General features: G+C 33.3%; 9 protein-coding genes and 2 long non-coding RNA genes across 34 annotated transcripts; 6 read left to right on the top strand and 5 right to left on the bottom strand.

The window, feature by feature from the left end:
• Nucleotides 1–1,926: 1,926 nt before the first annotated feature.
• LOC110825837 (uncharacterized) lies at nt 1,927–10,005 on the top strand. Of its 5 annotated transcripts, none has more exons than XR_002541930.2 (14): nt 1,928–2,343; nt 2,638–2,843; nt 3,056–3,126; nt 3,428–3,516; nt 3,814–3,864; nt 4,193–4,288; nt 4,380–4,456; nt 4,837–5,035; nt 5,512–5,586; nt 8,407–8,657; nt 8,769–8,838; nt 8,924–9,009; nt 9,373–9,451; nt 9,541–9,601. XR_002541930.2 is itself a non-coding variant. In XM_022056351.2 (14 exons), the coding sequence occupies exons 1-14, from the start codon at nt 2,044–2,046 to the stop codon at nt 9,609–9,611; spliced, it is 1,731 nt and encodes a 576-aa protein (XP_021912043.1). In that variant the 5' UTR covers nt 1,929–2,043; the 3' UTR covers nt 9,612–10,005. The 5 variants fall into 5 exon arrangements, 4 of the variants coding, with proteins under 4 accessions (XP_088071769.1, XP_088071768.1, XP_021912043.1 ...); XM_022056351.2 differs by having other exon boundaries at nt 1,929–2,343; nt 8,914–9,009; nt 9,541–10,005; XM_022056352.2 differs by having other exon boundaries at nt 1,931–2,343; nt 4,846–5,035; nt 8,914–9,009; nt 9,541–10,005.
• A 1,207-nt stretch (nt 10,006–11,212) lies between these two features.
• Nucleotides 11,213–16,349, bottom strand: LOC110825836 (zinc finger CCCH domain-containing protein 3). Its single transcript, XM_022056350.2, has 7 exons — nt 15,817–16,349; nt 14,926–15,095; nt 14,748–14,804; nt 13,715–13,831; nt 13,283–13,594; nt 12,243–12,515; nt 11,213–11,776 (listed from the first exon to the last, which is right to left on the bottom strand). Exons 1-7 carry the CDS (start codon nt 15,878–15,880, stop codon nt 11,426–11,428), a joined length of 1,344 nt encoding a protein of 447 aa, XP_021912042.2. The 5' UTR covers nt 15,881–16,349; the 3' UTR covers nt 11,213–11,425.
• Nucleotides 16,350–42,294: 25,945 nt separating this feature from the next.
• LOC110808803 (Ribosomal protein L24e family protein) lies at nt 42,295–44,657 on the top strand. The gene is made up of 5 exons (XM_022034410.2): nt 42,295–42,498; nt 42,961–43,070; nt 43,724–43,837; nt 43,972–44,108; nt 44,203–44,657. The coding sequence occupies exons 2-5, from the start codon at nt 42,990–42,992 to the stop codon at nt 44,375–44,377; spliced, it is 507 nt and encodes a 168-aa protein (XP_021890102.2). The 5' UTR covers nt 42,295–42,498; nt 42,961–42,989; the 3' UTR covers nt 44,378–44,657.
• A 527-nt stretch (nt 44,658–45,184) lies between these two features.
• Nucleotides 45,185–67,407, bottom strand: LOC110819733 (uncharacterized). Of its 16 annotated transcripts, none has more exons than XR_015817738.1 (6): nt 66,403–67,396; nt 64,993–66,081; nt 47,578–64,698; nt 47,102–47,185; nt 46,702–46,786; nt 45,185–46,536 (listed from the first exon to the last, which is right to left on the bottom strand). It is a non-coding gene; the product is annotated as an uncharacterized LOC110819733 (long non-coding RNA). The 16 variants fall into 16 exon arrangements; XR_015817740.1 differs by having other exon boundaries at nt 45,185–45,466; XR_015817742.1 differs by having other exon boundaries at nt 45,185–45,393.
• A 522-nt stretch (nt 67,408–67,929) lies between these two features.
• AGO6 (Argonaute family protein) lies at nt 67,930–77,862 on the bottom strand. 4 transcript variants are annotated; one of them, XM_088215639.1, is made up of 23 exons: nt 77,701–77,860; nt 76,761–77,055; nt 76,465–76,670; nt 76,149–76,367; nt 75,882–76,018; nt 75,697–75,794; nt 75,512–75,609; nt 75,243–75,408; nt 75,032–75,148; nt 74,841–74,948; nt 74,656–74,721; nt 74,346–74,459; nt 74,061–74,226; nt 73,871–73,983; nt 73,646–73,783; nt 73,408–73,538; nt 72,261–72,326; nt 70,073–70,136; nt 69,554–69,665; nt 69,382–69,455; nt 68,967–69,061; nt 68,584–68,615; nt 67,930–68,413 (listed from the first exon to the last, which is right to left on the bottom strand). In XM_088215639.1, the coding sequence occupies exons 2-23, from the start codon at nt 76,983–76,985 to the stop codon at nt 68,238–68,240; spliced, it is 2,721 nt and encodes a 906-aa protein (XP_088071765.1). In that variant the 5' UTR covers nt 76,986–77,055; nt 77,701–77,860; the 3' UTR covers nt 67,930–68,237. The 4 variants fall into 4 exon arrangements, 3 of the variants coding, with proteins under 3 accessions (XP_088071765.1, XP_088071766.1, XP_088071767.1); XM_088215640.1 differs by having other exon boundaries at nt 74,659–74,721; XM_088215641.1 differs by lacking the exon at nt 73,646–73,783 and having other exon boundaries at nt 77,701–77,861.
• A 1,824-nt stretch (nt 77,863–79,686) lies between these two features.
• On the top strand, nt 79,687–84,805 carry LOC110814703 (eukaryotic peptide chain release factor subunit 1-3-like). Of its 2 annotated transcripts, none has more exons than XM_088215638.1 (3): nt 79,687–80,037; nt 82,803–84,284; nt 84,421–84,805. In XM_088215638.1, the coding sequence occupies exon 2, from the start codon at nt 82,827–82,829 to the stop codon at nt 84,135–84,137; it is 1,311 nt and encodes a 436-aa protein (XP_088071764.1). In that variant the 5' UTR covers nt 79,687–80,037; nt 82,803–82,826; the 3' UTR covers nt 84,138–84,284; nt 84,421–84,805. The 2 variants fall into 2 exon arrangements, with proteins under 2 accessions (XP_088071764.1, XP_088071763.1); XM_088215637.1 differs by lacking the exon at nt 79,687–80,037 and adding an exon at nt 80,044–80,799.
• A 2,316-nt stretch (nt 84,806–87,121) lies between these two features.
• LOC110814712 (eukaryotic peptide chain release factor subunit 1-1) lies at nt 87,122–90,324 on the bottom strand. Its single transcript, XM_022042270.2, has 3 exons — nt 90,175–90,324; nt 87,602–89,083; nt 87,122–87,477 (listed from the first exon to the last, which is right to left on the bottom strand). Exon 2 carries the CDS (start codon nt 89,057–89,059, stop codon nt 87,749–87,751), a length of 1,311 nt encoding a protein of 436 aa, XP_021897962.1. The 5' UTR covers nt 89,060–89,083; nt 90,175–90,324; the 3' UTR covers nt 87,122–87,477; nt 87,602–87,748.
• A 1,381-nt stretch (nt 90,325–91,705) lies between these two features.
• COP1 (Transducin/WD40 repeat-like superfamily protein) lies at nt 91,706–114,717 on the top strand. The gene is made up of 13 exons (XM_088215635.1): nt 91,706–92,134; nt 94,236–94,313; nt 94,643–94,798; nt 95,159–95,524; nt 96,790–96,947; nt 97,054–97,119; nt 97,902–97,980; nt 103,898–104,053; nt 104,181–104,279; nt 111,141–111,245; nt 111,547–111,726; nt 114,056–114,166; nt 114,248–114,717. The coding sequence occupies exons 1-13, from the start codon at nt 91,751–91,753 to the stop codon at nt 114,416–114,418; spliced, it is 2,109 nt and encodes a 702-aa protein (XP_088071761.1). The 5' UTR covers nt 91,706–91,750; the 3' UTR covers nt 114,419–114,717.
• An 8,078-nt stretch (nt 114,718–122,795) lies between these two features.
• On the top strand, nt 122,796–128,590 carry LOC110808813 (inositol diphosphatase DSP1-like). The gene is made up of 5 exons (XM_022034422.2): nt 122,796–123,317; nt 123,431–123,524; nt 127,537–127,594; nt 127,697–127,740; nt 127,888–128,590. The coding sequence occupies exons 1-5, from the start codon at nt 123,070–123,072 to the stop codon at nt 128,071–128,073; spliced, it is 630 nt and encodes a 209-aa protein (XP_021890114.1). The 5' UTR covers nt 122,796–123,069; the 3' UTR covers nt 128,074–128,590.
• A 1,345-nt stretch (nt 128,591–129,935) lies between these two features.
• Nucleotides 129,936–131,689, bottom strand: LOC148266681 (1-aminocyclopropane-1-carboxylate oxidase). The gene is made up of 4 exons (XM_088215636.1): nt 131,479–131,689; nt 131,039–131,265; nt 130,538–130,871; nt 129,936–130,452 (listed from the first exon to the last, which is right to left on the bottom strand). Exons 1-4 carry the CDS (start codon nt 131,581–131,583, stop codon nt 130,186–130,188), a joined length of 933 nt encoding a protein of 310 aa, XP_088071762.1. The 5' UTR covers nt 131,584–131,689; the 3' UTR covers nt 129,936–130,185.
• A 3,030-nt stretch (nt 131,690–134,719) lies between these two features.
• On the top strand, nt 134,720–136,729 carry LOC110808836 (uncharacterized). The gene is made up of 2 exons (XR_002538699.2): nt 134,720–136,464; nt 136,546–136,729. It is a non-coding gene; the product is annotated as an uncharacterized LOC110808836 (long non-coding RNA).
• Nucleotides 136,730–144,179: the final 7,450 nt, after the last annotated feature.

Genomic DNA, 144,179 nt, shown 5'->3' with positions numbered 1-144,179 from the left:
TAATTATTTGAAAAGTAAGTTATTATAGAAGAAAAAAAAAAAAGCTGTGGTGGAATGAGATTGGTTAGTTATGTCAAATTATTTGCAATACATTTAATGTTTTTTTTTTTGGGAGATAATTTACAATATAGTTAATGGTTCAACATTAATATAATAATAAATTAAATTTAAAATTGATGATGTAATATTATTAGTCATAAAATATAGATCAATTTAAATAATTTATTATCTTAAAAAGTAATTTTATACAATATATATTTTAGCATAAAGAAAAAATATATATAATAATGAAACGTGTGGTAGAAATAATCAATGAGTCAAGCGGTTGACTGGATGTGGACCCCAGGGAAGGAGGTGGAATAACTTGAGGGCCACAACATTGATTTTTCGTGGGTCAAAACGCAGCGCTTTGCTTTAATTTTTTTCTAATAATCATCAATCTTACGTTAGCAATTTATATTCTTATTTTTATTTTTATTTTTTTAAAAGATGATAAATTTTGTTAAGTAACATTATTTTTCGTCAACATAAATTATCGACTCTATTGGTTAACTGTTTTATTTGATACAATTTTCAGAAAATTTCCATTTAGTTAAGTTTATAATATTAATCGTTTATTAATATTATTACTTATAATGTACATCGAAAATATTTTATAATATATATTTTTTTTAATAAATATTTTTGTTGATAATAAAAATTAAATAAGTTCATAATGATTTTCTATACAAATGTTAATAGGGATTGTTCATAACAAATTTTAATAAATTTAGAACTCCGAGTCGTATTTATAAATTATGCCTGCAAGTAAGTGGGGACAAAGCTGGAGTCACAGAGAATAGGCTGCAAGTGGAACCGTGGAGATAAGTTGTTGTTGCTTGTTGGTCGACTTCATTTTTCGCAGGGAGCTCGAGTTTAGAGGATGTGGCTTGTGTTTTAAGATATTAAGAATTAGGCAAAGATCTTGTTTTAATTTTAAATATATAATTATATTAATATATATGTAAAAATATAATATTATAAGGTATAAAAAATAGAAAAATATTATTATTTGGTTGGTTTTGATTTTCAAATTTTGAATTAATTATAGAATCAGTTACTCAATTCGCTACTCGATTAGACAAAAAATTAACTTGACCAAACCGATCTCTTTAACCCATTTAGTTTGAACTAATTTTTAAATTCATTTCAATTATGCACACATCAAATAATGGGAGAGTACGAAAAGCATGCGGGATGCTCTTTATTCGTCCTATTGAGTAACAAGCATCACATTTAAAGATATAAATAATATACATTGTTTCTTGTATTATTTTACATATAAAATTTTTATTGTATTTCATATCTAATATTACTTACACTAGTTGTTTTTGATTTTTTTATTAAAATTATTTAAATTATCTGACAAATGATTTATGTACTCAAAACAAATTTGCAAGTTAAATTAAACAGTGTGCTTAGGCAGCAGATCAAAAAGGCCTTTTGGTATAGTGATGATGATAATTTTTATTTTCTTTTAACATTCAGAATTAAACATGATTTAATTGACCAAGTTAAAGAAGACATACTAATAAGAGATTGGACCAAATTGGTTGGTCCAATTTGGTTTAGTTAGAATCGAGTTAGATTAATTTTTTAAAATATAATGTTCAGTTAAAAAATAATAATTATTATTTATTAAACTCACAAATAGTAAAATTAATAAAAAGAAATAACTTATTAAATAGTAATTTATAACTTGGGATTAAGTTGGATAAAAACGAATTGATTTGAGATTTTGGGTTCTCCCATCTTTGAACCAAACTATATTTAGTCGGTCCAATTAATTCAGTTTCATTATAATTTTCTGTTGGAAATTTATATACTCATTTTCCTCATTTTGAATTTACTTATTAGTACTGAGTATATAGTTCGTTTCTTTCTTTCTCTTTTATCCACTAAAAGAAACGAGCGTAACAGGCTCAAGTGTACAAGACAAGCCTTTTTTAAGCCCAGAGTCCAAATACTGGTTACCAACTATGAATCTGGGTTCCCGGGAACTTCATGGCTATGTCGGCGGCTAATTTGATTCTCTTCCCGGCGCAATTCCGCGCCAAACCAGAACCTGAAACCTACTTCTCCATTCTTCACAGTCTACCTCCTCTTCAGTTTACGAGGGATCGAAAAGGTAACTCCGTTGCCACGTTCAAGGACAACGATCGTGTGTTACTTACGAAACCATTTGCGAATCCAAGAGATCACAAAGATTGCTTTGTCGATTTGAGAGATAACAAGGGATGGATTCACTTCGTCGGCATTGGAGGCTGTGGCTTGTCTGCTCTCGCCATGCTTGCTCTCAAACAGGTTAGCTTTTGTGTGTAACACTGGACTCAACTTTCCATTTGGCTGCGAGAAAATGGAGAGACGTGACGGAAAACTGGAGTACCATGACATTACTTCTGGTCTTCGGATTTCTGTTTCTTTTGATTTGTTAACACTCCCGTAAAGGATTTCTAATTGTTACGAAGTTTTCCTCTCTTTTTTTTTTTTTCTTTTTTTCTTCTGGAATTTATTCAGGGAGCGGTGTTCTTTTTAGTGTTCTAACCAAGAGTTACACCAGATTACAAATTAATATTTCAGTTCTCACGTCTGTATTAGGGTTTTGAGGTTAGTGGATCTGATATAGCTTGGAGCAGCTACATGGATGGACTGCAGGAAGCTGGGGCTCTTTTGCATGTTGGTCATTCTGTTTCAAATATTCACGGAGGCAAGGGATCTCGGTTGCCGAAGGCTATTGTTGTTTCAAGTGCTATTCCACAAGATAATGTGGAGATTAGTCATGCCAAATTTCTCGGTATACCTGTGTGAGTAATCAACTGGTTGGCTATAATTTTCATGATTTTGTTTATCATCTTAGAAGCTTGAATGTACTATGGAATTCTATCAAACCTAAAGCTAGCATCGCAATTGGAACTGCTTATGTAAGCCAAGGGTTTGATGCCCCTGGTTGGCATATGATATCAGTCATGATGAATTATTAGGGTAGTTGATGCTTTTTTGGTTGCTATGGTTGCAGATACAAGCGAGATTACTGGCTAACAAGACTAACGGAGAACTACAATCTCATTGCCATAGCTGGAACCCATGGTAATATTAGTAACTTATAAGTTATAGCCCCTTTTGTTTCATAAATTTTCAAGCTTACTTGCTTAGGCCACACGGTCAACCAAAATTTGTTGATTGTCATTCTTTCAGGTTTAGTTATGTGTTTTAAATTGGTGGAAGTGATGCTTAATTGCTCATAAATGTAATGCCATCAGCAATAAAATTTTCTGTCGTTCAATTTATTATTCTAATTGATATGGTCGTAATAGCTTCTACAACAAAGATAGATGTCATGTTCTTCAACATTCTTCTTATGGTGGAAATTTTATCATTATTCCTGCAGGGAAGAGTACAACAGCTGGTATGCTTGCTTATGTTTTAAACAGAATGGGGGATGATATTACAGCTGTAGTTGGAGCACAGGTAAAACAGGTATCATCATACCTTCCCAACCCTCTCAGTGCTGGTACGGATGAACGTTGTACTTCTCATTGTACCCTCTCGTCTGCTTGTCTATGATAATTTTCTGTTTCGAATTCTGTATTGAGATGTTTATTGCCAAATCTACTTACTTTTTAACATTTAGCATTTTTTCTGTTATTGAAATAATGAGATAGAGTTCCTCAAATAATAATAATACTAATAACAATAGGATAGAGTTGAAGTGAATAAATAATAAAATAGAGTTTATCAACAAAAGTTATTATGATTCAAGCCATTGTCTTGCAGTTTCCTGGAGGAAATATAATGCTAGGTGGTGGGAAAAACTTTGTGCTTGAGGTATGCCTTCAATTGATATTTGATATTTTTATTTTTGTTGTGTACTTTGGTGGATGTTTTATCATACATATGAAAATGAATATGGGCTTGTGCTTTGTGATTATCAACTTAGGCCTTAATGTAATCTGCCTTGAAACTTTAGCCAGGAAGTCCAATTTCTTCTTCTGCTGATAACTAAGCATTCTTTTTTGGATTTATGATGTCGAAAATATCACCATTCTTCTAATCTGATTGATTGTTTCTTTTTTGTGCTTCCTCTACTTGTTCTTCAGTTTTATTTCGAAAGGGTTGTATCTTAATGTTGTTAATTCTACATATTTTCACAAAGGCTGATGAATATGATGGTTGCTTCCTGGGATTATCACCTTACATTGCTGTTGTAACAAATCTGGAATGGGAGCACGTGGATATCTTTCCAGATGAGGTTGTAAGATAATCATCAAAGCCATGATTCTCTATTGCTTACTCGATGTTAGTGGGACAAGATTATTTGATTATACTTCCATGTCAATTAGGAAGCAGTTAAAAAGGTTTTCAGAAGATTCTTGAAACAAATCAGCAATCATGGACATCTCATTGTATGCGGAGACAGGTAAAGGAATACTGTCTACATCATTTTCTTGTAATTAAAATGTAATGTACTTAAAATCTCTGAATTAGTTGTAATCTAAAGAATCATGTCAAGTGGCACTTTTAGATAAATAGCAATGCGCACTCTTTGGTTTGACAATCATGATTATATTTTATATCTATAAAATCCTTTTTGATTAGTCATATTGATGGATTCAGTACTCATTTCTCTTGTTTCTTAGTTTTAATGACATAAGCTGTGTTAACTCCACTTGCAGTACATCAAAACACATTTCTTGTGCCATTCTTCAAAAGTTTACTTGCATACTCTTCAATTTTGTTCAGGGTTCTGCAATTCATTAAAACTTTTAAAGAATTCTAATTGGAGAACTTTGTTGGAAGATACTACAGTTTAGGTGCATATTCCTTCTTGGATCACATAAAAAGAGAAACTAAATCAGAGGATTCATGTAGTACGGTGTCTGTTTCGGGTCCATGTAGTGGTGGCTACAGAATAACAACATATGGAATATCAAATACTAACGAATGGCATGCATCATCAATTTGTTTAAACTCACAAGGTGGCAATGATTATATGGTGGTAAGTGTTATTTTTCAATATCTTTTGTGGTATCTTAGTAGTAGAAAGTATAGGTGAATGGCAAAATGCATTCTATGTTTTTGGAAAGAAAAGAACAATACTATAACAGAATTGTAAAATTGTTTGTAATCTTATTATATTTCTACTCTTTTGATGAAAATGAGAGATTTTCTTGATTGAAGTTTACTACTTATGTAGACACTTTTTAAATGCTGAATCATTATAATATCTGCAGATTTTTATAGGAGCAATAAAATTGTTCCTATTAATTTATTAAAAAAAGAGGTTCCTATATTCTTAGGTATGGATAATGGTAATTATTATTTTTGTCTGAAAACTATAATGCAGTAAGCATGTTTTTTAGGTTTCTGCTTTTGTGACCCCCTTTTAAAATTTACAAACACTTAAGAATTAGATTTTTCTTTCCATACATTTTCCTGAAAGTGGCTGCCTAACAAATTCTTGATTATCTGCAGTGTCATAGAGGTCTTCCATTAGCAAACATCAGTCTACAGATTCCGGGAGTTCATAATGTCCTCAATTCATTAGCAGTGAGATCAAAATTTATTTATCTTTTAGAAAGTTCTGCTTCTTTATATATGCGAATTATGTTTATATATAAGCTTTTTTCATAACATGATTAATTTCCCCTTTTCCCTAGTACTAAAAGTTATTATTTATAGTTTAACACAAACACACAAGAAGGAAGTATATTAATACATTGCACATATATCACTAAAGTGAGTTATCGCTGTTATGTTATAACGACCCGGAACTTAAAAGAAAATAAATTATAAATTGAATGCGGAAGCAAAATAATAGAGTTAGAGTTTTCATTTCTTACATAATAATTTAGAATACCCAATAGGGATACAGAAATGACCATTCTAAAAGAACAAGTAAAAAAATCAAGAAATAAATGAAAAGTAAACAATTAGGTATTGTAAAACGATCTTCACTAACCTTTGAAGGGAGTTCTGGTGGTGAATTATTCACAACTCCCTTGTTGATGATAAAGATATGAATTTTGGTCATTTTGTTCTGAAATGATTAATGAAATGGTGAACTACACTAGCCCAGTGAGAATATCACACTATTTACCGATATAAAAATGAAGGTTGTTAAAAATCATAAAAACAATTAATTGAACTTTTAATTTAAGTAAATTCATTTATTATAAGTAAAACTATTTATTACATATTTATCGTTTGTGAGATTTTCAAAACTGACCTATAGAGATAATAGTTCAACGATATCATAATCTTATATTCAAGTAAGTATAACAATTTTTCATTTTTATTTGCCTACTGGTATCTATGGGGTTCACAGGGATGTCCTGCTACGCATGAACCCATATTAAAACTACCAACCGTCCCCATACCCCATCCAGTATGAGCACCAAAAATACCATCACTCAATACCCCGTCCGGTATGAGGGTAAAACAGGTTGTCCCCATATCCCGTCTAGTATGAGCGGCAAAAATACCAATTCTCGATACCCTGTTCGGTATAAGGAGATGTTCACGGCAGGGTTTTCTAAGCACCCGTTCTGTCTATCATCTTTCAGGATATCCAATAAGACTATCATTCATTCATTTACTTAACCAATTAATTTTTCATTTATATTTAATTTTCAGTTTGACAATTTAACTGTAAATCATGCAAGACAAACATTACATGCATTAAGAAAACACAAGTAATCTTATCCATTTTCAGTGTATTATCATGTATTTAAAACTATAAAATCAAACAATCAATTAAAACAGAATAAACAGTAATAAATAACCGATTCCAACTCCATTAGTAATCTGTAATTAATTATCGAATTTTTCTAAAGTTATCAAAATATCATATTATTGATAATTAGACTTCAATTTCATAATAGCGAATAAGGTGAGGGATTTTTACCTGAATTGGTGTCCGAAACACTTAACTTTCTACTACGCTTACTGGCAGTCTTCGGGTTTCCTGAATTTTCCTGCAGAAATTAAAATACGCTTCACATACCTAAAAATACCTCAAAAAATCCAAAATTGGTGTTAAAAACTTTTTCCAGTTAATTTCGGAATTCCGACACGGTGGCACCGCTGCTCGCGGCGGCAGTTTGCATCGGACTGGCCGTTTTCGGCCAGTTTTGGCCAGTTTCTGCCGGTTTTATACACATCCCTGCGAGAAAACACGTTAAGAGATCTCAGTTGGCCCAAAAAAGTCGAAAAACAAAAACTTACTGGCGGCGAAATTTTCCGGTGCAGCGATTTCGCCGGCTCACCTTCGCGGCCGAACATTTTTCTTCGGTCAACCTGTAAAAAACAGAATAGTGAACACAATGGTAGAAAAATCGCACGAAACGGGAATCGGAAAGGGGTTCATCGAAGGCGATTTTTTATTTTTTCCGCAGCAGCGCCGCCAGGCTTTTCTCGCGGTTTTCGACTTATCCGCTATTCCTTTTACTCCAATTTGGCCATGAAGATGTTCAACATCAAATTCCAAGCGAATATAAATTTTTTTACTTTTCTTAGCGGTCGGAGATAGCTCCGGCGCTGGCGGCGGGTGGAGGTCGGTTCTCTTCTTCAATGACTAGTTCTTCTTCTCCGGCGGGGAACTGGTGGCTATGGTTAAGGTTCAATGCGAAGTGATATATTTATACCCGTCTTCCTTAAATCTGAGCCATTCATCGTGTTTAATCTCGACTGTTCGATCGCGTTTAAAGAGAAAATGAATTTGAACCGTTCATCGCGATTTGATCGGGACCGTACGATCGCGTTTAAAGAGATAATGAATTTGGGCTGTTCATCACGTTTAATCATGACCGTCCAATCGCGTCTGAAGAGGGAACGGATCTAGACTGTCCATGCGCGTGGGAACGTACCTGAACCGTCCGATCGCAGGCATGCGGATTGCCAGCGTGGCTTCCCGCGTGGCATCGAGTCAGCGTGCTTTACTACGCGGTGCGCTCCAGTTCGTCGAAGCTGCTGACTGCACGGTCGTACATGTCGCAATTTTTCTTAATTGTATTTTGATTTATAATTTCCGATTTTTCTTTTAAAAATATTATCCGAACCCAAATTTTTACATTTTTTTCTCAAAATTATTTTCAATTTCATTCTCCACCTATTGTTTTTCTAATTTTATATTAAATAAAAATTTATAAATTTAAAAATTATATTTATATATATTCATTTTTATTTTTATATTTTTTTAAAATTAATATCGAGCCAAATTTTGGATCTGGGTATTACATATGTATTTCAATACGATTCTCTTTTGTTGTTCCTTCAGTCATTGCTCCCCTTGCGGAAAATTTTCATACTATGAATTACTCCTTTTCTTTTAGTTCCATGTTACTGAGTATTGTATTGTTCATGATGTAGGTCATTGCCACAGTGAGTTTATTGTATGGTGATCAAAGAAATATTCACGAATCAGTTCATTTTGTGAAGTCACACTTGCACAATTTCATAGGCATCTCTAGACGGTTTGAGATGATTGGCAAAATACATGGGTGTCATATATATGATGATTATGCACACCATCCAACAGAAGTTCATGCTGTTCTCCAGGCAGCAAGACAGAAATTTCCACAGATGGTTCTTCTTGTGGTATTCCAGCCTCATACTTACAGGTTGTTCTCTCAGATAAAAGTGGAAATGTGCTTCTATTTCCTTCCAAAACAATATTTCTATCATCATTAGGTTTTAATGTCAGACCTTGTTCGGTGCCTTTTGTTGAGCAGTCGCCTAGCAGCCTTAAAGGATGATTTTGCAACTGCACTCAGCAGTGCAGATCAAGTTGTTGTTACCAAGGTGCAATTTATTCCCTCTGTCATCGTCGCATTTTTGATAGGTTGTTCATAGTGATGTTATGACTTTTATTGTCAGGTCTATGCAGCCAGAGAAACAGACAAGTGGGGAGTTAGTGGAATGGATCTAGCCACATCAATAATTGGCCCACCATCTGAATACATCCCTTCTCTGGTAATATACCAAATGCCTTCTTGGATATCCAAAAATATATTTTGCACATCTTTAATTGTGATTTTTTATTATGATTATTTAGAGAGCAAATATACAAATTGCTGAATTAATATGGAAACTATTGACAGACAGAAACACCACATTATCAAATACAATGAAAAGCTCCTGCTTTACCACGAGCCATGAGAATTTGGATTTTACTCTAAAAACTTGTAAAAATTTCTTATTTATGGACTCGTGTTTTAATTTAGGCTACCTCTTATAGGAATCGAGGGGTAAATTTTAGATTTGCTTGCTACTTGAAGGATGTATAAATGCTGATTGATTTGCTCAAGAAATCCTTATGTTGCTTTGAAATTACAGGTGTCAGTTATTGATAAATTAGTGATTCAAATATGCAAGGATCCTCATTGTGAAACTGTTATTTTAACCCTCGGTGCAGGTATTCACTAATGAATAACCTGTGTTAACATTTAGATGACAGTTCTAGTGCCAAAACTCCTAAACATTGCAACTGTTTTGAATGATCAGGTGACATTACTCACGTGGGTCCTAACTTGCTTGGTGAACTGAAAAGGAGATTACAAATAAGAAGCTCTTAACCCAAGCGGCACTTCTTTGCTGATGCTATTTCATCCTGGGTGAAATTTTGTGTATGAGTTTTCATGCTTCTGTTAAGATCACCCAGAAAAGGCAACTGCCATTGTATTCGAATATGGCTAGTAATGTGAAGAAGTATTTCACACACACAAGTCTCTCTTGTTCTCTTTCACTCTCTCTCTCGGTGTTCTTCTGTCTCACATCTTTACAGTCTTTTTTTTTTTTTTTTTTTCTCCCTTCCCCTCAACATTCTGTCTTCTATTTATATCTTTTGAGTTAACTGCGAGTACATGTCAAGGTAACATAATTCCCTCATCATATTTTCAAATTGGTTGTCTAATATAATTCCCTTATCATATTTTCAAATTGGTTGTCTAATATAATTCCCTTATCATATTTTCAAATTGGTTGTCTCTTACGATACGATAGGTAAGTTATGTAATGTAACATAGTTTAGATGCTTCACTCGTTAGATTTCATTGCACAACCTCAGTTTTTGGTCAGATTATATATATTGTTTTAGAAAATTTGTGGTAATCTAACAGATTCTTTAGGAGCCAATGTTTTCATGGGACGGGCTAGGAGAGAAAGAGCAACTTTCTTGAAGAATTGCCATTTAACCCAACAGTGTCCGAAGTCTGAAGAAAATACAAAGCACAATATATCATATTAAAAGCTACCGTACAAATTATATTTTATGGAGACTCTTGATAAAGAATCCATTTAAAAAATAATTATGAACTAAACAGAATATTCTAACCATATAAATTACTCAAATTTAGTGAGTGGAGTATCCCTCCTCATCTTAACTTTGTCTGTTCTTTCTCATATTAAAAAAGTTATTTTTAACTAAAGAAAGCTGTCACTCATACCATCTTTATTTTTCCTACAATGTTTTATTGTATAAATGAAGAAATTCAACATTTACCAAATTCCGAACAAGATAATGCCCAAAACTGTAATCTTGTGAAGTGTGTCTGATCACAGCTCTCAAAATTGCATAAACGAGGGGAAAAAAAGATAAGGGAAGTATTCTTCCTAACAATTTAAATATAAGTACCACATACAGTTGACATTTTGGTCTTAAAATTGCTGTGAAAATTCAGTAAATTTTGTTAAAATGAGATGACAAGAAATAGTCCTATAACCGTCCTCAGCGGTTTTAGAATGCTCTCTGTCCATTTAATGCATTCAAAAAGGTTTTGCCTAAGTTGTTTGATAATAACTCAGTCAAATTAAAAAATAAATCTTATTTGAACTTAGATAAATAAATAAATAAATACGGAAACTAAATTTAGTTTTAAATATGATAATAACACGTCTAAAAATACTGCAGTGAGTCAGACGAAGTCTAGTATAAAAAGACTCACAAACCATTGCATCTCCCTAGTCATAAGCCACCAGCCCAATGTCATCTGGCATTTTGCCATATGATATGTTTCCTTGTCTACTATCTCACTGCCAAGCTCTCACAATCATTGGCAGCTTTGTTTTTTTCCTTCAGGCCAACCACAGAGCAACCAAAAACATGAGCATTCTATCAAATTCCCATCAGCAGAAATGGATATCATATGTGAAAGAAAATATAAAAAGGGAAAATAAGTGTTACAAATTTTTTCACCTGCATTTTATTCACCACAAAAAATGCCATCCAGACCCCCCCCCAAAAGTTAATTTGCTCAGCAATTTCCAAACCAACCTATACCACTTTGCAGAACCACAGGTGAAAAGGGGGGCCCAGAAGGTACACATAAAATCTCCTCAAAAAGGTACCAGGTAACAAGAGAAAAACTAAAAGTCATTAAATAGGAGTGGTTTAACCGGACTGCTCATGGGATGGTTCTGCAGAACTCTGCAAGGAACTTGGTGGTGAATCAGCCCGTTCTGGTGGACTAATTGACTTCTTTGCCTCTGAATTCTGATGTTTGTTGCTACCATCAGGACTCCTAGTCCAATCAGGGACCTTTGACGACATGGAAGAAGTTTCAGATGAATGAGCTGTTGGAGGTGTCCTTGGATAGGCTAACACAGATGAATCGAGAACAGAGGGAGGATGCAGGCTCAACCCATAATTGTAAGAATAGCCCACAAAAGGATGATCAAATCTGCAGGTTGGGCCAAACTTGCAAAGTCCATACATAATGTAGTTTGTACACACAGCTTGTCCCTGCAAAAAGAACGGCACTCGGATAACTGAATCACAAGAAAAATATAAACTAGTTTCAAAATCAATCAAACCTTAGTCTACTGATTCTACTGGTTTTTCTTTTTGGTTTTCTCTAGAAGGCTTGTAATAGGATTAAGAACCCTAACATAAAACTCCACAAATATGACTAGTACCTACACTACTGAATTTTGCTCATTGCAATTATATAAAACAACGGGTAGTGAAACCTCATTTAACCAACTGTACGATCTTCTACTCCAATGTCCACAAAACTCTACATTTGACTACTCCCATGAATACATTTTAAACCACCCTTGCACTAGCATGTCTACATACTAAAATTTGGTGTCTAAGAAGTAGAAGAGAAAAAAAAATTTTCTCTCCACATATATACTCAGGCATGTTGTGCAGGATGGTTTTAAAGTCAAGTTGAATATGCATCTGAGCCAAATAGATAAAACCTTACAGGCCTGGATGGAAGCCCAAGTGGACCTATGGAACTCATTGCCGATTGTGCAATCCTTTCTTTTGGGTGATGGAACTTGCAATCAGACCCATACTTGCATGTCCCAGTATTCATATAATACCGGCATTCTGGCTGATCAGGTCTCTCAGGGAAACTTGGACTGAATGTTGGCATCATGTGCATCTGTGTGCTGGAACTTGAGTCACCTTGATTTTTGGAATTGTATAAACTGGCTCCAATGATGTTGGTAGAAGATAAAGGATTAGCATTTCCCTGAAGAAAAAAAGAAAAATATGAAATCAAATATTCATCCCATGATTGCCAAGTCATTTATGGAAAAAAAATGCCGAATTTACCATGGACTTATTTGTAAAGAGGCCTCGCAAAAAGTATTCTAAAGATCTTAAATAAGTATATTACTCTGTACAGTAACTACAAGGTGCCACCATAAAGCATATGAATAATTCTTTAGCATGAGATAACAGAGTAGTCCTTATACAATATCTGAATGGGAAGACATTAGGCCATTCTCCTAAGCGAATGAAGGTTTTATCCTGGTCATAATCATACATATGCAGATTAACTGTCTCAATAAGTATGAAAATCTTGTTTCAGTGGCCACCCACCAAGTTCCATAATAAATGTTACTCTGGGACAATCATGTTTCTATAATCAAAGTACTATGATGCTGCAATCGAGGACAGAAATATTTTTGAGACATAGTAAGCTGAAAAAAGTCAAACAAGACAAAAACAAGAACAACACAGGTAAAAGCTGATTTGAATGAGGAGGCATGTTGATTAATAAAAGCATCTAAATTTTAGGCTTTTAGCTAGGCAGAGTAGAAGTAAAGAGTGAGACAAAGCAAGACAAACCATTAGTACAGAAATCAAGATAAAAATTAGACCATTAGTACAGAAAGAAAATACAATTTACGCATCCACCTTTAAAATGATCAAATGCAACAAAAGAAAACCTATACTGCCCACACATCATCAGATATAAGATATTTTCATAAATTTAAGAAACAATTTACTTACCAAATAAGTATTCCAGCCTTGTGTAGGTAAAATTCCCTGAGAAGGAGAAACCACAACAGGCATGTAGCCAGGTGGACCCTGTAACCGCGGACCAGTTATGTATGGTGCCCTTGGTAATGACCATGTTGGAAAACCACCAACATAAGGCAAACCCGATGAAGGTAAAATTGCTGGCCCAACAGATCCGTAGGTAGCAGGTCCAGTTACTGGTATGCCAGTTCCAAGTGATGCAGGTTGTGGATGATTGAATTTGCATGCAACTCCAAATTTACATGATCCAGTCCGCATGTAATAAGGACATGATCTTTCATCCTGGGTAAGGCACAATCCAGTATATATGTGTTGCTTATACCTACCATTCATGTAAAGAAACAAGCAGAAAACTACTACAATAATGTAGATAACCTGACAGATGTCAAAAAAATCAAGCACCTGACGCATTGGAAGACCTAAAATGTTGAATGAGACTGGTCCAGCACCATTCCTGTCCTTTGGGTGGTGATATTTACATGTTGGTCCATACTTGCAGGTTCCTGTCTTCAAAAAATACTGCAGGGTGTATTGGAAGACCAATCGTCATAAATTAGAAGTGATGTCATAAACAATGATTCTAAGATTAAAGCCTAGCAAACTAGTAGCAAAAAGTGTAAGTTACAAGAAAAAAGCATAACTACCTGATCAGAATGCCCAAAAAGAAGGTATCTAAATGGTCATTAATAAAATAATCCACAAACAACTCCTCAGAAAACCTACTGAAGAAACCTGGATAACTCTCCAAGCTAGGCATATGAGATGCAGGATAAATTGACCAACCTAGATAGATGATTAGAAAGGAAATCATGATGATGTGCATGCAAATGGATCTCCTAAAGATGGAAGAAGATTTCATACGATTTGTTAAAGACAAGGTTAAAAGGAGGTACTGCCCTAAGACATGGTGGGGGTATGCTGGAGCACAAAAGAAAATAAAGGGAAGAGGAAAGACAAACTAACTTTAATTCTAAACATTCAAGAAATTTGACAAGGCATAAAGGTAGTTCATAATTTTGAACAGATAATTATTGGACTGTTGTTAGGATGATATCGTTATAGTTACCAACGAAAACCTCTCTTGTAAACTACTATTACGAAAATAGCGTAATGCAGCTATACTGGTAATCGTTACTACTTTAGGAAAAACCTCATCAATCCAAATCACACATTTAATTGCACTTAGTATTCCTTTTACCATAAATGATATAGTATTAAACAACTAAATCCCTCAAATTTCCAAATAACATTAACCTAACTATAAAGATAGGACACAATAATCATTTTTCCTATCAGTGACTTGGAGCAAAGAGAGAAATAAACAATACCTTCTGACCATTACCCTCGCGGAACTAAAAAAGTGAGTTAGAACGGGAATTGCAGACTTACAAAATCACAGAAAACTTGCTATCTAAACTAGGAAAGAATTATATACCCCGCAGTCAGGTTGGCCAACTCTTTCTGGCAGTTCATCTCTATAATATTGAGCACCCTGTGCATGAATAGCAACATAATCAGACAACAAAATTAATGTAAAAAGAAGACTAAGCTAATGATGACCAGCATTGCTAGTGTCAAGCTAAGAACTTCATTATTGTGAAATCATTTATTACCTGTGCAGCATAAGCAGGATGATTGAACCGACAATTACTTCCATAGCCACATGATCCAGTCCTTAAATAATACAAGCAGTCAGGTTCACCAGGGCGATCTGGGTATGGACCCAAATGAGCCCCACCACCACCTTCTTGATTATCATGAATTTTTATCCGCCAAAATGCTTCTGCAATTGATGATCGAAGCACAAATCAAAAAGGTCGATTCTCCTACTGCGTCTAATATCATTGCCTTTTATAATCAATGCAGAACTTGCAAGTTATAAATGCAACAAGGATAAGAAGATTTAATTCTAGAGATTAACAGACAAGTCTTTTAAGGGACATAAATAAGACTTGCAAAAAGTAACTGAAAAATCCTAGAAACCTCAGTGTTCAAGATGCATTGCATAAAAATTACAATTATGAATATCAGCACGACATGTCCAAGCAAAAACGAAAAATGCTGGGAAGTATAAACAAATACATAACCCCATGAAAGGAATAACAACACAAATAAGAATCTGCTAATGCCCCACTAAGCATTGAATCGCAATCACAGTTGTTAGAGGTAAAAGAGCTACATGACAAATATATAAACTTCAGAACAAAGTCACCAAAACAAAGAAAAAAATCCCAACTTAATCAAATAAAGCAAATTGCAACAGTGATCATAAACATAAAAACACCAAAATTACGATCAGCGAATAAGAAATTTTCCCAGGAAAAGAACAATCTAAACTTGAACAATAAACAAAAATTGATAGAGTGATCACAATAAAAACTACCCTAGCGGCATGATCGGCGACTAACATCCCCATATCATCAAACGCATTACACAAAAACAAACCATCATCAGATCTCTCTCGTACTATCCAACAACAAGAGTACGGAAAAAGAAAATACTACCTTCAATATTATCAGTAGATTGATTGGACACAGCATTGCTCTGAACCTGCCGATTATCTGGCATGGGTGGCACAGATATTTCGTAAACCCGATTACTTTACTTGACAAACAAATCAAAACCCAGACACAATTTGCTGAATTTTCAAGCACGAATCAGAGAAAACCCCCCTCAAACCCAGAAAAACAAAATAAAAACCCAGTAGAAAATCGCCCAGAGACACAAAAGCGTGTGATTCTGAGCAGAGAATGAGACAATGATCGAGGACAGAGAAGAGCAAAACTGAAAAAACTGAAAAAAAAAAAAAACATAAACAGCAGAAACAAAAACGTTTCCCCTTTTCTTTCTTCTGGGAATCTAGTGAAGAGGAAGAAGAGGAGATAAGTTTTTGTGGAAAATCAAAAAGTGAAATCTCGAAAATATTCGAATTCGATTAAATTCCTCTCTCTTCTTCTTCCTCTTTTTTTCTTTTCCTTTTTTCACCCCCTGTTGATGAGGTATATTGGGAAAATTTTCGGATCTATTTTGCGAACGTGAAAACCGAAAATTTATAACATTAGAGTAAGTTTCTCTGCTCGTGTACGAACAATAAATTTCTCAGGTCCCTGTAAAATTACTTTATTGTCCTTAATCCCCGGGCAACTACCCTCCCTGTTTCAGTTGCTAACCGGCGTGTATTGGCCTTCCTTGTACATGTCGACTTCGATCTTTTGACGTGGCACCATCTGAGCCGTCTGATCTTCGAGAAGTACGGGGCCCGCACGACTTCTTTTTTCCCCTCTCTTTTTACTGTTTTGGTGTATGATGACGTGAGTCGGAGTTAACGCACAGTCAAAATTGTTTGCGTGACGAGATGTGGGTTTTTTATGTCACTCAAAACGACGTCACCTAGACATTCTCAGAGAGTGCGGTCTCAGCATTAATTGTGTGTTTAACAGATTCTTAAGCTCTTCGCATGTCACATCATATAAAATTATAATTGTTATCATGTGAATTGAGTACATAACCAACTGACTTTCGTTCTGGCATTTACGAAAAAAATTTGATTTTTAACTCTGTAATTAGTACAAGATTAACATATATTATATTATATTTAATATATAAATTAGAGATGAGCATAGAACCGATATGTTCATTTTCATATTCACTACTCATAAGAAAAAAAAAAAAAAGAAACTTACTTTACGAATAAAATTTTTTATCTAATCTATCCATCATATTTATTTATTTTTTTTAATTTTAGAAAACCTTATAAAATAATTAAAAATTTTAACTTTTAAACAAAATAAAATATAATTTAAGATGATATTTAAACATAATCTACTCAATAATATACAAAATAATATCATAAATACATAATATTAGTATTCATTAATTAAATTTAAATTAATTTAAATATAATTATAAATAAAACTAAAAAATTTACTAATAAAACGGAAACGAAATGAATATATCATTAAATTCGTACTCAATCTATAATTATAAATTTTTATTTGTTCTATTTAAAATTAGTTTAGATGGATTAACAAATAATATGCTCCTATTCTTGTCTCTAAAATAAATTTTTATGTTGTAAATACAAATTTTAACTTATTTAAAATAATATAAAATATATAATCGTCTTCGTTTTTCTTTTTATATTTAAACACAAATTTTCTCAAATTAATACGTTTAAAGCATGAACTAATATTGTATGTATAGCTTAGTATAGTGTCGTTACATTTTTTTTATTCTAACCATAATTTATGTATTACTGAAAAATCAATTAACTGTAAAAACAAAACAATATTTGATTTATTAAATCCACAAGTTATTCTTTTTAAATATTTAACTTATTTTAGATATAATTCAAAAAATATGTATTTTCCATAAGTGAAAACTAATATAGCCCATTTAAACACGCACATAATTATTCATATGATTTGTAGAGTTAGAGTTAGAGTTAGAGTTAGAGTCATTTTTACCCAATCATAGAGAATATAAATAAAAAATCTTATCTTTCTTTTATTTTTTTTTTTAAATGGAAGGGAGCACTTGCTTAAGAAAAAAGAACAAATGATAGAAACAAAGAAAAAAGTCCTTTGTTTTATGTTTGTTGATAATAGAATGTTTTATGTGAACTTGTTCTTTAATATTTCCATTGCAATATATATACATATATAATTTTTTTATGGTGAAAGATGTATATTTTGTAGGATCATAATCTTAGCCTGAGAAAAGTGATGTTTTGTAGGGATATTTAGATAAATTGGTTTCTTATAAAGAACAAAAATAAGATATGGAAGTTATTGTGCGCCAATGCAAGTGAATCTCATATCAAAATTGTTTCTAACTAAATTTAAAAAACTTTAGAGACATTGGCGACACATACATCATTCGATTTGAATTTTCTATGACCTACAAAAGTTTTTCTTAATAAAGTAATAATAATATCCCCTATTATTCAATTGCTCAGTTGAATAAATATTCGTTTTAATAAAAATATGTGCATTCTGTTTGTTATATAATAGATGCACATAACTGTAAAAACTTAAATCTCTATCCGAAATTTAGAGCGTATCACTCCGTAATAGTAAGATAAACAATACTGAAATTTATTATATAATAGAACCAATTAATATTTTTATGTTACATTCCTTACATGTTACTTAAAATATCCAATAAGGCTATGTGAATGCTTTTGAAATTTAAACGAAAAAAAGACACAAAAAGAAAACAAATATGGTTAATCTCTATTAGAAACTGACAAAGCGAGAGAGGTGATTCTTTAATGGGTCTCTCGCTGTTTAGGATTCGGGTCTTGGTCGTCATGATCTGAAATGATTAATAAAAAAGAGTGAGCTATGCTAGCTTAGTAAGAATATCAACATCTTACCATTGATACGAAAAATCAAATGGTTGTAGAAAATATAAAACAACAAATGAAACTCATTTTTAATAAAACCCGAATGTTATTTCACTGAAAACCTTAATATTTTATCAACTAACATGTAATCTCTCAAATATCATTCATTAAAATAAAAAAAAATCAAAATTACAATTTAATAGTATACATTTCGATAAGCATACACGTTTGACTCCTCACATTTCCCAAGCTAGATTTCTTACCATGTTCATCTCTACACTATCATTTTACCTTTTTTCTACTGATGTCGTTGAGGGTCCGTAGGGATCCCCACTACACGTGGATATGAACATTTATTTTCTAATAAAATGATCGTCTCCATACCCCATCCGACAATGGGTGCAACAACAAACAACCATCTCAATACCTTGTCTAATAAGAGCGACACTTATAAACTCCCAACCCTTCTGATATGGGACTTTCCAGCCTCGTACAGCTGAAGGTAACCTCCACAATAGGATTCACCCTATGCATAAAATCCGTACACTCTTACTCATGATACCCGGTAAGCAATTTTCATCAAAACACATTAGTTCACGCATATTATTTCTTTCATTACTATTTAACCCAAAATGACACGTATACCCACATACCCATGCAAGACAAGAGTATGAAATTCATATTTCAGGATATGTGAATAAAATAAATAAATATACAACATACTGACCGAAACGTATTATATGCAAAATAGAACAATGGAAAACATAGATTAAGGCAAATAAATTGAAGTAGGTTAAAATAGAACAAAATAAATAAGTAAACACAATAAAGCGACCGAATAAATAATCGACAAAATTAAGCAAACATGGACTGACCGATTACTAGATCCATCAACAACCTCTACTTAATTAATTAACGAATTTCTAATTATCTAATATTTTTTTTTAGTATTAATTTTAGCTTCAATTTCACCGCAATAGGGAAAATGGGTGAGAGATTCTTACTCATTGGTCAATATCCAAAACACCGTCTTTTTTCACTCGATTCCTGACAAATTTTGAATCTTGAATTTATTAGATTTTCTTGATAAGATTGACTGTATGTCAAAATAACATAAAAATATGCAAGAAATGGCAAAAAAGGCAAAAATCTCATTGGGAGGTCGGGTTGGGGTTCTGGCACGGCAGCGCCACCATGTTCCGCTGCTTGGTCCGCCTTCTTCGGCGGCTCTTCCTCTCAGTCAGATCGATTTTGGCTGGCCCTTGATGATTTTTTTTTTTAAATCATGGTTAGGTGGTGTTTCTCGGCAAGAGGAGGGGAAAAATAGATGTTTACCAATGGTTTCAGTCCTCCAGTACGGTGGCTCAGTCGAGCTTTGTTGTTATTTCCTTGTGGTTTGTGGTTTTACTCAGTTATCCTGCATCAAAAATACGTTAGACAGTTAAGCGTAGAGAAATGGGAAGAACAAGAAGAATTTTCGACCTATCAGAGTGTTTTTTGCGATCCGGCATGGTGGCGTCGGCGTTCCTCCGGTGGGTAAGTCTCTTTCTGGCTGCCCTTCTTCTTATTCTTCGATGAGGTATGTTGGCTAGGGTTTTGGGGTTTGGTCGAAGAGATGCTTAAATACACCTCCCTTCGATTTGGGCAACCCATCCAGGCTTGCGTAGATTAACCTCAGCCATTAGATCTCGCTTATTTAGAAAATAAATCCAGATCGTTCAATTGAAAACATGTGGACTGTTCGGTCAGGCTTATTCGGGGAATTGATCTTGGCCGTTTGTGCGTGTAGGAGTGACCCCGGGCCGTTCGGTCGGTCTGGCACCTGGATTGCCCGTGTGGCTTTCTGTGTGGAACCTGTGTCGGTGTGTCCACCACATGGCGCGTAGTGATTCATCGTGCCACTAACTGGGCGTACACGTGGCCCTTACTTTCTTTTTTTTGTGATTTAACCTCCTATTTTTAAATTTTTCTTTCAAACATACCCCCTTTATTTATAGTTTGACCCTGGCTTCTAAAAATTGTTTCAAAAACACTCAAAATGCATATTTCTAAAAATAAAACAATAAACATAATTAAAATTAAAATCCATGAATTTTTATTATTAGAAAAAATATTAAAATTCACCATTCCAAGCCTAATTCTTGGGCTCAGGTGGTTACAACTCTCTTCGTTAAGAAAATTTAATCCCTCAAATTGTTGCTCCCTAATCAAACAATCGAGGATACCTAGCCCTAAAGTCTTATTCCAACTCCTAGGTGACCTCGTCTTGCGAATGATTTTGCCATAGAACCTTGATAAAGAGAGTTTCTCTATTGTAAAGCACCCTATTCTGTCAGTCCAAAATGTTAACAAGTACATACTCATAAGATAAATCCTCATGAAATGGAAGTGGCTTGTAAGATAAAATATGTGAAGGGTTAGAGTTATACTTGCGTAGCATCGACACATGAAAGACCTTATGGATTCTGGATAGTTCTAGAGGCAGTGTTAGTCTGTAGGTGGATGTTCCAATTCTGTCCAAAATCTCAAATGATCCGACGAATCAAGGATTTAATTTCTTTCTCTTTCCAAACCTGGTGACGCCTTTAAGGGGGGTGACTTTAAGGAACACTCGATCGCCTTTCTTAAATTCAAATCCATCATTCGAGTGTCTGCATAACTCTTCTATCTATTTTGGGTCATCTGAATATTTTTCTTGATTTTGGCAATCTTTACTGTGGTCTCATCTACAAGGTCTGGGCCAATAAGTTTCTTATCACCTACTTCCTCCCAATAGATTGGTGATATACAGAGTCGATCATACAATACCTTATACAAATTCATACCAATACATGTCTAATAATTGTTATTGTTGGCGAACTTTACTAGGGGTAGGTGATCATCCTAGTACCCTCCAAAATCTAAAACACAAGCCCTGAGCATGTCTTCTAGTGTGCGAATAGTTCGTTCTGATTGTCTATCTGTCTAATGGTGGAATATTGTACTAAGAGATAATTTCGTTCTCATCGCTTGTTGAAAGCTTGTCCAAAACCTAGAGGTAAACTTGGGGTCCCTATCTGATACCACTGTCACCAGAACTCCATGCAACTTGACTATCTCTTGAATATAACTTCTAGCTAGCTTATCTAAGGAATCTATTATTCTGATAGCCAGAAAGTGGGAGGACTTAGTGAGTCGATCCACAATTACTCAGATCGCATTATGTCTCGAACTTACCTTAGGTAATTTTGTTATAAAGTCCATGGTGATATGTTCTCATTTCTATTCTAGAATTGGAAGTGGCTGAAGTAACCCGTCTGATCATTGATGGTCTGCCTTAACCTGTTGGCATGTAAGACATTTGAAGATAAAGTGAGCAATATCCATTTTTATCTCGCTCCACCAAAATTGGGGTTGCACGCTTTGGTACATCTTGGTACTTCTCAGGTGTATGGTGAATTTCGAACTATGAGCCTCCGTCATAATATCTCTTTTCAATTTACTATCACTAAGAACACTAAGCAAACCATTTACAGAAACTCAAAAATCTAAATTCAAATTATGTTCTATATTCTTTCTGAGAGTTATTAGAATGGAATCGACTAGCTGAGCCTCTTTTATTCTTTGGATTAACTCGAGTTAGACTGCTAAGTGAGCTATACATGTGGCCTTTTTCAAGTCTTCGAGTTGTATATGTTGTGTGGCCTTTATCATCCTGCACTCAGAAATCATTATATGATCTAACATATCTGTATTTTTCCCGCTGAGGGCATCGAATATCACATTACCCTTACTCATGTGATACAAGATCTTACAATCGTAATTCTTATGGAGCTTTATCCAACGCTTCTGATGCATGCTGGGATCATTTTGGGTGAATATATATTTTGGACTCTTATGATCCGTATAGATTTCAAATGTTTCTCCATACAAGTAATGACGTCGTTTTCAAGGCGTGGATAATCGCGACAAGCTCCAACCGTGGGTGGGGTAATTCTTTTCATAAATTTTTAATTATCTAGACCCATAAGCTATGACTTTCCCCTGCTGCATCAAAATGCAACCCGGCCCTTGGTAGGACACATCACTGTATGCTATATATCCACATGTTCCATTCAGCAGAGCCAACACTAGTACGGTAGTCAGTCATTCCTTGAGCTTTGTAAAGCTTTTTTTATATTTCTTATTCCACTTGAACTTGATATTTTTCTTCGTGAGTCGTGTTAGGAGGCTGCTATACTTGAGAATTCTTTTATAAACCTGCGTAATATCCTGCCATACCCAAAAAACTTCTAATTTTCTTGACCAAAGTCAATTGCTTCTAACCCATAACTACCTCAATCTTGTCAGAATTCACTGACACTCTATCTTTCAATACTATGTATTATAGGAAGGAAGTCTGTTCAAGCTAGAATCTACGCTTATTTAACTTTGCATATAACTTCTTCTCTCTGAGAACCTATAAGACTTGAATAAGATGTTGGGCATGTTCCTCTTTACTCTTATAATAAACTAGGATATTATCAATAAAAACTATAACAAACTAGTCTAAGAATAGCCTGAAGATCATGTTCATTAAATTCATAAAGATTGAAAGCATGTTAGTCAATCCAAACGGCATAACAAAGAACTCATAATGTCTGTACCAAATCCTAAAGACTATCTTAGGAATATCATATGTCTTGATCTTTACCTGATGGTATCATAAACGTAGGTCGATCTTGAAAAAAATCTGAGCATCCTATAACTGATCAAAAAATGTCATCAATCATGGAAAAGGAGTATGTGTTCTTAATTATGACCCTTTTCAGTTTTATGTAGTCTATACATAATCTTAAGGACCCATCACTCTTTCTTGCGAACGTAACTCTAGCACCCCAAGGGGATATGCTGTGTCAGATGAACCTATTATCCTGTAACTCTTTGATTTGTTTTCTCAGTTCTTCCATTTCAATACTGACTCATTCGGTATGGGACAACTGAGATGGGTTGGGTGTTAGGCTGAAGATCAATGACGAATTCTACTTCTCGATTTACTGGTAGTCTTGGTAGTTCATTAGAGAAGACGTCTGAAAAGTTTCGGATAATAAGAATATCTTGAATGCAAATCTCGTCCTTGGGTTTGCCTAACGCAAAAAAAAAAATAGTTAAATTTACCAATACTACTACCATGTGCCAACAATATCTAAAATTTTATTAATTAGTGAAAAACTATTCGTTAGGAATGCTGAATATAAGCTTCTTGTGATAACAATCAACAGTAGTATGATATGCCGTTAACCAGTTCATCTACAAGATTACATCAAAATTTCTCGTATCTAGTGCTATTAGATCTACGCTCAGCTCCCTACCTGCTATCTTTATTATACAAGTTTTGTATATAACATTCCCCAATAATGTTATGTTCCTAAGTGCAGACACCAACAATACAGAATCAAGACGTTCAGGTAACATATTTAAATTTTGAGTAAAAGCATGTAAAACAAAAGAATGTGAAACACCAGTGTCAATTAAAGTATGTACAAGGTGTTTGCAGATAATATACGTACCCTGTATCACATATGGGTTGGCTTCGACATCCTACTGGGTGAGCGTGTAGACTCTGCCCTAAACTACAGGTCTGGTCTGATTTTGATTCCTCGGACACTCTCTCGCGTAGTGTTGGATACTCCCGTATGTGTGACAGGTGTTGTTGAAGTGATAACAAGGTCGGTCTACTTGATACTTGTAAATCTTGTTGCATCCTATAGGGGCTTGGGGAGGAGCCTGAGGTGAGGATCTTAGTCTCTTATTCTGCTAGTTCAGTGCAGTAGGTGCTAGTCTACAATGCGGAACCAGGGGCTTGGAGTTGCCCATTACTGAGGGAAAGATACAGAGGTTCCTCTCTATTAACTGTGCCTTGGCCGACTGGCGAACAAGTGTCAAGCTCAAATACATATTACTGCTATCTGATCTAAGGATGAAGACCCCATTCAAACCTTCTCGCATTCCTGCCTTCATCTATCATGCTCTCAAGAGAGTACCTGCCTAACTCTAGAAATTTCTAGGTATATTCTGATACTGACAAATCTCTCTAGGCCAGGTGTGCAAATTCCATCTTTTTTAGATGTTAGAGATATTCCAAAAGATACTCAGTATTGAAGGCTGTCAAAAATTGTTCCCAGGTTATTATAGTGAGTGGAGTAGCCTGCTTAAGTTGTCACTAACACCCTGCCTCACCTACGAGTAAATAAGTGGAAATGACAACCTTCTGTTCAAGAACCATCTAAAGGGTTGTAAAGGTTTTCTCTATCTATGCTAATAAATACTCAGCTTCTTCAAAAGTAGATGCCCTTGCAAAAGTAGGTGATTTAAGTCTCTTATACCTCTCGATGTAGCCCGGACCAATCATAGGTGGAGCTGGGTCCTACTTGAGAGGAACTGGATTATGCTGAGGAGGAATCAGGTAGCCTTGTGGCAGCATCGAGTTATATGATGAAGGCACTAGATTGTACTATAGTGGTGTCGAATGGTACTATGGAGGAAGTAAGTTGTACTGTGGGGGTACTGGATCCTCTCAGTATGGGAGTGACTCATACTGTTGTAGGGGTGGAGGGGGATCAAACAACTCCCTTCTCTCCTCCCTGACCTGCTGGGCATAAATGAGCCTTTCAAGTATCTCGAAAAGTCGATCAACATCCTCTCAAAACGATCCCTCTCGGGCTACTTATAAAGACCCGAAACTTTAAAGAAAATAAATTTATAATTTAAATACAGAAGCAAATAATAGAGTTAGGTTTTACATTTCTTACATAATAATTTAGAATGCTTAATAGGGTTACAGGAATGTCTCTTCTAAAAGACAAATAATAATTAAAAAAAAAGCGAATAAATAAGCATCCTAGAACAACCTTCACTAGTATTTGAAGGAAGTGCAGGTGGTAAACTACTCACAACCCTCTTACTGATTGGGATCTGAATCTTGGTTTTCTTGATGTGAAATAGTTAATGAATTGGTGACCTACACTAACCTAATAAGAATATCATACTAATCATAGATGCAGAAAACTAAATATTGGTAAAAAAAAAAAAACAACTAATGGAGCCCTTACTTTAATTAAAATTAAATACATTTAACTTAAAGACGTTTGTTTGATACTTATCGTTACGAGTTTTCTAAAAATAACCTATGAAGACTCATATCCATACCACTTTTCATTTTCAAACATAGGAGAACAAGATATGACAATTTTCTTTCTTACTTGCTTACTGATACCCCTGGGGTTCCATAGGGATGTCTCCCTACTCGTGAACCCAATATCCAATTTTAATAATTAAGCAACCGTCCCTATACCCCATCTGGTATGAGGGTAAACCATATCTCCTAAACTTTTTCTGTATGAGACTTCTCAGCACCGTCCAACTGAGGTGACGTTCATGGCAAGATTCCCTAGGTACCAGATCCGTCTGCCCTTTCCCTGGGTACTCAGTAAGTCTTTTATATAAAAATTTCCATCAAGCAAAATAACCAACAAATACATACTAATATCTCATATTATATTTACAGATTAATTAGACGACATTTATGCAGACGATATAGTTTATCATAACAAGGGATCGACTAATCAAATAACTGAGTAAACTAGATAAATGGATAAGACCATTGAGACTTTATATTAAGAACATTCATAATATGATTAAAAAAGTAAGTAGAACAGTACAAAAAAATAAACAGGAAATTAGGACAATTGTAAACTAACCGGTTCCACCTCCACTATTGACTTGTAATTATTTGAAAGATTTTCTAATTATTTACAAAAACACAAAATTATATATAGTTAACCCTTAATTTACCGTAACAGAGAATAGAGTGTGCGATCCTTACTCGAATTGGTGTTTTGAGACGTCAAACTATCTACCATGCCTCCTAATGAGTACCAGGTTTCCTGAATTTTTCTTACGAAATTCAAAATATTCCAAAAATCTAAAATCGGTGTTCAAAATTTTTTTTGGCAAATTTTGGAACTCCGGAACGGCGGCATCGTCGTGCTCCAGCACTGGCTCCGCCGCCCGTAGGGGCAGTTTGCCTTAGCCTGGCCGATCTTTGCCTGATTTTACACGTATCCCTGCGGTAAAACAGGTTTGGGGGCGTTAATTGACCAGAAAATTATAAAAAACTGAACCTACCAACAGGGGAGTCTTTGAGTGCGGCAGCTATGCCGGTTCTCCTTCGTAGCTGGGTTCCTTCTTCGACTAACTTGTACAAAAAAGGATGGTGAACACAATGATCGAAAAGTCACATGAAACGGGAAGGGGAAAGGGGCTCATCGAAGGAATTTTTTTAGTTTTGACCGCTGGGGCTCTGCCAGACTTTGCCTGTGATTTTCAGTTCCCCTGCCGTCGCTCTTGCTCCGATATGGCCACAGGGATGCTCGATCGAATTTCAGGTGGGTATGAAATTTTTTTACCTTTTTTGGCTGTCGACGGTGGCTCTGATACGTTGGTGATTGGTGTTCGGCATTCTTCTTTGGCGCCTGATTCTTCTTTTCTAGCGGGGGCTGGGGGCTAGGGTTTGGGTTTCCCTGTGACACAAGGTATTTAAACTCATCTCACGTCGATTTGAGCCATTCATCGCGATTAATCTACTCCGTCCGATTGTGCCTAAAGAGAGAACGAATCTTGACCGTTTATTGTGATTGATCTTATCCGTTTGATTGTGTAACGTCCCCGGAAATTTAAATGAAATATATGTATTAAAAATGTCAAATGCGGAAGCGTAATAAAAATTACATCCCTTATACAATAACCAAAACGTACTCAAAACATGAAAGAACAAACTAACTAAAAGATATATTCGAGATAAGAACTATAAATATAGCTATAGAGTCTTTAGGCGTCCCCTTCGCCGTCTTCATGTGAAATGGGCTCGGGAACAATGTCTTCCTGATCTGAAATTGTTAAATAAGGAATGAGCTACACCAGCCCAGTAAAGACATCACACTATCTCACTGCCACGGAAGTAAAGGTGGGTAGAAAACAAAAATGACCAATGGAGCATAATTTATAACGAACTCGTTTATTAACATAAAAACCTTTACTGTCCACTTACCTCGGCGAGATCCATGAAAACAACATATGAAAACAATAACCTTATAATATCATGAAATCATACACACTTTATAACATAACATATATCACACATTTATATTTCAATCATCAGGAAACAGATTTTCTCTTTTTACCAGCCTACTAGTATCCCTGGGGATCCATAGGGGGTCCCATCTATACGTGAACCATTAATATTTACAACCTAATTCCAAGGCCGTCCCCATACCCCGTCCGGTATGGGCGCCAAAACACATAAGGTCTCCATACCCCGTCCGGTATGAGAGACCACGTTCCCGGTAGGGTTCCCTACGGACCCGGTCCGTCCACCATCTTCCAGGATATCTAGTCAGGCTGTCCACATTATCCATTTATCAATTCACATAACCTTTTTGCCTTTTTCCTTAATCTCAATCATCCAATCATACAAAATATATAAACCAGTAATTGATACCAAATAAGACAATATAGTACCGGATTCACTATAATACAAACCATAATAAAATGAACCATAATTTATGCATACGAGACCATAACATAATTACATCAAACATCATGCTGCATTTAATACTGAAAATTAAATCAAACAATAACAAACCAACATTGTATCAGACTCGGGCTCCATTGGCAACCTTAATCAATTATACATCTATAAAGTCACACAATACAGTTTAATTATTTATTTAGCTTTAATATCGTGATAGGAAATAGGGTGAGGGGTCCTTACTTGTTTCGGAGTATGAAATCGACTCTACAGTGCGCCTACGGGCTGTCTCTAATTTTTCTGAATTTTTTCTGGAAAATTGAAAAGCACTACCGGTACCTGCACGTGACCCAAAAAATCCCAAATCAGACCTAGGGCCCCTTTCGGCCAATATCAGAATTCCGACACGACGGCTCCGCCGTGCTCCAGCGACGGTGCCGCTGTGCTGGAATTCCGATATTGGCCGAAAGGGGCCCTAGGTCTGATTTGGGATTTTTTTGGGTCACGTGCAGGTACCGGTAGTGTTTTTCAGTTTTTCAAAAAAAATTCAGAAAAATTAGGGACAGCCCATAGGCACACTGTAGAGTCGATTTCAGACCCCGAAACAAGTAAGGACCTCTCACCCTATTTTCTATCACGGTATTAAAGCTAAATAAATAATTAAATTGTATTGTGTGACTTTATAGATGTATAATTGATTAAGGTTGCCAATGGAGCCCGAGTCTGATACAGTGTTGGTCTGTTATTGTTTGATTTAATTTCCAGAATTAAATGCGGCATGATGTTTGATGTAATTATGTATGGTCTCGTATGCATGAACTATGGTTCCTTTTATTATGGTTTGTATTATGGTGAACCCAGTACTGTATTGTCTTATTTGGTGTCAATTACTAATTTACATGTTTTGTATGATTGGATGATTGAGATTAAGAAAAAAGGCAAAAAGGTTATGTGAATTGATAAGTGGATAATGTGGACAGCCTGACTAGATATCCTGGGAGATGGTGGACAGACCGGGTCCGTAGGGAACCCTACCGGGAACGTGATCTCTCATACCGGATGGAGTATGGAGACCTTATGTGTTTTGGAGCCCATACCGGACGGGGTATTGAGGTTCATGGTTTTGGCGCCCATACCGGACGGGGTATGGAGACGGCCCTGGAATCAGGTTGTAAATGTTAATGGTTCACGTGTAGAGGAGATCCCCTATGGATCCCCAGGGATACTAGTAGGCTAGTAAAAGAGGAAATCTGTTTTCTTATGATTGAAATGTAAAGGTGTGATATATGTTATGTTATAAAGTGTGTATGATTTCATGATATTATAAGGTTATTATTTTCATATGTTGTTTTCATGGATCTCGCCGAGGTAAGTGGACAGTAAAAGTTTTTATGTTAATAAACGAGTTCGTTATAAATTATGCTCCATTGGTAATTTTTGTTTTCTACCCACCTTTACTTCCGTGGCGGTGAGATAGTGTGATGTATTTACTGGGCTGGTGTAGCTCATTCCTTATTTAACCATTTCAGATCAGGAAGACATTGTTCCCGAGCCCGTTCCGTAGGAAGACGGCGGAGGGGACGCCTAAAGATTGCATAGCTATATTTATAGTTCTTATCTCGAGAATCTCTTTTAGTTAGTTTGTTCTTTCATGTTTTGAGTACGTTTTGGTTATTGTGTAAGGGATGTTAATCAAAATTTTTATTACGCTTCCGCATTTGACATTTTTAATACATATATTTCATTTAAATTTCTGGGGCCGTTACAGATTGCACCAATGGAGGGAACGAATCTGAGCTGTTCATGTGCACAAGATTGAACTTGGACCGTTAGATCGCTGGGCACGCAGATCACCCGCATGGCGCTGATGTCAGTGTGTTTTAACATGCGACGTGCTCCAATTCGTCAAGATTGCTGACTGTACCATTCCATGTGGTCAAATTTATTTTTTATATTTTAACCCCCTATTTCTAATTATTCTTTCAAAAACACCCCTTAAACTCAAATTTTCATCTATTTTTTTCAAAATTATTTTCAATCTCGTCACCAATTCATTTTTTCTAAAAAATTCAATAAAATAAAACTAAAATACATTAATTAATTATTTTAATAAAATAATTTCATAAGAATTTATCCCGGGTATTATAACTCTCATTCCCTTAAGAAAATGTTATCCCTCAAATTGGTCACTCTCTCACTTAGTCGAACAGCTGAGGGTACTAGGTCCTGAAGCTTGATTCTAGTTCCCAAGTGGTATCTTCCTGTGTATGATTCTGCCATAGGACCTTGACGAAAAAAATTTCTCGGTTGTGAAGTACTCTACTATTTCGATCTACAATACCTATCGGTACCTCCTCATATGATATATTTTCTTGAACGAAAGGGGCTCGTGAGACAAGATGTGTGAGAGATTCGGGTTGTGCTTACGTAACATGGATACGTAGAACACATTATGAACCCTGAATAACTCTGGAGGTAATGTCAATCTGTAGGCAGTCGTATCAATCTGGTCTAAAATCTCAAATGATCTGATGAACTAGGGATTTAATTTTTCCCTCTTGTCAAACCTACTGATCCCCTTGAAAGGAGTAACCTTAAAAAATACTCTATTACCTTTTTCAAATTTCAAATCCCTAATTCGGGTGTCTGTATAACTCTTCTGCCTGGTTTGAGCTGTCTGGATGTTCTTTCTGATCTTAACTATCTTGACTGTAGTCTCTTCCACAAGATCTGGGCTGAATAATTTTCTATCACCCACCTCTTCCCAACAGATCGACGACCTGCATGGATAGCCATATAATACCTTGTACAGAGCTATGCCGATACTTGTCTGGTAGTTGTTATTATATGAGAACTCTATCAAAGGTAGGTGATCATTTTAATGACTCCTGAAGTCTAAAATACAAGCTCGAAGCATATCCTCATGTATGCGAATCATACTCTTTAATTGTCCATCAGTTTGAGAGTGGAATATGATAGTAAGAGATAGTTTTGTTCCCATAACTTGCTGAAAACTAGACCAAAACTGAAAAGTGAATCTGGGGTCTCTGTCAGATACTACTGTCACTGAAATTCTATGTAACCTGACTATTTTCCGGACATATAATATTGCTACCCTGTCCAAAGGGTCAGTCATCTTGATAGCCAAAAAGTGAGAAGTCTTGGTGAGCCGATCAACAATTATCCAAATGGCATCATGTCTTGAGTGTGCTTTAGGCAACCCTGTCACGAAATTCATTGTGATATGTTCTCACTTCCACTCCAAGATCGGTAATGGCTGAAGTAACCTGTCTGAGCGTTGATGCTCTGCTTTAACCTGTTGACATACTAGACACCTGAAAACAAAGCCAGCTACCTCTTTTTTCATCCTGCTCCACCAAAATCGGAGTCGCATACTTTAATACATTTTAGTACTTTTGGGATGCATAACGAACTTTGAGCTATGAGCCTCTGTCATGATGTCCCTTTTTAGTTCACTGTCACTTGGAATACACACCTTATCCTGGAATCTGAGCAACCCATCGGCAAAGACTCAGAATTCTGAATTTACTCCCTGTTCTACATCCTTCCTGGGAGCTGCTAGAGTGGAATCGGTAGATTTGGCTTCTTTTATTCTCTAGATCAATTGGGTTGGATAGTCAGGTGGGTCAAACATGCAACTCTCTTAAGGTCCTGAAGTCGTATATGTTGTGCGACCCTTATTAACCTGCATTCAGAAACCATTAGTTGAGCTAACATACATGCATTTTTTCTGCTGAACACGTCGACTACTATGTTACCCCTGCTTGGGTGATACAAAATATTACAATCGTAGTCATTGAGGAGCTCTATCCAACGTCTCTAACACATGTTGAGATCTTTATAAGTGAATATGTGTTTCAAGCTCTTATGATCAATATAAATCTCAAAAGTCTCCCCATACAAGTAGTGACGCTAGGTTTTCAAGGCATGGATAATGGCAGCAAGCTCTAAGTCGTGGGTGGGGTAATTTTTTTTTTTTTGACTCTTCAACTGTTTGGAACCATAAACCACATTGTCATGCTGCATCAGAACACAACCCAACCCCAAGTAGGAGGCATCATTATAAACTGTATATACACATGTCTCACTCGGTAAAGCCAACACAGGTGCAGTAATCAATCATTTCTTGAGTTTTGTAAAACTTTTTTTACAGTTCTTATTCCTTTCAAACTTAACGTTCTTTTTTATGAGCCGGGTTAAAAGAGCGACTAGATTAAAAAATTCTTCCACAAACCTGCAGTAATAACTTGTCATTTCCAGAAAGCTACGAATCTCCTATACCGAGGTCAATTTCTCCTAACCAAACATTGCCTTAACTTTTTTGGAGTTCACTGATACTTTATCCCTTAACATGATGTGCCCTAGAAAGATAATATGTTCGAACCAAAATTCATACTTACTCAATCTGGCATATAATTTTTTTTTCTAAAAACCTGTAAAACCTGATCAGGTGGTGAGTGTGTTCCTCTCTACTCTTTGAATAAATTAGGATATCATCGATAAACACAATGACGAACTGATCTATAAATTGTTTGAAAACCCTGTTCATCAAGTCCATAAAAATAGTTGGTGCATTGGTTAGTTCAAAAGGCATTATCAAGAACTCATAATGTTTCATACCTGGTTCTGAAGGCTGTGTTAAGAATGTCCTTTGTCTTTATCTTTACCTGATGGTAACCCGAATGCAAGTCGATTTTGGAGAAAACCTGAGCACCTTGTAACTGGTCAAAAAGGTCATCAATTTTGAGAATGGGGTATTTGTTTTTTATCGTGACCCTGTTCAATCCCCTGTGTCAATCTCTATCAGGTCCACACTCAATTTTCTATCTGCTATTTCTATGATACAAGCTTTATATATAATTTCCCCTAGTAGTGTCCTACTTCCAAGAGTAGACATAATAAACAACACATAATAATGTATTTTCGGTGATATATTTAAGTTTTGTGTAAAAGTATGTGAGAAAAATTAATGTGAAATACGAGTATCAATCAAAACATGTGCAAGGTGATTACAGATAATATAGGTACCATGTATCACGTCTGGATTGGCTTCAGCATCCTGCTGAGTGAGGTTGTAAGCTCTACCCTAAATGCAGAAGCGATTAATAGAGTTAAGATTTACATTCCTTACATAATAATTTAGAATGCTCAATAGGGTTACGAAAATGTCTCTTCTAAAAGACAAACGGTAATTAAAGAAATGAAAAGAAGAACAGATATAAAAAATACCCTAGGACAACCTTCACTAATACTTGAAGAGAGTTCGGGTAGTAAACTATTCACAACCTTCTTGCTAATCAGGATATGGATCTTGATCCTTTTGATATAAAATGGTTAATGAAAGGATGAGCTACATTAGCCCAATAAAAATATCATACTAATCACATATACGAAAAATTGAAGATTGGTAAAAATCAGAAAAACTACTAATGGAACCCTTATTTTATTTAAATAACTTTAAACTTTAGGATATTTATTTGATACTTACCGTAACAAGTTTTCTAAAAACAACCTATGAAGACCTATATTCATGCCACTTTTCACTTTCACACATAAGAGAACAAGAGACAATAACTTTCCTTTTTTCTCTGCTTACTGGTATCCCTAGGGGTTCATAGGGATGTCTCCTCTATTCATGAATCCAATATCTAATTTTATAATTGACCGGCCGTCTCCATACCCTGTCCGATAATGGACGCCAAATATTCCATTATCTCAATACCCCGTTTAGTATGAGGGTGAACCATATCTCTCAAATCTTTTCTGTAAGGGACTTCTCAGCCCTGTCTGACTGAGATAATGTTTATGGTAGGGTTCCCTATGTACCGGGCCCGTCTACCATTTTTCTAGGTAACCAGTAAGTCTTTCACATACAGATTTTCATCAATAAACAACCAACAAACGCATACCAATATCTCATATCTATTCATAAATCAATTAAACTACATTAATGCTAACAGTATATAACAAAAATAAACAAATAATTTGATAAAACTATTAAACTATAAATTAAGACTATTTATTATATGAAAATCAAGTAAGTAGGACAGTACAGAAAAATAAATAAGAAATCAAGACAATTGTGAACTAACAAGTTCTGCCTCTATTAGTAACATGTAATTATTTTTAAAGTTTTCTAATTTTTCATAAAAATATGAAATTATACATCATTAAGCCTTAATTTACTATAACAGAGAATAGGGTGAGGGATCCTTACCCGGATCGATATTTTGAGATGTTGAATTGTCAACTACGCCTCCTAATGAATACCGCATTTCCTAAATATTTTTCTGTAGAATTCAAAACACTCATCACATACCTAAAATACTCCAAAAATTCAAAATTAGTGTCCAAAACTCATTCCGATCAATTTTGAGATTCCGCCATGGTGCGGCGTCAATAGTGGCGGTTCGCCTCGGCCTGGTCGGTTTTGGCCAATTTTTGGCTGGTTTTGCATGTATCCCTGCAGAAAAACATGTTATGGGGCCTCAATTAGTCGAAAAATTACCAAAAACACCCAACCTACCAGTGGGGGGTCATCGGGTACGACGGCTTCGCCGGTCCTCCTTCACGGCTAGGGTTCCTTCTTTGGTTAACCTACATAAAAAAGGATAATGAACACAATTATTAAAAAATTACATGAAACGAGAATCGGGAAGGGGCTCATTAGAGGAATTTTGGGGTTTTGGCCGTAGTAGCTCCGCTGGGCTTTGCCCGCGGTTCTGACTCACTCGTCGTCCCTCTTACTCTAATTTGGCCAAAATGATGCACAAAATTGAATTACGAGCGGGTAGGGGGAATTTTTATTTTTTATGGCGATCGACAATGGCTCCAATGCGGCGGCAGTCAGCGGTCAGCCTCATTCTTCAGTGTCTGGTTCTTCTTTTCTGGCGAGGGCTGATGGCCAGGGTTTGGGCTCCTGTGTGACACAAAGTATTTATACCCATCCCACATTAATCTGGATCGTCCATCGCGATCGATCTTGTCTATCCGATCGCGTCTAAAGAGAAAACAAATATAGATCATTCATCGTGATTGATCTCGGCTGTCTAATTGTGCCTAAGGGAGAAACGAATCTGGGTTGTCCACGAGCGTGGGATCGATCCTGGGCCATCCGATTGCGAGGCACGCAGATCGTCTGCGTGGCCTCTTGCGTGGCGCTGACATCAGCGTGCCTTACCACACAGCGTGCTCCAGTTCGTCGAGACTGCTGATTGGGCAGTTCTACATAGCTTTTTTTTTCATTTTGACCACCTGTTTCTAATTTTTCTTTCAAAAATACTTCCGAACCAAATTTTCACCAATTTTTTTTCAAAATTATTTTCAATATCATCCCTAATTCATTTTTTCTTAAAATTTCCCTTGAATAAAAATAAAATAAATTAATTAATTATTTTAAATTAATAATTTAATAATAAAAAATTATCTCGGATTATTTTTTGGGTCCAGGTATTATATGTACTTTTTTTTTACGATTTGACCCCTGTTTTCAAAGTTTTCTTTCAAACATACCCCCATTTTTTACAGTTTGGTTATGACTTCTGAAAATTATTTAAAAAATGTCCAAAATTCATATTTCTAAAAAAAACAATAAATGTAATTAAAATTAAAACTCATGAATTTTTATTATTAGAAAAAACATTAAAATTCACCATTCTGAGCCTAATTCTTAGGCTCGGGGCATTACACATAAGTCATAATATGACCTCCCAATAAAAATATATGAAACTACATAATTTAACTCAAAATCCACAACTTCTTAATAAGAAAAAAAAGTACCAACCTCTAGCCAACAGATAGCTAGCCAGTCAAGTAAGCATTGAAAAATATTTTTTTACAATATTTAGTACTTCAATAAAATATAAATATTCATTATCTGATCTGAATAAAATCACATGTTCAATTTAATATTTGGTCTCGTAGGTGAAGAACTACGAGGCTTGATCGACAAACCCATTATTGAAAACCCACGACATGCTTATGGTTCATACCCTTTATACCTTTTTTTGTTTCTACAATTGCCACACTCCTACTCAGCTATACTTCTAACTTATGCGATTGTTTTGCATCTCATTTGTTATGATTCATATACTTATATGGATGTGTCTATGTCGCTAACCGCTAGTCAGTTGCCTCTTTTCTCATGCTCCTCCTTCGTCTATTATGTGTTATTACAAAAACTTCTTTCCGACCACATATTTTAAAGGTAATTTGTATACGAAAATCTTTTAGTTTGCGTTATTATTACACACACACATATGTGTATACCCGATAACATAAAAAAAATAGAAATGAAAAACATCTTAAGTGAAGCATGAAAAAATATTAATTTTTTAATTAACATATTTAAAAAAATGATCCATGTTGATTTGGACGAATCCATATCAAAATTAAAACACTCAAGTTTTTTGTATGAATTTTCGTCCTTGTTTGATTCTGATATGATTTTATTCATATGAGTGTAATCCAATTTGCTATGGTTCCAAATCGATGAACATCCCTAAAATAAAGTGTGAACTTAAACTTACAAAAGTTATATAAAATATTTATTGTTAATTAATTTAATAATAAATAAGATAGCAAAATAAAAAAAAATCTTATTAGAAGTAGTAAGTAAAAATATTTTTAATAATATATTAAATCACCTTAATAACTAAAATGCTAAAATCTATACACACACACACGTGCATATATATTTGGAGAGACCAATAAATAATAATCTAGTAGTTAAGATCTTAGTCTTCTATTTGAATGTAACAGGTTCGAACTTAATTGAAAATATAGAGTTCGATATTTGTGCATGTTATAAGTTAGTGGTGAATGACTCATAATATTTTTAATATGTCTAACTATTAACTTGTTTGTGTCTTTGTGGAGATACAATGATCAAATTTATCCTTGTGAGCTATTATAAATTTTACAAAAATAATATTTTGTAGTCAATAAGTTCCATTAGTTCAGATAATAACATGATATTAATATTTGATATAATTATTTATTCTATATATGTTTTGATAATTGTAGTGTTGGTATATGTGAGATATGCATCATATGGTCCGTATGTATTTTAATTGTAATATTTTTTTTGTCTTTTTGTGTCTAATACACCTTAAAATAGATTTTGAGTAAAAATTGAATTAAAAGTTGGATGATCATTGAAAGTGTTAAATTTTACATAACTTTTACACAAAAAACAATAAAATTAATTTAAAATTGGCCAAAATATACTATGAGATGTATTATTTGATTTTTTAATTTAATATCTTATATTAGTTTTTGGTATATTTTAGCATGTATTTTTAAATTTTTACTAATTCGACCATTAGCACTAATTATTATCAAAATTATGATATATAAGCGATGATATAACGCGTGATGTATTAAGATTGAAGGTTAAACTAATGGTTGAATGAATACAAATTTAAAAGTACAATATTAAATTAATACAATGTTCTAATAAAAAATTATATTAAATCTTTTAATCTGTCGAGTTATCTCAATTAAAAAAGTTCATTTATCAAATAATACTTTATATATCTAAATATATTATACATTGCTGTAATCATTATAAACCCACAAACACATTAATGAGTAAAGTTTCGTATTCTAATAAATCAAACATTATGTACCGGAGTACTTAGAAAATAAAAAATTATGCATTCTTAGTAAAATTTAAATATGTGTCATTCAAATAAACTAGAAATTGTTAATGAAAGTGTAATGTGTAATTATTTATTAGTTTTGGAAGTTGTGAATGAAATACAAACTGAAAAATGAAATTATAAGTTGCCTCTCTCTCTTATATATTTTAACCATATAGTAACATATAATATTTTGTATTTTTTAAGTAAGTTAATATAATTTAAAATATATTAGTTGAAATATTTTTATATAAATTTAATTTTTTTATGTATAAAAGATAATTCTAACTATAAAAGTTAAATATTTATAAATACGTTAAAACACTCTAAAAGTTCATTTATTATTTGATATTTTTCTATATAACCTATTGTATTATTTTTTTTTAGTATATGTTAACATTATACTCTTGGTGAAAGCGAAATTGCAGGAAAAAAGAATCTTTGTGCTCCATATGTAGAATGGATGAGAACCTTCAATATGTGTTATTTGATTGTGAAAAAGTTAAGGGTTGTTGGCAGATACTTGGGATCAACTGGCCAGAGGGTCAAATTAGTGACGTGTTTAGTTGGATAGAAGGGAAAGCCAAACTACTCAGGAAACAATGGGTCATGAAAATAATATGCCTCTTATGGCGGCTTTGGACATAACGAAATGAGTTTATGTGGCTAGGAAAAGTCTATGCAAACCAGACGTCTATCCATCTCGCGAACAAGATCTTATCCTGAGTGGAAACAAGCATAAGAGATTTAGACATATACTAAATGGTCAGCACCCCCACCAGGCGTTTGGAAGTGCAACGTGGATGGCACAATCTTCATGTTAGGAAAAGAGGTAGGATTCAAAGTAGTGTTGTTTGCCAAAATATAATTTATAAAAATAAATAATTACATTATTATATCTATTAAATAAATCTATAATTAATAATTAGACATATATTAATAAATATATTAAATAATATAATTCATATATTTATTTAATAAAATTTAACTATAGAAATAAAAATCTATTTAAAAGGCAATTAATCTTTTTTTATTATAAGCTTTGCTCAAAAGAACAACTTGCATGTTATTTTCATTGCTTGTTTTGCCTTTTTTTCACATGTTGTTTTGTCAGGTTTCTGGTCTTGTCTTTACTGATTTTACTAAAATGCCAAGAAATACAAACTAATTTATTTTTAAATAAGTTATAATTTTTTGTTTTATAAATATAAAATAAATATTTGTAATATGTAACTGGTCTTTGTAAATTACAATTGATAATTTTGGTAAGTAAATATATTGATCCTATGGTTCACGGATTTTTATTGATTTAATATTTTTTAAAATAAAAATATACTAACAATATTTTATCGGTAATGCTTATCTCAAAAATTAAACAATGATGATAAGTTAATTATATTAGAATATAAAAAGTACTGAACTTATATAAAATTTAATTTAAGTTTTGTTATTTAACTTTCAATAAAAAATTTTGTATATAATATCATCTTTTTTAATTTATAATTAAACTAATTAAATCTAAATGTCAACAAATTCTACTATAGTCGTCGTAGACACTGCCTTAAACTACAATTCAAAACACAAAAAATAAATCTTACTTACACCTGAAAAAAACAATTAATCTCCTTGAATTCAGCATGTTCAGATTCTGTTTAAATAAATTATTTAAAAAATCATATATTAATTCTCAATTAAAAATAATCTGACAAATGAATATTATTTTTATTTTCTGCAAAAAATCGTCGCCGTCAAAGGGCGCGAAGCTGATTTGGCTGGTGGTGAGATATGGGCCCTTGGATTTGAATATAATGCCAGAAGTGGGACCAACGCGGATCCTCAAAAGAGGAAAAGATTACGAGCTTGTCTAGGATTCGCTCCGTTTCTCGGCGGGCCCCACTCGCAAGGGGAGTGCCACCATGCCGAATTTGAAGAGCAAGGACCAAAGTCGTGGGTGGGTAATGAAATTACGAAAATACCCCCATGCTGAATCTCCGTATTTTGCACCACCTTGTTGCACTATCGTGGGGCATGGGTCATGTGGGCCATGTTTGAGTGCCTAATCTGCAACCATGTGGTTGTAAACATACGATCATTTTCATTTATGTTGAGAATTATTAAATATAATAATTAAATTAATATTCTTTTTTAAAAATTAAGAATATTATATTAAAATTTTAAGTACCCAACTAAAGAAATTATGAACTATTAACATAATAAATTTGTTGAAAATTTAAAACAATAGTTATAATCCCAATTAAATATTTCATACAAAAAAGAAAATTCAAAATAAACAGAGTCATGTTGGTAATCTGTGTACAACATTTTCTTCAAAATAAAAATAGTGTTCTAACTCAAAATTATTTTTATGTTCAGTTTGAATTATTATACTTTTTTTTTTATTTATTCATTGACACAGTTAATTTAATTTAGTTATATACACTTTAGATGTAAATTACAATTTATTAGCTAATTAATTGAGCAATAATAAAATAAATTTAAACCGTGAGTAACGTTAACGTAAGAAAAAAATTCCTTAATTCTTTACATAGTACAAGTACAAATACTAATTAAACATGCATTACCCTTTTCTTATATTTTACATTTTAAAAAATACTGAAATTCCCAAATTTGGTCCTTGTAAAATGTAACTAAAACATTAGAATATTAACCAAAGCATGTGGTTTGGACCACCACAGCTGTAGAGTTTAGGTGATACGAGAATTACATAGGTGATGTGACACGTGGCAATCAACGATTGGGAGTCTGTTAACCACATTGATGTCTGAGTTTAATTAGGTGGGGTTATCTAAGTTTAAATGTGTAATTCATTATATTTGACAAAAAAAATAATTAATGAATAGGTTGGGGATGAGGCTGTTATAATGTGGCGGCACCTAAACCAATGTTTGGATCAATCTACCAAATTAACACAGCACAAATTGCATGATCATTAATCATGCAAAACAAATGGAAGCAAGCAAAATAAATAAATTTATTAAATTTTAACTACAAATTTAATCTGACGAGAAGTAAGTTTTTATTTGTACTGTAATAAATAAATTATTTTAAAATTAAATGCTTGGGGGGAGAAAACGGTCTTTTTGGTCAGATAGAGTAAAAGGGTAAAATTGTAAAATAATCCAACAAATGCTTGCGGACCAAGCAAATTTTTTTAAGGAAGGGGTAAAAAAGTAAAATTTGGATACAGGGGTAAGATCGTCCGAGTGGATTAATTGCCTCTTCCTACTAAAGTTGTCCCAAAACATGTGGTCGATTCAAAGTAAGACTACTTTTGTTCCCGAGAATATAATTCAAATACAATATCGGATAATTAATTTTGTTATGTCCAAATCAAATTAGAAATGAATTAATATATATTTTTTATTTTCTTATAGGTGTTTCAAACAATTTAAATTAATTTAATTATGTAGATTATTAATAAAACTAAAATTATTTAAACTAAATAAAATCATACATAATTATTTTATTGGTACTAAAAATTAAAAAAATTTATAACACTCTAATTTAATTACTTTAATTTTTTTGGTTGAATCTGAACCGTTAAATATGTCTGCCGAAAAGAATGTAATTTATTATTATGTCGGATGTGTCAGCAAAAGGGTGTAGAATAGGAGCTGTATGGTTATGAAGCCACCAAAATCGAATTTGGCCGAGATGATGAAATTCGGAGTAATTTAATTAGTTTTTATTTCAAATATTTGTGGTAGTTTGGCATGTAAATATATTGTGTACTTTTTGTTTTTATTTTTCATGATACAGATTTTTATACTAACGAAATTATTGAAATAGTATAATATATTATTAATTATTATGGAATTTTCCTCAATTTTAATTTATTTAATTTACATTAGTTTTTTTTTAAAAAAAAATACATTTCATAAAAAAGTTAAAAATTTATATAAGTTCATTTTATATATTAAGAAAGAAGTTATTTATATAAATCAAAGTGAATTAGACAATTGAATAATTTGAGATATCTCACGACATAAATTTTAGAGAAAAAATGTCTAATAATAAAATTTGTGATAAAGACACTACATGAATTTTATTATATTGCTTACGGTATACAATTAAGGAGCATATATAGCTAGAAAATAAATATTTTAAATATATAATAAACAATAGTATTATATTATTATAAGTATTATATAGTTTTAATTAAATAGTTAATAAAATTTTTAATTAAACAGCTAGTAAAATTTTACTAAGTCAATAAAATTCATATTTTAATTACCTTAAAGAATTTTAATTAGATTATTAATACAATTAAATTCAAAAGAAAGAATTAATTAATTAATTTTCATGTTTTTCTTTCTGATAATTATCATAAAGCGGAAACGTTTGCTAGGCCCAGCCCACTACATAAACCCTAATACTCTACCCCTACATTCACTTATCTCGTCTCAAAGGCGCTCTTCACTTAAACCCTAAGGTCCTTAGGCCCAGGGAGTCAACCATCTTCTTTCGTCTTCTTCAATCGGCTTCCCCCGAATCGTTTTCACCTCTGCTCTCATAGCTGCTGCAGCGCGGCGGTGTTTCGTTCTCCTCTTAATGCTTAATTCACCGATTTCTTCTGTCCTTTGACTGCAAATCCTGTTTATATATATTTGTACGCACACGAAATCAGATTTCTATTTGATTATTTGTCTTTTTCTTTTCTTTTAAATCTTGTTCGGTAGTTGACGGCTATTTAGCTTGTTTACTGCCAATTGTTTTCTCCTTGCTGCTCTTCTTTGTTAATCTGTTGCTGAATCAGTAGGGTTAGGTTCTATATGTTTGATTTGCTGTTTCTTTCCTTTTTGATTTATAGTGAGTTCTTCAATTCTTTTTGTTATACAGCATCCAACAAAGGTTATATATTTCACGTGCTAAGTTGAATCTGATCAACAGTCTTGATTCTTTGGAGATGTATTTTACATGTGAACATTGGCTCATAAACCTTTTGCTTTTTAAACCTACCTTCTTTATTATTGTTCTTGCTGATAGTGATTGTATGTTCTTTCTATTCTTTGTCCTGATTCATCTTTGTTTTTGTTGTAGTTATGGCCTAACTTTCCCTCTTTCCCTGCAGGAATTAGGATTATTTAATACTAGGGCAAAATGAGGTTGGAGAAATGTTGGTTTTGCTCTTCTACTGTATATCCTGGACATGGCATCCAGTTTGTTCGCAATGATGCAAAGGTAAATATGTGTAATTATTAATTTTCAATCGTAATCTGACATTTTTCAACTGCACACTTTTAGGCCCTTTCATACATCAAAGACATTTTCTAGTTTTTAATTTCTAACTTCATATATGTACACATGTTTGTTGAGGGAAATGCGCATGGTGGTGTGTGTTTGTGGAGTAATGTCTTATAGCAGTTGCAACAACTTTTTTAGTCTTAAATCTCATTTCATTTTCTCTTTCAGTTTACTACCATCTTTGTTTTGGCTCCACAGACACACATCCCCATGGATTCTTTCATGAATTTACAATTGTATAAGCATACGTGAATTTGAAAAAATGAAAACTAGCTTTGCCTTAGTTTTTGCTATAAACACAGTTGATATCAAGTTGGCTCTCATCTTGTGCTTCTAGATTGAAATTGTTAAGAAAGAGTATAGAAGCAGACCTAAACTTGACATTTATCCTCATTGTTATCCCGATGGTTGGTTGTAATTGGGGTTTGTTATTACTTAGATGTCTTTATCTGCTAATTGTTTGCATTAGAATGACCCAGCTGAAAGATTCCAAACTAATTCACGTGGGTGCCGGTTCATAGATTGTTAATTTGAAGGCAATATGATGTTTGATAAGTAGTACCGGGCAGCTGAACCTTTTTGTTTTGCAGATCTTTCGATTTTGTAGATCCAAATGCCATAAGAACTTTAAAATGAAGAGAAATCCTCGTAAAGTAAAATGGACAAAGGCCTACCGAAGAGTGCATGGGAAGGACATGACCCAGGTAAAAAGAATTTCCTTGACTGTAAATTCCCTCATGATTTTGTCAGTTATACGACTGTATCCTACTCCAACGAACATGAATAAATGCTGCGTACTTTTTCTCTATCTTGGTGGTTTTTTTTTTTCCTTCACAAGGATTCAACATTCGAGTTAGAAAGAAAGCGAAATAGGCCAGAGCGATATGACAGGAATGTTACAGAGAAAACCCTGAAGGCCATTAAGAAGATTGACAAAATCAGAATGGATAGGGAGGCCAGACACATAGAGAAGAGGTTTAGATTCACTCAGCTCGTGTGAATAGAAGCGTGTTATGAGATTTTTCTTTTATTCTTCAAAGTGATAACTTGTGTTGAAATTTTTGTGCAGGATGAAAGGCAAGAAACTGAAGGAGCACAAGGAGGCATTGAAGGAGTTGGAGCAAGGCATCCAATTGGTCAAAGCTCCTTCTGTGCTTCAACAAGATCCGTCGCTCACATTACCGAAGGTCAAAGTCAAGGTTTCTCAACAGCAATCAGAGGAAAATCGCGCAATGGAGGAGTGACTTTGTTAGTGAGATATACAAATGCGTTTGCTCTGCAATTTTTGGATATGATTGGGGTCTTGGTTGATTCCGAACAAGTAGTCATCATCTTGTCTTCTATGTTCTCTTTTTTGGTGTATTAATATTAATATGGTTTTGCTTCTTTGAATCCACGATTGTTGTCTTAGGGCGTTAAAAGTAGTTTATCTTAAGTTTTGTTAAAATTGATCAAATTTTAATGGTTAAAAATACATTGTTATGTTAAATAATATCGGCACATGGAATAACTAGTTTTACTTAATAGTGCTATTACATCCACATTCCCAAAGATGAGTGATACAAGAATTACACTGTTCTATGCAACAATATAATTACGTTGGCTTCTCAAAGTTCTAATGTTCAACTTATTACATTTGACAAAAATGATAATGAGAATTTTTAGAAGGCAAGTAAATGTTAGAGTAAAATTTTAAGTTTAAATTTTAAAAATGCAAAGTATTTTTAAATACAAAAATTATAATTTAGAAAATAGTTATACTGTTTTCACTAAATATATATTTATATATTTAAATGATAGCATTTTCTACATTATTTTTAACAAATATCAATAAGCTTTGACAAAAAGTTACTACTTTTAAAAAGCTACTATTTTTTAAACTAAAAATAAAATTACAGATACCTCAAATATCTATTTAAATATAAATTAAATATGGTTATTTGTAGATTTTGAACATTAATTTGTGCGAATTGATTTTATCTTTCATCTAAAAACTGAATTTGATTTGAAATGAACAAATGTAACCTTTGATAAAAGTATCTGCAAACTGATGGCAGAATAAGACATGTTATGTTATGTCTTAAGATATTTTCTCAAACGAAGTGGTAGTCTATTTCAATGTGTTTCATATGAGAATTGAAAATTAAGTTTACAATCATGTAAAAAATTGAAAAGTTGTTAAACAATAATAAAAAAAGGTTTGACATAAATATCTCCGAGGAAGGAAAGACAAGCACATGGCCTCTGCTGGCACGATCTCCTGCTTTAAATGTGGCGCAGACAATCAATTATCGATTGTTTCTTTATGCGCCAAACTAACAATATAGTTGCACCTAATAACCAAAAGATAGAGTGACAGATAATTTTGCTCTAAGAAATATAACGTACAGAGCTCTTACAAACTATGAACTAAAAGATGAATATCAAGAAACAAGTACAACATGGAAATGTTTCAAGTATAAGTTCAACATATTAAAATCAACTAAAACAGACTGACCAAGTCCTACAAAACCTATATACATTCATCTAAACAATTACAATTATAATATGTTGGTAAATGAAATATTCAATCAAGTAATGGAGAAATACTTTTAGGTTCCCATAAAGCTGCAAAACTATTTGAAATCAAAATAAGGTTTATCATAATTAGTAATTGTACTGCTTTTGATGATCATTAGCAGTACAATTACTAATATTATGATATGCAGCCAAAATGGAATTATACCATAAAACAAACAGAGGAACAATTTTGACCCAAGCTACTTAGCCAAAGTTAACAAGTACCAGCTTATTCTTAAAAAGCAACATATTAGCAGTCATGCCTTTCTTTCCTGCGTAAATGTGTACTTAAAATGAAGCGAACTTACAAGACGAAATAAAAACGGAGTGTTTTCTGCACCAATAGCTATATGTGCAACAAGATATTAGGTACCTCTTGAAATAACATTAGCCAACTATTTTAACTGTATGAAGGATATCAATTAACTATGATTTAGTCCCTATAAATCAGAGAAATATGAAAATGGATCAAATTATAACAAAAGAAATTTCAAGAGCACCACATAGTATAAATAATCATTTACTAATAAGTAGAATACTGACTCCTGATTGTGCAACAGAAACAGTACAAATTAACAAGTACATGAGATCATTATTTTAAGAACAAAAAGACACAAATAGAATAAAGACAGCTATTTTAAAGAAAAAAGGGGATAAAAGCGAAGAATAAGACTATTTGTGGGTAAAATCAAAATCACTACAACCAACATTTATGAAGATCTATTTATCAACAAAAAATCTCTAGTTAAGCACAAAATTTGTAGGATATTCATAGATCAAACCCTTTGTTAAGAGCAAACGTGATTATTATGAACTCCATCGAAAGTGGGCCATGCCAAATGACCTGCTTCTCAAGACAAAAATCCACCAAAATGGAAGTTCAAGCTATAAACTTCCGTTTCAACAATACACAAATTGCAGATACAAATACGAGATAACAACCCTATAAAATTCAGTAAGAGCGAAAACACTATTTTTAAGAAAGTACATGGAGTAAAATGATACTCACATGCCACACATCCGCACAGCTGCACTGGTCGCATGCTAACCAGCAACAGGAAGAAACCTTATTCGTTCCTTTTAATAACAAGTCTCTAGTAAACAATTGCAAAGGCAAATCCAATTATCTCTTTTACTATTTTCCAAGAAAGATAAGTTCTGCTATCAAATTAAATAAAGTATGGTTCGAAAACTTTAAATTTGTACGTCTCACTTAGAAAGGTTTGATCCCTGAGCCGATTTAGTGCATGAAGGAAAAGTTGGCAACATGAGTTTACACTGTTATCTGTAGCTTTTTAACTATCTTGTATACTACAAACATTAATTTTGTATAACTACAAATATTTTTTAAACAAAATAACAGCGAGAGAAATATTTTTCAAAAAAATACAGGGTACCATAATACTCACCTTCCACATAGAACATATTGTTTGTGTAGCTAGCAACTGGAAGAAACTCCATTCTTTCCACTTAAACAAGTCTCTAGTAAATACCTACAGCAAAGAAAAATTAGCAACATAATATTCACGCCGATTCGCCTAGCTTTGCAGTTGTCTTGCATATTAAATGTATCAATTTCTTTTAACCATAGATATCGTATAACAAAAAAAGATCTTACAAGTTCGAAGTTTGGTTGGACAACTATATTTTGGGTTCAATATACTTGAAAGGTTTAGTTCTTTTAAATAGTTTTTCTTGGTAAATTTATGAAGAACTAAATTAGAACAATAATTGGAATTAAGACAAATTCAGCATATAGTTATTCTCCAAGTATTTAAAGTAAAATATTCTGCTCTCTATCTTAATTCTTGAATTGCTGCTAGAATAAGATTTTAACTGAAAAATTTGAAAAAGTAAAACGTGTAAGTCTAAGAGATGGACTCACAGTGTCGAATTTTGGTGCAAAGTTGTATGTTCCAAAATAATGATAACTCAACGGCACTCTTCGTTGTAGCTCGGACATGCATGTATGCTAGCTCAACCAATTTCAAAATTTAGAATTTTCGGTATAACCCATCAGTGAACCAAGAAAAAAGATAATGGCACACTTAAGTAGAGACACAACCGTAAGTTGCACATGCTTTGGGCCTAAGTGGCAAAAGGAACTTTTGTTTTGAAACTTTTACTTGCGCATATCATTTAATTTAAAATGTAGAAGGGCCAAAAAAAACTTTTCTGATGGAAACTTGTGGAATCAGTGACCAAGATGACATCATTTTCCACCACAATATATACCTTTATTGTGTCACTTAATATAGAGGATGCAATAGAGAGAAACATAACACTCTTTCTTCTAAAAGTAACACATAATTGAGCATACAAGTTTGTAGTTTGTGGCGATAAGATATGAATGAAATAAAAAGCAAAAGTTCTCGCATAAACTGCCAGATACCGTAACCAAACCTACACATCTTTTGCCCGTGGCTCTAAAGGATTAGGAGAGTGGACATCCAAATCCCGAAGAGCAATAGTGTAAATATAATAACTTTTACTTTCTGATTGGCAAACTTTAAAGAGGAATCATGCCACCAGATTAGCTCCTACTTTGAAAGCCACACACAGAAACACGTTTTCGTTGAATCAAAAAACTCAACAGACATTTTTTAGAATTAGAACTTGACTGAGACATAAATTACCTCAAGAAATTCAAAAAAAAAAAATTCTTATCCATCAAGGTAATTTATTTTAAGCATTAGACAAAGCACACTTTTGTGCTCCAAAATAATAAATCGAGACTCTCTTACTTTCCGAACCTGTACGCATTCCGTATGCGACACCATAAGCAAGTATTGTTAAACAAAAACAACAAAGAAACTTTGGAACAACACACCAAAAAGTAATAACTTGCAAACAAAAAACATCCATGCATACTTTTTTTGAGTTCTAACTACCCTAGCGATTGGAGGAATTTTACTTTTTCCCAAGAAATTGAAAAACCTTTGCCTAGACATCAAAGTACATTTGCTTTGAAACAATAAACTAATGCACTCTCATCTGGCAAACAACGAATTTAGGCACTTTACTGAAGAACGAAAGCGCATCAAGTTTATTAAATTGGCTTCAAAATCAAGAACGAAGAGCTTTCTCAAATAAAATGAATCATTCCTACAACCGAGCATTCTTGTCTTTCATCCGTAGTAATATATGATTGAGAATGGTCACTGCCAGCTCTATAAGAGAAAGGTTGCCATCACCAAAAAAAAGGGTGTCATCAAAGTAACTTTTAATTTCAACCAACATATTCTAAAAAATATTTACTTTCAACCAAAAGTTCAAACCACAACCTTTAGAGTTCGAACAACCCGAGGCATCAAAAAAATTTTACTTTGCTGCAGGAAATCCAAAATTATTTTTTTTTGCACCAAGGCATATTTATCTTTTAAAAAATAGATACAACACGCTTTCAATTTCTAAAAAATTACTTGAGATCCACTTACTTTTCCAACTGGTATATTTTTTATATGGAATACCTGTATATTTATTTTTAAAGCAAAAGATAAAAAAACTCTAAACCAACATACCAAAGAACAATTACTTCCATTTAAAAGATCAATGGACAATTTTTTTAGATGGAATTATCCAAGGGACCGGCAAAATCTTACTTGCCCCAAAAATTTGAGGAACATTTGCTCCGGCACCAACAAACAAACTTATTTTGAAAAAATAAATAGACACACTCGCTTTCAAAAAAATTAACCGATGCCTTTTACTTTCTGAATATGAGACATCGAAGGATATAGCTTAGTGCCCAAAGATCATTAAATGCAAACCTTCAAAACATATCCTGTAACACCCAAACATTTTTTTTATTTTTATTTTTATTTTTATATTTGAATTTTTAGTTTAATTTTTTTATATATTTAATTTATAAGATTTTAATTTAATTTAATTTAATGAAAATAAAAATAATAATAATGATAAAATTGGGTAAAAATATTATTTGGATTTAATTGAAATTGATTTTGGAAAAAAGATGTGAAATTTTGGATTCTGGGAGTGTTTTTGAAAAGAAAATCGGAAACCGGATGTCAAAACGCAATTTAAAAAAGTTATGCCACGTTAGCAGCCCGGTTAGCAGCCCCGGGTAACCAGGACACGCCGTGTGGCAAGGAAACGCTGACACGGGACGGGCCACGTAGGCGATCAGCGTGTGCGCGATCGGACGGCCCAGATCCGTTCCCGCGCACACGGACGGCCCAGATCAAACGTGCGCACAGACGGCCCAGATTTCACACGTACGGACGGTCCAGATTCAATCAGGCACGGACGGCCCAGATTTAATCTTGATGGACGGTAGAGATTAAAAGACAAAGGATATAAATAACCACACCCACACCTGACCACAAAACCCTAGCCGCCAGTGCCTCGCCGGAGAAGAAGAACCAAACGCCGAAGGAGCCGGACGCCGCCACTCGCCGCCGCACTGGAGAAGTTTCCGACCGCCGATCGAGGTAAATTTTCTCCCCCTGGCTCGTTTTTCGATGTTGAGTCCGCCTATAGCCAAACCAGAGCCAAATCACCGGCCAAACGGCCGAAAAACCCAGCCAAAGTCCGGCGCCGCCGCCGCGACTCCCCTCTGTTTTTGCCTCCGATGAGGCCCTTTCCGGCCTCCGTTCGATGCAAATTTTATACCACTGTGATCACCGTTCTTTTCTCTATAGGTTGATCGGAGCCAAACATCAAAACACGACTCACGCCGAAGGAGCCGCCGCACCCGAGAACACCGCCACCAGTAAGTCTCGGTTTTTCGTGATTTTTTGGCCCACCGAAGGCCCTAAGGTTGTTTTATCGCAGGAACCGATGCAAGTTTGGCCGAAAACGGTTGAAAATGGCCAACCCGAGGCTGATCGCCGCCGCAGGCGTCGGCGTCGGCGCCATCGTCGGAGCACGGCAGAGCCTCCGTGCCGGAATTCCGATATTAGCCGAAAGGAGCCCTAGATCTGATTTTGAATTTTTTGGGACACGTGCAGGTACCAGTAGTGCGTTTCAGTTTTCCAGAAAAAATTCAGAGAAATTAGGGACAGCCCATAGACGCACTGTAGAGTCGATTTCAGACCCCGAAATAAGTAAGGACCCCTCACCCTATTTCTATCACGGTATTAAAGCTTAATAAATAATTAAACGGTATTTTGTGACTTTATAGATGTGAAATTGATTAAGGTTGCCAATGGAGCCCGAATCTGGTACATTGTTGATCACTTGTTGTTTGATCTATTTTTCAGTATTAAATGCAGCATGATATTTGATGTATTCATTTTATAGTCTCATATGCATGAATTATGGTTTCTTTTATTATGGTTGGTATTATGGTGAACCCGATACTGTGTTGTCTTACTTGGTGTCATTACTGGTTTACATGTTTGTGTATGATTGGTTGAGTGAGACCAAGGAAAATGGCAAAAAGGTTATGTGAATTGATGAGTGGATAATGTGGACAGCCTGACTAGATATCCTGGGAGATGGTGGACGGACTGGGTCCGTAGGGAACCTTACCGGGAACGTGGTCTCTCATACCGGACGGAGTATAAAAATCTTATGTGTTTTGGAGCTCATACCGGACGGGGTATGAGAACGACCCGTTTCACCCTCATACCGGATGGGGTATGGGGACGGCCCTGGAATCAGGTTGTAAATGTTAATGGTTCACGTGTAGCGGGGACCCCCTATGGATCCTCATGGATACTAGTAGGCTGGTAAAAAAGAAAATCTGTTTTCTGATGATTGAAATGTAAATATATGATATGTGTTATGTTATAAAGTGTGTATAATTTCATGATATTATAAGGTTATTTTCATGAATCTCACCGAGATAAGTGGACAGTAAAGGTTTTTATGTTAATGAGTTTGTTGTAAATTATGCTCCATTGGTTGTTTTTGTTTTCTACCAACCTTTCCTCATGTGGCAGTGAGATAGTGTGATATCTTTACTGAGCTAGTGTAGCTCATTCCTTACTTAACCATTTCAGATCAGGAAGACGTGATTCCCGAGGCCGTTCCGTAGAAAGACGGCGAGTTAGACGCCTAAGAACTTTATAACTCCATTTATGGTTTTTATTTCGAGTATCACTTTTAATTAACTTATTCTTTCATGATTTGAGTACGTTTTTTGCTATTGTATAAGGAATGTTAATCAAAATTTTTATTACGTTTCCGCATTTAAGATTTTTAATATATATATCTTCATTTAAATTTCGAAACCGTTACATATCCCATATATCTAACATAAACTGAATATGACAATTCCCGCAATGGAGCATACAAGTTTTCTATCCATGGTTATCATATATTAGGAAACCATATTACCATATCAAAAGAGGTGTCGTCACAATATCCTTTACTTTTACGGCCACAGACAGAAACATACTCTTCTTGAATCAAAAGCTCAACACATGTTTTTCAAAAATTGGAACTACATGAGCAGCCGGAGCAGATTTACATTGCTCCTAGAAATCAAAATCCAATTTCTCATGCGTCAAGTCAAATTTATCTATAAATAATACATAAAAAACCGTTTTCAAGTCCGAAATTATAAATTGAGTCTTCTTTACTTTCGAAACTAGGACACCTTCAGTACAGGACACCAAAAGAAAACTATTATTTACATTTTTTAAATATGTATTTTTTTAACAAATATCAAAAAGCTTTAAAGCCACTCATCAAAAAAATATTTACTTCCAATCAAAATATGAAAGCATATTTCTTTTTATGCTCCAACAATCGACAAATCGAAGTAATTTTACTTTTTTCAAAAAAACTGAGAAACTTTTGCTTAGATACTGAAGCACATTTATTTTCAAAGAATTACCTAATATAGTGTCATGTCCAAAACATCAAATTGAGGCACTTTTACCGAGGAACAAAATGACATCTAGATTATCAATGTGACTTCAAAATGAAGAGGGGCAACCTTCTTCGAATCAAATGACAATTCCCATAACCGAGCATCAAATCCGTCCATGCTAAAAATTGATTGGGAAAGCATATTGCCACTACTAAGTGAAAAGTTGCCTAACTCTCCAAAAGAATGTGTCATCAAAGAAACTCTTACTTTCAAACCAACACACCAAAACAAATTTACTTTAATTAGAAATTTCAAGTCACATCTTTTTGATTTGGTACAACTTGAGGGATCAAAGCAGTTTCATTTTGCCACAAAAAATCAAGAATCACATTCTTATTCACAAAGGCACATTTCCTTTCTTTAAAAAAAGAAACAACACACTCTTTCAGCTTTAAACAATTATTTAAGCCTCCCTTAGTGTTCCAACCAGTATACTTTCCTTATGAAACACCTACCATGATTATGGTAGCTCAACCAATTTCAAGAATTAAAATTTTTGGTATAATCTACCAATGAACCAACAAAAAAGAAAATGGTATACCTAAGTAGAGACACAAACATAAGATGAATATATTTTGGACCTAAGAGGCAAAAGGCACTTTTGTTTCAAAACTTAAAAGATCATGAGACTTTTACTTGCTCATATCATTTAATATAAAATGTAAAAGGGCCAAAAAAAAATTTCTAAAAGAAACTTATGGAATCAGGGGCCAAGATGACATCATTTTCCACCAAGTCTCAATACCTTCAATGTGTCACTTAATATATAGAATGCACTAGAGAAAAAGATAACACTCTTTTCTTGTAAAAATGACACAAAACTGAGCATACAAGTTTGTTGTTTGTGGTGGTAAGATATGAAAGAAATAAACAGCAATAGTTCTCACACAAACTATCAGATACCATTACCAAACCTACACATCTTCACACGTGGCTCTAAAAGATTAAGACAGTGGACACCCAAATCTCTACGAGAAATAGTGTAAACATAACTTTTATGTTCAGATTGTCAAACCTTTTAAGAGGAATCATGCCATCAAATTAGCTCCTACTTTCCAAGCCAAGTATAGAAACATGTTTTCATTGAATCAAAAACTCAACGCATGTTCTTTTAGAATTACAACTCGACCGGAGAAGATTTAAATTCCCCCAAAAAATTAAAACAAAAAAATTCTTATCCATCAAAGTAATTTATGTTAAGCACCGGACAAAACACACTTTTATGCTCCAGAATAATAAAAAATTAAGGCGCTCTAACTTTCCAAACCTGAACAAGTTCCACACGGGACACCATAAGCAATTATTGCTAAAGAAAAACAACAAAGAAACTTTGAAATGACATACCAAAAGATATTCACTTGCAACCAAAAAGCATCCATGCATTTTTTTTTTGACATCCAACAACCCAAACGATTGGAGGAATTTTACTTTTTCCCAGAGATTGAAAAACCTTTGCCTATATATCAAAGTACATTTATTTTGAAACAAAAAACCAAAGCACTCTCATCCGGCAAACAACAAATTTACGCATTTTTACTGATGAACGAAAACACATCAAGTTTATGAAATTGGCTTCAAAATCACGAACAAAGACCTTTCTCAGATAAAATGAATAATTCCTATAATCGAGCATTCTTATATTCTGCCCGTAGTAATAAATGATGGAGAAAGCTCACAGCCAACTCTATAAAAGAAAGGTTGCCAACTCCCCAAGAGAAAGGGTGTCATTAACATAACTTTTACAATCAACCAAAAATATTTACTTTCAAACAAAAGTCCAAACTACAACTTTTAGAGTTCAGACAACCCAAGACATCAAAAAAGTTTCACATTGCTGCAGGAGATTCAAAATCATTTTTTGCACCAAGGCATATTTATCTTTTAAACTATAGATACAATACGCTTTTAATTTCTAAAAAATTACTTGAGATCCACTTACTTTTCCAACAGGTATACTTTTCATATGAGACACCAGTAAATTTATTTTTAAAGCAAAAGATCAAGAAACTCCAAATTGACATACCAAAGAACAATTACTTCCATTTAAAAGATAAAGAGATATTTTTTTAAAGATAGTCCAAGGGACCAACAAAATCTCACATTGTCCCAAAAAATTGAAAAGCATTTGCTCAGGCACCAACAAACAAATTTACTTTGAAAAAATAAATAGTTACACTAGCTTTCAAAAAAATTAATCGAGACCTTTATTTTCTGAACATGGGACATCGAAGGGTATATTTCCGTGCCAAAAGATCATTAAATTCAAACTTTCAAAACATATCTCATATATTTTACATAAACTGAATATGACAATTCCCAATCAAGCATACAAGCTTTCTATCCACGGTTATCATGTATTGGGAAAGCAAATAACCATATCAAAAGAGGTGTCGTCACAATATCCTTTACTTTTAAAGCAACAAACAGAAACATATTTCTCTTGAATCAAAAGCTCAATGCATGTTTTTCAAAAATTTGGAACTATATAAGTAGCCGGAGCAGATTTACATTGCTCCAAGAAATCAAAATCCATTTTCTCATGCGTCAAGTTATATTTATCTTTAAATAATACATAAAAACCGTTTTTTCGAAATTATAAATTGAGTCTCCTTTTCGAAACAAGGACACCTTTAGTGCAGGACATCAAAAGAAAACTATTATTTATATTTAAAAAATATTTTTTTTTTAACAAAAACCAAAAAGCTTGAAAGCACACATCTAAAAAATATTTACTTGCAATCAAAGTATCAAAGCATATTTCTTTTTATGCTCAAACCAACCGAAAGAACGAAGGAATTTTCCTTTCCTCCAAAAAACTGAGAAGCTTTTGTGTAGATACCGAGGCACATTTATTTTCAATGAATTAATTAATATAGTGTAAGTTTCAAAATATCGAATTGAGGCACTTTTACGGAGGAATAAAACTACATCTAGATTATCAATGTGGCTTCAAAATGAAGAGCGGCAACCTTCCTCAAATAAATTAACAATTCCCATAACCGAGCATCAAATTTTTCCATCCATGCTAGAAATTGATTGGAAAAGCATACTGCCACTACTAAGTGAAAGGTTGCCTAACTCTCCTATAGAATATCATCAAAGAAACCTTTCTTTTAAACCGACACACCGAATCACATTTACTTTGTATCGAAATTTCAAGTCACATCTTTTTGAGTTGGTACAACTAGAGGGATCAAAGCAGTTTCATTTTGCCACAAAAAATAAAAAATGACATTCTTATGCACTGAGACACATTTCCTTTCTTTAAAAAGAGATGCAACACATTTTTTCAGCTTTTAAGCAATTATTTGAGCCTCCTTTAGTGTTCCAACCAATACACTTTCCATATGGAACACCTACCGTAATTCTGGTAGCTCAAAAAACTTCAAGGCACTTTTGTTTCAAAACTTAAATAGAGACACAAACGTAAGCTGCATATACATAGGGTCTAAGCAGCAAAAAGCACTTTTGTTTCAAAACTTAAAAGATCATGACACTTTTACTTGCTCATATCATTTAATATAAAATGTAGAAAGGCAAAAAAAACAATGATAGAAACTTGAGGAATCAGTGACCAAGATGATATCATTTTTCACCAAGTCTCAATACCTTCAAAATGAAGAGCAGCAACAATTCCCATAATAGAGCATCAAATTTATCTGTTCATGCTAAAAATAGATTGGGAAAGCATATTGCCATCGTTAAGTGAAAGATTGGCTAACTCTCTAAAAGAAAGTGTTACCAAAGAAACTTTTACTTCAAACCGACACACCGAGACATTTATTTTGTGTTGAAATTTTAAACCACACCTTTTTGAGTGTACAACTTGACAAGTAAAAGCAGTTTTATTTTGCCACAAGAAATCAAGAATCACATTCTTATGCACTGAGAAACATTTTGTTTCTTAAAACAACAGATACAACACATTTTTCAACTTTTAAATAATTACTTGAGCCTCTCTTAGTGTTCCAACCGGTACACTTTTCATATGAAACACCTATCAGTCATGTTTCAACAAAAAGTTAAAAAACTTTAAGTTGATATCTTGGAGAATATTTACCTCCAGCGAAAAGATTAAGTCACATTTTTTTTTAAAGAATTGGAACTACCCCAATGCCCCAAAACCGACACACCGAGACATATTTACTTTGTGTTGAAATTTTAAACCACATCTTTTTGAGTGTACAACTTGACAAGTAAAAGCAGTTTTATTTTGCCACAAGAAAGCAAGAATCACATTCTTATGCACCGAGAAACATATTTTTCTTAAAACTACAGATACAACATATTTTTCAGCTTTTAAATAATTACTTGAGCCTCTCTTAATGTTCCAACCGGTACACTTTTCATATGGAACACCTATCCAGTCATGTTTCAACAAAAAGTTAAAAAACTTTAAGTTGATATCTTGGAGAATATTTACCTCCAGCGAAAAGATTAAGTCACATTTTTTTTTAAAGAATTGGAACTACCCCAATGCCCCAAAAAGTTGAGGACCATTTGCTTAGGCACCAACAGGTACATTTATTTCTTAAAAAATAAATAAAGGCACCCTCAGTTGCAAAAAAATGAAACGATCTACTTTACTTTCCGAACTTACATATTTCGATATGGGACACCTCAGGATATAAAATAAGTTTGCTTAGAAAGATTGAGAAACTTTTATCTTTCATAATAATTATCCAAACACCGCTATTTTGGAACTGAAAGCTTGTTAATAAGGAATTGAAACTCTTATACTTTGGTCCAAGAATCTCAAATAAATGGTTCATTATATATGCAAGGGTTATATAAATAATGTTTTCAACCCAAGAGACCCAGCCATTTTTTATTATTTACAAACTATATTTCATAGATGAAGCTTCAAAACACAAATCAACATCTCGCATAAACTGAATCTGGCAGTTCCCATAACCTAGCATACATGTTTTGTCCATGGTTATCACATACTAGGAAAGCAAATTGCAATGTCTAAGAGAGAAAGGGGCCATCACGATAGCTTTCACTTCCAAAGCGACAAACATAAACATATGCACTAGGAATCAAGTGCTCCAGATACATTTTTTCACAGTTGGTACTACATGAGGGACAAGAGCAGATTTATATTTTCTCAAGAAATAAGCATTTTCTTATTCATCAAGGCGCATTTATTTTTACAAAATTTATAAAATATACTTTCAGTTTCTAACTAATAAATTGAGACTCTTTTACTTTCCCAACCAGGACACCGTAAAAAATTATTTTTTTAACAAAAGAAGCAAAAGACATAAAACGATATCAAAAAATATTTACTAACAGTCAGTAGATCTGTGCGCATTTTTTTAAAGTTCAAACTACCCGCGGACTTGAGGAATTCTACTTTCTCCGAAAAAACCGAAAAATTTTTCCTTAAGCATGGACACAAATTTATTTTGAAAAAATAAATCAATTTCCTCTCAGTTTCAATCAAATAAATTAAGACATTTTTACCAAGGATCAAAAGCAAATTTAATTTCCTAATGCAGCTTCAAAATGAAGAGTGACAACTTTTTTCACATAAGATGAAAATCCCGATAACCAACCATCCATGTTTTCTGTTCGTGCTAAATGTAGATTGGGAAAGTCTTATGTCAACTCTCTATGAGAAAGTTTGTCAATTCTTGAAGTGAAAGTGTATCATCAAAGTAACTTTTTCTTTCAAACTTATATATCAGGACATATTTACTTTGAATCAAAATGTCAAACCACATTTTCCTGAAATTGGAACAACTTGAGGGACCAAAGTAGTTTATTTTGCCAAAAGATATCAAGAATTTTTTTTCCTTTGCACTGAGGCACTTATTTTTTTAAACAATAAATGAAAAAAAAAACTTTCAGTTTCTCAACAATTACTTGAGCCTCTATCATTTTGTGATTTTAGACACATTGCACACGAGACACCCACAACAATTATTTTTAATTCGAAAAATCAAGAAACTTTAAACCGGTATAGGAAAAGAAGCAAGAAACTTAAAATGATATCAAAAAATATTTACTTGCAGTAAGAAGAGCCCTGCACGTTTTTTTTTAAGTTCAAACTACCCATCAGACTTGAGGAATTCTACTTTTTACGAATAAACCAAAAAACTTTTCCTTAAGCAATGATGCAAATTTATTTTGAAACAATAAATCAATTTCCTCTCACTTTCAATCAAATAAATTAAAGCATTTTTACTAATGAGCAAAAGCAAATTTAATTTCCTAACGTGGCTTCAAAATGAAGAACGACAACCTTTCTCACATAAGATGAAAATCCCAATAACCACTCATCCATATCTTCTATCCATGCTAAATGCATACTGGAAAAAGTATTTTTTTAATTCTTTGTGAGAAAGTTTGTCAACTCTTCAAGAGAAAGTGTGTGATCAAACTAACTTTTTTTTTACAAACTTATATACCAGGACATATTTACTTTGAATAAAAAGGTCAAGCCACATTTTCCTAAAATTAGAACAATCTGAGGGACTAAAGTAGTTTTATTTTTTCCGAAAGAAATCAAGAATTTTTTTCCTTCACGCCGAGGCACTTTTATTTTTTTAAACAATAAAAGAAAAAAAAAACTTTCAATTTCTCAACAATTACTTGAGCCTCTCTCACTTTTTGATTCTAGACATTGCACACGAGACACCCACAACAATTATTTTTAATTCAAAAAATCAAGAAATTTTAAACCGATATAACAAAAGAAGTGAGAAACTTAAAATGATAACAAAAAATACTTTTTTTTTAATTCAAAAAATCAAGAAATTTTAAACCGATATAACAAAAGAAGTGAGAAACTTAAAATGATAACAAAAAATACTTTTTTTTTAATTCAAAATATCCAACGGACACAAGAATTCTACTTCCTCCGAAGAAATCAAAAAACTTTTTCTTAAACACGAATGCAAATTTATTTTGAAACAATAAATCAATTTCATCTCATTTTCAATCAAATAAATTAAAGCACTTTTACCGAAGAATAAAAACAAATTTAGTTTCCTATTGTGGCTTCAAAATGAAGAACGACAACCTTTTTCATATAAGATGAAAATTTCAATAACCAACCATCCATGTTTTCTGTCCGTGCTAAATGTAGACTGAAAAAAGTATTTTTTCAATTCTTTGTGAGAAAGTTTGTCAACTCTTCAAGTGAAAGTGTATCATCAAAGTAACTTTTTCTTTCAAACTGATAAATCGGGACATTTACTTTGAATCAAAAGGTCAAGCCATATTTTCCTAAAATTGGAACAACTTGAGGGGGCAAAGCAGTTTTATTTTTTCCGAAAAGAATCAAGAATTTTTTTCCTTCGCGCCGATGCACTTTTATTTTTTGAAACAATAAATGAAAAAAAAAACTTAGTTTCTCAACAATTACTTAAGTCTCTCACTTTTTGATTCTGGACACATTGCACACGAGACACGCACAACAATTATTTTTAATTCAAAAATCAAGAAACTTTAAACCGATATAACAAAAGAAGCAAGAAACTTAAAATGATAACAAAAAATATTTACTTGCAGTAAGAAGATCTCAGCACATTTTTTTTTTAGTTCAAAATATCCAACGGACACGAAGAATTCTACTTTCTCCAAAGAAATAAAAAAAAATTTCCTTAAACACGAACGCAATTTATTTTGAACAAATAAATCAATTTTCTCCCACTTTTAATCAAATAAATTAAGGCACTTTTAACGAGGAATGAAAACAAATTTAGTTTCCTAATGTGGCTTCAAAATGAAGAACGACAACATTTCTCACATAAGATGAAAATCCCAATAACCAATCATCCATGTTTTTTGTCCGTGGTAAATGTAGACTAGGAAAAGTATTTTTTCAATTTTTTGTGAGAAAGTTTGTCAACTCTTCAAGAGAGTGCATCATCAAAGTAGCTTTTTCTTTTAAACTAATATAAAGGGATATATTTACTTTGAATCAAAAGGCCAAGCCACATTTTCTTAAAATTGGAACAACTTGAGGGACCAAAGTAGTTTAAATTTTGAAACAATAAATAAATTTCCTCTCACTTTCAATCAAATAAATGAAGACACTTTTATCGAGGAACAAAAACAAATTTGGTTTCTTAATGTGCCTTCAAAATGAAGAATGACAACCTTGCTCACATAAAATGAAGATTCTGATAACCAACCATCCATGTTTTCTGTCCGTGCTAAATGTAGACCGGGAAAAGTATTGTCTCAATTCTTTGTGAGAAACTTTGTCAACTCTTCAAGAGAAAGTGTACCATCAAAATAACTTTTTCTTTCAAACTGATATATTGGGACATATTTACTTTGAATCAAAAGGCCAAGCCAAATTTCCTAAAATTGGAACAACCTGAGGGAGTAAAGTAGTTTTAATTTTGAAACAATAAATCAATTTCCTCTCACTTTCAATCAAAAAAATGAAGACACTTTTACCGAGGAACAAAAGCAAATTTGGTTTCCTAATGTCGCTTCAAAATGAAGAACGACAATTTTTCTCACATAAAATAAAAATCCCAATATCCAACCATCCATGTTTTTTGTACGTGCTAAATGTAGACTGGAAAAGTATTTTTTCAACTCTATGTGAGAAAGTTTGTCAACTCTTCAAAAGGAAATGTGTCATCAAAGTAACTTTTTATTTCAAACTGATATATCGGGACATATTTACTTTGAAGCAAAAGGTCAAGCAACATTATCCTAAAATTTGAACAACCTGAGGGACCAAAATAGTTTTAATTTTGAAACAATAAATCAATTTCCTCTCACTTTCAATCAAATAAATGAAGAAATTTTTACCGAGGAACAAAAGCATATTTGGTTTCCTAATGTGGCTTCAAAATGAATAACGACAACCTTTCTCACATAAAATGAAATTCCCGAAAACCAACCATCTATGTTTTCTGTCTGTGCTAAATGGAGACTGGGAAAGCATTTTCTCACATATTTGGTTTCCTAATGTGTCTTCAAAATGAATAACGACAACCTTTCTCACATAAATGAAATTCCCGAAAACCAACCATCCATGTTTTCTGTCTGTGCTAAATAGAGACTGGGAAAGCATTTTTTCAATTGTATGTAGAAAGTTTGTCAACTCTTCAAAAGAAAGTGTATTATCAAAGTAACTTTCTCTTTCAAACTGATATATTGGAACAAATTTACTTTGCATCAAAAGATGAAGCTACATTTTCCTAAAATTGGAACAACCTGAGGGGCCAAAGTTGTTTTAATTTTGAAACAATAAATCAATTTCTTCTCACTTTTAATTAAATAAATGAAGACACTTTTATCGAGGAACAAAAGCAAATTTGGTTTCCTAATGTCGCTTCAAAATGAAGAACGACAACCTTTCTCACATAAAATGAAATTTCCGATAACCAGCCATCCATGTTTTCTGTCTGTGCTAAATGTAGACTGGGAAAGCATTTTTTCGACTCTATATGAGAAAGTTTGTCAGCTCTTCAAAAGAAAGTGTCATCAAAGCAACTTTTTCTTTCAAACTGATATATTGGAACAGATTTACTTCGAATCAGAAGGTCAAGCTACATTTTCCTAAAATTGGAACAACCTGAGGGGCCAAAATAGTTTTAATTTTGAAACAATAAATCAATTTTCTCTCACTTTTAATTAAATAAATGAAGGCACTTTTACCGATGAACAAAAGTAAATTTGGTTTCCTAATGTGGCTTCAAAATGAAGAACGATAACCTTTCTCACATAAGATGAAAATCCCGATAACCAATCATCCATGTTTTCTGTCTGTGCTAAATGTAAATTGGAACGTATTTTTTCAACTCTCTGTGAGAAAGTTTGTCAACTCTTCAAAAGAAAGTGTGCTATCAAAGTAACTTTATCTTTCAAACTGATATATCAGGACATATTTACTTTGCATCAAAAGGTCAAGCCACATTTTTCTAAAATTGGAACAGCTTGAGGGACAAAGTAGTTTTATTTGCCGGAAAAAATCAAGAAATATTTTCCTTCGCGCCAAGGCACTTTTATTTTTTGAAACAATAAATGGAAAAAAAACTTCAATTTCTTAACAATTACTTGAGCCTCTCACTTTTTTATTCTAGACACACTCGACACAAGACACCCACAACAATTATTTTTAATTCAAAAAATCAAGAAACTTTAAACCGATATAACAAGATATATTTCCTTCCAATTAAAAGATCATGGCATATCTTTCTAGAGTGTAAACTTTCAAAGGGATCGGAGCAATATCAAAAGAAATTTGCCTAAGAAATGCATACATTTACTTGAAAAAAAGAATCAAGATACTCACTTTCTAAAAACATAAATAGAAGCATTTCACTTTTGGAATTTAAAAACATCCTAGTGGGGGGATCAATAGATAAGCTTGTCTTGGAGGATCGAGAAACTCTAAATTTCAAAACATTATCCAAGGACCGGTTTTTGAGGCCGAGAGCTTGTTAATATGGCATTGAAGCTCGTATACTTTGGACCAAGAATGTCAAATAAAACATTCATTATGAATGCAAGAGCTGTACAAATAATGTTTTCAACCCAAGAAACCCGGTCATTTTTGTTTCTTCACCAACTATCAATCAATGTCTATTTCATTAATGAAGCTTCAAAACACATATTAACAACCTTTCTCGCATAAACTAAATATGACAATTCCCATAACCAAGCATACGTGTCTTTTGTTTATGATTATCACATACCAGGAAAGCAAATTGCAATGTCTACGAGAGAGAGGTGCTAGCGCAATAGCTTTTACTTCCCAATCAACAAACATAAATGTATTTACTAAGAATCAAATGTTCAAAACACATTCTTTGACAATTGGTGCTACTCGAGGGACCATAGCATTTTCACTTTGCCCCCATAAATCAATAAACATTTCCTTATGCACAGACAAACATTTATTTTTAGCAATAAATAACAAAAACTTTATGTCTCAAAGAAATGAATCGAGAGTCTTTTACTTTTAAAATTGTGATACTTTAGATGGAACATCTTTTAACCAACAAACAAAAAGGAATTAAACCAACATTTCAAAAAATGTTATTACTTGCAATCAACTGATCAAGGCATATTTCCTCGGAGTTGGACAATCCAAGGAACTAGATAAGTTTCAGTTTTTCTAAAGAAATTGAAAAACATTTCCACAGGAACTAAAAACATATTAACTTTGAAATAGTAAATCAAGACACTCTTTAACATTCAAGACAATTACTTGAGGGACTTTTTCTTTCCGAAATGAGACATTTTTAAAAGCTCAAGAAACTCTAACTTTCAAAATAGGATCGAAGGCAACCCTATTTCAGGGCCGAACACTACCAATTTAGGATTGAGGCCTTACATTTTCGACCAAGAATCTGATGTAAAACAGTTACATCAAAAGCAAGGGCCACATAAAATATATTTCAACTTAGAGGTGGGACTGACAAGTTATTATTTTAGCACCAATGAATGAAAGCACATCTTATTTAGCAAAGAGCCTCTAAAAAGAAAAACAACAACCTTTCCCACATAAAATGACAATTATCAGAACTGAGCATCCATGTCTTGTACCCGTAGTAATAAAAAAGTGGAAAGAATATTGTCAACTTTCTAAGAGACATGGTGTCAACTCTCTAAGAGAAAATGTGCCATGCAGTAACTTTTACTTTCAAACTGACACATTGAAACATATTTACTTTGAATCAAAAGTTCAAGCTACATTCTTTGAAGTTGGGAAAACCTAAACGACAGAAACAATTTTAGTTTGTCACAATAGATCCAGAATTATTTGCTTATCCATAGAGGGAAATTACTTCTGAAATCAATTACTTGAGCGCCTCTAACTTTCGGAAAGGGACACTTTCCTATGTCACACCTAGGACAATTATTTCAAAAGATCTAGAAACTTTAAAGCGACATAACAAAAACTATTTACTTCTGTTGAAGTGGAACCATCATAAATAATTAACTTCTCAAGACAAAAATGCATCAAAATGCAAATTTAAGAAATAAATTTCAATTTCAACGTGTACATCAAAACAGAGACAAATGTGAGATGAATACTTTATAACACTCAGCAAAAGTGAAAACACAATGACAGAGAGTAGAAGGGTAGAATAACACTCACATGCCGGACAGAGCTGATGATCTGTGTATCCAGCAACTAGAAAAGACCTGGTCTCATATCTTACATAACAACTCTAATAACATCTGCAGCAAGAAAAAGTCAGCAACACCACAATAAGGCTCTTATGTGTTGCTTTGTAATTGTCTTGCTTATCATAAATAACAACTTTTTGGGACCACAAATGTTTGCTTAGACAAAAACAATCCTTAGAAATCTGAAGTTCTATTATACTACTTTAAATCGGGATATCAATATACAATAAAGGGGTGCTTTTAGTAACAAATAAGTTCTCTTAATTTTATTACTTCAACCCTTCAACAACATTTCGAACGAAAACTCAAAGAAGAACAGCATTTATGTCTCAGAGGTTGACTCACTACGGCAAAGGCAAGTGTTGACTTGAATGTTCCACACAAGTGGTAACTCCTACAGCTCGAAAATTCTCACAGTCCCTTGCACGCGTTGAACTGGGGAGACTTTCCAGGGATTCTTTAGCCAAGCAAAACCAAGCATTCTGGATTCCTAAACATCTTCGTTAATGCAGGCATTTCTTATAATGTACAAGTGGTGACTTGTATAATGCAGGCATTTCCTGCAAGCTACCAAAACAAGTGCGTTTGGAACAAACTTCAGCTTCGAAGGGCTAATAAAAAAAATATCAGGAGAGAAGAAGACCGTGAGCATTTTCATACTAATTCTTAAAAGTTGGTTAAAAAATAAGAAGAAACAAAATGGAATTACCATAAAACAAACAGAGGAACAATCCGATGGAGAAATTGAAAAACATTTCCATAGGAACTAAGGACATATTAACTTTGAAATAGTAAATCAAGACACTCTTAACATTCAAAAGCAACATAAGACGTCAACATCCTAACATAATTATGTTTTAACTAAAACATAAAAAGCATTATACCAAATACTGAAAAATGTTTATTTGGAATCAGGTGATCAAGGAGCATCCGCACTAATTCAGTTTATGGAAAGTGAGGCACCTTCTCTTTAGTCTCAAGACCAAAAGACTGGAGAGCATTATCATTTGACCATGATTAGTTTCCAACCTGAGAACTATGTTTCTTTGTGCACTTTTGCTGGAATGACTTTGCAAGGACTATGTAACCAAGCAGAATTAAAAATTCGAGGACATGGTTCCCACAAAATAGAAACCCTTGTGAAGTAAACGGGAAGCTTTGTTAGTAAAACCAACATAAGAAAGTGCCAAAGCTTTGTTGGTAAAGTAAATGCGAAGCATCAATTTCTAAAAACCTTCCATATTTCAAGATCTGGCTTACTGCCTCTAACAAATGATTGCTCAAATGCAACCAAAAAGCATGAGAGAAATAAGTACATTATATTATTTGAATCCAGCATCAAGAGGTATTAGTATAAATAGATATTGCATACCTCTTGAACCAGCAATCTATACCTGATTGAATGAAGATTATAATATTTTCAGCATATAGTCCCTGTAAATCAAAGAACAAGAAAAGGAATCAAGTCATATTGATAGAAGTCCCAAGAACATCACACAATAAATTAACAATAACTGGTTATAAACATAATATTCAAAGAGTTTTTCTTTTTTGTAAAATATTAAAGTGACATTTGACTGCTTTATAATTAGTATCAAAATGATAATACATAAAGAGACCATGATCTGCTTGCACTAAAATTGATCATTTCAGTGCTTGGATGACAAAACTGTGAACAACACGAAAACTTTCCGTGGACTCTTGATCATCCAGGCATACATTCAACTTAAATCCGTAAGGGAAATTGATACATACCTCCTACAAATTATTGACTATTCCTTTTACCTAGCTTGTTCTGCTCTTTTCTTCCGTCTCCCTTCACTGATACGAACCCAGAAGAAGCTGAGAAAAACCCTGAATTCCCACAACAGAGAAGACCCAGAAAACGAAAAGTCCCATTTTCTGCACTCTTCTTCCACAGAAACACCCACAGGACCCCCCCGCTCGGTTTTTGCTTCCGCTCAGAGAGGACGAAGATCCCCTCGATCTTCGGCACTCTCGTTATTTCAAACCCGAAAATTCGACGCCCTAAATCCCAACGAGAGAGAATACTTAGAAGAATTAGAGCCCTCTGTTCTGCACTCTTCTTCCGTAGAAACACCCACAGAATAACCCACTGCGTCTTTCCTTCCACTCGGAGAGGACAAAGACCCCCTCAATCTTCGGCGGTCTCTTTATCCCCTTACCAAGAAACCCCGGAACTTCTTCAAGATCGACAAAGAAGAAAACCTCTCGATTTTTCCTCTACCGCTTCCTGGAGCCCCCCTTCCCTTCTCGGCCGAATCTTTCCCTTTATACCCGCTGTCTCCTTTTCACGCGTAACGACTTCTTGCCTCTATGTACACAAGCACACTCCAATATATGTTCCCCTGTTCTCAGATCCTTCATCTGACTCCATTCCGTAAGCCTATCTTTCCTTGTCGCTTCTCTCGAACTCGCCTCTTCAGGCGCGCCTTCCTGTCTTCGGCTCTTCTCTCCACTCCTTACTCTTTCTCTTGCAACCGCAAAACAGAAAAGAGTTTTTCCCCATTATTCTGCTTGGCAAGGGATATAAAGAGACTCTCTCATCATAAAACCATAAGATAGCTTGAAATTCGAAAGAATGGGTTGCGGTCTGCAAGGGCCAAGACGTTTCACATAACCGACATTACGGGCAATCTTGGAATCAACAACTACTCATCTGCTTTATATTTTTATTTTTTTCCAAAAGACGTTCTCCTGCCAAGAAGATTCATAACGAAAACGACATCGGTTTACATACTAAAGGGTGATCAATACGTGAAAAGAAATAGGAGAGAGAGAGATAAAATTTTTGCGAACATAATTTAGCTTTAAAATATAAAAAATTATATTTAAAACAGTCAAAATTAATATTATATGAAATAATGAAGGTAATGCCTTATAAATTTCATTAAAATTCATGAAGTTTGAAATACATTATCATAATTTCATTTTACACAAAATTATATTCAATGTTATTTTCTAATGAAATTTACATAATTTCGTAATTAAATGAAAGACACTTCTACAAATAAGCTATATAAAATTATTAAATTTAATTCAAACATATAGTTTATCAAATGAAGATGAGTATTTTTAAACTTAGTTTGAAATCAAGCTTCATAAAATTCTAATACTTAAGTTAATATAATTTAATACTTAAAAAATAAGGTAATTAAAATTAGAAGTACTTTGTTAAAATACTTATAATGTCAGAACCAAATTAATAATTAATAATTTATTTTATTTCTATCTAAATTAAAAATAAACAAAGAAAGCAAATTACCAAAACCAGTAGGAAATTACCCTATTGGTCATTCAACATTTGAGTTCCTTTACAAAGCACAAGAAGACCGACGCCCCAATAAGGTCCTAGTAACAAAAATGGCCATTCATGGCATGTAATAAAGTTCATTAATTAATTGTGTCCGACTGGATTTTTCTTTTTTTTTTTGCACTGTGCCTCAAATTTTCACCATCTATATGATAAGTTAGGATTGCTTGACTATATATATATCTAGCTGTACGAGAACTCTATGTTATTAAAAACCTATTCAAAAAACTGACAAAAGCCACGGGCAGCCAACTAGTCAACAGAAGAACATTGAACTCTCTACTTCCTTGGCCAACCTGGGAAGTTCTGGAAATGCAACAATCCCTGATGACGTCATTATCTTATGCCCTGAAGAGGTCTCTGAAGAATTCTCAAGCTTCAAAAACTGGCTTATTTGTTGTGCCGCGAGATGGGCGTAGTATACAGGAGCCACTGGAAAAAAAAGAAAGAAAGATTCAGGACTAATAGCTATTTTTTTTTTTTTTCTTTTGAGGGGATTCAGGAGGAGTAAACAGTTAATGGCTGCTATGTCTTTGGAACAGATTTTTTTCTGAATAGCCTTTCATACAAACTCCTTGTATATAAACAAAAAAGTAAATTACCAATTGAGATGGCGGATGTGCTCCGTTGGTACCTGAATTAAGCAAAAGAATACCACCAAAGTAATTAACATTCATGTTAATTATAGTTCAAATTTTAATTCTGTATACAGATAATACAAAATTTTGCATAAAAATAATATTTTAATTCCAAATGAATTATGCGTCTAATTCAAATTAGGTATTTCTGAAATTCTTCCTTTCATAAGTAGTGATCTAAATTCATCAGTTATTAATTGAAGATATAGGTAGAGTTGTTTAGTTATGCATTAAACATACAAATTATGAGAAAGTTTTATGTAATCGAATAATTAGATTTTACCAACTGAAGAAAAATATAGATAACCTCAATGTAAACAAGACGCAACAAGATATTGAGAGCTTACACATATGATAGAGAATGAATCAAGTTTTGCAAATCATCAGGGTTGAAACCAATCTCATCAATCAGTACATGATAGTGAGCTGGCCTAGAAGTTCCCTGCAAAAGGTATAACATGAAGAAAGCTAGAATTAGGCATAATGAGTTACAAATTTGAATAGGGGTGTGTTTATTTATGTGCATTTTGACATGCGTTCCATAAGTTCCAGGAGCAACGCTAATTATGGTTAAAAATATTGATTGCATATTTTTGTGAATTTCCAAGCTAATTATGAAATATCAGCCTGAAATTCGGGCTAAGTTGATAAAGGTAAAGGCATTTCTTCGATTTTCTGCAGGGTCATTTAGTGAATAACAAAATTAGAATTTCAGTCCACATGAGCATTTATGAGATAATCTTGATAATGAAATAAACTTACCATCATTCCGGCATGAGCACACAAGTAGAAATCATAAGTTCTGGGATGCACAATTTTTGTATCCACAATAGTCCCTGGAGAAAGCAGAAGAGGAAAAAAAGAGATGATAGAAATCAACAAAGCTAAAAACTAAATGGAACAAATAAGCAGACAGAACTAGGAAGTAACAGACCTGGAGGGACATTATCATTCCCACTAGCTTGAAATAGCTTTGTGTGGTGATTCTTCTGAGCCACAATTACAGTAAACTTGGGAACATCAACCTCGCCCAGATTCTGGTAGGCCTGTAATACAGAATTTGACTTTCTCAAAACGAGTATGCCAATTTTGCAGATCCTAAAGTAACTCATTCTTGATTCTGATATGCGCTCTTGGAAAAGAGGAACAAATGCACAAGGAGAGGTTACACATAGCTTTCAAGTTACTCAACATTTTGCATGTAGATTATCAGACTTAACAATAAAAGACTGCTTATATCTCAATAGTACATGTAACTTAGTTGTAGTCATTATAAAGCCACACAACCACCCATATAGACTGCATGTACAAATGGATGGTTAGGCACAAAGCAGGCATCTTTTCAGTCATCATTTGGAAAGACAAAATTTAACTCATGTAAATAATAATTATAGATGAATATATTCTTTTAAACACAATTTTGATTGGACAAAAGATGGTGTTACAGAAGAACCTTTATGATTTGCTCCACCTCAATGTTCAGAACTTGATTAAACTGTGATTCGCTTACTCCATCCCTAAGAAGAACAGGATAATTAACAAAACCAACTGTTGCGTTTGTTGACAACAAAGGAGGAAACATGAAAAAACAACGGCAACTCTAATAAAAAAACAAATAGAGACCTGTATTTCATGGAAAGGTTGCTTCATCCTGATGCATTGATGCAAACAGAATGGTAATACACCAAAACCAAGTTGCTTATGCAATGCTTCGGAAATATACTGAATGATAAATTGAGATTCCCAATTTACCCTTACACATTTAAACATCATAGACACATAGAGACTAATATTGCCTTTGGCTAAAACTTATTCTACTCCTACATGTTTAACTATTTGATATGTAAAAATCAGTCATAATTTGCACATTTGATATATAATTAAATCAACTTTACTCCTATCTTTAATTCAACAGCCATGAACTTTGTATTCTCACCCGTGAAGGTCCCAAAAATATTTAATTTGAATTGCACACAAAATTAAGTTCAGAGCAGATTACTTTTTCCATTCAAATTTCTATGAGATTCTGTTGTATTCAGAATTCTTATTCTTATTTTATAGAATTAGTATTCAAACCAAACTCAACAGAGAAGTCATTCCTAAGATTGAGTTGGTCAACAATGAGCATGCCAAAAACAATTTAACATATCCAGCCAGGAATATGATTAATATGAGCATCATTATATTTTTCCATAGAATCTCAAAGATGGAATATGATAGTTCTCGAATACCAGAGGTAATGAGGATTGGTGCATAGATTGGTCAGAAATTTAAAAGATTTTAAATTTGAAGAATATTTCAAGTTCATGGAATCAATTTAGATGTGAAGTGTATTGTTTGGAAGTTGACACACCCATTTGGAAACCGAACTCTCGGGGAGTTTGCAAAGAAGCCGCTAATAGGGTAAAATGGTAAAATAGGCATACATATGGGGAAGCAGGAAATTTGTAATGCAGTTCACTAGGTTTTTTTGTTTGGTATTCTTTTCTGTTATCGTTTTCCTTTTGTAACAAATTGGAGCATATCCAATTAGTATATATATAGTTTATTTGGTGCGAAGCAGAACAAGAAAAATCACATTCAAATTCCTCGAATTCCAATTCCTTCTAGCATTCTCTTCTCTCTTCTTCACACTCTCTTCTCCAAACTCTTTCTTTCTTAATTCCTACTGAAATTGATAAATCGAAGCTAATGACCAAAAGCTCTTGAGGTTTTACTTCAGGTATTTGTCCAATAGGGTGATGGAGAAGGAGTATTTTCCAGTTAAGCAGATTTCGAAGATTAGGACAGATATGGGGGTAGCTTTTTTCTCATGGGAGGCAGCTCGAAAGAGCATACTGACCTTGGATGAGTTGATGAGGGAAAAAATCCTGGTGAATGGATGCTTCTTGTGTAAGGGAGATGCAGAATCATGCAACCATTCATTTTTTTGGTGTCCTCCACATTGATTGTGGAGTTTGGCTTATGGTTTATTGGGGCTGAATTTGGTCATTGTGAGTTTGGTTAAGTAGGAGTTCCGTTCTTTGAGGGGCATCAAAGGGGATAAGGGATTAAATCTTATATATTTGGCTACTGTTTGGGCCTTATGGAAAGAAAGAAACAGAAAAGTTTTTTGAAGGCGTCAAATCTAATTTTTATAATCTTACAAATTTTCGGCTCCAGACCTCAAGCTTTTTTATTAGGGTTCACCCATTTTATTCTAGCAAGGATGTAGGGGAACCTACTTATAGACAAGTTACACTCCCTTGGTGCCTGTTAAAATACTCATATTTTATTTTAAAAAAACAGATACTTGAAATGAATAGACATACTATAATAGGCAAGATGAAATAAGGTAGATGATATAGGGAATGCTCAAACAGAATTTTAATCAAAATTTAGAGAGAATAATTAATTCCACACAAGAGAAAACTGACTGTAGTATTAAATAAAATGTCAATGAAACAAAAAGCTGCAAGGACACAATAAATCTCCATCTTATAGTAAATTTAAAATTCATTCTTCAAGTTAAAGTTTAAACAATTTAAACCATAGTCAGAACAGCTGATGAGCTCTAAAGATGAAAAATCAAATGATAATGGTCACCAAGCATCCAAAATATTGACATGAAAAACAAGTCTACTCATATATTGTACTGATACCTAAACAGAATTATCTGTTTCGGTTTGCGTCCACCACTCGATTGATAGAAGTCCACAAGCAGTTCCCTGAGATAGGAAGAAGCAATTCCAATCCTTATGAAATATAATGTACTCACTGTAACTTACCAAAGAAAAATAATGTAATACCGAAGCAAAGTAAATTCTTTTTGTTAGCATTGTACTAAACATGGACTGCTGCAAAGAATGGTTTGAACAATAATTCATAGAACCAACCAATCCTCAAGCACTACAATCGAAGTTTCAGAATAATTAAAGGGCTCTATAGGCACATAAAGAAATCTGTATATAAAGTTAGAATTTGATGTAACTGCCTATACAAAAATTGTTTAAGAGTGTTAGAGAGAATTTCAGAGTTGTTAATGAGAGAATGTCAAGGATCAGATGAGAGATTAGATAGCCAGTTCTCTAATATTAGATAAAACAATGTGCCCATGCTGATAATCAGTTCTCCTTCCTTTAATCTCTTTTAGGTTAGTTGTAATTGATCAACAAATTACATTAAATTCAAATTCCCCCATTTTTCTTCTTAGTTTATCTGGTTACATATGATGAATACGGGTCAAGTTTGGCCCATTATAGGCAACCATGGACCACCCAGTTACAATATCCAGTAACAAATATAACAAGATGTCAAAAATGAAAAAGTACTTACATATATCCTCAATTAGGTATATTTTAAAAATCTTTCTACGTTGATTACGTTACATATAATATTGGAACCATAAATAAGAAACAACTGCTAGGAAAGAATATCAGTTTGCTTCGTTCCAAAAGAGTTAATATTTTTTGTTCATTGACAAATCTGAAAACAAAAGTAAAAATTGTGATTCTCTAGATTATATGAAAGGATATAAATAATAGTAAACATAACAATTCATACAGCAACCTGTAGTTAATCATATGGAAAAGCATCTAAGCATTGGCAATGTAGATTATTAGTCAACGTTCATGAGAGATTCAAACAAGTATCAAGTGTCCTGATCTATATTTTGACAACTGAAAAACTCATTTCCAGATAATTAAAAATGGTAACTGAACTACTGATGTGTAACTTGTTATTAAAGCATTTCTGGAGTAGTTATTATTAAAGCATTTATTATTGTATATAGTGACTTCACATGAATACCTAATGATGCCATCATCTTTTCCATTTGCTAAAGGCTTGAATAAAGCATCAATCATCTCCATCTTAGCTGATTGTGTCCTTACAGATGCTCTATACCTTGAGATCAATGGCCAACAACGAGAGCCAACAACCTAGGAGCCCATGGCAAGAAAGCAGTCAAAAAATGATTTAGCTTAATCTGAAGTGGAGGACCAAGTAAACAATTGTTCCAGAAAAGTAGAGGATGTGAATGAATTACTGCAGCTATAGATGGGATATCTAATTGACCCAGAGGCCCATGAGAGACATCCATCCCCAAAATCATTGTTGGAATATCTCTTATTAAGGGGATATGAGGGGAGGCTTCTATGGCTAATAAAGAATTTATTCCCCCAAGCTGAAAAGGAAAGAAAGCGCGAAAGGTAATTTAGAAGGAGAAAATTAACAAGCATTAATCCTTTTAGCTTCTAGTTTGTAAGTTTACCTTGGAATTGATTTTCAGAAGTACATTAGTAAGATACTGATCATTAATCCTGGTAGGAGAGATGCACTGTGTAACAATTCCATAGTCACACAGACATTTCTTTTTCCAAGGTCCTTGAGAAATTAATAAAAAATGAGTCCATATATATCCAAAAATGAGAGATAAAACTGATTCTCAGGATAAAATATACCATAAATATCTGAGTTTTTCCGCTCAGGTAAGACACACAAAATGAATTTAGGAGGTTCAGAAAGCTTCTCTCTCATCTGCTCGAACATCCTATCCACTCTAGCAAAAGGGCTGGCTCTTCTAGATTGCTGATCCTCCTCAATTAGTGTGTGTGGACGCTCAATATGCTTCATAGGTTTAGAGAGAGATAGAGAGATCAAGTTCAAGACTCGCGGTGTATTTGCACCAAATATATAATTCACAGGTTGCCATGTAAAATAATAGAACAACAAATGATATAACTCACAATGCCTTTTTTCCTTCCACAGCTGATAAGCTCACGTGAAATGTAACTGAGATCGCAACGGGCAGAAAAATTGACAACAAGCCAGCTGTCAATGTAGGTGGGTTTTAAAAGAGTCTGCAAGACACGTATGAAAGCATCACAAAATGCTTTTTTTAAGTCAAATTCAATATCATGCAGCAGACAGAGAAATAATTCCACCATGATAGACTCCCCAGTTAAGAAGGTGACAGAAAAAGCTAGAAGGTCCAGAAAAGCAAATCAAGTTTTATTAACACAGAAAAAAACGGAAGGATGTAAAACTGAATAATACCACCTTGTTGTTAAAGTTCCATCGACCATTACGAGGGATACAATACTCACCATTCCCAATCTTTAACTGCACATTACAAGAGAAATACATTTTAACAAGAAATAATTAACTCTAATAAATAGTTTGAGATGAAAAGACCACCTCGTCCTTCCTGTTTCAAACACTATTAACAAAATAATACTCACCTTTGGGGTCTCAAGGATGCGACCATCAACTTGCATCAGTTGTCTATCTATAGAGATACCACATTCAGTAAGAACCACCTCCTGATCATGGTGGTTATTTCCCACAGCCTGACAGTTCAATGGGGTAAGTGCATTGCATGATTCAGGAGGAACAAAACAAGGGTGTAGGTGGTAAGGTTAGGAATCTTAACATCAACAAGAGTTTGCATTCTATCGCGAGGCTTTTGCCTTGATTTCTCAACCAAGGATGCTCTTTGTAGGGAAGAGAGTGCTTTTGTATACCGTTGAAGAGAAATAAGTGAACAAAGCTGGAATATGAACGCAAGGATTCAAAATCTCAGAAAAGAGAGTTGGTTAAGGTAAGAATAAATTTGAATAGATTGTCTCAAGTAGATTGCAAACCTCGAGAGGTACATAGTTGGGACGTTTTGGTTTCCCAACATCAAGGCATGGCATGTATACAGAAGATGTAAGTTCTATTCCACAGTATTTGGAGAAGTAGTCATACACTGTTATATCCACACTCTGCCCTTCATTACCATCATGGTTTTTCACTTTCATAGAAAAACTAGTAAGATACAACAAAAAATAAGCAAAGAAGTTTTCAGTATTAAAGAATAGACAAAATCGAATTTAAAAAAGGAAGAATATTTATTGGAGTAAATACATACACTTGCTGATGGCAGGACTTCTCGCTCAGACCTATAATCTTGGATTCCATGTTACGATGTCTTGTCTTAATCCTCAAATTTTTAAGCATTTTTTTGGCCTGTATATTGGCAATAAACTAAAATGGTTCATTCCAAAACCAAAGCTGAATGCCAGTGACAGTTATTTCGGTTTAACCCTCTGATACCTTAATCCAGTCAATATGGCGAGTATCATTTACATTCTGATTAAATAGAAGGAAATCAATAACAGGCCCAGGTTTTAAAATCATTGTTGTAGAAACATCTACACCAAAAGGTTGAAAATAAGAACACAAGTGAGCAACTGTAAGATAAAGGAATCTAAAAGAACAGCAATGGGAATTAGCACTACCAGTATTAAGAGATAAGCCTGCTTGAGTGGTACAGAAGCTCGAATGGAACCCTCGAAGACCAACCACACCTCCCCCAAGATCAATGAAATTCTTTGGATCATCATGAAAGAATGACTGCCTAACCAATAGACACCCACTATACATTCCACACCCAGTGTTTAAAGTAGCCAACCACATACAAGCCTCATTAATCAAATCTAAATTTATTGAAAAAATATAGCAACAAATCTATTTTTGATAGAATAGTAATAAAAGCATTTAAGAACCTGTTAGCTGCTTTCTGTTTTAATACGATATCAAGCACTCTCAACGCGTCTTGAGTTCTATTATCTGACTCTTGTCCTTTAAGGGCATGACCTATTGCCTCCAAAGGTATTTTGGCAGCATATCTTATCTCCACCTTGAAAGTTTTTGAACGAAAATAATGCTTTGACCGTTTGCCGGCACCAACAAGGCTTCCACTTCCATGGGAACCTCCACTTTCACTAGAATCAAGGCAGAACACAATGATTTTTTCTTTTAAGTATTCAAGGGCAATCATACAGGTCAAATTAAAAACTCAGAAGAGGTAAATAGAGATACCCTTTCGCATATGAATCCTCTAGTAATATTGTGAACTCAAACTTGTTCTGTGGCAGAGGACCCACAGTATACAAACTTTTTCCTCCGTCATATGCAAACTCTTTACCAGCAAGTTCAGAAGAATATGTTTGGTAAAGCCTGTCCATTATTTTTCTTCCAATGCCCTTTCCTTCAACAACGTTTTGATCTTCAGAATGAATAGCAACCTTCCAAAAGTTATATATTATATATCAATAAATTCATCCAAAATATACTTATAACTCCCAAAAAAAAAGAGAAACAGAAAGCAACCATACAGTATACTGGTAAAATATGGAATGCAGAGCATTGACAGAAACTTTGAAGTGATTGCTGAGCAGAGGTATACGATTGCCACTCCTCCCAGATCCAGGTCTACTGACGATGGAGTACTTTGGTAGATCAATTTTTTCTGGCTGCACATTGTTCGGTTTTATTGGAGGCAGTGGGAGCAAAGATGAGGTTCCCCCTACTTCGTCACTGCCTGTTGCTTTCTCCATCATTCAATCAACTATCAACCTTAGAGATTGATTATAGATGTCGAAAATAATATAATCTTTTAAACTGCCTCAGCTGCAGGGAAAACAAAATGGCTTCGTTCGTATATGCTATGTAGAATCATATGGAAAAGTTAAATGATGAAACCCCTAGCGAGATCATTCTGATCGTCAAAAACAAAAACAGAAATTCTTACAATGTACTCAACTAACAAAAACAATATTCAAAATCTTCAAACAAAAAAAGGGTGGAAGAAACCAGAACTACCAATCAACATTACATATAAACGAATTTAACTTCAAATATGAAAAGAGCAAATAAATAAGGGATATGAACAACGGAGAAACCAAAATAGAGAGCAAAAAGTCGTATTCGAAGATGCAAAGTTATTCGCACCATAAATATACATGGAGATAGAGAGAGAGAGAGAGAGAGAGAGAGAGAGATAATCGGAAAACATAAACTTAAAAGACAAGAAAGAAATAGCACCAAACACATTGAATCAAAGCAATAATGATCAATGCATTTAAAAAAATATGCACGGAATATAATACGGGCACCGGCGACGAGAGAGTCTACTTTACTAGACTGTGAAGGAAGACAAAAAGAGATACCCCGAATATGAACAATTTTGTACAAAGCAAGAAGCGGAAGTTGGTAATCGAATAAGCAAGCAAAAAGGAGTACGAAACAAAAGTATGAAGCAAAATGAAATTGTACCTGAAACGATTGTTTTGAGCATTACTAGGGTTTTTGAGTTTTATCGTGCAATGGAGACGGAGAGAAAGAGAGAGGAGTCCTTCATTGTTAAACTCTGAGAGAACGAAGAATGGAGGGAAAAGAAAAGAGGTGGCTCCACGTTGGGCCGGAAAATTAAGCGTACTAAATACACCACACTTCTAATTCAGTAGTTATTATTCTTATTTATGATTTTAACTAAATAAAATAATTGGTAAACAGTCGGAATTTCCCCTGATCTCTCCACCGTTGATTAATCCAATCACTCCCGTTGTTTGCTTGAGCAATGGGGCCCACGTTTTATTTGACCTAATCGTACCGCGACGAAAATAAAAGTCGCATCGATCGAACGGACGAGCTCGTGATGGTGCACGTAACAATTCTGGTTTGTGATGGATGCTAACTAACCACTGCCCCAGAAATTAAATTACCCAAATAGGACGGGCGCGTAAGTAATAATTCTTTTGTTCTTGTCTTTCTCGGATAAAGAACGCTTTTGTTTGTAATTTAAAAAAAGTGGAAATGTCGCTCAAAAATATTATTTTAGGTAAAAAAATAAAATTTATTTTTGATCTTTTAATAAATGTAAAATCAACTTGTAATGTAATAAATATATCTATTTTATTTAATTTAATATTTTTAAAATTTTTATTTTACATTTATATTAAGTTAAATAAATATTTTAGGGCAATTTAAATAATTACTCTGTGTTTTTGTAAAAATAATTGAAGATCAACTATAATTTTAAAAAATTATCTTTTATTTCATGCAAATTAGGTACTTCATTGTTGAAGGTTTGATATTTTATTTTCAAGTTTTTATTGATTATTTTTTTTTTGAAAATATGTTTATTTTATAAATATTTTTTATTAAAATTTAAAGAGTTAATTTAACTGAAAAATAAATTTTTGAATAAAACTAACACTGAAAGTTATTTTGTAATTTTTTTAAATATTAAATATATATTCAAAATTATTATTTTTTATCTTTTAGTGTAAACTTTATTTAAAAATAAATATGAAATTTATTTCATATAAAAATAAAATTTTTATCAATAAACACAACTTTTTACTATCACATGTGACTCGATGTATAATTTTATTTATGACAATCGTAAATACACAAATAGTAATATATATGATACACTATGTGATTTCGTACATCTATTCGTAAAAATAATAAATATAATTCTAATCATTATATTATCAAGTGCATGCATAAAATAATAAATATGTCACGTGATGCGATTTTAAAAATTTTATACTCCATTATACGTAAAATAATTTCAATCTAATATTACATGATCTAACGTATTACATTACACAACGTAATAATTTAAAATTATATATTTTTATATTCTCATGTTTAATTTGATACGTATTTTTAAAATTTATTTTTATATTTTTATCAACTTTTGAGATATTATTTTATTAAAATTAAGCAAGAAGATCTCTCTCTTTATCTCTAGTCTTCTTTTAAGTTTTAAATAATATTTTTATTTATAAATTAATTATTTGATACAGTAAATCATAAATTTATTATTTTTTACACTCTTAATTATTATAAGAAATATTTGAGAAACCCTTGGGATTGTTATTGTGATGTTAAATATTAAAATTAAAATGTTGAAAAAAATAGTTGGAGTGTCAAATGGTTAGGTTAAAAATAATTAATTTAGGCAAAGAAGCAGCGAAGAGTGCTTGCATTATAAATTATAATTTACATTATTTTATATATTTATATGGAATTTTAAGACAACATTAATATTATAATCTAATAAATTTATTGTATAAGAAGATATAGACAAGAACATATTGTTTAGTTAAAATTTTAAATATTATAAAAATATTATTAATGTTATGTTATAAAAAACAAAAGTTAACACTATTAATAATATTCATTATAAAAAATTACATTTTTAAAGAGAAACAAATTCAGATTACGTGCAAAATCCCAAATCCATTACGCAACTCAGAGCCCACTCTGCGCTCCCCATCAAACCCAAACCTAAACCAGAGTTATAAAAAGGATCTTTCTTATCTTTTCCATTTTCCATTACAAAATTCGACAGCTTCATCTCTGCTCAATACATTCTCGTTCTTCTCCCTGTTTCTCTCTCTAGGGCGCCTCGTAGTAGACTCCCTCGCGCCACTGCTCGGAGCTCCGTCGTCATCGGCTTCACCAGAACTCTCGATCTGCTGCCCGAAGGAGAAGAAGTACGGGGCGCTTCTCTCTGTGTTTGCCGCTCTAAACCGCCGCCTCGTCGAATCGCTGCACACCTATCCTTCTTATATTCACACCGATTTGAAGACTTAGCAGGTAATCTTTCGTTTACATTTCCGATTTCTGCTCATATTTGGATTTATCTAGTTTTTGGTTTATCATCGGTTGTCAAAATGAACATATGGGACATTATAAGCTTTCAGTTAAATACGTAGTTGTCAGCTTTTAGTTTAATATGTGGACTGGTTTCACATTATAATGGTACCGAGTCTTTAGGGAATTTTGGGTTTTTGTACGTGAATTTCTTCTTGATCTTAATCACGAAATGAAAAGGACTTCGTTGCCCTCTATATATTTGTTGAGAAGCCATAGTCTCAAGTAAGATTGGAAGGATATCTTCTAGCTCTCCATAAAACAATATGGACTGGTTTCATTGGATTGACAGAACGGGTAATCAGTTGTTGGCTCTGTTGTATATCATTTAGCTGTAAGAATATATCTTTCTATTGGATTATTTTTGCATGAAAATGACTTCAGTTGAGATGCTAGTAGTCTGGGCATGCACCTGAAATATTAAGTGAAGTGCCATGGTAGTTTCCCAAGGATATTTTTGTTACGCTTTATGAATGTTATTAATTTTCAATTGGAAGCTTGATCTGCTGACATTATTTCCATTTATTGAGGGTACTGAATATGTTCGGACGTGAAAATAAGATTTCTTTTATTTAGCGTATCGAGGCACAATAGTTGTGAGCCTGGAGGTGATACTTGGTCGGAGCGGTTTTTAATAGCTCATGATGATTGTGCAGTTGAAACAATGTAGGTCTGTTTTACACTTGGATACGTTAAATATGGATGGTAAGTTTTCTGTTTCATTTATTATGATTTGAACTTATTGCAAGGTTTATTCTTACTATCTACTAACATTGATATCTTTTGTATAAATTTATTATGGATTTGGGGCCTACTTTGAAGCTTATAGAACATGAACTTGAAAAAGGGTATACTATACTATATATGTACTAACGCATGGATTTAAAAAATACTTATTTCATTTTTTTTGTCTGAACTTTCACAAACAAGCATGCATTGCATAAAACACTTTTTCCTGTTTGCTTTTATATCCAGTATATGGTCATAGTTATATCCTAGTGTTATCAGAATCAAGATTTGCAATGGAGTTTTCTAGAGAAAGTCATGTGTAGGAGTTGAGGCCCGCTTGTATCGAAATATTATTGTTTACCTATATGTATTGGGTAAGTAATAATGATAGTGAATAATACTCTTTTCCATTTATTAATGACGATGTGAGCTAGCACCTTGAAGGCATTGCCTAGAAGAGAAGCATTTAAAATAACTTGTGTTCTTTTTTGTTGTTTCCTATCTTAACCCCTGCATGTTCCCCTCTTATGAATTTGAAGAAGGGTATACTATACTATATATGTACTAACACTTGGATGTAAAAAATATTTATTTAATCTTTTTGTGTGAGCTTTAACAAACAAGCATGTATTGCATAAAACGCTATTTCCCTTTTGCTTTTATATCTAGTACATGGTTATAATTATGTCCTAGGGTTACTAGAATCCAGATGCGGAATAGAGTTCTCAAGAGGAACTCGTGTAGGAACTGAAGCCCACTTTTATCAAAATAATATTGTTTACCTATATGTGTATAGGTTATTTGGTAAGCAATGATGGTAGTGAATAATTACTCTTTTCTATTAATTGACGACGATGGAAGCAAGCACCTTGAAGCCATTGCCTAGAAGAGGGAACATTTAAAATTTCTTATGTTCTTTTTGTTTTTTCCTAACTTAACTCGCCTTTCCGCTCTTATGTATTTGAAAAAGGGTATACTATACCATATATGCACTAATGTGTGGATTTGAAAAATATTTATTTCAAATTTTTTGTCTGAGCTTTCACAAACAAGCATACATTGCATAAAACACTATTTACCTTTTCCAGTTATATCCAGTACATTGTTATAGTTATATCCAAGGGTTATCAGCGCATCTTACACTTTTCAATTAATTAATAACGATGTGAGGAAGCACCTTGAAGGCATTGCCAAAAAGAGAAGCATTTAAAATGACTTACATTCCTTTTTGGTGTTTCTTAGCTTACCCCCCTGGCGTTCCCCTCTTGAATTTGTAAATTGAAGACTGGGGGCTAGAAGTCCAAGGGTTGTTATTAAGGCCACAAGGGCAATATTCTTTTTGATGTGAATGCCATTCTTGCATGCGCACTTAGGATGTATTTAACTCATAGGTCCTAATTCACTAATTAAGCATTCTTGGGTGGATGTCTAGTACATTCCTTCACAACTTTATTTTCCGAACTCATTTCTCTATGGTATGTTTTTTACTAATTTTGTAGTGTTCTAACCCTGTGCAAATAAATAGATTTGTATTGACTCTATTGGTTGATTTTTATTACTGGAGTTCCTCTGCAGCCAGACAACTCACGTTGTGACACTGTTTTGCTACGTTTGCTACTTTTCCTACTTTTTAACTCAAAAATATTTGATTAACTTTCACGTTTGCTTTGTTTATTCTTATATAAAGAGTCTTAATTTTTCATTCATGGCATGCACACTTATGGACTTGTTTGTTACTGGTTTTTTAAATTGTAATATTGTGTTTTATATTGTTAACTCATTGAAGTATTTTATTTAATGTGATTCTTTTTTTTTTCTTTTCTTTTATTTGATGACAATTGGGATTTGTGATATTGTTAAATATTTTTTAAAAATTGGTTATTCCATTTTTTTTATCGAAAATACGAAGTGCATGTATGTGGCACCTGGGTCATCTCTACTCCTCTTGATGTAATATGGCTTGTGTTGTGATGCATTAGGTTGCAAGGCACTTCAACAGCACGATGGCTGATGCCCACGACACTGACAAGAATATTGAGATATGGAAGATTAAGAAGCTGATTAAGGCCCTTGAAGCTGCTCGAGGTAATGGGACCAGCATGATCTCTCTGATTGTACCTCCTCGGGACCAGATCTCTCGGATTACTAAGATGCTTGGTGATGAATTTGGAACTGCTTCAAACATTAAAAGCAGGGTCAATCGTCAGTCTGTTTTGGGGGCAATCACATCGGCTCAGCAAAGACTGAAGCTTTATAACAAGGTTCCTCCAAATGGTCTTGTCCTTTATACAGGAACTGTTGTAAATGAAGATGGGAAGGAAAAGAAGGTAACAATTGACTTTGAGCCTTTCAGGCCAATTAATGCATCTCTTTACCTATGTGACAACAAGTTCCACACAGAAGCACTGAATGAGCTTTTGGAATCTGATGACAAGTTTGGCTTTATTGTCATGGATGGAAATGGGACTCTTTTTGGAACTCTGAGTGGTAACACTCGAGAGGTGCTCCATAAGTTCACTGTTGATCTCCCAAAGAAGCACGGTAGAGGAGGACAATCTGCTCTTCGATTTGCACGTCTTCGAATGGAGAAGCGCCATAACTATGTAAGGAAGACAGCGGAACTCGCCACACAATTTTTTATCAATCCTTCGACCAGCCAACCTAATGTTTCTGGACTGATTCTTGCTGGATCAGCAGACTTCAAGACTGAATTGAGTCAGTCAGATATGTTTGATCCCCGACTTCAAGCTAAAATTCTCAACGTAGTTGATGTTTCTTATGGAGGGGAGAATGGATTTAATCAGGCAATTGAACTCTCTTCAGAAATCCTGTCGAATGTGAAATTCATACAGGAGAAACGCTTGATAGGAAAATATTTTGAGGAGATAAGCCAGGACACTGGGAAGTATGTATTTGGTGTAGATGACACATTGAAGGCATTAGAGATGGGTGCTGTTGAGACACTTATCGTGTGGGAAAATCTAGATATAACTAGATATGTACTGAAAAATAGCATCACTGAAGAGATTGTGATAAAGTACCTGAACAAGGAGCAGGAGGCTAATCAGGAAAACTTTAAGGATTCGGCAAACTCAGCACAATTGGAGGTTCAGGAAAATATGTCCCTGTTAGAGTGGTTGGCCAATGAATATAGGCGGTTTGGATGCACGCTTGAGTTTGTCACCAACAAATCGCAGGAGGGTTCCCAGTTCTGCAGGGGTTTTGGTGGGATTGGGGGCATCCTGCGGTATCAGCTTGACATGAGGACATTTGATGAACTTTCAGATGGAGAATTTGATGAAGATTCTGAATAGCAATCAATCAACTGTACCCCATCACTGATGCAGGATGAACAGGGTGATGGGGTAAAAGCCCTGCACCAGAGCATGCGTGCTGCTGCACTTGCACTTGCTGCTTACTGTGCTCAAGAATATTCTCCAATCATTTCTTTTCCTTTTGAGGTTCTGATCTAAAACCCCATTTTTGATTCACAAACATTTTTGTTTTTTGAGGTTTCTTGAAGTTATATTTTGTTAATATTTATTCCTCCTCACATTTATCTATCACTAAAATTTTACATTGTTCCTGAGATTGCAGGTTGCTATTGTGGTCAACCCTGATGAACTTTGGGAAGGAGTGGCTTGGAAAGGGAAGTTACCCCGAATAGCAGCTGCATATCCTAAGATTGCTGGAGAAGTTGAAGCTTCTGCTATTTGGAAGTCATCTTGCTGGATAGATAAAAAGATTTGATGCGCACGTTTGTGTATGCTGTGGCTTGTGGTTAGTATCGTGTGACTGCATGGTTGTTCTAAAAACAATTGCGATTTTAGTTACCATGCATATCTTGCTATTTGCACAGGCTCTTTTATTACCTTGCTGGTTGTGTTACTAGTCTAAACCTGTTGGTATTTTTAGTTTGCGGATCACCATGATTTTAAGACATGGTATAATACTATTTGCTGCTTGGCTTTCAGGGGATTCATCTCTTAGACTATTTTCTCTCTGCCTATTGTATCAAATTGCTTTGATTATATAGTTTGCACTTTCAGTGCTTAGCTAATTGGTACAGTAGCTCCTGCAAAGTTTTAGGCCTGGATTGGTAAGCAAAAATGTTGATCAACCCTGGACCTAAATGAATGCTTATAAATATTAATTAATATTTTTTATACATAAAACAAATATATTTTTTATACAAAAAGATTGATAAAGATTAGATGATATAATTTTTTTCAGTGTAGAGTTTAAATCATATCCTCCAATTGATTATAGTAAAAATAAAAAAGATTAGTAGCATTATCAGTTCCCTTGGAATTGTTGGAGGTTTATTTTCGGAGGAATGGTTACACCAGATATAGATTCCAAAAATTTTATATTTGAATTGCAATCGGAAAAGCTTCATAATATTATTAATTTGAGATGTTAATTTGTTTGACTTCAGGAACACAAGAAATCCTTTCTAAATATTCTTTACGTGCTATTATACAACTAAGTAGGATAAAGTATAATATGTTCAATACTTCTGATTAACTCATGCGAGTGAAAAAATAAATATATATATATATAATATGAACTTAAGAACATCAAATCATAAAGGTGTACTTTTTGAAAAGTTGGATTTTTTAAATATTATTTTATATTTTTTGAAAAAAAGATGTTTAGTTACTGATTTAACAATATTATAACTTTTATATTTTTAACATATCTTTATTTTTTTTTTCTTCTTTTGTAACAACTTTTTTAATTTTTTTAATTAACATATTTTGAAAATTGAGCTTTTAAAAAGTATGAAATTTTTGTTTCTTAATGCTTAGTTGAAGTAGAAAACTTTAAACAACATATATGAAGAGAAATATGAAACTTGAGAAGTTTTGGAAGTAGAAAATGAATGCTTTGATGTGATCCAAAATTTTTGAAAAAAATATAGTTTAAAATTTATAATGATTATAAAGATGATACCTCTTAGTAAATTTTTTTTAACTAAAACGTTAAAATCCTTACAATTATAAATAAAAATGTATTCAACATTACTGTATTTAAAGAGTTAGATCTAATGTTGGAAAGTATATATTTGTCTCTGAAGTGTATTTAAGTCATCAAACAAATTTTACAAAAAGTGGAGCTCCGATGAATTCGTGCATTGTACTAATACTGATTTATATAAATTAAATACAACAAAACATATCAAACATTTATATAATTTTATTTAAAAAGTATTTTATTTTTTATTTTCAGAAAAAAATTTAGGAAATATGTATCATAAATTTTTCATAATATTAAGAATACAATTTACATTTTTTTTTAAATTTTACTGATTGTTTAGGAACTAACATATTTTTCAAATAAAAATTATGTATACGCACTAATATTATTTTAAATGGTATCTTTAAATTGCACTTGTTTATATATAAATCAAAGTAGTTTAATTATATCATCTAAAATAAGAAGAGATTTTAAAATGAAGATTCCATTGCTAAATTGTTTTGAGATAAATTAATTCAGGTTGATAAAATAAAGTTATGGATTTTAAATTTTAAAATGATATTTGACAACTATGCTGACTAATTTAAACTTGTGTATTTTATTATTTAATTGTAAAAAGTTAATAATCTTTAATTAAATTTTTATAACTTTATAATTGTTGATATTTTAGTTTATTTTTTATTTTTAATATTCATTTCTTTAATTTTTAAGCTTACCCGAAATTCTTCTAACTCTCTCTCCCAGATATTATTTTATCAATACATAGATATAGATATATTGTTCAAAAATTTTAATTTTTAATTATAAACCTTTAAGCAAAAATAATTACTAATCCAGAAGGTACAACATTAGGGCACAAAAATATTATCAAAAAAATATTGATTGTCTTAAAATTTTCTCAATATAAATTAACAGAGTCCAAATCGTAGTGCACATAACAAACATTCTCTCAGTTTTCTGTGAGCACAAAGAAATAAAATAGCATATCTTATTTCCAAAGTTTTTATGATAATATATTTTCCAAATTTTTTATATAAGAAAATGTGTAAATAAAATATACAAGTGGAGACTGTAAAATTGTGAGCATAAAGAATAAAAAGTAAAATAAGATTAAATTATAAAACTAAGAAAATTAGAAATAAAGAAAAAGAAGAGGAACAGTAATTAAAAAAAAAAAAAAGGTTACACCTGGGGAAAACGTTTCGGAAGTTTTATCCTGAGAGAATAGAAAAAGTACGATAGCAAACTTCTCATTATTTTTATTAAACTATCCAAATTAAGGATATAATTTATAATTTTTAAATGTCTAACAGTTAACTTCACTTATTAAATTCTTATTTCCCATAATCATGAAGGTCCACAACTAGTAATTATAGACTGCTATAGCAATACAACCCATAAGGTAATAAAATAGCCAGTACATTTGGCAAGACATGCAGAAGTCTTATCCAGGCAAACATTACTTTTAGAACAGCAACACGAATATAAATACTAACCAAACCAAGAGCTGGTGCATAAAAAAATATGCACAGAGTACTTCTATCCACGCATCCTGCTAGACGACTTCCAAATAGCACAAGTTTCAACTTATCCAGCAAGCTTAGGATGTATGGCTGCTATTCCTTTCCAAGCCGCTCTCTCCCAAAGTCCTTCAGGGTTTACCACAAGTGCGCCCTGTGAGCTCAGAAACAAAGAAAACTTTTGAGTGACAGAAATGCAAGAAGAAATAAAAATTAACTTCGAATAATCTCAACAAACAAAAATGATCATGAGTCAAATAGTTTTTTTATATCACAACCTCAAAAGGAAAAGGGATGACTGAAGAATCTTTTTGAACACAGTGAGCAGCAACTGCAAGCGCGACAGCCCAAGCGTTTTGGTGCAGGGCTTTTACCCCACCATCCTGTTCGTCCTGCACCAGTGATGGGGTAAAGTTGATTGATTGCTATTCAGAATCTTCACCAAATTCTCTATCTGAAAGCTCATCAAATGTCCTCATGTCAAGCTGATACCGCAGGATGCCCCCAATCCCACCAAAACCCCTGCAGAACTGGGAACCCTCCTGCGATTTGTTGGTGACGAACTCAAGGGTGCATCCAAACCGCCTATATTCATTGGCCAACCACTCTAACAGGGACATATTTTCCTCAACATCCAGTCGTGCTGAGCTTGCGGAATCCTTAAAGTTGTCCTGATTAACCTCTTGCTCCTTGTTCAGGTGTTTTATCACAATCTCTTCGGTGATGCTATTTTTCAGTACATATCTAGTTATATCCAGATTTTCCCACACGATAAGTGTCTCAACAGCGCCCATCTCTAATGCCTTCAATGTGTCATCTACACCAAATACATACTTCCCAGTGTCCTGGCTTATCTCCTCGAAATAGTTTCCTATCAAGCGTTTCTCCTGTATGAATTTTACATTTGACAGGATTTCTGATGAAAGTTCAATTGCCTGATTAAATCCATTCTCCCCTCCATAAGAAACATCAACTACGTTGAGAATTTTAGCTTGAAGTCGGGGATCAAACATATCAGACTGACTCAGTTCAGTCTTGAAGTCTGCTGATCCAGCAAGAATTAGTCCAGAAACATTAGGTTGGCTGGTCGAGGGATTGATAAAAAACTGTGTAGCAAGTTCTGCTGTCTTTCTCACATAGTTATGGCGCTTCTCCATTCGAAGACGAGCAAATCGAAGAGCTGATTGCCCTCCTCTGCCATGCTTCTTTGGGAGATCAACAGTAAACTTATGGAGCACCTCTCGAGTGTTACCGCTTAGAGTTCCAAAAAGAGTCCCATTTCCATCCATGACAATAAAGCCGAACTTGTCATCAGATTCCAAAAGCTCATTCAGTGCTTCTGTGTGGAACTTGTTGTCGCATAGGTAAAGAGATGCATTAATTGGCCTGAAAGGCTCAAAGTCAATTGTTACCTTCTTTTCCTTCCCATCTTCATTTACAATAGTCCCAGTATAAAGGACAAGCCCATTGGGAGGAACCTTGTTATAAAGCTTAAGTCTTTGCTGAGCAGAAGTGATCGCCCCCAACACGGACTGGCGATTGACCCTGCTTTTGATGTTCGAAGCAGTTCCAAATTCATCACCGAGCATCTTGGTAATCCGAGAGATCTGGTCCCGAGGAGGTACAATCAGAGAGATCATGCTGGTCCCATTACCTCGAGCAGCTTCAAGGGCCTTAATCAGCTTCTTAATTTTCCATATCTCAATATTCTTGTCAGTGTCGTGGGCATCAGCCATCGTGCTGTTGAAGTACTTTGGAACCTAGGGCAATACAACACAAGCAATATTACATCCAGAGATGACCCAGAGACACAGATACAAACACACTTCAGATTCTACAAGATAATAAAACTATGGACAAAGAATGAGATACTTAAAAGAGCACGGATAATCTAAAACTTGATGTAAAACATTTAATAACTAATAGTTAAAAATTAGTTAACCATAACGAATCCCTGTTGCCATAAAATAAAAGAGAAACAAAAAGAAAATCATATACAACTAAATGCTTCAAGGAATCAACAATATAGAAAAGTTCCTACAAGTTAAAAAGCCAGAACAAGATCAATCCTACTTATGAACTTGTATCAAGAATGTGCATGCCATGGATGAAACTCTAAAATGCATTAATCAACCATTTTTTTTGTATTTCACTAACGAAGCTATAAAAAGTAGTTGATAATGATGAGGGTAAAATAAAAATAAGGATAGAGTTCAACAAATAAAGTATTATTTTTTTATTAAACCATTTTTCTTTGTGCTTAATTATTTCATAAATACTGAACCTAGCTACTTTCATAAATAAAAATATAATTTTAAAAAGAAAACTATAAAATAATTTCATAGACCAAACAAAGTCGAAGTTACCGATTCAATTTTGTACGAGGAAGCAAAACATGAAGTTATATCAGCGATATAAATACTTTGACATGAATTAAACTTGAGAGCAAATTACATACAGAGACCGAATATGTTATCGGCTAAACCGTTTAGACTTCCATAATTCGTTCAATAAGATTGCAGCCTCGAATGCGTTGAAATAAAAGCAACACCAGAAATCGAATTATCATGAAAGAAAATAAGAAATAACTCAATCGGCTAGGCAATCAAAAGACAGACCGATCATGAACCAGTGCAAAATTTAGCAGCTAACTAGACAACCTAAATCAATACCGATAATAATCTAACGTTACAAAAAAGCTAAGAATCATCAAAGTCTTCCGATATCATACCAGAGTGGTGATAATCCAGAATTAACCGAAATAAAACAATAATAGAACTAAAGAAAACATGAAAATCAATTAGTTTTTGGAATAACAAAGAATTAAAAGCGTAAAGAAAGGGAAGAGCACCTGAAGACGGAGAATAAGAGACAGAAGTGGCAGATCAGACTGCCCGAAGAAATGAAAAAGAAGACGAAGAAGGAGACGTTCGGTTTGCGTGAAGGAAGGAGGATATTGTGGGGGGGTACTTTATTCTTTTCGGTTTCCGAATTTCAGGATGGGAGTGGCACTGGCACTTAATTGTTTTTTTAGTGTGTACTCCCAGCCCTAATTTCTAACCATGGTTAGGTTATAGCTTGGCTTAACAAACCGTGGTTAGGTCCGTTAACACAGAATTTTGGGGCTTCTTTTTTTATTTTATATATATATATTTATTATTTATCGGAAATTACTTCTTTTTATCCAGTTAATCTTAATCCCAATCTAAATATAAGGAAAACCTATATGTAAATCTAATATATAAATTATATTTAATAATTTACTAGTATGTATTATACAATTCTTTTATCATTTATCTTTTTTATTTAAATATTTTACGTATAGATAAATTTATATATTTATCTCATTAGTTATTTTTAATTTTTTATTATACATTAATCTATTGTTAATAAATGTGTCTCTCTTATAGCCATAATTAACATACATATATATGATAATTAATTTTTAACACAATATATTAAATAATTATGAATTTTATTTTATTATTTATATTGATAATTAAATTTTTTATTTTAACAAAATTTTATATGTGACTTTTTTGTTGTATTATTGAAATATTTATATATTAAACGGTTACATGTTGATCACAAAATTTTTATATAAAAATATAAAAATATTTTAAACTATTAGTTGTTTAAACTATCTATTTTAAAAAAAAGTTAAAAAGTATTAATATATTTAAATATAACGTGTTTTAACTTAATTAGTGATTTATAATTTGTTATTCTTTTTGAGTATAATATAAATTGATAATGGTTGATTTATAATAATTAATTTATTAAAATTAAAATTTAATTAATTAACATATGTCAGTGATTGCACAAATAAAAGCTAATAAGATATTATATTATAATATTTATTATATTTATGTCGAAGCTTCCAAATACAGTGCTAATGTAGTGCCTGTGTGTGTTTTGTCTAAATGTTAACCGAAGGAAAAGATGATAAAACATTTTATACGCCCTAAATTATTTTATTTTTTATTATTTTTGTTTGACAACAAGGATTATTTAAAATTTGAATGTATGAAATATTAGAATACTTCTGTCAAAATTTTCGGATATTTTTTAAGAGTATTTATATTAAAATCCAAATATTTTCACATTATTTTTTATAAAATAATAGTAATATTTATTGGAATATATTTGGTTTATCTCTTTAACGTAACAAAATAAAATAATAATTTCCAAAAAAACTCAAAATACTGGTGGAACATTTTCGTTTCTCCGTACCTTGACCCGACCCGCCTTATTCCACGCCCCCCTAAACACCCGACCCGCATCCCCTTGCGCGCTCACGTGGGCCATTTTCACCCTCACAAACAGAGCCATGGGGCCCACGCCACAACTTTTGTCGCTGTGCCGTGGTGCGACAAAGTGCATCTCCATTCTCTCAACCCTCACAAAATCACACTAACCACACGCTTATGCATAAGGCTAAAACTGCAGGGCTATTCGCACCCCGGAACCAGAAGGAAGACGAAAACAACCAAGAGATGGAAGAAGTATCGACTGAGCCACTTGTTCCAGCTGTGAAGCCCGAATTAAAACCCTCCTCCGCCGACGCTCCGCCGGAGCCCGGCGGCGCGGCATCATTTTCTGCCGAGGTCGATGTCGGAGTTGGTGAGCTGGATAAGGATTTACTATGCCCGATTTGCATGCAGATTATAAAGGACGCATTCCTCACGGCGTGTGGCCACAGCTTCTGCTACATGTGCGTCATCACGCACCTACGCAACAAGAGTGATTGCCCCTGTTGTGGCAATTACCTGACTAACAATCAGCTGTTCCCTAACTTCTTGCTGGACAAGGTTTCTTAGCTTGCTTTTTTTAAGCTTCTCAATTTTTCGTTTGATATTCGAGATTATTTGGAGTATTTGTTTGTATGCATGCGCGTATATCGGCGTAGCCGATTGTGAGTGTTTCAGATTAGGATTAGAATTGAGTTTCATCATGATTACTGAGTAAATTGAATGAAACATGTTTCTATTTTAATTTCACCTGTACTTAAAGGTTTCTTGTGTTAACAAGTAAGCTTTAATTTCATTTTTTAAGTTACCTTCCGTCATTATATGGATTAATCTTGTTTTATGTTGATCATTTTTTTTCGCCGGGAGGAAATTTTTTGGGTCATTATTGACCTTAATCATTGCCAGCAATATTTTCTTCTTAATCAAAGGCTTGGGGTTATTAAAATAGATACCTTATTTAACTGTTTTGAGTTGTAATTTCTGTTGCCGATGCCAAATCTTGGTTAAGTCCAATTTGATGCTAGACAGTCCTTCTGGGGTTGGGATGTGAAAAAGAGTTTGTATGAGAAGGAATGACTTCCAGAAATGCATTAAATGGGAGGTGGAACCAAGAGAAAGAGTTATCTTTTGGCAAGACGAGTGGATGGATGGAAGATTTCTTATGAATCAATTCCATTGATTTATGCTATCGCCCGTAGCAAAGAGGTTTCTGTTAGGGATTCTTTACAGGACTTGTTGGAGAGTGGTACGTGGCTAATCAAGGTGACAAAGAATCTCAATGACTGGGAGGTTAATGAGTATGACGCTTCTCCAATTGCTATCTAAGAGAGTTCTTAACGGGGACAAGGGTGAAGTGGTTTGGGTTCTAAGCTCAAAAGGGACATTCTCCATAAAATATTTCAACTCCCACTTAGCCAAAAGAGTGGGAAAACTTATGAGAAAATTTAAACTGATTTGGAAAGCCAATGCCTCGCTTATGGTGACTATTTTTGCATGGAAAGCAGCAAGGGAATGCATCTTAACCCGGGATAAATTGATAAGGAGGGGTAAGTCTTGATTAATGGATGCTATTTGTGTAAGAGAGATGTAGAATTGTGCAACCATATCCTTTTGTGGGGCTCTTCTGTATATCGGCCATGGCTTATGGCTTATGGTCTCTTGGGGTTAATTGAGTAATGGCAAGGGAAGTGAAAGATGAGATGCGGGTTTGGGGTGGAATGCGTAAGGATAAGTGATCAAGTCTTATCCATTTGGCTACTTTTTGAGTCATACGGAATGAAAAGAACAGAAGAGCATTTGAGGGTACAGAGGTAGGTTTTGATAGACTTGCAGATACTTGGTTCTAGATCCTAGATCTTTTGATTAGGAGTCTTCCTTTTTATTTGTGCGGGGAATTAGGTGACCTTATTGATATTTTAATTGACTTGTAATTATTCTATATACAGGTCTACATCCTCTTCGTGCTTGGGAATATATATTATTTTTTCTATAAGAAAAGGTGTCTCTGTAACCTGGCTGTGCATGGTTAGTTTAAGCTGTAAGACTAGTAAGAATGTGTTAATGATTATGGTTATATGTTCGATTCAATTGGTTTTTAGTGTCCCTGATATTGTTTATCTATGTTGTCTAAGTATGGAGATATCTTCAGTCATGTCTCCAAAACTAAGCTTAAATAGTAAGAAGTAGGACTGAGTGTCTGCCACAAGCAAAGAATGAGACCTCTCACCCCCTTTTTGATTTTTCTGTCACCAACCCTCTACTATTTCCATAAATCTTAGTAATGTGGCTATTTTTTCATTGTTTATATAATTTTCTTTATTTTCAACCAAATGTGAAGAGAAGTGTTATTGCATGCTATGAAATTGTTTACATTTTCTTTTTATTATAATAAGTCTATTAGCTTGGGGCAATATATGTTTCAACTTTCAAGGAGAGGGTGTTGCTAAAGATTTATAATAGGATGTGCTTAACAGTGTTGAGTGAATTGAAAGTAAAAATTTTTCTATCTTGTAATTTTTCCCTTTTGGAGTAAAATTGTACTTTTATGGTTAAATTGATATTTTTTATAGTTTAACCATTGCTTGAACATAATTGGTATGTTGAAATTATCTACTGGCAATGCAGCTTATTGTTATACGATTTGTCTGTACCACATTTGTAGCTATTGAAGAAGACTTCTGCTCGCCAAGTATCAAAAACTGCATCCCCTGTGGAGCAATTTCGTCAGGCATTACAACAGGTCAGTTATCAGCAAACCAGTTTATCTTAGTGATACATCTAAGTGAATTCGCATACCATTGGTGTGGTTTGGGCATTTGGTTTAGTTTGTTAACCAATTTTGATCTCTTTTCTCATAAAGCCTTGTTATTTATATTTTTGCTTTCCTTTCTGGGCACATTTTATTTACTAATATTATTGATGAACTTCTTAACTTGAGAAGTATAAGTAAATTATCATATTTCTGAGTTTCACCATCTCTATCCTGCTGTTATGAAACTATATTGTTAACTTACAATGAATGTGATGTTTCTTTTTTAAGGATGACATGGTCTCTTGATTCTCATGCAGGGTTGTGATGTGTCAATTAAGGAGATGGACCACCTCTTGACGCTACTTGCAGAGAAGAAGAGGAAAGTGGAGCAAGAAGAAGCTGAAAGAAATATGCAAATCCTACTAGACTTCTTGCATTGTTTACGGAAGCAAAAAGTTGATGAACTTAATGAGGTTGGTAGCCAGGGTTGGCACTTATAGATTCGTGGCTGATTAATTTTCGATTTCTTACTTCACTTGTTTTCTCACTATCTTTTGAACTCTTTCTTTTTCTTTAACATGTAATAATTGATATGGTCTTATCTCCAATACATAGAATTTATCGTGGCATCTGGTGGCCAATGTGGCATGCTGTACTTTCTTCTGTTAAATATTTCAGGCAGGATTCATGGGATTGTTGACTTTGGTCTGCAAATTTGTATCTGTAATTTAAGCGCTTTGCTCACATCACATGGAATATTCACTGTAGCAGTTAGAATAATTAATGTGTGTGATAATTGGTTCTTCTAATGATCTTCCTCCAAATCTTTTCAGGTTCAAAATGATCTCCAATACATTAAAGAGGACATAAGTGTTGTTGAGAGACATAGAATAGAGTTATATCGTGCAAGGGACAGGTATTCTGTGAAGTTGAGGATGCTTGGGGATGACTCTAGTACAAGAAAGCAATGGCCATTGCCATTATTAGATAAGAGCAGCAGTGGTCTTATCTCTGGTTCTCTTAATGCAAGGGGAGGGATGTCTGCTGGAAGTTATCAGAACAAAAAGTTGGAAGGCAGGGGTCAACTAAGCTCTGATAGTCATGGAATGCAGAGAAAGAATACTTTGAGTGGGTCAGATTCCCAATGCTTTAATCAATCAACTCTTTCTGTGGCAAGGAAAAAGCGGGTCCATGCACAGGTTTGTGATTTAACATGTTTCATTTTTGGTTTTTGGCCTTCGATCATCTTTATGATACGTAACTGTTCCCTATAATGTCAGAAAAATTTGAGAATTTCAATGATAATGTGAGTGAAGAAGTAAACTTAATTTTCATTGTTCTATTTTGCTTATTAATCTCGCTGTTTCACACTGTATTTGGCTTTGGAACAACTACAAATCATGTCCTCTTTCCTGATTATTCAGACATTTACATGTGAACATTTTTGCTGTCATGCAATCTTTTGGTGTCATGTGAAGGAACTATTCTGGTAACATGGTATTTGTTTACATGCTTAAATAGGTAATGCCCTCTCTACATTTAACTTTTGTTCAAATAAGCTCACTTTCTATATTCACACTCAAATTGACTTTGTACAATTGCAATTTGTTCAAATAAGCCCTTCAATTATCAACTAACTTAAAGTCTGTTAGTCAATCACCATGTCATTGGTTAGTCAATCGTGATGACATCACATCATTGTCCAAGTCACCAAAACCAGGTTCTCTATCTCTCTCTTGGCAATTTTCCATGGCTCCTCATGGTTGTGGCAGAGGAAAGAGACCCACGAACGGCCATGGAAAATTGCCAAGAAGAAGGGAGAACCTGGTTTTTCGGTGACTTGGGCAAAGATATAGTGATGTGGCATTTAAACAAAGGATGATGTGACAGCTGACTAATGCATGTTAAGTTGACTGTTAATTGAGGGATTTGAGTAAATTGCAATATGTACAGAGTCAATTCAAACGCAAATATAGTACGAAGACTTCTTTGAACAAAACCTGAATAGTAAAATCGGCAGTTATCTATTTAAGCCTTTTTGTATATGGTTTGACTCCCGAGGCCCTAGGTGGAGTGCAAATGAATGCTTTGGATACCTCAATGTCTTCAAAGGGACAGTTGCATGTTGAGGCTGGTTTCCGCATGGAAGTATTATCTTCTTCTTGGTTTTATCATGGGAAGTTATGCATGATAACAATTATTATAATTATTTGGAGAGCTTTAATATTGTCTAGTGGAGAATAACAAGACCTTCTGATTGGCTCTGTTTACCTTGACTTTTGGAAAATGAAGCAATTTGTTAATCTTGTTGAGCTCATGGAATGTTATGTTAAACACTGGTGATTGTGTATATCAATCTTTTTGTCTCTGCAACTTGTGAGAAAATTTATCTTCAGGATTTTTTGATAGCATCAAATATTATGGATTCATTGGCTGACTGGGTTAAGATTATTTTGCCTTCCAGTTTAATGATCTACAAGAGTGTTACCTGCAAAAGAGACGCCAGTTGGCAAACGAACCACATAATAAGCTAGAAAGTGATAAAAATGTCATACACAGGGATGGTTATAGTAAAGGTCTTGCAGATTTTCAGTCTGTGCTGACTACTTTCACTCGTTACAGGTTGAGTTTCTAATTTTTGTGTTTCAGAGAAGAACTACTAAACTGTGTTTTTGTAGAGTGTTCGTCTACTTTTAGCTTATCTGTTTTGCTTAATTTTCTGAAACAGTCGTTTGAGGGTTATCGCTGAACTTCGGCACGGGGATCTATTTCATTCGGCCAACATAGTGTCAAGGTGCTTTTTCTTTTTCATATGAGTGGATACTTGGCTTTGAAAATATGGGATGATGCATTTGACTGGCTTCATGTTGTATATGCTTGAGAACATGTTAGATACCCAATGTCATTTTGTCCCTGAGCAGTTGTAGGCAAGGGTTAATTTTAGGAGCTACTAGTTTTCTGATTCTTCTGCTCAAGAACCCACAAACCATCTGAAGCTGAAGGGAGCAATTTCTTCCTTCCTTCCTGCTCTTCTTTTTCAGTTATCAAGTTTCTTTATTAGGGATTGTCAGTAATGACTTCTCAAATTGAAAATCTCTGTTCAGATACAATTCAAATGTTGGTCTTCATTCCCCTTAGAATCTTATAGAAGTTTATGTCTCCTCTTATTCCTGCTAGTATGTTTAGACAAATCATGACTGAATATCCTAGGCTTTTCATTCCTTCAAAAAACAAATCTGGGCTTTTAATGTACTCTCTCTCTCTCTCTCTCTCTCTCTCTCTCACGCACACACACCACCCCCACCCTCCCCCCCTCCCCCCAAAACACTCAGTTTGCATCTATTCGGTATTCTGTGATATTCTGTTGGAGAGTGCAAGACCCCTTTTGGTTTTGTTCAAGGGTCATCCTCTATATCCTCTTGAGAATATGGGGGAACTCAGACATATTTTAACTAATTTGTAATATTCTATTTTTTGTGCCTGGGTGGCACCCCTTGGTGTCTTCTCAATACACTTTCTTTATCTTCTTGGATAATAATGTCTGCTGAAACTTTGTGAAATTATATTTTATTGCAGCATTGAATTTGATCGTGATGATGAATATTTTGCCACTGCTGGTGTCTCCAGGCGCATCAAGATTTTTGACTTCTCATCGGTAAGTTTTTTTAATATTTGAAGTTTTTGGAGAAAATAAATTTCTAATTTTATTACTTATTTTTTGTATTTACATTTAGAAGATATATATATAGTGGTTATCCTTATTCTAGTTGAACTCTAATTATATAATATAATTATACTATTAGAACTGTAACTAATATAGTATTTTACTTAGCATGAAATCCTTATTAACACTCCCCTTCAAGTTGGTGCAAAGATATCATACATGCCCAACTTACAAATCAGGTTCTGAAAAGATTTGTTGCATAGTCATTTAGTGAAAATATCAACCACCTGATCGTAAGAAAATACATGATATAAATATAAAAAGCCACCAACCACCTTCTCATTTATGAAGTGTCGATCATTTTTAATGTGTTTTGTTCTGCCATGTTGAAGTGGATTATGAGTAATGTTAATTGTTGCTTTACTGTCATAAAATAGGGATAGTTTCTCGTCTTTAAGCAGTTTTAACCCCCTCATTAGTTTTTGCAATCATAATAATTCACATACTCCTTGAAGGATTGCTTTATAGTTTGCCTCAGCACTGGAGCGGACAACCACACTTTGTTTCTTATTTTTTTATGTGACTAAGTTGCCTCCTACAAGTTTGCAGTAATCTGTAGTTGATCTTCTATCACCGAGGGACTCAGCCCAATTAACATCTGTAAATATTTCTATTTTAAGGTGACCACGCTTAGAAAAGAGTAGATCTTTTCCTGGTGCAGACTTCAGGTATCGTAATATGTGGAAGACAACATGTAAATGAGTCTCATGAGAGTCATGCATGTACTAGCTCACAAGACTAACTGCATATACTATATTAGGTCTAGTATGTGAGAGATAAATGAGTCTTCCAACTAGTTTCTGGTATTTTCTCATGTCAACTGATGCACCACTACTTACTTGCAATTTGTGGTTGCTTTCAATAGGTGATTCAGTCGGCTTGCAATCCATCATACTAGTCTCTTTTTGTAAGTTTATGATATACTTCCTTTGAGAAATGAATATTTCTTTATTGAATCTGACAACTTTAATCCCCAAGAAGTATTGCAATTTTCCTAAATCTTTTATTTCAAACTCTTGAATAAGAAGTTCCTTCAACTGGGTCATCTCCTTTGTGTCATCTCTAATCACCACAATATCATTCATGTAATTAATGATAAGAGTGACCTTACCCTCACGATGTTTGATAAACAAGGTATGATCCGCATTGTTTTGTTAATATCGAAAAGAGATTATAACTCTTCTAAACTATTCAAAGCATGCTCTTGGAGACTGTTTTAATCCAGATAAGGCATTTTTAATTGGCAAATTTTTCCTTGTGTCCTCTTATCTTCAAATCCGGATGAAATTTCTATATACACCTCTTCCTTTAAGTCTCCATAGAGGAATGTATTTTTTACACCAAACTGCTATACGTCCCAATTAAGGTTAGTTGCGTAAGACAAAAGTATTCTAATTGTGTTCATCTTCGCAACAGGTACAAATGTCTCCTGATAGTCAATCCCATAGGTTTGAGGAAATCCTTTAGCCACAAATCTAGTTTTGTACCTTTCGATTGATCCGCTTGCTTTGTGTTTTATGGTGAACACTTATTTGTAACTAACTATCTTTTTTCCCCGTGGAGGTGAAACAAGTTCCTATGTTTTATTCTTTGTCAGTGCTTTCATTTCTTCAATCATGACTGTTTTTTACTTGAGATCTCTTAAAATTTATTTCCAATCTTGTGGAATAAACACAGAGAAAATAGACAAGACAAAAACTCTATGGGAGTGAGATAGAGAGTCATAGGAAATAAAATTAGATATAAGGTGCTTAGTGCAAGTTCTCATTCCCTTTCTAATAGTAATAGATTTATCTGATAAATTACATGAGGAAAACAACTCATCAGTATCTTCTGGAACCAAAGAAGATTCTTGACCTAGAACAGACTGCATGATGAGTTTTTCAGACTTTTCTCTCATTGAATATCTTTTCAAGTCTGTTTTATTTAAACGTCCAATATTATCTTCTTGATTGAGACTTTCTGCAGTAGAATTCTCTCCCTGGATATGACTTTCAATTGTTACCCAATTAGGTATCACTTCTTCCTTCTCACTCTCTCCCTAAAGAGGTGTTGGGTTTGAGTTAAAGTAAGACTCATTTTCCTTAAAGGTAACATTTATAGTTATAAAGTATTTTGTAGATGGTGGATGGTAATACTTATAGTCTTTTTGGGTAGAAGAATATTCAACAAATACACACTTAAGTACTCTAGGTTCTAGCTTACCCACATGTCTAGTATGAATAAAGCACACACATCCAAACACTTTTGGGGAAACAATGTAGGAATTTTTTCCTTACAAAACCTCTATAGGACTTCTAAAATTCAAGATCCGCAAAAGCATTCTATTAAGAAGATAGACAGCTGAGAGAACTGTATCTTTTCAGTAACTCTTTGGTAGATTCATAGTAAACATTAATGACCGAGTTACATCCAGTATGTGGCTGTCTTTTCTTTCAGCAACCCCATTTTGTTCACTGATGTAGGCACAACTTTTCTGATGAATTATCCCATTTGATTCCAGGTAGGCACAGAACCCATTATACATATATTCTCTACCATTGTCAGTTCGCAGAATTTTAATTTTAGCACTAAATTCTGTACATTTCATTTTGCGGAAAGATTGAAAATATGAAAATACATCACATTTTGTTTTAAACAGATAAATTCATGTTAATTTAGTACAACAGCTAATAAAAGTAACAAACCATCTATAATAAAAAAAAAGGTATTCTAAGTAGGTCCCCTCCACATAAGAGTGAATAGTTATAAAAGGATCAGTACTTCTATTATTACTTAAATGATAAGAGCTTCTCTTATGTTTAGTAAGTTCGCATGCATAACAAAACAAACAATTCATAGAAGTTCTTTTAAATAACTTAGTGTATAATTTTTCTAAAATAAAAAAGGAAAGATGTCTCAATCGGTACTATTGTAGTATCTCCATATTGACTTATTTATTCCCAATAGTTGTTTGATTTTCAATTAAATTCAGATGTCTATCCAAGACATATAAGCCATCTTGCAGTCTACCAGTGTCAATTCTCTTCCCGGTTTGAAGATCCTGAAAGATGCAATGATTAGGAAAAAATTCAATTTTACAGTTGAGATATCCAGTTATAGCACTAATAGATAAAAGATTGTAAGAAAAACTAGATACATGTAAAACTGAAGACAGTGTAATAGTATAAGTACAATTAATGGAATCTGTTCTTGACACGGGGGTGTATGACCTATCTGCTATACGAACATTATTCCCTTTAGTACAAGAAAAATATGTTAAGAATTCTTTAAAAGAGTCTGTCATGTGTCTGTTAACTTCAGAATCTATAATCCAATTATCAGGAGTAGAAATAGGATGAGCAATATCTGAGTTTACCATATTTGATGTGTCAACAGTTGATGGAGAGTTAAATTGACTCAAAAAGCGTTTCGGAGTTTGAATTTCTTATGTGGAAAAGACTCAAACGGATAGTGAACCAGATATTTTCCTAAGTTCAAAAAAATTTGCTTGAACTCTTTTGGTTCCACCTCTTCTTCATCCCCGACCTCTAATTGGTCTTTCATGCAACTTCCAATAAGTTTCCCCAGTGTGTCTTGGCTTGCTACAATAGTCACACTTCCATATATTTCTGGGTTGATAATACTGAACAACTAATTCAGCATTTTCAACTGGTACAATGTGAAGCATGACATTTCTTCTACTCTTTTCTTGTTGAACATAAGCATAAGTTTGTTCTAATGAAGGAAATGGATCCTTACCAAGCATTTGGATCCGTATTTGATCATATTCGGTGTTCAGACCAGCTAAAAAATTATGGATTCGCTCTCTTTTTATCAATTTCTGAAATTTGACTGCATCTGCAGGACACTCTGCTTGAAAATTTTGATAGTAATCTAATTTCTATCATAATTCGTTCAGTTCAGAAAAATATTGAGAAATAGTCATATCTTATTACTCTGTGCCATGAAATTTATTATAGAGTTCATAAATCTGGGCGTCATTACCCATCTGTGAATATGTAAGAAATGCTGCATTTTATATTTTTTCGGTAGTGAGGTGAATATGTAACATATATGTTATGACAATATGGGGTTGCATAGAATTTATGAGTCATAACATTACCAATGAACTCTCAGAGTCCCAACTATTATATTCTAAACTACCAACATGTGGTTTCTTCACCTCATTAGTAATGTAGTTCTGCAATCCTCTAAATTTGATGAACAATAAATAAGATTTTGACAAAGTAAGATAATTAGTTCTATCAAGTTTTACGGAACTGATTTGCAATAAAGAGTTATCAAAACTAGTAGCACTCATCTTTTTTGTTTTTGTCATATTAGAATGTTAAAAATAAGAAGAAAAAATACCCAGTAATGAAAAACAGACTTCGTATCTACACCAAGGAGCCAAAAAAGGACCAAAAAAACTGGAACCATATCTAGCTCGGCTCTGCTTAGGCGCGGATGAACCAAGTTTGTGTTTACATTTAAAAGATATATATAGAGTAGTTATTCTTATTCTAGTTGGACTCTAATTATAGGATATAATTATTTATTATTAGAACTCTAACTAATATAATATTCTACTTAGCATGAAATCTTTATCAACAATATGCTTAACACTGGCTTTTAATATAGCATCTTTTCTTTCGTTCTAATCAATAAGTGTATGGTAATTGATGCAGAGTACCAAATAGGACAGAAATTCTTTACTTTTTTATTCTTCCTTTGATATAGAATTTTACTGCCTAAGTTGTTCATCTTATTTTATATTTCTATCGATATTGACTGATATAGGTCCCTATATAAATGGAGAGCACTAGGGTTGAACTATTTAGTTTTCTAAATTTAATAAAATTACAGAAGTGAATTTTTCTCTCAAATATCCTGGTACTGCATGATTCAGAGTGCGTTTTAGCTCGCCTAAGTAGATTAGAAAATATAACTCTATTACGTAATAGAACTATTGTACGATTTAGGAGTATATAATTATAGTTTTAATAACTTTAGAATTTTATTCTTTTGTATTCAGTTTTCCTATTTGTGTCAATAGTATTATTTCTTAATCCTATTAGTATTAGTATTTTTTAGGTTAGAAAAAGAAATATTATTAAGATCGAGAAGAGAAAATGTACAGGATATATTAGTCTAATCTTATTTGGGAAGGGTTACTTAGGAAGCATTATAAATATCGTTGAGAGACTTTGGTTATTCAAAGAAATATTTGAAAGTTTCTTAATTTTATGATTGTATGATGCAATCAAAACTTTGTGTGAAAAACCTGATACTCGAGGATTTTCTTTTTTTCTGCAATTCTGGGTTCTGTAAGAGGAAGGAGATTAAGGGTCGTTAAGAGGGCCTCTCTTTGCTGGGTTGTGGGTGATATGGCTGGAGTGAAACACAAGGATCTTTAGGGATAATTTTTTTTTTTGTACCAAACAACTGGGGATACTGCCCCCTATACAAAAGCTTTACAATGTAGTTAGTGAGTCAATGACATGCTCAAAATTCACATCACTAATCATGTCATGTTCTATAATAAAAATCCAAAATAATGCATCTACTCATCTCTCAATCTATACAAATCAGTTGTTTTACCCTCAAAAGTTATAGAATTTCTGTCTTTTCAAAGAACCCAAAATAAGGATAGAGGGGGATAAGTTGTCTCTTGATATCTCTTTCAGTTAAGACATATGATTCCTTTAAATATTATTCTCACTCAATGTTACATAGAGATTCTCTGACCATTGTTTCTGGTCTCATATTCTTTATTCTCTCTTTTTTTTTTTGGGGGGGGGTTCTTCTTTCTTGACATAGTAACATTTCGTTTCCTATAAGAGAAATGTTGACCATTGTTTTTCAGGTTGTGAATGAACCAACTGACATGCACTGTCCTGTTGTGGAGATGTCAACACGTTCTAAGCTTAGCTGCTTGAGTTGGAACAAGTATGCTAAGAATCATATAGCAAGTAGTGACTATGAAGGAATAGTAACTGTTTGGGATGTGACAACCCGGCAGGTAAATATTGAATTATTCTTGTTACTTCTTAATCTTGATATCTTCCTCAGCTAATGTTTGTATCTTTATTTATGTATCATCATAAAATACTTCATTTTCTACACTTATTTGTAAATGATTTTGGCAGTCCCTAATGGAATATGAAGAGCATGAGAAGAGGGCTTGGAGTGTTGATTTCTCATGCACAGAACCATCAATGCTTGTATCCGGAAGTGATGATTGTAAGGTACCTCTGTTTTTTTTTCTTTCTCATTTCAAAGAAAATCTTCCTCTACTTATGAGATCTCTGCTTTACTGTATATTAATGCAATACAATAATGGGATTTTAATGCCACCATCATGCGAAACTATATAATGGAACTACAGTATGCTGTATCAGGTAGTGCCAGGAAGTGTCTTTCCATTGTCAACCCACTCATAATCACCAAAAGTGTGCCTGTTGTAACTCACTCAACGTAATCTTGAATTGAACCAGTTTGGGTGATTTGTTAATGTTACTTATGCTTGATTCAAAATGATAATATCCCCCCTCCTTTGGCTGGGTAAGTGCAAGTACGAGGAATAAGGTACAGTTTCACTGAAACTTTCACCTGAATGTTGTCCTTCCACTTTTTTCTTTGAGAGAAAATGAGATGATTCACAATAGTAAGTCGTTGACATGTCGAGCATAACAAATCCTTATTAAGTAATGGTTTTTTAAGGGGGCCAGCTTAGGGGCCAGGCCTCTCTCTGACCTGATAACTAATTTAGCCTCCCGCTCAGCTCTATCAACAGGCCTTTTCTTTTCCAATACTTAATAAGGTCTCTCATGGCCAGATTTTTATTGCAGCCTTCTCTACCATAAAATTCGACCTTTAGGGTCAACCCGCAGCTTCTACAAGGAAGGCGGCGCAAAGGAGGCTCGAGGGCTTGTTATGGAAGATAGTAAGGGCCAACAAATAGGGAAAACCAAAGTTGTTTTCTGGTCCCACCTGAGCCGAATGGTTAAGAAAAGATAATAGTAGATATTGCTAGTTGTCTGGTCATACCCAAATAACAATATTCCAGAGGAAAATGCACCTAAGATCAAATATTTCGAGCCGGCTTCCATGGAAAATTCAGATTTTCTTTTTGATGCTGCGAGTACATAAAAACATAAACTTTGAGGCTCAATAGCCAAATACATGGCAATTGAATCATGAGCAGAGATCATAAAGAGCATACTGCAAGTAGGAACTGGAATTAATACACTGAATTCAAAAGCATCAAACCTCTCTTTTTTGGAAGAATCAGAACACATCGAAATGGTACCAGCCGTACTTAATAATAGAAGGATTTGGCAGAAATATGTAAAATTGTCCTTCCCAAAAAGATTATTGTAAGCAAGGTATCAAGAGAGTGTCGCCTCTGTATGAAGGGATTAGAGATACCTAGAAGAACACAAAACGTCAGTAGTGGTTCCAAGATACTCCCTACAAATGATGGATTAACCTTTAAATAAAAAACTCAAGGTCTTGAAACAATGGTCTCTAATTGTAACGTCTCGACCCCAATATTGAGGCACAGACGTACGCATACTGTTCCCAACTAGTGGGACCTACAAAATAATAATGTGCTCAGCTCCAAAATTAAGTAAAACTAATCATCTATTGTAATATATACAATATTTATATATACAAAATATGAGGTTCAAAACGTAGAGTTTAACAAAATGATACAATAACCTCAAAAGACAGATTAAATACTAAGCAGGGTACCCTCACGTGTCCTCCTCTCGTCCGGTACTTTCTCCGTGTTCACCTGATCTATAAAATATTGGGGTAAAATTTAACAAGTTTCACTAGCTCAGTAAGTATTCCCACTATTCTAATACTCTAGTTAGGCATCATGCAAACACACGCATATATGTAATAAATGCAGTATTCAAAATTTCCCAACCAAAAGTTCTTTCTAATTTTTCACAATGCTTTTAACTTTACAATCTTTACGCTTAATAGTTCGATAATTTTTAATAATTAATTTTTTATCTTGTAACGTTACATGTACACATTCTCACTCAAATATCACATTTACATTCAAGTTATCACATTTACATTCAAAATATCACATTTACACTCAATATCACATCTAGAGTTTTATTGCGGGATGTCATTTAAATCGTCATTGAGGAAAGGTGCAAATGATCCTCCCATCACATGGATAACACTCACACATATCGATATTGGTCATAGTAATGCATTAGCTAGGTGACCCGCAACACTCACAATATGCCTATCTATGTTTGAAGTAGGTTTCATATCTTTATTCATGTGCAAGTTTACCACACTTTTCGCTGAATTTCAGCTACACATACAACCTGCCCTCCTTGACATATAACTAAACGAGTATGATTTCAGGATTCTTACACTCTATGCTCTTACCAAAGTGGCTTTCAGGTAAATCTAAAAGCACCTTCAGATTGACAAAGAGATTAAGTTCTTAACTGAAAATACACCATTTATCAAGAGGGCCAAAATTGAACTGTCAGATGGCTAAAGGTATAAGCTTTATCCTCTTATCATCTTGTAATCCACCCCAAGGATAGAGTTAACTCTTGATTGACCTCGTTATAACTCACAATGACCTCAAGAGTCCATAAGCCAAACTCCAGAGCCCATGTGCAATTACAAGTTTTTTTACCACTCTTATATAAATAACATGCATTTATAAGAATTCTGCCTCTTTTAATCAACTTATCTAGAGGAAGAATACATTTCCATTTTGTCTCCCAAGTAAAAAATACAGTCTCATCATTGCCATTATTTCCCACCGTAGACTCCTTCATAGTAGCAGCCTCATTGCAAACTATTACATAAACATTCAGATATATCTGTGATGAGGCACCTCTCTGAATCTAGCTATCTCCCCATAATTGCACTCTCTCCCCGACCCACCCTCCAGCCATTGCACCCCTAGAAGCTCCCCCCTCCCCATGCAGGTCTTCCATAGCCCCATCCCGTGAGATTTCCTCGGAAATTCAGAAAACCATCCCCTTCCTTCTACCATGTGTTTTGCTGCTGTCTCTCTCCACCAGTAACTTCCTTTTTCTTCCATAAATCTCCATAGCCACTTTCCTTGTACTACTTTATTAAACTCACCAAGCGATCTCAAACCCAAGCCTCTTCTAGGAAAAGGTTGTTCACCTTGTCCCATGTAAGCAAATGATATTTTCTTTCTTCCATTGTGTCACCCTACAGAAAATTATATTGAATCCTCTTCAATCTTTTGGCCACCGAGGAGGGGATAGTTGACAAGGACATGAGATAAATGGGGATACTTGCGAATGTTCTTTTCATAAATGTCAATCTATTGCCTTTATAACAAACCCTCTTTCACCTAGCTATCCTAGATTTAAATCTGCTCACCACCGGGTCCCAAAAATCAATCTCCTTGAATCTCCCAGAGGCGTTCCAAATATTTTATAGGAAGATTTACATTTTTGCACCCTAGGATTTTAGCCTTTTGAATTGCACCCCTGTATCTTTGAGCATCACAAGCTCGAATTTGGACCAATTAATCTTGAGGCCTGATATTACCTCTAAGCAAGCGAAATGCACGTGATGATAAGTGAGACCTTATCTTTCTGTTCACAAAACAAAAGTGTATCGTCCGCAAAAAATAGGTGAGTAACCTCTATTACCTTCTCACCCTTCCCCTCTTTCAAACTGCTGAACAAACGCACCTCTTTGTTAAGAGCCTCCATCACCACAATGAATTGTAGAGGTGAGAGAGGATACCCCTCCCTTAGACCCCTCAAATCTTTGAAACACTAGGATGAGCCTCCATTGACCATGACCGCAAAGGAAAATGCTCGTCCTAATCTATGTATGCTGCTCCACACCGAATCCAATCTATCTAGACTACAAAAAAGAAATTTCTAGTTCACATGATCATAAACTTTTTACATGTCCAATTTACATTAGACCCCTCTCTCCCTCCCTCTGAGAATACTATCAACCACCTTGTTAGCAATTAAAGCTGCATCTAGGATCTTCTCCCCCCCACCATAAAAGCATGTTAATTCCACCTATAACCTTCCTCACCATCCTAGATATTCTCCTAACCCAGACTTTAGTTAAAATCTTGTATGCTCCACTCACCAAACTTATTGGTCTAAATCCTTGATACTTGAAGCACCCTCCACTTCTGGAACAAAACCAGAAAAGTTGAGTTCAGGCTCTTCAAAAAAGACCCTATGCTCTGAAATTTGTTTAATGTTTCCATGAAGTCATCTTTTAGAAACCCCCAATTATGTTGGAAATGTTCATGTTGAAACCATTACGACCTGGGGCTTTCTCATGCCAAAAGTTCCTGATACCTTCCTAGATCTCCTCTTTTGTGAAATCCTGCTCTAAGAGGGATCCTTCACTAACCCCTATTCGGTCAAAATTGAGCTCATCTATCGTGGGCCTACAATGCATGTTTTCTGAGTACAAATCTTTATAAAAAGATGTGATTTCCTCTCTCAACTCCTTGTTACCTGAACCACCCTCCTCCTAACCTCCATCTCTTCCGTGTAAAAAACTCTTCTGTAGTGGCTGGCTATGCTATGGAAGAATTTTGTATTTCTGTCCCCCCTTCTCTTATCCATCTCGATCTTGCTTTTTATTTTCATTCCAGTTCCTCCATGATCAAAAGGTTGGCAAATTCTAGCCTAACCCTCTCTCTACTCTCCTTCTCCGCCCTCCCAAGACCCCTCTCCCCCTCCAAACTGTCAAACCTCTCAAGCCCCTTGAATAACTCCTCCCTCTTTGTAATATAGCTACCGCAAAAACCTCCTAACTTCAGATTTTAAGTCTCTTCATCATTGTTGCCAACTTCTTGGCTACTGTAAAACTCGCCTGTCCCTCTACTGCCAATTCCTTCCACCACTCTTGATTTTTTCATAAAAACCTGACACTTTCAGCCATTTATTTTCAAATTTGAACGGGCCCTGGCCCCAAACCATTCCATTCATTTCTATACAAATAGGAAAGTGGTCTGACATTGTCCGTTTGCAACAGTTTCTAGACATTTTCGGACATCTGAGCCTGAAAACAGGTAGAAACAATAAACATTCCAATTCTAGTGTAAGGAAGAATTCTCCCTTGAGTTAGACCACGTCAAGAAAACGCTTCAGTGCAAATTCTAAACATACTCTCTCTCTCGAGCACTCTGATCTACTTGGAACCATATTAAAATCGCACAATTGAAGGCGCATCCGACCTCCCTCTACACTCCTCTTGACTCTCCCCATACTGCCTCCCTATCCCTTCCTTCACCCTTCCCATACATCCTGGTGAAAATCACCTCTGATCGCCATAGGTTTGAAGAGACAAGACGCCAAACACACCTCCATAATCCTAAACCTAAATCTGCAGCACATTTTCCTCCCACATCACCATCACTCCACCGGCAGCCCCGGAAAGCAGGAAAAGGATCTCCATCTCACATCTCTTAACCTTCAGAGAGGATTTACCGAAATCCACCAGTCTTTCATGTCATAGACTCCTTACTATCCTAGAAACAGTGCCATTATACCCAATAAGAATCAAGTTCACCTAACACATAGGACATGGAGTAGCAGAAAATTGGGTGTGGTAGAAAGTGACTCAGCTGGAGGATGTAAATCACTGGACTTGCCAGGTCTCAGGAGATCATTACTTTCACTTCCCAATGGCTGGTGGCCCCAATGCTAAAACTGCTATTTCTGGAAGCTGATTGCTGGACACAGCCTGAAGAAGAAGAAGATGAAGCGAAGAGCCTCTCTTGGATCTTTCAGTGATTTTAATTCCTCCATTTGGATTGAGCTTAGACCGGGTGAGGTGGCTTTGAAACTCTTACTAGCCCTGGTAAACAATTTGCCTTTGTCAAAGAAAGAAGGCTTTTTTCATCAGACAAGGGACCTTTTTCTGAAAGGGCAGTCCTAGACTGGAATTTAAGACGCCTTTCTTCTCCCTTTCAAAATCAAGTCTTTTTGTTTTGACTTTTTTGGAAATTTCATGACCTAGCAGGGCAGAGAAATATGGCCCCTTGAGACCTGCACAATCTTTCTCTCCCAACTTAAACTTTCCCTTGAAAACCATATGACGGTTGCAGGAAGGGCAGCAGACCACCTCTCCCAATCGCACCGGAATCAGCATATGAGAAACCCAATAGTTGTTCTGCACCAGAGGAGGAGACGCATCATCGTAGAACCAACAATGTTCTGCTAAAACCTCCTTCTGTCCTTCCACCGAACTCTGAGTCGCAACTTGTCCAACCGCCAAGAAAAACCTCCTACAGCCATGTGCTTGATGCCCTCAGAATGATGTGTCGCCTAGTGGCCTCTTCTTGTTTTTTGCTTTTTTTTTTTTCATTTCCGGGAATCAGCCTATTCGGTTTCTTCCGACCCTAATTGACAAGGAGCCGTCTTCTCCTCTAAGGACTCAGACCCATGATCTATGACCTCTAATCCAGAAAAATTCACAGAGAGATCTAAAGAGTCATCTAATCTCCTATCTGAATGGATTAAAAGAAAATCTGGCTTTAAAGCCCATTTTCTGTTACTTTGAGAATGTCTTGCACTTCACCTTCCAAGATTGTGGAGAACTATTTCCTTTCTTCCTAGGAATTTCCTTGGTGATAGAAAAGCTATGACTAGAGGAGCCAGCCAGCCAGGAAAGGATAAGAACAAGAACTTAGGAATGGAGAGCTTTTTCTCATTAGAACAGGAGAGAGAGAACCTTGGCTCAAGGAGGGATTACGAGCTGCAGATGCTGCAAAGGACAGCTGCCTTAATTTGGTTTTTTGCTGAAAATGAAGTAGATCTATGTGAAGCTCAAACCTTTGCAGAGTTCATCAAGTATGTTGGCTTGAAGGAATATTAGTTGACTATTTTTTTCAATCTAATGGATGGCGATGAGCCAACTCCATTTCTTCTTTCTTTTTGTAGTTTTTCTTTTCTTGTTTTTCCTTTGGAAGATATGAAGTGGGTGATAGAGTGAGAGAGAATTTCGAACGCATTTATCTGTTTCAAAATTCTATGATATTCAGGGTACAATGGGCATTTAACTAATTGAATATTTTATCCATTCTGAATAATAATCAGGTTAAAGTTTGGTGCACAAAGCAGGAAGCCAGTGTTCTCAACATTGACATGAAGGCGAATATATGCTGTGTTAAGTATAATCCTGGATCTAGCAACTATATTGCGGTATGCTTATTCATTTGTGCTAATGTACTCCAAGTTTAACATAAATTTAGAATGGTTTTAAAGAATGTAGTTGATTTGTAGTTATAGGTAGTTATCTATTATTTACCTTCACCAAAAAGTAATCTATTATTTAATATGTTTTATTTCCACAGTAAGAAACCCTCTGTTTCATTTCTATTAGGTACCTTTTACTAAAAATAGTTACATGCTTATATGATGGCACTTAAAAACATCTGAAATTTTCGTGCTTTTTGGAGGGTAAAGAAGGGTGCTAAACTATTAAACCCGCTGGTATTTGCAGGTTGGTTCAGCAGATCATCACATTCACTATTATGATCTAAGAAATATCAGCCAACCGCTTCATGTGTTCAGTGGCCACCGGAAAGCTGTTTCCTATGTGAAATTCTTGTCTAACAATGAGCTTGCTTCTGCGTCTACAGACAGTACACTTCGGTTATGGGATGTCAAGGAGAATGTACTAGTAAGTAGCACGCTAAAGCAATCCTTTCATATAAAAAAAATTTATTTGTTTTTTTTTTCCTCAACTGCATTATTAGAAATTTGGTTCATGAAGCAGTGAAGATGTGCGAATGACTATTACTTGTAAATTTTTTGTATATGGGCGGCATTCCCTTGATGCCTTCTCTTAATATGCTATTCACACTTTTTATCTAATAAAATTTTTTTTTTATTAAATTCTAATATGACCTGGAAGTTTTTGAACTTTTCTTGCAATTTCTAAATTTCATCATTGTGGATATTTTTGTTTGATGATGGTCCTAGTAGTTGAAATTATTTATGAAGAGGATTGTGACATTTGTTGTATGCTAGCCTCTATATGAAGAATGAATAAAGGGGAGTTGCTTTTTGCCCTAGACATTCCCATGATCCCCATTAAGATAGTCGTCGGCTTTTTCAGATTGCTTTTTTTTTTTAGAAGTTGCCTAACCACTCTATACTTCTGAAATTATGTCAATAAGCACCTGAATTTTTTAATTCAGAATTCTCATTGTACTTCAAGCAAATTGCAACTAGAATTTTTGTCAAAAATTAATATCTAAATGTGAACACAGTATATGTGGATATGAGTACTTTTTGACGAAAAGAAAGGTACTCTTTTCTATAATAATGGAAATGATTATTCTTAGAAAAATTCATAAATCTCCATATCTCCTTTTTGTTCTTGAAGATCTTCAAGTCGCTTTGGTTTCTCTAACATTTCTAAGTTTTAGGCCTCTTTGTCCTCTGAAAGTACTGAAAAACCAAAAACGAAAATGTCTTAATAAATGGAGCAGTTCTAACTGGAACAAGAGTGGGTTGTGAATTATTTGGAGGCAGAAATATAAAGAGGTGTAGGTTTGAGTTTTGTGTAAGAAAAGAGAGGTAGATTTAAAGATTTGGGAATTCTTGGGGAATGATAGATTTGCAGATTACCCACTGTATAGAAAATTACTTTTTTTACTTTAGCTTATCTTAAGTGCAAGGCATGTGCCTCCACTGTCAAATTAGCATTTAATTTTTAACAGAATGTTCTATTTACTGCATGGATGTAGTCCAGGGACAAGGTCTTAATTTAGATCCTCCAAATACAATACATAATAGTTTTTGCAGCTTGCCCACATTGCTTTTAAGTCTATTGTTAATTGAGATTCTCCAAAAGTAAATACATACTAGTTTTCGTAACTTCCCCTTTTTTCTTTTGTCAGTTATTGTGTTAATTATATGCAATGAAATTCATCTGGTAGTTGAACTACTATGACTATGGCTCTAGCATTTAGCACTTACACATTTTGGGTCCTCCGACAACTTTTGATTAACTGCTACTATATCCCCCAACTGTGGCTAGTCCCACAAGGGTTTCAATACTATAGGAACCTCTCCTATTCTGCAAGGGGGGAAAAAACCCATAGATCCTGTTTCTGTTCATTTTGACTTAGGTATTACCTTTAGCTCTGTGAACATTGTTTTTTCTCCTTAGCATTCATCAACTTGTTTAAATGTGTTGAAAATTTTGATGAATAATGAGAGGAAAAATAGTCCTTATAATGGTTCATATTCACATTATAAATCAAATTTAACAAAAATGATGATAGAACTGAAAGCCTGTAATGAATTGCTCAAGGATCTCAACTTCCTACTTGGTAGTTCAGGGACCTAAATGATGGAGTCTGCAGTATTGGAGAAAACATTTTCTAGTATCTTACGCAGGTTTATGAGCCAATGATGTTTCCTCTTTGCACTAGTTATTGGCAGAGCAAACTTCCCTGGTGTCATCATAAAACGGAGGCTTGTAGGCTAAGCATGGAATTACCATCATTGTTACTATGGCTCTGATTTGCCTTTCAATCCAAGATGTGGGACTGTGGGAAGATTGAATGAATGACTGGAATGTTAACTTGGGACCTAATGTTATTTAGGCTGTGTTTGGAACAAGTGAACTTAACTTAAGGAGGGTGAGGATACAAACCCCTCACAAAATGAGAATTGAGACAGTACATTGACCTCTTAGACAATTATAAATGTACTTGAGACGATACATTTCGAATATCACTAATTTAGATGGAATTTAAAATAGATTGTCTCAATTCTGCTTAGAATTATCTAAGAGGTTCATTTTATCATTGTACAAGGGATTAGCATTATTTTATAATTAATATAAGTGACAGTATTCTAATGAACTCCATAAACCAAAAATGAGTATTTTACCTTTATAGATTGATGATAGTGCCTCATTAGCTATATTTGGTGGTGTTATGTTAGAAATACATGGAAGGTTAAGCTGCAAAATCCTCTGTTCAATGTGTTAACAGGTTCGTACTTTTAAAGGTCATCAAAATGAGAAGAACTTTGTAGGTCTCACCGTCAATAGTGAGTACATTGCATGTGGAAGCGAAACCAATGAAGTATACGTCTACCATAAGGTATTCGAAAATACTTTAAAACAACTTAATTCATGCATTTTCTCATGGGAACTAACTCTGAGTATTTTTGGTACTCTGCAGGAAATCTCCAAACCTGTAACATGGCACAGATTTGGTTCACCTGACACAGATGATCATGACGAAGATGCAGGATCTTACTTCATCAGTGCTGTGTGCTGGAAGAGCGATACACCTACAATGCTAACTGCTAACAGTCAAGGGACGATCAAGGTGCTGGTGCTTGCAGCTTAAATCAATCTGAAAATGGAAGATAGATTTAAGATGAGAAGAAAAAGTTGCATTTGAGTTAAACATCTTTACTTTGGTCTATTCTTGATTATGATGGCGTTCCAGTGTATATAAATGATCTAGTGTGAAGAAAGATAGATAGATGAATAGATATCAGTTTTTTTTTTTTTTTTTTTTTCATGTAAATTTTTACCATTTATAGGGTTGTTAAAATATACAGGCAACCTACCCTGATATGTACTATTATTTTACTCCTGGTTAAAGTTAATTCATTAGTGCCACTGGCCTCCTTTAATGGTGTAGTAGTTAAAATTAATCCTTCTTTTCTCTCTCTTTGTGAGAGTGGTTTGAAGCTGTCCGAATCTGTGCTTGAGATGGTCGTCCCTGGCAGTTTTTTTGAATAAATATTTAGCAATGGATTTGATTTAAGTTTGGAAAATCACTAGACCATAATGGCAAAGTTACACACTGCTTGTGGCTCGATTTTGTATTGTAATATATATTCTTATTACAATTATGTTCTAACGTCATTTTTATATTATTTTATGAAGAAAATTTCTGTGTTTGACTCGTTACGAATGATTAAAAAAAAAAAAGGAAAGAAAAAAGTTAAAAGATTATAAGACAACTAATTTCAAGAAATAACAATGTTATATAAAATGGTAAGAAAATAAACTACATTAAATTGCAATTAAACTATTTCGGGGTAAAATTATAATTTAATCTCTCTTTTTTTTTTTTTTTTAAATCTTTTATCTTATCTTTTTAATGTCTTGGAGTTAGTATAATATAATATTTAATCTACCCTTCCAAGGTATGATAGCGTCACCCATTACATTAATAAAAAGTAAAGCTGAGGTAGGCGGGTTTCCTGTGTACGGATTTAATATTTTTATGTATATGATCTGTCAAAAAGAAAAGCAATTACATAATTACTAATTACTTATATATATACATATATACTGTAGAGATTTAGAACAATCTCATGCAACGAATGCAGACTTTTAGAACTTTGTGTACTCTTTCTAAGCTCGGATTTTGAAGATCATCATTTTCTACGATATTACTTTAGCAGTAAATTTTTTGAACCTTTCTTCTTGCACTTGTTGTCATGAAATACTTTAGAAGATAAAAGAAGGAAAGAAATCGGAGCAAAAAGAAACTCACACCTTCATAAATACGTGCATATATATATATATGGATTAAGCATTACAGAAGTAAGAAAATTACTATTAAACCAGAAGAAGATGGCCACCGACGTACGAAAAACATATTGTGGAAAACTAAGATATATATATAACTAGATAAATAATAAATGCATCTTTATTCACTTCTGTTCTTTCGTTTATATGGTTCCATGCATACACAAGTAAGATAAGAAATTAAACTACATATATATCTCCAAAAACCAGATCATGCATAGACATATATAGATATATACATATCATAAATATACGTATCGCACTCACAAGAAAAAGAACTTAAGAAGCAGCTCAGGAGGGATAGAAGGAAGAGAAGAAGTTCCATGAACCCAGAATGTAACTCCTGCTCTCTCAGCTTGTTGAAGAGCAAAGGAAGTTGGCAGGAAACAGATGGTCTTATTGTTGGACTTGCAAGGTCAAGAAAACTGGAACGCCCGCCATTGGGTTCACCGGAAATAATAGGAGGAGCAAGAAGAATAAGCTCAGGAGAGATACCGCCATGTCCTCTACACCATTACACCTGCCAGCTTTGATAATTCTGATCTGACACTAATCTGCAGGTTTTGATGGAGAAGACGATGATCATGATAATGATCTGCAGCTACAACAACCGTGACCATTGAGAGCGAAAACGGCAGCAGAGCCATGTTGATCATAGAGTAGGAACAAAGGCCACGCGTGGTTGAAGTGCCATGGTAGATGAAGAAGATATAGTCGTCTGTGTTTGGTGTGTGTGTGTGTGTGCATATATATATATATATATATATGTAGAAGTGTTTTGGGGGGGGGGGGGGTATGAAATAAAGGGGGAGGGTATAATTGGGTGGATGACATAAGAGGTAGGGCTGATGTGTCATTTTCTTTAAACAACGAAAGGATTCAAAGAGACAAGGTGGATGATAATGAGAGTTTGTATTTTTATTTATTTTTTATTTTCTAGGGATTCGAGATTCCCAATAATTTTTGCCTTTTTAAAAAAAAAAACAAAATTATCATTATTTTTCGGAATATTAATTTTAATATTTTTATTAAATAAAAATACACATCATTTCATAACGAGAGTTTGTTTTCTAAGGATTGGAGATTTCCAATAATTCTTTGTCTTTTTTAAAAAAAAAAATTATCAAATACTAATTTTAATTTTTTAAATAAAAATAAATATCATTCTATAATTAAATAAAATATATACATTTACTAGGATATAATATTAAAACAAAAATATATAATTTAATTTTAAACTCTAAAAAAAATTAATCTTTGAGGCTGGGAGTTACATAAACCCTAAACTAAAGGGCTGAAGAAGTTACTGCATGCGACCAGAACAATCAGAGAAAACAAAAAAGATTATTCAGAGATCAAAAACGAACGAGGAAGATAAGAAATTAAATACCCTCATTCAATTTTCTGCAGTATCAAGTTTTGACCATTCTTTCATGAATTCAATTGCTCTCTTCTCTTTACAGTTTACAATTTACACTCTACCACATGCATATTATATACATATACACGCAAACACACAGCACAAATACAGACATATATCATATGGGTGTGTGTGTGTGTGTGTGTATATATACATATATATATAGAGAGAGAGAGAGAGAGGGAGAGGGAGAGATGGAGTGTGGATTAATTGATCACAGTCCAAAATGACCCGTATATAAATATACATATATAAAGTCAAAGTCACTTTCCTGAGACAGAAAAGAAAGTGAAAGAACATAAACAAAACCCTAGGAGTATATAGCTACATATGGGGTATATTCCACAACTCTCCCAACTTTATTTGACTCTGCCTCTGCCATTTTTTGTCTCTCTGCAAATTAACCCTAATTACCATATTCATACAATACAAAGAGAGCAGTACATAGGGCAGTAGTAATCTACCCCTCTAATTCCCATGTCCTATATACATGTATACGTACACCCATATATATATATGTATATATTTATCAGGTCATAATTATCAGTGCAGTGAAAGGTCAATTCAGATGGGTCATCTGTGCCTGCTCCCTGTTATTTAATAAAATTGCAGCCAATTACCGTATGTGTATTAATTAATTATATATTTCATTTGTACGGTAAGAAACATACCCTACACAAATACACAGTTTTGGTTATATGACTGTAATTTGATTAACAAGACACTGTAAACATACATGTGTTGCATGTATTGAAGTTGACAGCAGCATATATAGCAACAAAATGACATTTATGAGAAGTCATCATGAGGTTATACGTCAAGATGATATATGTCATTTCCATTTGAATAATTATATACGTTCATATATACACACACATATACGCATGCAGGCCGCACTTAATGTCTTTTCTATATATATGCAAGAATCACTGCGATTTGCCGGGATACTCATCGCTGCACGCCCACATACGCACATATATCTTCTATACATCTCCCGTGCGTCATGAAACCACACATGGCTAACCTAATTAACATACATTCACTAATTCATTTTCTTATGGAATAAATTTATAACGTATTCTTTTAGGAAGGTATTATATATATATATATATATATGTAAACCACATTAATATATTATTCCTCCTCTCGGGCGAACTATTTTTTTTTATAAAATAAAATCTTTACTGAAATAATGTCTCAGACTCTTACGAAAATTTTGTCACACTAGATATTAATGTGTGTGTGTGTGTGGGAAGTGGTTCCTTGTGAGGGCAGTGGGTATAGGTCGAAGTTGTATGTATAGGTAGTTCTTCGAAGTGTAATTGTATTAACGTAGCTCGGGAAAATATGATTATTTGTTATAGTATATATATATATATATTGTTTAATTAACAAGTACATATATTTTTATTAAAAAAATCTATAAATAAGAAATTTACTTTTAACTTAAAATGAAAATTTGAATGTAATTAATTAGAGGTAAAAGACTCATGTGTATTTTGTGTAAAACTCTGTACAAATATATTTTTCGTTTCGAATCATTCTAAATTTAATCACGTCATCAATCAGCGATCAATTTATATTAGCAGATAAATTAACTGAATAATTTTAATAATAATCATAATTAAAAACGTTGACTTGTTTTCCTAGTAAAAAAAAAAAAAAAAAAAAGCCCATTAAGTTTGACTCTTCTTGAATAAGATTCCAAAACTTGCGGCCTATAATCCCTCCACTAAAATGGGCTTCCTCCATTTCTTTACACTTTGAATTCTCTTTTTTGTTGTATTTAATTTTGATTAATTTATTTAACCTTCAAATTTGTACGTACATACCCAGATGAAGAAGTATTCGTGATAAAAATATTTTCTCGTATTTGTTTTGAATGTAATTAGATTCATTAAACTGATAATTAGATAAGAATATATTAAAATTTCAATCAATTAAAAAAATATGCGTATAATAATAAAGTATTAACCATAGTTAAAACTTAAGCAATCAACATTAAAGTTAAACAGCTTGCGTTGGTGGGCCCACATTCCCATAGTGTACGCAATTTTCCGTGTGAGCATTAATTTCAGATTAAGACATTCATCAAAACCCAAACCATCTCTCACTTTCTTAGAATATTTATTTTGTTTCATATTTTTTTGTAAATTATTTGAATTTTCAGTATTTCTTCATTTATATTCGACTTTAAAATTTGTTTAAAGTAGGATCAAATTATGTAGAGAGTTAGTTGAAAACTTACACAAAGTCAACGAGCATTTAGTAATGGATCTTCATAAACGTTGCATGCGCTCTTGTTGACTTTTTTTTATTTAGTTTATTTTATAGGTGAGTAAAAAGTCAAACTCATTTGGTAGAATTTAAACCAAATAATTGAATATTTTTTAAATTTTAGTTTTATAATTTTTTTATAAAAATTTGAAAAATAGTGATCCTTTTTTAATATAAAAAAAATGAAAAATCCAATTATCTGCTCATTAAATAATTCTGGATTGAAATTTTGGTCACATATCGTGATATATATATATATATATATAGGTTTCCTGTAACGACTTCAACATTGTATATTTGCCACGTATTTTATCTATATATATATATATTTTCCATATGATCGTAATAGTTGTTGTAAATTCTTTAGTCTTAAAATAATATACAGCGGTCTATTTATTAAAATGAGAGGAGTTTAGTTTTGATATATATAAAAAATTAACTTGAGAATTTTTAAATGTTAAAGAAATTTATAGTAAATTATTATGTAAAAAGTTATATGTATATAAATGTTTGACTCAGTGATTACATATCTTAATTAGTTTATTAGGTTACTAATTAAAAAAAAAAAAATCACCTTAACATTTAATTTTCATCATACATGCATATATATGTGTGTGTGTGTGTGTGTATATCTCCAACACCTTAAAAACGTAAGGTGTTACATCACATGTGAATTACACCTACTCCCTTTGTATAAAATAAATAAACTATATATTATGCGTAGCCATGAAAAACTTTGAAATACTAGAAGCCCAAAATTAAAGAGATTGTACAAATACATGTATATACATATGCTATCAAGTGATCAATTAGGCAGATATATATAATATATATATATATATGTATATTTATATACATCACATATATATGGTCAACAAAGAAGTAGTTAAATTTGTATTGACAAATTACAACACTAATAATTGTAAGCCCTCACGTAAAGAAGAAAAATATTTTTGCTTACTCAACTTGATCACTTATATTTTGTCAACATAAAAGTTGTTATATATATATATATATATGTATATACACATACATATTAACTTACACTTGCTTTAGTTGGTGGATCACACCACCCAAACATGAATCACTAGTGTGTGTGTGTGTGTGTATTTATATAATATTTGGAAATTAGGTTTAAGGGTGGGGACCGACATAAATTAAAGATAGATATTAATTAAAGATGGAAAAAGGAAAAGAAGACCAGCCGAGTGCCATAAAATAAACTTGAAAAAAAAAAATTAATTAATTAATTAATTTTTGGTGGTTCCTGTTTAAACAAGTTGAAATATACATGTATGTATATATATATATATATATGGACATTTATTAAATTAATTCACAAGTTTGGCTGGTCTGGCAGTTGGCCACCTTTACATGAAGGGTATCTTTCTATATGTAGAATACGTTTAAGTGTGTAAATATTTGGTCATCTAATAATTAAAAATATATTTGTGACGGTTCTTACAGAAGCTTTTATTATAATTATATATTGTGAATGTGGGTTCTCGCAGTTTCCTTTTTTTTTTTTTTAGAACTTTTGGTGGACGGATCTTATTTAACGTTGTTTATAATTGGTTAATACTAAATTCTAAATTAATAAACTAATGATAATATTACTTTATCATTGGCTGATTCCAAGAATATTCAGAATTTCTTTTTTACCTTTTCGCAAAACTATAAATTTAACTAGTTACATATATATATATATATATATATATTAAGAACCGAATATAATAATAATTATTATTAATTCAATAATTAATATTATATTTATATAATATCACTTAAAGAAATATAAATAATATATACTTAAATTTTATTTAGATAATAGTTCAATAATAATAATATAATTTTTTAATAATTTTTATTTATATTTTTAAATACATAATATAATTTTTTAGTAGTTAAATTATAATTTTTAAAATTATATATTTTTTTTTTAATTTTTTCAAACTACCAGTTCGATAAATTTATGATGATTTAATAATTTTTTTTTTATATTTTTAATTTTATTTATTATTTACAATATTATCTTTCTCTTTAATTTTTTTATTCCATATTTTTTATATAAAAAAATATATTTATAGATTTAATTATATATAAATATATGTATATAATATATCTAGATATATATTTTATATTTTTACTTATACATTATACATATATATAATATTTTAATTATATATATGTATATAATATATTTAATTGTGTATAATTTATATATAAGGTCATATTTATTATTATTATTATTATTATTATGTACAATAAAATTAAAACAATTATATTATTTTATTAATTTAAATAAAAATAATTATCACTATCACATAATTATTATTTAAATAAAATTAAATTTAAATATTAATAAATTTTTGTACAAGTCATCCGATTTAAGGCGTTAAAAGTGCTAAGATGGGTACAGATTTGGATTTAGTATTTCAAAATACGTATGAAATCGACCTACTATTTATATAATTATATTTATTATAATAAATATTTAATATATATTGTTAAAAAAAAAAATGACTTGGTAATAATTTTTTAGAAAGAAAAGTACGTGGCGCACCGTTCCAATCATCGCTACGAAACAAAGGCATATTCTTTGGAATGTCCTCTTTTATCCCTTTTCAATTTTTTTATTTCGGTAAAATAATATTTCATAATTACCTCCGACTCCCAATTTTATTATTATTATTTTTCAGGTCGACCCACTTATCTTTTTATAATATTCACGTCCACTACATCTGGGCTCCTGTTACATGTGATCTTCACCAGTTGATTTATGTAACACGCGCGATCAAGTATTCCAAATCAGCGGCTGCGATTAGTTTTCTTGCTCGCGGCACTGTCACATGTGCTTTTTTCCAATTGGGAAACAGGAAGCAAAGTTTGAGGGAAGTGTGAGCGACGCGCGTGTTGGACGACTGGTACCACGCTCTATGTTTAAATGAAACGATGTAAGTTTGAAAATTATTTAAATAATATTAATTTTTTTATAATATCGTTTGTGTATTTGTTGTAATTTGAATTCTTTGCGGTTCTAAAGCATTTTTTTTTTATTTTTATAAATTTTTTTTTTTTAATAAAATATTTTTAAAAAAAAAAAAAAAACCAATAATTAATCACTCATCTGATTCCAATTAAACATTTTTCTGGGTAATATATTTTGACCATTTTAATTTTGAAATGCTTAATTTGGTAATTGACGGAGCTGCTCGTTACTTGGGAAAAACAAACAGTGAAGTTTCGTCACGACACGCCAAAGCATGCGTGTCTTACTTAGTCAAACCACTCCTCCATTTTCATTTTTCAGATTATTATTTTTTTAATTTTCATTTTTAAATAATATTCAAAATATTAATAAGCAAATACCAAATTAAGATTTTTTTGAAATTTAAAATTATTATTTTCATTTTTTTAATTTTAAAAAATTGGTCTCTATTTCTCTCTCTGTGTCTCGGAAGTGTCGCTTATATAAAGCGAGATGGGCAGACGCAGCAGCAAGCAGCAGGCAGCGAGCAGCAAGCAGCAGCAGCCACCCCCTCTTTATATAACTACCAGCGCCACCAGTTTCAGTTCAAAAACTCACAAACCGATTTCGCCTTTTTCCCTTTTTTCTTTGTTGTAACTGTCATTTGCCAAAAACGACTCACTATCAGAATCCACACACCCACTTTTCCCTCTTCGTCATCGCCATATACATATACACTCACATATATCTACACATATAAACCATACCTGCCTTATATTTAATCCAAATGAAAGTGGATAAACCCAATCAAGAGGAACGAAACGATCAGATGTGCAGGAGAATCGAGGTGGACGTCGTCGTCGACCAACGCGACTTCCTATCTCCGGAACCAGAATTACTTCCCGTCGCAGGAGAGGACCTTTCATTCATTCCTCCTTTGAACTTCTCTATGGTCGACAATGGTGTCTTCAGGTCTGGTTTCCCTGACTCCGCCAACTTCTCGTTTCTTCAAACACTTGGTCTTCGCTCCATCATGTAAGCATTTCCTCTTTTCCTCATACACACATGTTTTTTTTTTTTTTTCTTTTGTGCGGATATATATAGTGATTAATTTAGGGTTTTGGCTTTCCTTTTGGTTGTGTGTGAAGATGTATGTGTCCGGAGCCATATCCGGAGGCCAACATGGAGTTCCTTAAGTCTAATGGAATTAGGCTTTTCCAGTTCGGCATTGAAGGTTACAAGGTCAGTCTTAAGCAAATTCATCATGTTTTTTCTTCTCCTTTATTCTTTGCCGCTTTAGAGCCCGAAAATTAACCAGAGGAATCGGTTTTAGCTTCATCAATCAACTGTGATTTTGATCGTCTGCATTCAACTTTGTTAAAAACATTATTAGCGATGCTATTTCTTGTGTTTTCATTTAAAAAAGTTCTTCAAGATAAGATCGGAGCTCGGATTCTGTCCAAATTCCGGACGCATTAATATGTTATAGAAGTATTGCTGTAGTTGTACTTGGTTTCAAACTGGATGCTGGTTGTTTTGATTGCTTTGCCAAAAACACTCTGAATGGTTTGATGCAAGAAGGAATAGGGACAATACAATTGGTTAATGTTAATCACATTTACCGAGTAATAAATCTTAATCAGTTTTCTGATAACTCTTTAGTGGACGATAACACAGAATAGGATAAATTATATGGAATATGAGAGATAATAGAAAGTGAGACCTGAAATCAGGATGTCAGTCTTTTAAATAATTCACTAAATTATAATCATTGTTTCCAAAAGCTAAGATAGTAGGGAAGGGTCAATTATTATTTTAGTTTGTTTTAACACATGAAATAATTTTTTTTTTTAATAGAAATTCATACATTTTAATGATCAGATAACACTTGACACTACTTATAACATAACTAATAATATCACGGTATCATGAGGAGAACATAGGGGATGCACAACCCACTTGAACCCACACCCTCCTAGAAAGGGGGTGGTTGTACCAACCATCCGGTCAAGAAATAGTTGATACATATGAAGTATTGATTGTGTTGAATATTTACAGGTTTTTATTATAACTTGCAGCATTTATCATTCGTACTTCAATATGCATTTGCAACAACATTGAATCAGTAACGTTCAAGTTGAATTGTTTTACAAGTTAAACTGTTCCGTTTGTGTATTAGTATTGAAAGTTTAAGCGGGCTTGGGACTGCATCCATCAAAACTTTCACTTATCTTCTTTTTAATAGTCATTGTAAATTAATTTTTAGACATTTATTTAACTAAATAATGGTGATTTGTTTAAAAACAAGTCAGGTATATTTCTTTCAAAAGAAAAGTCAGGTATACATTTTTTTATTTTCAATATGTTTTAGTTCCTGATTTCCTGTTCATTTTGCTATATATGCTAGTTATATTTGTGCATGCGTGCACTGTTTCCTTTTTTTTTTTTTTGAGTAGCATGCATAATTTCACTAGAAAAAAATAAGTTTCAAATATACATATATGTAAGTTTTGATAAATCTATAGTACTCTCTGAAGAGTAATACACTCATCTTCAATTAGTAAGACTTTTTTTGTTTATCAGTTCTAGTTTAATGGCTATTAATAAAAATTAAAAAATTACAGCTGAAATTATACATGGCACAATACTCCTAATTTAAGTGGGGCACCATATGTTACCATGGATGAAATCATTTTAGATTCCTGACGTGCTGAATACCTCCTTCGGTGCTCTCTGAATTATTTCATGCAAGCTTCCTCTCAAATATTTATTGCTTGAATCATTTAAATTAATCACTGGCCAGATGCTTCCACCAGCTGAAAACTTTAAATTGTGGTATGGTAAATACACGCTGAGTTGGAATATTCAATCTTAAATGAAGATAATTATATCATAATTGATTTTGTAACAGCTTTCTCAGCTAGCACTTTACTCCCTCTTGTCAATAGTGTGATATTGTTGAATTAAGCATTACCATCGACTAGTTGCTTAACGTTTGCTTCTGGGCGTATTACCTCTGATACCCAAATCAGTCTGGTCATATAATTTGTTTTATGCTCTCTATTATTGTGTATTTAGACTTGCCCATTTTTAAGATCAATGTTTTATCTGTCTATATTGGACAATTCATTCAATTCTCTTAATGTTTATGACAGAAAAGATAAAGTAAATGGGTAGAGTAACAGGTAGTGGAGTTCAGCTGTGTTTATCATACTTGCTTATACATTGAATTATTAGGAGGTCCACCCCGACCTATACATCTATGTCCTGCCATTTTCGTTCTTATTATTTTGAAAGAATGCAAAACTATTGCAGGTGGACCATTTTATCTTTAAAAATTTCTACTAAATGCCTTTATAGCTAGGATGCTTTTTGTCTAGGAAAATCTCAAGCAGATACGCTTGAGGAAAAGCCTGGACAAATTGGACCAATTCTTGTCTTTCTCTCTCTCTCCCTTCTCCCCTCCTCTTATATTTTTCTGCTCACGAAATATTTAAACTTAATTGTACAAGCATCTAGCATAAGACCTGAGCAACAAGAACAGTCTTACAAAATTAAAGTTGAAAGTTTGTTTTGAAAGTCTCTGATTAAAAAAGGTCCTGAATAAGATGATAACAGTTCATTTGTGATAAAAGAACTAGTCTTGTAATTATAAAATGTTGATCTCAATCTCAGGGTAGCTTTTTCCATAGATCATCTGAAATCATTGCTGTTTCAACTTGTATTTTTTTCTGTTTATTAGACATTGTTATAGTTTTGCAAAGATAAATTTGGTTATCCTTGATATATTTGATGCTCCTTGTGTTGGGAGTATTTTTTTTAGTAAGTTCACATCTAAAGACAAATACAAAGAGAGGAAAATAGAAAAGAAAACACAGTAAAGTACATTTGTTAGCAGATATCCCAGATCAGAAGTTGGACTACAATCCTTGTTCTCATCTCTGGTACAGGATGTAATTCAATCTAGGCAAAGACCATCAAATCACAACCCACAAATGCTCTCTAGTTTAGAATGACTTCTCTGGAAGAGAAAGAAAGCAGAACCTGATAAACTCCACATGCAGATAATGACAGTTATCAGAATGTGGTAAGAGTTTGTTGGTCTATTTCCACAACTGCATCTTTTGAATATCCTTAAACCATGTGATTGAATCACATTTAACGACCTTTCTGCCATGCCCTGCTTGTGACCAGGCCCATCATGGATGTTGAAGCCTAAAAAGCAAATAGTATCAAAATATTAAAAGTCCCATGACAACAGTTCTTAATTTTCTTCCCATTTGGTTAGTTTGAGCAAAAAAGAAAATTATTACCACCTTTATATTTCAGCAAGGGCTAGGCCTTTTACATAGGGAATCAGTGGGCAGGAAAGGTTCTTTGCAAAATATTGCGACCTTAATCCTTAAGTTATGATCACGTCTATCATTTAAATTCTTTTTATTGTCTTATATGCTTATAATTTACAGTCCCTTTTCTTTTCTTCAACTTTCTCACTCTTTTCTCCTTAAAGATCTAAAGATGAAAAATAAGCAACTTTACTGAGAGAAGAAATTATTCAAGGTTCAATATTTACTTAATTTCTTAATATCTAAAACTTGTGCTGTCATCACATTTCCAAGGGACATTTAGCATGCACCTTTCTTCTAATCATTATATGCCATGATAGATTACTTTTAGTTCTTGTCCTATATTACTTAAACATTATTAGTAAAAATTGCTGTATGGAATTTCATTTTCTGGCATTGTAATATTTAAGAAATCCCCTTTTTGAGTTATTCCTTTGATGCAATCAGCTTGTCATGAAATTCTTGTAGAGTGCTTACACTTACGGTAGTAGGTAAAATGCAGCCAGAGTAATCTTCTTGGTTCATATTTCACCAGTTGAAATAAAAAAGAAGACGAGGAAAGAGAGAACAGCGAAAAGGAGAAAAGTGAGAGTTCCGCATAAAGTAATTTTCAACATAACCTTGTGTGGGCAAAGGCATAAGCATTATCCTATGGATCTGTTTGCTTAGATCTGGTGTAGAAAATAACTAAAACTGGCTGTTCTTATAAAATCTTGCAGACCAGCTTTTCTATACAAATTTCATGTTTTGATTTTCAAGTGTTTGAAATCTTTTATCTCATTGCCGAAAGAACATTCTCTATCCTTTTGTGAAAACTATTTATACTGGTCATGTAAAGGAGCAGGAGAGTTCTAATTGTAGTTGATAATTTGAAATAGTTGAGCTGATACATACAATTGTAAATTCAGGAGCCTTTCGTAAATATTCCGGAGGATACCATTCGCGAGGCACTAAAAGTTGTTCTAGGTACATGCCCTAAAGACAGGATTTTTCACACGTTCTGGTTGAATTTCAGTGCTGTTCACTTGTAATTTGTTTTAATTGACTGTTCATCTCCTTTTGATGCAGATGTGAAAAATCACCCAGTTTTGATTCATTGTAAACGGGGGAAGGTATGCAAATGATTCATATTCCTTTCTTTCTCTCCCTCCCCTCTCTTTTGATCTCCATCTATCTTTTCATATCTCCTTTTTCTTTGCCTGATGTTTAAATTCAACTTCTACTAAGCTTCATATCGGTGTTTACTTTTCTACTTGCAGCACCGAACTGGTTGTCTTGTGGGATGTTTGAGGAAATTGCAAAGGTGGTGCCTGTCATCTATCTTCGACGAGTACCAGCGTTTTGCTGCTGCAAAAGCCAGAGTTTCAGATCAGAGGTTTATGGAATTGTTCGACACGTCCAGCTTGAAGCATCTGCCAATGTCATTTTCATGTTCAAAGAGGTAACTGGATATTGGTTTTGCTTCCTTATGATAGCAGAGGAGAATCGTAGGTACCTGTAGGCTGTGTGGAATAAAGTAGGAAAAGGTGATGAGTTCCTAGGTTGCATTTTGGCGGCGAAGGAATTTTTTTCCCTTTTCCCCTCCTGAGAATAAATTGGCAATATATTTTATGTTAGCATGTTCAGCAGCCCGATTTCTCTGCCTTCTATCCATTGTTGCTCTGTACTCCCTGTCTTGTATTTTCTTTCCATTTTGTTTGTTATAACTAGGCAGCCACCGTTTGTCGCCACAACAATTTCCACATAGAACTGGGTAGAGTTGTGCTCTATATTGTAACTAGATTTGTTTGAGCTTTGTAGACTATGCCAGGTTGTGTACACAGATCAAGAAAACAGTCTCTCCAACACCAGTTAATATGGAAGGCAAGACAAGGCAATTACATAATTGCTTAATGTATGGGAGAATCTTAGTTGTAATATGAAGTGTTGAAACTTACCAATTAGATATTGTTCGACCAAGAATTGCCTATTAGATCTTGGGAGCTAATCCGTTTATAAGAATTGAATATGCAATTATTAAAATTAGAATCAAAATTTTGTATTAAAAAAAATATGTGATTGTTAAAATTTTATATAAAAAATTAAATTATTTATTATTAGTAATTATAATTTAAAATTTTGAAAATATGTTATTCAACTCTGGAAATAACAGTCTTAGATTTAAAAAAATAATAAAAAATAAAAAAAGGAGAGAAGGGAAAGAAAATCACATGCTTTCATATATTATTGGATTAGCGAGGGAATTCATGGATAATGAAAGAGAGAGTGATTGTAAAAAATGAGGGATGCAGTTTGAAATATGTATATGTACATGTGTGTGTGTGTGTGTGTATATATATAAGGATCGGGTTTGATGAGAGAGAGAGAGGATGCGTAGAGACTTAAAAATAAAAAAATGGAGAAGTATCCAACCTCAATTTCAGCGGCCTGTTTCGGAAGATAAGTTCAATTTTAGAAGCCAAAGGAATCTTTTTATAATCATTCAATTCAGTGGTGAACATAAAACAAATGATTAGTTTAGAAATGATGATTCGTAGACATCTTCATGATTTAATATATGTCTTCTCTTCTCTTATCTTCAATCCTTCACGAACCTTTTTGTTGCCCAAGTACTCTACTATTTTATTCAATCATCATTCCATGTTTGATTTTAATTCTTACTCACTTCACTTTAAGAGTTTTATATTGTAAATTGCTTATAAATTTTTAAACATATTAATACATCCATCCATTTGTAAATCTATACTTTGTTTAGTTTTAAACAAAATTCATTATTAAAAAAAAAAAAAAAACCCCAAAAAAAAATATGAATTTCTCTCTTCATAAAATTATATTTATTATTATTTTCCTCGATAATCCTAACCGTCCTTTTTACTCGTTAGTGGTCGGCATGTGCTTTCACTTAATTAGACATGTTCTCTATTGTCGCTAAGCTTTAGCACTTGGTGCGGTCGACATATGCTTTTAATTGTGTCAGCACACACCCACATATATGTATATATAGTTCCAAACAGCGATGATAATTAGTGGTCCCCACACGTGCTTGTATTTCTGTCATTATTAATTCCTTAAAGATTCTTTTAAAGCTTCGGCCATGTAATTAATTTGTTTAAACGAGAGTGACAGTTAATTTAGTTGGTGAATTCTGACAAAAGTAATTAACTTGTGCTTTTTAATTTTAAAAACTGAAAATTGGAAATAATTTTTTATTTTTTAGACTTAAAAAAGAAATGTTCCTTTTTTGCAGGAACAGATCTATCTCCCCTGACCCCATTAATAATAAATTAAAAGAAAAAAAGAACCGAAAGACAAAAAAGATTTGTCTTTATTAGATTAAATAGCATTGCAGGATGGTTTAATTTTGTTCCTGTCTACAAACAATAACTCTATATACGACACCGTTTTCCCACACTCCAACAATCCTTTTTACTCTTTACTTAATCTTCACCATAAAATACCCAATTAAATATCTCCTCTTTCACTTCCATCTTTTTTATAACTATATTTTTCTAAATCAAGCCCAAGTAGTGAATTTGATGCCCGCCCCGGTTTAAGATTTAAGCTTTTGCGGCCGCTTTCATGGCATCAAATCTCGGCTCCTTGGCCTGAAACTTCAACCCAGCATACAGCTTCATGTAATCCTCGAACACGAATTTCGGGTACGCTGTTTTCTTCTCCTCTGTTTCTTTCTCCACCAATATCGGCGCCGGATAAATCACGGCGTCGCTTCCGGGGTTGTAGAAAGAAGCTATCGACATCCTCGTCCCGTCGGTTTGTGCCACCACTCTGTGCTCCACGCTCTTGTATTTCCCGTTGGTAATCACCTGCAACAATTCCAAGAAACTCGGTATTTCATCTCTCTGTAATGGAACTCATCAAAACACCCAGATGAAAATTTGTGTTAATTACCTCGAGTTGGTCGCCGAGGTTGACGACAATGGAGTGGCGCATTGGTGGAACATCAACCCATTTGCCGTCTTTGAGGAGTTGGAGGCCGCTGACTTTGTCGTCCTGGAAGAGCAAGATGATGCCGCCGGCGTCGGTGTGTGCCCGGAGCCCTTTGATCAAGTTTGGTTTAGGGCATGGAGGGTAGTTGCTGACTTTGGTGCCGAAAGTTGGACCTCTTGACCCGTAAAATGCTTTTTTCAAATACCCTTTTTCCAGCCCGAGATTCTCGCATAACAAATCAAGAAGCTCCTCTGCTATTTTCTCCAGTTTCAGAGCAAATTCTTTCATCACTTTCCTGCAATAATTGACAAAGAAATTGATTAATAAAATACCCATTTGCGGACAGTCAGTGGCTTTTACCAGTGTTAATGTAATATAATACAGACGGGTCGGTTTTGCGTTTATGTGTGTGTGTGTGTGTGTGTGTGTGTGTGTGTGTGTGTGTATGTATATATGTATTACCTGTATTCATCGTCGAGATCTGGAATCTCAGCTATGTTAGGCTCAGGGAGATGGCGTATGAAAAAGGTGCTTTCCCAGTCCATATCAGTGACCTCTGTTTGGATACCATCTAAGCCCTTGCTCGCCATTATTTCCTTGAATCTCTGCTCCATGCATTTTCTGTAGTGCCCTTTTGTCAATCTTTCGACAGTGTCCAGCAGCTCAATTGGGATCCCATGATTCACCAGCTGCAATTTTTTTTTTTTGGTCAAAACCAGATAATCAACCAAGACCAAATTCGTAGTACCAAAAATTTGAGCAGAAAACAGCGCAAGAATTTATAATAGAAAAATACAGCTGATCAGAAAACAGAGCAAAAATGGGGGAGAGAGAGCTTAGCTTAAACATGAACTGAAAAGAAAGATGAGTGTTGGGAGTTTGAGAGGATGTTTAATGGGTACCTCAAAGAAACCCCAGTTCTCACAAGCATCTTCAATCTTCTTCATGGTAGCAGCTCTCTCCTCACCGTTGAGACCCTCCATGTTGATGACTGGGAAGTTCTCCATCTCTGCAGAAAGAATTTCTCGGGAAGAAATCGTCGAAACTTTTTCTGGGTTTGTTTGTAAATAAAGTTTTTGATGTGTTTGGTGTTGTTTATGAATGCAGACTCGAGAGATTTGATAAGCAATTTATAGAGGTTGATCCAGAATGAAGACAGAAATAGGAGTAGCCCGCGAAGGCAAGTGGAAGTGGGTTTTGGAGTCTCATAAAAATAAATAAATAAATAAATTATTTTTCAAAAAAAAAATATATATATATATCAAAGATTAACTGAAAATTAAAAAGAAAATAATAGAGTCTAATTTGTTGACCCGACCCAGGAGACGAAGACCGTTAAATTACGTGACTTATTGGGTCGTTTTACTGAATGGGGGCCCCAGTAAACCAATAGGTGGAAGGTGCTTAGATACTGCCCGAGTGACTGTGCTGCAATGTGGTTTTGACGGTATCTAGTCCGCCGATCATGGACCGTCCATTTCTTTCCAACTGGTTACGTGCATGATTATTAATTGATGAAGGACGCAGACACTTTTAAAGCAAATTAAAAATGTAGTAATCTAATTTATTAATTAGAAAATAATTAAATGAAGTTTTTCAAATTATTGTATAAGAATCTACACACATTAATTAATAAAATGTATCCGATAAATACTTATGGTTTATTATTTATTTATTTCAATGTTTAATGCTGCTTGAAAAATAATTTTATGGCTAATGTACTATATATATATATATATATATATAAATACGTTTTGCACGTGGGGCTGCGAAGTGCGATACGTACGCTTTGAACGTTATATTTGACAGCACGATTTCCCTATAATTACTAGAATGCCCTTCGCCATTCTCGTTTAATTCTGGAAATAATGAATATTCCTGACACATTACTATAAATAATGTCGTCATAATTTAATAAAAGTTTTAAACGAATTAAAATAATCAATAAGAATATTCCCAAAAAAAAAATATATGATTTTTTAACGTCATTAATCTTTTTATTTCCAAGAAAATTATTATTAATATATTTGGTGGGTGAAAAGATAATAACTCTAGCACTTTTTTTTTCACACTTTTTTTCCCCAGAAGCAGCAAATCTGATGTAGGACCGACAACTTAAATCAAGCAGTATAATTAATTAATAAACTTTGGCTCTAGATTCCATTTATAATCGCAACTTTTGGCTTTTAATGTACATACATATTATATTAAAATTAAATAAGAACCGTTGAATAATATTTTAATTATGTTGATATTTAGGCGACATGCCATTTTCATACTAATTGCCTCGCAGCGGAGAGACAGTAATTAATCTCTCTAAATAATTATAAACGTTAATTATTGCTGGGTTCCTCTCCCAATCAAACTCTACTTAATCCTCCTCCTCATCGTTCATAATATATAAGTTAATCAGCTATTACACAGATTGGTTGCCTGATTAAACAATTAATTAAAAAACCTTAATTAATTAACGTATATTATCAGTCAGGCAAAAGAGGTCGGTAGGTAGGTCCTGGAAACTAAAAGCACGCTGCATGTATTATTATTATCACTATGTTACCCAATAGCTGCTTCCATTAACCATATATATATATTAAAAAATATTTAATTATAATATTTTTAGTAATTAAAAATGCATATTTAATCATTCAAATATCTATATAGAAGAGGTACAAAGTTGGAATACAATTCGAGCTTTTAATTTCTATTATTATTATTATTATTCTTTTACACAATAATGAATGTTGTTGAATGTTAATATTGATATGTCCGTCCTTTCACTGTATAGTCAGTCTACATGCAACGTTTTTATATTTATATCATTCTGTCCCAGTGAGCTATACGTGGGGTGGGCGACAGAGACAAAGCTTTTCAATTATTCATGTCACCCACACACACACACATATATATATATATATATATATATTACGATATAATATCAACCGTGCAATAAGAATAAATAAAAATATTTTTTTAAAAATTATTAACTTTGTGTACTAATATATATCTCCCGTCTCCAAGCTTTTGAAGAAACTGAAGTTAATTTTCCATATATAAAGTAATTAATAATTATTATATTTTTTTCTTTGTAAAAAATTATAAATTTGAAAGTAAAAAATAAAAATTTATGTACCGCATTATTTAGATGATATTTAAATAAAATGCTTGATAGATCTTCACACGTGCGTATATACATCTGTTTATGTATATATATATATATATATATATTATAAGTATATTTTCTCAATAAGTACCGAACATTAATATTCAAAATTGTTTAAGATTGCAAACGTGGATTTGTTAGCCTTCAGGAATTGCGTACAGGTTTCATCCATATATTTTGATACTAAATTCCAAGCCGGAGTTTTCTTGTTGACATGGAAATTCTCGTTAAAAAGAATAATATATATATACACACACACACGCATATACACATTTCTCTCAAAATATGTTTTTCTTGGAACACAAACGTAATTTTAAAATGAGGAAATATTTAGAATGAATTCAACATGGGCTAGGAAATTAAACAAGTACGATAATATATAATAATATTTAAACAAGTGGATCAATTAACATATATATGTATGTATATGTATATGCATAGACACAAACATTGTATTATACATATTTGACTATACTTAACCTACATATCATGCAATGTATTATTCAATGAAAATATATTATGAAATAGCAACTACATACATACATAGATATATATATATAACAAAAACAAATGAGAGCATGATCTTACTTGTCACGGCGGCTTTTGGTGTTGGATCTGATGTGATTTATATTCCTAAACATTAATTTAATTTGTTTGGCTACAACTGTTAATTAGACGTGGAAAGTGGGAATTCTCTTCCAATTTTCTGTAATTTTAATTTAGTTTCCCGATCCGAACGAAGGAGGAGGAGGAGGAGGAGGAGGAGAATAAAAAAGGTTTCCTGTTTTAGTAGATTCAAAGAGTGGAGAGGGAGAGACGCAAACACCAAATTATCGACTTGATAGAAATCCTCTTCAATGTAACGTAGGCGGCGGCATGTACGGATTACACACAGCATAAATTTCATTGAAGAAATTCTTTTTTTTTTTTTTTTTAAAGAATTAAATTAAATTAAGAGAAATACGTGAATAAATCTCCTTTTTGTTCTTGAAGATCTTCAAGTCGCTTTGGTTTCTCTAACATTTCTAAGTTTTAGGCCTCTTTGTCCTCTGAAAGTACTGAAAAACCAAAAACGAAAATGTCTTAATAAATGGAGCAGTTCTAACTGGAACAAGAGTGGGTTGTGAATTATTTGGAGGCAGAAATATAAAGAGGTGTAGGTTTGAGTTTTGTGTAAGAAAAGAGAGGTAGATTTAAAGATTTGGGAATTCTTGGGGAATGATAGATTTGCAGATTACCCACTGTATAGAAAATTACTTTTTTTACTTTAGCTTATCTTAAGTGCAAGGCATGTGCCTCCACTGTCAAATTAGCATTTAATTTTTAACAGAATGTTCTATTTACTGCATGGATGTAGTCCAGGGACAAGGTCTTAATTTAGATCCTCCAAATACAATACATAATAGTTTTTGCAGCTTGCCCACATTGCTTTTAAGTCTATTGTTAATTGAGATTCTCCAAAAGTAAATACATACTAGTTTTCGTAACTTCCCCTTTTTTCTTTTGTCAGTTATTGTGTTAATTATATGCAATGAAATTCATCTGGTAGTTGAACTACTATGACTATGGCTCTAGCATTTAGCACTTACACATTTTGGGTCCTCCGACAACTTTTGATTAACTGCTACTATATCCCCCAACTGTGGCTAGTCCCACAAGGGTTTCAATACTATAGGAACCTCTCCTATTCTGCAAGGGGGGAAAAAACCCATAGATCCTGTTTCTGTTCATTTGAACTTAGGTATTACCTTTAGCTCTGTGAACATTGTTTTTTCTCCTTAGCATTCATCAACTTGTTTAAATGTGTTGAAAATTTTGATGAATAATGAGAGGAAAAATAGTCCTTATAATGGTTCATATTCACATTATAAATCAAATTTAACAAAAATGATGATAGAACTGAAAGCCTGTAATGAATTGCTCAAGGATCTCAACTTCCTACTTGGTAGTTCAGGGACCTAAATGATGGAGTCTGCAGTATTGGAGAAAACATTTTCTAGTATCTTACGCAGGTTTATGAGCCAATGATGTTTCCTCTTTGCACTAGTTATTGGCAGAGCAAACTTCCCTGGTGTCATCATAAAACGGAGGCTTGTAGGCTAAGCATGGAATTACCATCATTGTTACTATGGCTCTGATTTGCCTTTCAATCCAAGATGTGGGACTGTGGGAAGATTGAATGAATGACTGGAATGTTAACTTGGGACCTAATGTTATTTAGGCTGTGTTTGGAACAAGTGAACTTAACTTAAGGAGGGTGAGGATACAAACCCCTCACAAAATGAGAATTGAGACAGTACATTGACCTCTTAGACAATTATAAATGTACTTGAGACGATACATTTCGAATATCACTAATTTAGATGGAATTTAAAATAGATTGTCTCAATTCTGCTTAGAATTATCTAAGAGGTTCATTTTATCATTGTACAAGGGATTAGCATTATTTTATAATTAATATAAGTGACAGTATTCTAATGAACTCCATAAACCAAAAATGAGTATTTTACCTTTATAGATTGATGATAGTGCCTCATTAGCTATATTTGGTGGTGTTATGTTAGAAATACATGGAAGGTTAAGCTGCAAAATCCTCTGTTCAATGTGTTAACAGGTTCGTACTTTTAAAGGTCATCAAAATGAGAAGAACTTTGTAGGTCTCACCGTCAATAGTGAGTACATTGCATGTGGAAGCGAAACCAATGAAGTATACGTCTACCATAAGGTATTCGAAAATACTTTAAAACAACTTAATTCATGCATTTTCTCATGGGAACTAACTCTGAGTATTTTTGGTACTCTGCAGGAAATCTCCAAACCTGTAACATGGCACAGATTTGGTTCACCTGACACAGATGATCATGACGAAGATGCAGGATCTTACTTCATCAGTGCTGTGTGCTGGAAGAGCGATACACCTACAATGCTAACTGCTAACAGTCAAGGGACGATCAAGGTGCTGGTGCTTGCAGCTTAAATCAATCTGAAAATGGAAGATAGATTTAAGATGAGAAGAAAAAGTTGCATTTGAGTTAAACATCTTTACTTTGGTCTATTCTTGATTATGATGGCGTTCCAGTGTATATAAATGATCTAGTGTGAAGAAAGATAGATAGATGAATAGATATCAGTTTTTTTTTTTTTTTTTTTTTTCATGTAAATTTTTACCATTTATAGGGTTGTTAAAATATACAGGCAACCTACCCTGATATGTACTATTATTTTACTCCTGGTTAAAGTTAATTCATTAGTGCCACTGGCCTCCTTTAATGGTGTAGTAGTTAAAATTAATCCTTCTTTTCTCTCTCTTTGTGAGAGTGGTTTGAAGCTGTCCGAATCTGTGCTTGAGATGGTCGTCCCTGGCAGTTTTTTTGAATAAATATTTAGCAATGGATTTGATTTAAGTTTGGAAAATCACTAGACCATAATGGCAAAGTTACACACTGCTTGTGGCTCGATTTTGTATTGTAATATATATTCTTATTACAATTATGTTCTAACGTCATTTTTATATTATTTTATGAAGAAAATTTCTGTGTTTGACTCGTTACGAATGATTAAAAAAAAAAAAGGAAAGAAAAAAGTTAAAAGATTATAAGACAACTAATTTCAAGAAATAACAATGTTATATAAAATGGTAAGAAAATAAACTACATTAAATTGCAATTAAACTATTTCGGGGTAAAATTATAATTTAATCTCTCTTTTTTTTTTTTTTTAAATCTTTTATCTTATCTTTTTAATGTCTTGGAGTTAGTATAATATAATATTTAATCTACCCTTCCAAGGTATGATAGCGTCACCCATTACATTAATAAAAAGTAAAGCTGAGGTAGGCGGGTTTCCTGTGTACGGATTTAATATTTTTATGTATATGATCTGTCAAAAAGAAAAGCAATTACATAATTACTAATTACTTATATATATACATATATACTGTAGAGATTTAGAACAATCTCATGCAACGAATGCAGACTTTTAGAACTTTGTGTACTCTTTCTAAGCTCGGATTTTGAAGATCATCATTTTCTACGATATTACTTTAGCAGTAAATTTTTTGAACCTTTCTTCTTGCACTTGTTGTCATGAAATACTTTAGAAGATAAAAGAAGGAAAGAAATCGGAGCAAAAAGAAACTCACACCTTCATAAATACGTGCATATATATATATATGGATTAAGCATTACAGAAGTAAGAAAATTACTATTAAACCAGAAGAAGATGGCCACCGACGTACGAAAAACATATTGTGGAAAACTAAGATATATATATAACTAGATAAATAATAAATGCATCTTTATTCACTTCTGTTCTTTCGTTTATATGGTTCCATGCATACACAAGTAAGATAAGAAATTAAACTACATATATATCTCCAAAAACCAGATCATGCATAGACATATATAGATATATACATATCATAAATATACGTATCGCACTCACAAGAAAAAGAACTTAAGAAGCAGCTCAGGAGGGATAGAAGGAAGAGAAGAAGTTCCATGAACCCAGAATGTAACTCCTGCTCTCTCAGCTTGTTGAAGAGCAAAGGAAGTTGGCAGGAAACAGATGGTCTTATTGTTGGACTTGCAAGGTCAAGAAAACTGGAACGCCCGCCATTGGGTTCACCGGAAATAATAGGAGGAGCAAGAAGAATAAGCTCAGGAGAGATACCGCCATGTCCTCTACACCATTACACCTGCCAGCTTTGATAATTCTGATCTGACACTAATCTGCAGGTTTTGATGGAGAAGACGATGATCATGATAATGATCTGCAGCTACAACAACCGTGACCATTGAGAGCGAAAACGGCAGCAGAGCCATGTTGATCATAGAGTAGGAACAAAGGCCACGCGTGGTTGAAGTGCCATGGTAGATGAAGAAGATATAGTCGTCTGTGTTTGGTGTGTGTGTGTGTGTGCATATATATATATATATATATATGTAGAAGTGTTTTGGGGGGGGGGGGGGGGGGTATGAAATAAAGGGGGAGGGTATAATTGGGTGGATGACATAAGAGGTAGGGCTGATGTGTCATTTTCTTTAAACAACGAAAGGATTCAAAGAGACAAGGTGGATGATAATGAGAGTTTGTATTTTTATTTATTTTTTATTTTCTAGGGATTCGAGATTCCCAATAATTTTTGCTTTTTTAAAAAAAAAAACAAAATTATCATTATTTTTCGGAATATTAATTTTAATATTTTTATTAAATAAAAATACACATCATTTCATAACGAGAGTTTGTTTTCTAAGGATTGGAGATTTCCAATAATTCTTTGTCTTTTTTAAAAAAAAAAATTATCAAATACTAATTTTAATTTTTTAAATAAAAATAAATATCATTCTATAATTAAATAAAATATATACATTTACTAGGATATAATATTAAAACAAAAATATATAATTTAATTTTAAACTCTAAAAAAAATTAATCTTTGAGGCTGGGAGTTACATAAACCCTAAACTAAAGGGCTGAAGAAGTTACTGCATGCGACCAGAACAATCAGAGAAAACAAAAAAGATTATTCAGAGATCAAAAACGAACGAGGAAGATAAGAAATTAAATACCCTCATTCAATTTTCTGCAGTATCAAGTTTTGACCATTCTTTCATGAATTCAATTGCTCTCTTCTCTTTACAGTTTACAATTTACACTCTACCACATGCATATTATATACATATACACGCAAACACACAGCACAAATACAGACATATATCATATGGGTGTGTGTGTGTGTGTGTGTATATATACATATATATATAGAGAGAGAGAGAGAGAGGGAGAGGGAGAGATGGAGTGTGGATTAATTGATCACAGTCCAAAATGACCCGTATATAAATATACATATATAAAGTCAAAGTCACTTTCCTGAGACAGAAAAGAAAGTGAAAGAACATAAACAAAACCCTAGGAGTATATAGCTACATATGGGGTATATTCCACAACTCTCCCAACTTTATTTGACTCTGCCTCTGCCATTTTTTGTCTCTCTGCAAATTAACCCTAATTACCATATTCATACAATACAAAGAGAGCAGTACATAGGGCAGTAGTAATCTACCCCTCTAATTCCCATGTCCTATATACATGTATACGTACACCCATATATATATATGTATATATTTATCAGGTCATAATTATCAGTGCAGTGAAAGGTCAATTCAGATGGGTCATCTGTGCCTGCTCCCTGTTATTTAATAAAATTGCAGCCAATTACCGTATGTGTATTAATTAATTATATATTTCATTTGTACGGTAAGAAACATACCCTACACAAATACACAGTTTTGGTTATATGACTGTAATTTGATTAACAAGACACTGTAAACATACATGTGTTGCATGTATTGAAGTTGACAGCAGCATATATAGCAACAAAATGACATTTATGAGAAGTCATCATGAGGTTATACGTCAAGATGATATATGTCATTTCCATTTGAATAATTATATACGTTCATATATACACACACATATACGCATGCAGGCCGCACTTAATGTCTTTTCTATATATATGCAAGAATCACTGCGATTTGCCGGGATACTCATCGCTGCACGCCCACATACGCACATATATCTTCTATACATCTCCCGTGCGTCATGAAACCACACATGGCTAACCTAATTAACATACATTCACTAATTCATTTTCTTATGGAATAAATTTATAACGTATTCTTTTAGGAAGGTATTATATATATATATATATATATGTAAACCACATTAATATATTATTCCTCCTCTCGGGCGAACTATTTTTTTTTATAAAATAAAATCTTTACTGAAATAATGTCTCAGACTCTTACGAAAATTTTGTCACACTAGATATTAATGTGTGTGTGTGTGTGGGAAGTGGTTCCTTGTGAGGGCAGTGGGTATAGGTCGAAGTTGTATGTATAGGTAGTTCTTCGAAGTGTAATTGTATTAACGTAGCTCGGGAAAATATGATTATTTGTTATAGTATATATATATATATATTGTTTAATTAACAAGTACATATATTTTTATTAAAAAAATCTATAAATAAGAAATTTACTTTTAACTTAAAATGAAAATTTGAATGTAATTAATTAGAGGTAAAAGACTCATGTGTATTTTGTGTAAAACTCTGTACAAATATATTTTTCGTTTCGAATCATTCTAAATTTAATCACGTCATCAATCAGCGATCAATTTATATTAGCAGATAAATTAACTGAATAATTTTAATAATAATCATAATTAAAAACGTTGACTTGTTTTCCTAGTAAAAAAAAAAAAAAAAAAAAGCCCATTAAGTTTGACTCTTCTTGAATAAGATTCCAAAACTTGCGGCCTATAATCCCTCCACTAAAATGGGCTTCCTCCATTTCTTTACACTTTGAATTCTCTTTTTTGTTGTATTTAATTTTGATTAATTTATTTAACCTTCAAATTTGTACGTACATACCCAGATGAAGAAGTATTCGTGATAAAAATATTTTCTCGTATTTGTTTTGAATGTAATTAGATTCATTAAACTGATAATTAGATAAGAATATATTAAAATTTCAATCAATTAAAAAAATATGCGTATAATAATAAAGTATTAACCATAGTTAAAACTTAAGCAATCAACATTAAAGTTAAACAGCTTGCGTTGGTGGGCCCACATTCCCATAGTGTACGCAATTTTCCGTGTGAGCATTAATTTCAGATTAAGACATTCATCAAAACCCAAACCATCTCTCACTTTCTTAGAATATTTATTTTGTTTCATATTTTTTTGTAAATTATTTGAATTTTCAGTATTTCTTCATTTATATTCGACTTTAAAATTTGTTTAAAGTAGGATCAAATTATGTAGAGAGTTAGTTGAAAACTTACACAAAGTCAACGAGCATTTAGTAATGGATCTTCATAAACGTTGCATGCGCTCTTGTTGACTTTTTTTTATTTAGTTTATTTTATAGGTGAGTAAAAAGTCAAACTCATTTGGTAGAACTTAAACCAAATAATTGAATATTTTTTAAATTTTAGTTTTATAATTTTTTTATAAAAATTTGAAAAATAGTGATCCTTTTTTAATATAAAAAAAATGAAAAATCCAATTATCTGCTCATTAAATAATTCTGGATTGAAATTTTGGTCACATATCGTGATATATATATATATATATATAGGTTTCCTGTAACGACTTCAACATTGTATATTTGCCACGTATTTTATCTATATATATATATATTTTCCATATGATCGTAATAGTTGTTGTAAATTCTTTAGTCTTAAAATAATATACAGCGGTCTATTTATTAAAATGAGAGGAGTTTAGTTTTGATATATATAAAAAATTAACTTGAGAATTTTTAAATGTTAAAGAAATTTATAGTAAATTATTATGTAAAAAGTTATATGTATATAAATGTTTGACTCAGTGATTACATATCTTAATTAGTTTATTAGGTTACTAATTAAAAAAAAAAAAATCACCTTAACATTTAATTTTCATCATACATGCATATATATGTGTGTGTGTGTGTGTGTATATCTCCAACACCTTAAAAACGTAAGGTGTTACATCACATGTGAATTACACCTACTCCCTTTGTATAAAATAAATAAACTATATATTATGCGTAGCCATGAAAAACTTTGAAATACTAGAAGCCCAAAATTAAAGAGATTGTACAAATACATGTATATACATATGCTATCAAGTGATCAATTAGGCAGATATATATAATATATATATATATATGTATATTTATATACATCACATATATATGGTCAACAAAGAAGTAGTTAAATTTGTATTGACAAATTACAACACTAATAATTGTAAGCCCTCACGTAAAGAAGAAAAATATTTTTGCTTACTCAACTTGATCACTTATATTTTGTCAACATAAAAGTTGTTATATATATATATATATATGTATATACACATACATATTAACTTACACTTGCTTTAGTTGGTGGATCACACCACCCAAACATGAATCACTAGTGTGTGTGTGTGTGTGTATTTATATAATATTTGGAAATTAGGTTTAAGGGTGGGGACCGACATAAATTAAAGATAGATATTAATTAAAGATGGAAAAAGGAAAAGAAGACCAGCCGAGTGCCATAAAATAAACTTGAAAAAAAAAAATTAATTAATTAATTAATTTTTGGTGGTTCCTGTTTAAACAAGTTGAAATATACATGTATGTATATATATATATATATATGGACATTTATTAAATTAATTCACAAGTTTGGCTGGTCTGGCAGTTGGCCACCTTTACATGAAGGGTATCTTTCTATATGTAGAATACGTTTAAGTGTGTAAATATTTGGTCATCTAATAATTAAAAATATATTTGTGACGGTTCTTACAGAAGCTTTTATTATAATTATATATTGTGAATGTGGGTTCTCGCAGTTTCCTTTTTTTTTTTTTTAGAACTTTTGGTGGACGGATCTTATTTAACGTTGTTTATAATTGGTTAATACTATATTCTAAATTAATAAACTAATGATAATATTACTTTATCATTGGCTGATTCCAAGAATATTCAGAATTTCTTTTTTACCTTTTCGCAAAACTATAAATTTAACTAGTTACATATATATATATATATATATATATATTAAGAACCGAATATAATAATAATTATTATTAATTCAATAATTAATATTATATTTATATAATATCACTTAAAGAAATATAAATAATATATACTTAAATTTTATTTAGATAATAGTTCAATAATAATAATATAATTTTTTAATAATTTTTATTTATATTTTTAAATACATAATATAATTTTTTAGTAGTTAAATTATAATTTTTAAAATTATATATTTTTTTTTTAATTTTTTCAAACTACCAGTTCGATAAATTTATGATGATTTAATAATTTTTTTTTTATATTTTTAATTTTATTTATTATTTACAATATTATCTTTCTCTTTAATTTTTTTATTCCATATTTTTTATATAAAAAAAATATATTTATAGATTTAATTATATATAAATATATGTATATAATATATCTAGATATATATTTTATATTTTTACTTATACATTATACATATATATAATATTTTAATTATATATATGTATATAATATATTTAATTGTGTATAATTTATATATAAGGTCATATTTATTATTATTATTATTATTATTATGTACAATAAAATTAAAACAATTATATTATTTTATTAATTTAAATAAAAATAATTATCACTATCACATAATTATTATTTAAATAAAATTAAATTTAAATATTAATAAATTTTTGTACAAGTCATCCGATTTAAGGCGTTAAAAGTGCTAAGATGGGTACAGATTTGGATTTAGTATTTCAAAATACGTATGAAATCGACCTACTATTTATATAATTATATTTATTATAATAAATATTTAATATATATTGTTAAAAAAAAAAATGACTTGGTAATAATTTTTTAGAAAGAAAAGTACGTGGCG

Source organism: Carica papaya, chromosome 3 (assembly GCF_054855325.1).
Source record: "Carica papaya isolate Zhongbai chromosome 3, ASM5485532v1, whole genome shotgun sequence".
Classification (NCBI taxonomy): Eukaryota; Viridiplantae; Streptophyta; class Magnoliopsida; order Brassicales; family Caricaceae; genus Carica; species Carica papaya.
Note: the sequence above shows the minus strand (reverse complement) of the source record. Positions and strands in the feature narration are given on the sequence as shown.

Excerpts from the sequence above, each read along its gene's own strand:
- LOC110825837 (XM_022056351.2), top strand. The coding sequence starts at position 2,044 with ATGGCTATGTCGGCGGCTAATTTGATTCTCTTCCCGGCGCAATTCCGC. Across the intron at positions 4,457-4,836 it reads CTCATTGTATGCGGAGACAG|ATACTACAGTTTAGGTGCAT; the intron begins GTAAAGGAATAC and ends CTTTGTTGGAAG. Across the intron at positions 5,587-8,406 it reads ATGTCCTCAATTCATTAGCA|GTCATTGCCACAGTGAGTTT; the intron begins GTGAGATCAAAA and ends TTCATGATGTAG.
- LOC110825836 (XM_022056350.2), bottom strand. The coding sequence starts at position 15,880 with ATGCCAGATAATCGGCAGGTTCAGAGCAATGCTGTGTCCAATCAATCT. Across the intron at positions 14,805-14,925 it reads ATCCTGCTTATGCTGCACAG|GGTGCTCAATATTATAGAGA; the intron begins GTAATAAATGAT and ends ATTCATGCACAG. Across the intron at positions 13,595-13,714 it reads TAGGTCTTCCAATGCGTCAG|GATGAAAGATCATGTCCTTA; the intron begins GTGCTTGATTTT and ends TGCCTTACCCAG.
- LOC110808803 (XM_022034410.2), top strand. The coding sequence starts at position 42,990 with ATGAGGTTGGAGAAATGTTGGTTTTGCTCTTCTACTGTATATCCTGGA. Across the intron at positions 43,071-43,723 it reads TTGTTCGCAATGATGCAAAG|ATCTTTCGATTTTGTAGATC; the intron begins GTAAATATGTGT and ends TTTGTTTTGCAG. Across the intron at positions 43,838-43,971 it reads ATGGGAAGGACATGACCCAG|GATTCAACATTCGAGTTAGA; the intron begins GTAAAAAGAATT and ends TTCCTTCACAAG.
- AGO6 (XM_088215639.1), bottom strand. The coding sequence starts at position 76,985 with ATGATGGAGAAAGCAACAGGCAGTGACGAAGTAGGGGGAACCTCATCT. Across the intron at positions 74,227-74,345 it reads GTGGAAGGAAAAAAGGCATT|CATATTGAGCGTCCACACAC; the intron begins GTGAGTTATATC and ends AAACCTATGAAG. Across the intron at positions 72,327-73,407 it reads AAAGATGATGGCATCATTAG|GGAACTGCTTGTGGACTTCT; the intron begins GTATTCATGTGA and ends TTCCTATCTCAG.
- LOC110814712 (XM_022042270.2), bottom strand. The coding sequence starts at position 89,059 with ATGGCTGATGCCCACGACACTGACAAGAATATTGAGATATGGAAAATT.
- COP1 (XM_088215635.1), top strand. The coding sequence starts at position 91,751 with ATGCATAAGGCTAAAACTGCAGGGCTATTCGCACCCCGGAACCAGAAG. Across the intron at positions 92,135-94,235 it reads CTAACTTCTTGCTGGACAAG|CTATTGAAGAAGACTTCTGC; the intron begins GTTTCTTAGCTT and ends CCACATTTGTAG. Across the intron at positions 104,054-104,180 it reads GGGATGTGACAACCCGGCAG|TCCCTAATGGAATATGAAGA; the intron begins GTAAATATTGAA and ends TGATTTTGGCAG.
- LOC110808813 (XM_022034422.2), top strand. The coding sequence starts at position 123,070 with ATGAAAGTGGATAAACCCAATCAAGAGGAACGAAACGATCAGATGTGC. Across the intron at positions 123,318-123,430 it reads CTTGGTCTTCGCTCCATCAT|ATGTATGTGTCCGGAGCCAT; the intron begins GTAAGCATTTCC and ends TTGTGTGTGAAG. Across the intron at positions 123,525-127,536 it reads TCGGCATTGAAGGTTACAAG|GAGCCTTTCGTAAATATTCC; the intron begins GTCAGTCTTAAG and ends TTGTAAATTCAG.
- LOC148266681 (XM_088215636.1), bottom strand. The coding sequence starts at position 131,583 with ATGGAGAACTTCCCAGTCATCAACATGGAGGGTCTCAACGGTGAGGAG. Across the intron at positions 131,266-131,478 it reads AGAACTGGGGTTTCTTTGAG|CTGGTGAATCATGGGATCCC; the intron begins GTACCCATTAAA and ends AAAAAATTGCAG. Across the intron at positions 130,453-130,537 it reads ACCTCGGCGACCAACTCGAG|GTGATTACCAACGGGAAATA; the intron begins GTAATTAACACA and ends GAATTGTTGCAG.